This window comes from Gossypium arboreum, chromosome 11, assembly GCF_025698485.1.
Source record: "Gossypium arboreum isolate Shixiya-1 chromosome 11, ASM2569848v2, whole genome shotgun sequence".
NCBI lineage: Eukaryota > Viridiplantae > Streptophyta > Magnoliopsida > Malvales > Malvaceae > Gossypium > Gossypium arboreum.
The window spans coordinates 119,076,302-119,178,596 of record NC_069080.1 but is presented as its reverse complement, the minus strand read 5'-3'; the positions used below and the strand labels follow the sequence as shown (position 1 = coordinate 119,178,596).

The 102,295-nt window shown below is 30.4% G+C and overlaps 9 protein-coding genes and 1 long non-coding RNA gene across 21 annotated transcripts; 2 read left to right on the top strand and 8 right to left on the bottom strand.

Moving 5' to 3' along the window:
• The first annotated feature begins 6,502 nt into the window (after window positions 1-6,502).
• On the top strand, window positions 6,503-8,374 carry LOC108472399 (GATA transcription factor 5-like). The gene is made up of 2 exons (XM_017773906.2): window positions 6,503-7,352; window positions 7,460-8,374. Exons 1-2 carry the CDS (start codon window positions 7,233-7,235, stop codon window positions 8,207-8,209), a joined length of 870 nt encoding a protein of 289 aa, XP_017629395.1. The 5' UTR covers window positions 6,503-7,232; the 3' UTR covers window positions 8,210-8,374.
• A 10,298-nt stretch (window positions 8,375-18,672) lies between these two features.
• LOC108472398 (glucan endo-1,3-beta-glucosidase 8) lies at window positions 18,673-22,271 on the bottom strand. The gene is made up of 2 exons (XM_017773905.2): window positions 21,064-22,271; window positions 18,673-19,967 (listed from the first exon to the last, which is right to left on the bottom strand). Exons 1-2 carry the CDS (start codon window positions 21,402-21,404, stop codon window positions 18,869-18,871), a joined length of 1,440 nt encoding a protein of 479 aa, XP_017629394.1. The 5' UTR covers window positions 21,405-22,271; the 3' UTR covers window positions 18,673-18,868.
• A 7,743-nt stretch (window positions 22,272-30,014) lies between these two features.
• Window positions 30,015-37,860, bottom strand: LOC108473762 (uncharacterized). Of its 2 annotated transcripts, none has more exons than XM_017775501.2 (16): window positions 37,543-37,860; window positions 37,052-37,183; window positions 36,666-36,803; window positions 35,567-35,617; window positions 35,254-35,343; window positions 35,021-35,167; window positions 34,742-34,846; window positions 34,361-34,417; window positions 33,495-34,202; window positions 33,245-33,412; window positions 32,883-33,048; window positions 32,230-32,372; window positions 31,575-31,850; window positions 31,339-31,479; window positions 31,059-31,240; window positions 30,015-30,745 (listed from the first exon to the last, which is right to left on the bottom strand). In XM_017775501.2, exons 1-16 carry the CDS (start codon window positions 37,633-37,635, stop codon window positions 30,679-30,681), a joined length of 2,664 nt encoding a protein of 887 aa, XP_017630990.1. In that variant the 5' UTR covers window positions 37,636-37,860; the 3' UTR covers window positions 30,015-30,678. The 2 variants fall into 2 exon arrangements, with proteins under 2 accessions (XP_017630990.1, XP_017630989.1); XM_017775500.2 differs by having other exon boundaries at window positions 33,495-34,205; window positions 37,543-37,837.
• A 460-nt stretch (window positions 37,861-38,320) lies between these two features.
• On the bottom strand, window positions 38,321-40,764 carry LOC108472865 (myb-related protein 2-like). Of its 3 annotated transcripts, none has more exons than XM_017774423.2 (7): window positions 40,443-40,764; window positions 40,153-40,338; window positions 39,974-40,050; window positions 39,815-39,872; window positions 39,609-39,693; window positions 39,442-39,511; window positions 38,321-39,362 (listed from the first exon to the last, which is right to left on the bottom strand). In XM_017774423.2, exons 2-7 carry the CDS (start codon window positions 40,328-40,330, stop codon window positions 38,667-38,669), a joined length of 1,164 nt encoding a protein of 387 aa, XP_017629912.1. In that variant the 5' UTR covers window positions 40,331-40,338; window positions 40,443-40,764; the 3' UTR covers window positions 38,321-38,666. The 3 variants fall into 3 exon arrangements, with proteins under 3 accessions (XP_017629912.1, XP_017629911.1, XP_052876797.1); XM_017774422.2 differs by having other exon boundaries at window positions 40,153-40,334; window positions 40,443-40,586; XM_053020837.1 differs by having other exon boundaries at window positions 39,609-39,675; window positions 40,153-40,334; window positions 40,443-40,586.
• Window positions 40,765-56,313: 15,549 nt separating this feature from the next.
• LOC108472676 (uncharacterized) lies at window positions 56,314-57,048 on the bottom strand. The gene is made up of 2 exons (XR_001869578.2): window positions 56,696-57,048; window positions 56,314-56,605 (listed from the first exon to the last, which is right to left on the bottom strand). It is a non-coding gene; the product is annotated as an uncharacterized LOC108472676 (long non-coding RNA).
• Window positions 57,049-60,894: 3,846 nt separating this feature from the next.
• LOC108471146 (uncharacterized) lies at window positions 60,895-62,116 on the bottom strand. Its single transcript, XM_017772738.2, has 2 exons — window positions 61,643-62,116; window positions 60,895-61,348 (listed from the first exon to the last, which is right to left on the bottom strand). The coding sequence occupies exons 1-2, from the start codon at window positions 61,894-61,896 to the stop codon at window positions 61,258-61,260; spliced, it is 345 nt and encodes a 114-aa protein (XP_017628227.1). The 5' UTR covers window positions 61,897-62,116; the 3' UTR covers window positions 60,895-61,257.
• Window positions 62,117-63,090: 974 nt separating this feature from the next.
• On the top strand, window positions 63,091-63,471 carry LOC128283946 (uncharacterized; the record flags this gene model as incomplete). The annotated part of the gene is made up of 2 exons (XM_053021361.1): window positions 63,091-63,252; window positions 63,283-63,471. Coding segments are annotated over 2 exons (261 nt in total), but the record flags the coding sequence as incomplete, so codon positions are not given.
• A 2,494-nt stretch (window positions 63,472-65,965) lies between these two features.
• LOC108473834 (probable serine/threonine-protein kinase At1g54610) lies at window positions 65,966-70,649 on the bottom strand. 6 transcript variants are annotated; one of them, XM_017775616.2, is made up of 9 exons: window positions 70,475-70,649; window positions 70,248-70,283; window positions 69,660-70,134; window positions 69,091-69,375; window positions 68,673-68,990; window positions 68,199-68,426; window positions 67,951-68,051; window positions 67,262-67,376; window positions 65,966-66,619 (listed from the first exon to the last, which is right to left on the bottom strand). In XM_017775616.2, the coding sequence occupies exons 3-9, from the start codon at window positions 70,017-70,019 to the stop codon at window positions 66,278-66,280; spliced, it is 1,749 nt and encodes a 582-aa protein (XP_017631105.1). In that variant the 5' UTR covers window positions 70,020-70,134; window positions 70,248-70,283; window positions 70,475-70,649; the 3' UTR covers window positions 65,966-66,277. The 6 variants fall into 6 exon arrangements, with proteins under 6 accessions (XP_017631105.1, XP_052878262.1, XP_052878259.1 ...); XM_053022302.1 differs by having other exon boundaries at window positions 65,966-66,616; window positions 70,475-70,648; XM_053022299.1 differs by having other exon boundaries at window positions 70,248-70,381; window positions 70,475-70,647.
• A 5,928-nt stretch (window positions 70,650-76,577) lies between these two features.
• On the bottom strand, window positions 76,578-80,186 carry LOC108474080 (probable nucleolar protein 5-1). 2 transcript variants are annotated; one of them, XM_017775980.2, is made up of 9 exons: window positions 79,925-80,186; window positions 79,622-79,728; window positions 79,411-79,452; window positions 79,147-79,326; window positions 78,895-79,059; window positions 78,157-78,357; window positions 77,495-77,992; window positions 77,290-77,421; window positions 76,578-77,206 (listed from the first exon to the last, which is right to left on the bottom strand). In XM_017775980.2, the coding sequence occupies exons 2-9, from the start codon at window positions 79,697-79,699 to the stop codon at window positions 76,799-76,801; spliced, it is 1,704 nt and encodes a 567-aa protein (XP_017631469.1). In that variant the 5' UTR covers window positions 79,700-79,728; window positions 79,925-80,186; the 3' UTR covers window positions 76,578-76,798. The 2 variants fall into 2 exon arrangements, with proteins under 2 accessions (XP_017631469.1, XP_017631468.1); XM_017775979.2 differs by having other exon boundaries at window positions 80,023-80,185.
• A 3,495-nt stretch (window positions 80,187-83,681) lies between these two features.
• Window positions 83,682-87,756, bottom strand: LOC108471090 (double-stranded RNA-binding protein 2-like). Of its 3 annotated transcripts, none has more exons than XM_053021027.1 (4): window positions 87,380-87,756; window positions 85,628-85,875; window positions 85,220-85,505; window positions 83,682-84,928 (listed from the first exon to the last, which is right to left on the bottom strand). In XM_053021027.1, exons 1-4 carry the CDS (start codon window positions 87,408-87,410, stop codon window positions 83,805-83,807), a joined length of 1,689 nt encoding a protein of 562 aa, XP_052876987.1. In that variant the 5' UTR covers window positions 87,411-87,756; the 3' UTR covers window positions 83,682-83,804. The 3 variants fall into 3 exon arrangements, with proteins under 3 accessions (XP_052876987.1, XP_017628161.1, XP_017628162.1); XM_017772672.2 differs by having other exon boundaries at window positions 85,220-85,439; window positions 87,380-87,752; XM_017772673.2 differs by lacking the exon at window positions 87,380-87,756 and adding an exon at window positions 86,414-86,763 and having other exon boundaries at window positions 85,220-85,439.
• Between the last annotated feature and the right edge of the window lie 14,539 nt (window positions 87,757-102,295).

Sequence of the window (102,295 nt, the reverse complement as noted above, 5' to 3'; positions counted from 1 at the left end):
TCTATAACCTTTAATCAAGGTTTAATTTTTCCACTTTCTTCACTTCAAATATTGTCCATATATTTAGTCACTAAGTTTATGGCTTTTTCTACCTGTCCATTTCATGAGTTTGCAGTGATTAATGTAACACCAAACTCAACCTTTTCCCCTTTTTTCTCAATGAACAAAATATGGAGTATACAACAAACCCTAATTCTCTTTTTGACCAACTGTTTTTCAGCTACAGTTATTACCTTCAGAATAGTTAGGAGCTTATATTAGATAGTTTATGCAACATTCAATTAATTCGATATTCAAATTTTTACATCTGTAACCTCTTCTATCTTCAATTTTCTTTATAAAAGAGAATATGATGTAGAAACCCAAAATTAGTGATTGTTGAAGATTAGGCAAGCTCACATGGAATCCATCCCAAGGAGTATATATTCAGCCTTCATTATAATGGAGAAAGGGATGAGGGGGTGGTGGTGTTGTCATGCTTGTGGACTTTTGAGCATATGGCAGGACAGAATCATATCCTTTAGGCACATATATATATAAAATTTCCCTCTCCTTGCCTCATTATTATTATTATCAATTCAAAACTTTCTCACCCCTTTACTTTTCCCCTACAATTATTGTTTGCATTGTCCTATTTCTATCCATTGAGGGTAACAGTTGGGATGACCCTGTCCCTTTGCCAGACAGAAAATGAAGCCCTCCCTCACAAGTCCACTCAAAATTATGGAGTTCATAACTCATATTCGATCTCTAAACTTATTCGATATTACTTTTTAAAGGTAATTGAGTGAACAAATCGGAGTAAATCCTGAATTCAGAAATAGAGAAATGGATAAATCTATATGTGGCCAGAATAAGGCAAGACAAACAAGGAGATGGGTTAATGTGGGATGTTAAAAGTTCCCCTAGTGTTTTCACATGGCTTGGTCATCAAAAGGTGGCCAGCATGTTTGGTTGAACCGAATTACTATTCATTGACTGTGTAATTGATCCACCATTTGATGGGGACATACATTAAGTTAGAAAATGGCTGATGCAATGATGTGGGGTCCATCTATGTATAATTTTACATCCATCATTTACATACATTTATTCATGTACGCGTATATACATCACAGAGTAATTATGCTGGTAGTGAAGAAGATTATGTAGAACCAACATCTGAAAGAGTTAGCAGTGCACTCTGCCAATAAGAACCAGACCAATATCAGAAACTATTCCTTTGCAATAACATTCATCTGTTTATATATATTAAATAGGAACCACCAAGCATAAAGTTTCTGTGGATCCCATGTTTTAATTCCTAGAAACTTTGCTTTGCTTGATACATACTTAACCTAATCCCAAGGGTTCACATTTGAGTTATAAACCAACCCGAAAGAGTGAAGTGTCATTTTCAACCATTTTAACTGGTGGTTCATGTTTTTATTTCCTATTGATTAGATTTATTATGGGCAGAGTCATGAAATCTGGTTTACAATGACAGCCTTATTGTTGGGATGTGAGGCCATTAATTAGAAGGGAACAGCTAGATTTTAAAGACATGATACTCTATAATTTGTTATCATCTATGTTATTTGGATTCGAGTTTTTAATTCCATATCTTATCTAAATGTTGATACACAAATACCCTAACAAAAATGTGATCATTTGATGAAATGAACAATCATAGTATAACATAAAAGGCTACAGATCAATCAAAGTTGACATTGAAAATGCTATTGGCTCCCTCAGCCTTCTGCAAAGATCAACATCACCTGATAAAAGCCTGGTTTAAAAGGAAGTTTAACCTTTTACTTAAGAATCTATCAGCCTAGCAGGTTATATATACTGTAGCAAGCTTGACACTATTAATACATGTAGGAATATTCTGTAAATATTTTAGGAATATTTTGTAGATATTTTTTTTATTAAAATCCCTTATTTTAAGGGATCATATCTCCTATTTAGTATCTTTCCTAACTTAGAGTTTCCTAAAGTAGTGTCATAGGTTGTATATAAAAAAATACTCTGATTTCTACATGGTATCAGCTTAGGTTACGATTTCTTTTTCAACCTAGACCATGTCCAAACTCCTTCTCCTACTTCGGAGATTACTTCAAATCCGTAAAATTTTTCTAGTTCCGATGCTCCATCGATAAATCGGTCTCGACTATCACCGCCATCGATTGAATGGCAACAATTTTCTTGAATGGTCCCAATCGGTTAAGATTTTTCTCTTGGGCGAGAAAGATTGGACTACGTTATTGGTGAAATCAAGAAGCTCTTGTGGATCGATCTGGTTTTGCTAAGTGGATGCGTGACAATGGTCGTTATGACTTGGCTCCTTCATTCCATGACCCCAGTATAAGCGTAAACTTTCTTCTTTACACCACGTCATTGAAATTTGGAGTGCAAATCATGAAACCTACTCTAGCACGAATAACATTCTTGAATTATATCATGTTGAAGATCAAGCGACCACTCTTAAACAAGGAACCATGCTGTTACTCTCTACTACAATACCCTTATCGCTCTTTGGCAACAATTAGATTTGTATGCACATTATGATTGGGTAGATCCAAGAGATGCCGCTCTTTATCGAGAAATTGTTACTCAACGAAGACTTTTTCAATTTCTCCAAGGCTTAAATAAGAACACGGACGAGGTTCGCGGCGAGGTCTGGCTATTTCTCCTCTTTCCTCCTTCGAGAGGCTTTCTATGGTCAAGAAGGAAGAAAGTCAAGGTGTGTGATCTTTGTCGATGAACCATCTTCCACTTCGAAAGATCGCCTTATCGACCCATCAATCATCTCCTCTTCCAAACGGGAGACCTTGGTGTGATCATTGCAAAAAGCTAGCCACTCTAAGGAGAAGTGTTGGAAGCTTCATGGTAAGCCTCGGGATGGAAGTCCAAGCACTCTCAAGATAATAAATCAAGCCTTGTTGCCACCTCTGTTACTAGTTTCACTAAAGAATGATTCTTGAACTTCAAAAACTATTTGGAAAGTTTCAAGGGTCTTGTAAGGGTAATCTGGTCATAAAAGATCCGAAGGTAACTTTTCTTCTCTGCATTTTCTCCTCCCAGTTGACTCCTAATTGGATCCTCGATTCGGTGCTACGGATCATATGATCGGTAACAAGGCATTGTTTCACAATTTTTCCATACCTTTGGTAAAGTCATCAAAAGCGGTGATGGTACCTTGTGCAAAATAGAGGACATGGCAATCGTTATTCTCAATGAACAGATTGCACTTAAAATGTTCTCTTTGTACCAAATCGTGCAATCTCATCTCTGTTAGTAAATTGTCCACAGACTTGCATCGCTATGTAATTTTTAATGATCGTGATTGTACTTTGCGTAATGAACTCAAGAAGATGATTGGTAAGGCCACTTGCATAATGGTCTCTACATCCTCCCTACCTCTCCTAAAATCGAGATCTCCAAGTCATTTACCGCTTTAGGAAAAGTTGATCTTGTTATGTTATGGCACTTTCGTTTAGGCCATCCTAGTTTCCAATACCTTGCAAAATTGTTTCTGCTTCTATTCATTAATAAAAGGCCTAATTCTTTTCTTGCAAAGTTTGCTCTCTTGCCAAACATACTAAATCATCTTATTTTCCTTCTACATACAAGCCTTCTTACCCTTTTGCTTTGATCCATAGTGATATTTAGGGCCCTTCTCGGGTGAAGAATGCTGATAATTGTAAGTGGTTTATCACTTTTATTGATGATCACATGAGGATAACTTGGACTTATTTTTGAAAGATAAACCAAAGCTGCTAGTGTTTTTGTGCAATTTTATAACATGGTTCTCACTCAATTTGGGTCTAAAATCCAGCTCTTTAAATCGATAATGGCGTGAATTTTTGCTAGGTCTTTAGGTGATTTTTTAAGGAAAAAGGCATAGTTCAGATTAGTTCTTGTGTTGGAACCCCACAAAAAAGCGGCATTGCCGAAAGAAAAATAGGCACCTTCTTGAAGTTACTCGTTCTCTTCTATTTACCACTAATGTTCCTAAATATTTGTGGGGAAGCCTTATTAATCGCCACATATTTAATCAACCGGATGCCTAGTAAGGTTTTAAAATTTCAAACGCCTCAATCTATATTTTTGCAAGACTTTCCTCATTTTAAGCCTATCTCCTCCATTCGCCACTTAAAATTTTTGGTCGACTGTTTTTATCCAAAATATTGCTCCTAATAAGTCCAAGTTAGATCCTAAGTCTTTAAAATGTGTATTGGTTGGGTATTCTTCACTTAAGAAGGGTTATAAATGCTATCATCCTCCTTCTAAACGATTTTTCACCACTATGGATATAACATTTAATGAGCAGGATTCCTATTTCACTCAGTGAAATTGGGGAAACATGGAGTGATTTTCACCACAACAGTATCTCCTCCTAATCTTCATTCTCAACCTTGAATTGCCATTTTGTTCGCCATTACCGCAGATCACACTGTGAATGCTCCCATTGATTCTCCTGTAGTACCTATGACTAATTCACCTACACCCACTTTAAACACTCTTCCGAAAATACACCTACTCCAATTGACAGTTTTCAAAAACACCACCACCCAAACGACTTCGTGTCTACACAAGAAAAGAAGACATATCCACGAGACTGTTTTGCAATCGATTCTTGCCGAGAATTGGATTTGGGTCCGATTCTCGAAATGGAAGAAGAAATCGAGAAGTCCACTACTCTAGATGACTTTCCTATTGCTATTAGAAAAGGGGTTAGATAGTGCACCAAGCATCCTATTGAAAAATTTATGGTTATAATTCATTGATGCCGTCTTTTCAAGCATTTACAAGAACTTTGGATAAAGAACGAGTTCCCACAAGCATAGTGAAGCTCTAAAGGATCCAAAATGGAGAAAGGTCATTGAAGAGGAAATTTGTGCACTAGAGAAAAATGCTACTTGGACCATTACGGACCTTCCTCAAGGAAAAAAGGTCGTTTACCGTAAATGGATCTTTTTTGTAAAGTATAACTCCAATGGCGGTATCCAACGATACAAAGCTAGACTAGTGGCCGAGGTTTCACGCAAACATATGGGATAGACTTCACGAAACTTTTGCACTGTGGCAAAGCTTAACACTATTCGAGTACTCTAAGTTTGGTGTAAATTGCGATTGGAAATTACACCAACTTGATGTAAAAACGCATTTCTTAATGGCAAGCTTGAGGAAGAAGTCTATATGCAATTGCCACGGCTCAAAGTCTATTGAAGGTAGCAACAAGGTTTGCAAGCTCAACAAGTCTCTATCTGAGTTAAAACAATCACCCGAGCTTGGTTCGAGAGGTTCACTAAAGTCATTCTTCAAAATGGCTACAAGCAATCCCTTGCCGATCATACGCTTTTCATCAAGGTAACTTCTACAAATAAGAAAGCTATCCTAATTGTGTATGTGGATGACATCATTCTTCTTGGAGATGATGAGGAAGAGATTAGCAATTTGAAGAAGTTGTTAAACAGGAATTGAAACCAAGGACTTGGGAAAGCTAAGGTATTTCCTAGGAATGGAGGTGGCAAGATCAAAGAAGGACTTGTGATCAACCGGAGAAAGTATGTACTTGATTTACTCAAAGAAACGGTTTTCTTGGTCGTAGTTTACGGTGATACACCAATGGAGGCAAACTTGAGATTCAATAAAGAAGATGAGTCCTTAGTAGACAGAGAGAAATTTCAAAGGTTAGTTGGGAAACTAATCTACTTATCCTTGACAAGGCCGGATATAGCTTTTTCCGTAAATGTGATAAGTCAACACATGACTAATCCCATGAAGAGCATATGGCAAAGACAAATAGAATTCTCAAGTACTTGAAGAAAACTTGAGACACGGCTTAATGTTTAAGAAGACACAAGATGAATCATAAGATTTTTACAGACTCTAGTTGGTGGAGATCTCACCGAAAGAAGATCCACTAGTGGGTCTTGCACTTTTGTTTGGGGTAACCTTACAACTTGGAGAAGTAAGAAACAATCTGTTGTTTCAAGAAGTAGTCTTGGTGAACTTAGAGCACTAGCTTTGGGGATATCTGAAGGAATTTGGCTACTTAAATTACTAAAGAACTTGGCACAAATCGGAGGATCACTTTGAAGTTTTGTGTGATAATCAATCGCCATTCAGATTGCAAGAACCCAGATTCAACATGACCGAACAAAGCATGTTGAAATTGATAGGCATTTTATTCACGATCAAGTCAACAAAAGATGACCACTCTTTCTTACATTCCTTCGAAGGACAGATTTGAGACATTCTTACCAAGGCTTTGCCAAAACACATGTTCAATAAATTCCTATTCAAGTTGGGATTATACAATGTATATTCTCCACTTGAGGGGAGTGTAGGAATATTCGTAAATATTTTAGGAATATTTTGTAGATATTTTTTATTAAAATCCCTTATTTTAAGGGATCATATCTCCTATTTAGTATCTTTCCTAACTTAGAGTTTCCTAAAGTAGTGTCATAGGTTGTATATAAAAAAATACTCTGATTTCTACAATACATAGTACTTCGGCTTTCCTGGTCCCATCCGCATTAGCCCACTCTTTCATTGTTTTTCTTTCTTTTTAAAGTTTTGGCCTTTTAGGGTCTTTTTTCAAAAACCAGAGCAGGCTTCAGAGTCCAAGCAGGCCCTGGAATTCTGACCCCACTGAACTTTCTCCACAGTTGCACTCAAACCCCTCCCTCCATGACTCCCTCCATTGCCTCATCTAACCCAAATTCAAAACCATAAAGAGAACAAAATTCAAAATTTGTCCCCCCATCTTAGTTAATTTAATAACCCCAAGAATAATATGATAGATAAAAGAAAAACTGGTCTTATTCTTGTATATTATTATATAATATATATATGTATATATGTTTAAGCAGTGAGAAAGAGATATGGGCAATTTTCTTTTTCTTTATTTTTTTGTCTCCCTTTTCCCTAGTGATTCAATAAGTTTTGAATTTGATTGTTTTCTTTAGCTTTATCTGCCGACAGAAAACTAGGCCATAAAGAGGGGGCACAAGTATTGAATACAGCAGAGCAAAACCCCGTACTTCAACTCCTATAACCCTTATGCTCTAAACCAACATTTCTTCTTCATCTTCATCTTCTTCTTCTCTTTGTTGTATTTTCTCTGTACTTAGAAGGGTATTTTCAGTTTTCAGTTTTCACTTCAAATTCCTACCTTTCACTTTCTTTTCTTGAAGCTTAACAACACAGTAGAAAAATTTTGTTTTGTTTTTTTGGCTATGGATTTTCTCAGGAATGTGTCAGTCTCGGGTGAATATCATCAACCAGAGCAAGTCCTTTCATCACCATGCTCTAAACTGGGTGCCTCTATTGATGACCTTTTCCCCACTCAAAATACGGTCAGTCTCTGTTCCTTTCTCTTTGTGCATGCCTATTGTTGCAAAGTTGGGGTCTTTTTGCTTGAGTTTTAAAGTCTCTAACTCGGTATTTTTTGTACAAATTGCAGGAAGTGGATGTGAGTTTGGAGTGGTTGTCTATATTTGTAGAAGACTGTTTATCAAGCACTGGGAACTGCATACCAGTTGCTGCCACAGCAGCTCCAAATGTTACCACAACTGCAACAACTACAACAACAAAGCCTACAAATTCTGCAAAGAAACCACATCAAATCACCCCACCTTCCTTGCAGAAAATTGTGGTTCCAGGCAAGGCTAGGAGCAAAAGAAAGAGGGTTTCCACAACATTATCCAAAACCAAAAACAACCCATTTTGCAGTTGGTATCAAAGCCTCCAATTGCCAAACTCTGACCCTCTTTTGCTTCAACAGTCATGTTGGTTAGCTGACAGTGAACTCATTATGCCCAAAAAGGAAGATGACAACAGCAGTGGCATGGTGGGGTATAGTGAGGTTGAGGAATCAACAAAGAAAGAGGGAATGGAGGAAGAGAAGGCGGCGGCGGCGGCGGTGGTGAGTAAAGAGAGTATAGGAGATGGGAACAACAATGGGGTGAACCAGCAGCAGCCAAGGAGGTGCAGCCATTGCTTAGCACAAAGGACACCACAGTGGAGAGCAGGACCATTGGGTCCAAAGACACTATGCAATGCATGTGGGGTGAGGTACAAGTCAGGGAGGTTGCTGCCAGAGTATAGGCCAGCAAAAAGCCCTACTTTTGTGAGCTATTTGCACTCCAATTCTCACAAGAAAGTGATGGAGATGAGGATGTCTCTGTTATCTTCAATTCCTAGTGAGCAGTGAGATGTTATGATATGATGACTCACTTCCCCTTTTTCTCTTTTATTCCCCCCAATGTAAATCAATGTCTAGATAGGATCAAATTTGAAGAAATTCTTCACTAGTAGTAATGTAGTAATTCCCTTATTTGTTTACTGCCTATCATTATATTATATATACTTTTATGAACTCTATTTTATTTTTTACAATTTTTAAATTATTATTTTACAGGAAAACAAAAATTCCCTCTATGCTGCTCCTTCAGTCATATGCATAATGTGAAATTTGGTTTATAAAAAATATATAAAACCTAAAAAAAAAATGTAAATCAAAGTTGTAAGGTTTAATGAAACAAGTGTAGTACCCTTAGAACATGGAAACTATATGACGTTGGTTAGCTCATCAAAATAACATGACCAAATGCGTTTAATATCAAAATGGACTCTTGGATTTTCTTTTATTTATTTTTATATATAAAAACTCCACTTCTTAGCTAATTTTGAATTTCAATGACATTGTCTTATGAAGGACAATTTTGAAATTTTAAAAAAATCCAATTACAAATTTTAAAATTTTAATCCTATTCATATTTTTTCTCAAACTAATCCTTATTTTTTAGTTAAATTTAGTTATCAAAGTTTTAAAAAACATACACAATTTAACCATAAATTTTTTAAAAAATTTAAATTATTTTTAATAGAAATACTTACTAAAATATTAAATTTTTAAATATCATAACTCGCTTGACAATCTGCATGCCTCTTATACTTTTTTATTTGTAATTTTATGAACTTTTTATAATCTTTTGAATTTTGAATTTTTTATAAAATTTAAATTATGTTTGACATGACATAATAAATACATGTCAGTATTATTAAAAATTAAAATTTTAATAAATATTTTTATTAAAAAAGTAATTTAAATTTTTTAAAAATTAATAATCAAATTTAACTTTAAAAATAAATATCAAATTAATAAAAATAAATATTAAGATTTAAATTTAAATTTATCACAATATCTATTAAAATTTAAAATGCTAATATTTATTACAAAATTTAAATTAAAAATCTTAGCAAAATAGAACCTATTTGTGAATAACACAAATTAAATAATAAGATGAAATTAGATTATGGATTCCAGCATGCTGCTCAACTTTTATTTTATTTCATAATTATCCCTTTTAACCTTTTTAATTTATTTATTACTACCAATGGATTCTCATGAGAATGGGAAACAGTTTTCTTTTGAAACCAGATTCCTTGTTCTTTTTTTTTTTTTTCCCTTTTTATAAAAAAGTTTTTAATTTTGTGCTTTGCAAATATATGCCTTTTTTTTCTAAAATTTCCCTCCATTTTTTGGGAAATGAATTTTCCTTCTTCCATTTAGGGTTTAGGAAAAATGATAGAAAGCAATGTTGCCACCCTATACGACGACACTGATATTTTTATATGAGAATATACGAATAGCGAAAAGAAAAAATTAGGAGGGAAATTAAAATTTTCGATTTCGTCGTATAGAATAGTGACACTAGTTAAAAAATATTTTCCTTCAGTTGAAATTATTTAGTAACGATAAATGTAATTTTAAAGATGATGTCGCCGAGCAATGTAATGACACTATTTTTTACTATTCGAACTATTCATTTTCATAAATAATCTCTAAAAAGCTAATTATTATAATTAATTTTTTTCGTATTATTAATATAAAAACCCTAAAGTTCCATATGCGAATAAAACAAAACATATTAAACATGTGTTAAAATCTTTTCAAAATGGGGTATATCATGTTTACTCTATTACTTTTGAATTTATTAAATACACTTTTATTCATTCAAAAATATTTGCCCCATTTTCTCCACTATGGTTGTTGAATATTTGAAACTATGATTTTATAAGAAAATAATCTATGCTAATTTTGACTAATTATTAAAAATAAAAATGTCATTAAAAAGTATGATTATACATAAAATTCCATGAAATTACATTGCCAAAGCTCAAATGTAGTCTTACATATTCTTAGCGACATCCATGCTTCGCATAGAATTAATTATTTTTAAGCTAAATTATATAGTAAATAACTGAATATTCAATCAGAGGAGAATTTAGGTGGTTGGCAAGGTCTTAGCCCTTTAAAATAGAAAATTACTATTTAAACTCTTTAAAAAATTTAAAATTTAAAATTAGTGAAAGTAAAATTGTACTTTGTCTCTCCTAAAATTATAAAAATTCAATTTAATCTTTTAAAAATTATAAAAATATAGATTATAAAAAATTAAAATTTCATTCAGCCCTCCTAAACAATTGTTCTGGCTTCACCCCTGTATTCAAATACACTCCAAATCTTTCTACTTTTTCTATATTTGAAATTTAGTCTTCGTACTTTTGTTTTAAAGAATTTAATCCTTCTATTTTTTTGAATTTTAAAATGTAGATCTAATTGTTAGCACCATTCAATTCTTTTGCTAAATTTATTGGTGTGACATTTTGAAATTAAAAAATACTAGCTTAGTAGCCATATAACAAAAAAAATGGCATTACAATGGAATTGAATTTAACAAATCATTTTAATAGTTCTAACAACTCTTAAGAGTTACATCAACATTTTAATCAAAATAAAGTATCTGAGCTAATCAATGACATTGTAAAAATTGAGTTACCAAATTATGTCAAAAAGTTGAAGTATAAATATTAAATTTTAAATTTAAATGTAGTATAGAGACCAAAATTAAAATTTGACCATTATTATATAATCTTAAATTTAAGTAAAGCATAGGGACTAAACTTGAAATTTGACCACTTTTCTATATAGGATATATAGTGTTAGGACCAAGACTGCCCAAGACTAATGACTCGACTCTTGTTTAGACACCTATTTGAACATAGCCTATTTAAACACTTGCTCAGACAAGACTTTCAGTAAAACCTAAATACTAAAAGATGTTGGCCTTTTGATTTAGGCCTACATATACATTTTTACCATTAGCAAATGGACTCCAGAACATATTTCTTTTCATCTCAAACATTGATGATCAAGTATGGCTACTTGGAAGTTGGAGATCAACATGTCTTATCACATAAGGCTTATCTTTATCCTTTTAAGCTATTTATTTGGTGATTTATCTATTGAATTTAGTTGGATAATAAAATTGTATTTTGAGATAATTTTTGAAAATTTTTATCCACGATTATTATGTATCAAATTAAAGTATTTATCTTTACAAAAAGTGATCTGGAAGGCTGCCTCATTTGGCCTATAAATAGTGCTTGTACCGCATTTACCTTGAATCTTTGTTGTTGTTTTTTACTTGTATTTTGCACTCTTTTCATAGGCTTTATGGGAGAGTTTTAGTAGTTGTATTGTGAGGTTTTGGGGTGAATAATTTGTAACAAGTCGAGGTTATCTATTGGGATTGTAATTATTTCTTTGTGTAAGGATAAATTGAGCTTTAGTTAATACGTTATCGATTGATTGTTGCATAAAATCATTCATTGAAAGAGGTTCTGTAAAGTAGGATTGGTGAATTTGAACTAAGTTAACAATTTTCTTGTGTTTATTTCTCTCATTCCTTTATCTGCTTATTGCCAGTATCCTGTTCCAACGTATGTCTAAACATCTATTTGAACACCTTCTATCTAAACATTTGTCTAAACATCAAATTGAACAAAGAACAAACCAGATTTCTTACATATAGATTTCACTTCCTATAGTAGCTATCGGTATTAATATTTCAAATTCTTATCAAACAAGATAAAACCCAAATTAATAAACGTGATTTTTCTATCATAAATTTAGTAATGTCCATACATTGTTATTATTTGTTTGAGTTGCTACTAAACTAATCTATTGAGCACTAAACTATGTATAATAAAAATATTAATTTTTATAAGATTTTTATGATAAAATTTGCTTTAAAAATCTATGCATATTAGAAGACATGAAAGGTAAGGATTTAGGAAATGATTGATTTTTCGCCCTGAATTAGCAGGGTTATAACAAGTTTTAAAATAATTTATTTATTTATTTATTTTAAATATAATAATATTAATTATAGAAATTAAATGTAATAATTGTTTAAGATTAAGCTCGGATGTTAAATCGATTTGCGAGTTAAAATATAGTCAAATATTTTCAAATATATCATTTCAATAAAATATACTCGTAAATGTGAAGATCGATTCTTTTAAAAGTATTGGTCAAAATATCGATTGAGTTTTAGCTCAATTGGTATGGGATTTGTTATTAATACAGGAGGATATAAGTTCCAGTGCGTTGAAGCCATTATACTGCTATTTATGAGTTAGGAATGGCCTATAAATAATTCTAACCACCGCATAAAAAAAGGATAAATATAATTAAAACTTATAATAAAACTGTTTTAAAAAAATATTGTTAAAAATAAAATATAAAATAAAGTTTCTTTTAATTTTTTTAAGCGGACATTAAAAAATTTAAATTTTGAATAAAATAAAATATTTTGAAAAAGAAAACTTATCATGTGCCAATAAATGAACCCTTAGAGGATTTTCATTTAATATATTATAGATTTGTAAGCTTGTGGGTAAGCTATAAATTTCTCTAAATCTTTCATCATGTTTACTTCCAATACTAAACAACAGGTAAGGCATACTATTTCTACTATACTAGACTTGGTCTCATTACACCCCTTAACCATGGGAACTACTTGGGTCTATCATCTTTAATTTACTGAAAAAAAAAAAAAAGGAGATAGTAGATTCTCACATTTATATAGGAATGTTTGACAAAACGTATCCTCAGTTGAAAGAATAAGTTTTTTTCAAGGTAAAGGAAGAAAGTGGTGATTAAAACAGTGGTTTAGATTATTCAGTATATAGCATGAGTGTTTTTGCTTCCCTATAATTCTTGTGGTGATATGCAAAAAATGATGAACTCTTGTTGGTGGGGCTCTGAGGGTGGTTGGAGAGAGTTCACTGAGTGTCTTGGGATAGGCTTTGCGTTCAGAAGAAGTTTGGTGGATTGGGCATCCGTAATCTGTACTATTTCAATTTGGTGTTGCTTGAAGTTCCTTACTTTGCCTGAGTCTATTTCATGCAAGATTTTCAAAACTAAATATTTCCCAATGGAGGATTTTCTTGATTTGACGGAAGGTGCATCTCCCTCCTCCATTTGGAAGAGTATTCATAAGGTTAAAGTAGTGCTTCTTGAAGGTACTAGATGGCGGGTTGGAAGAGAGAACACAATTAGTGTTTTTAATGATCATTGGATTAACGATGATGATTTTTTTATAGACGCAGTCGGTGTTATTAATCCCTCTATTATATGTAAGTTGTGGGTTTAGTCCCTATAATTTCATTTGGTCATTTTTAGTAATTATACTTTTTGAATTTTAAAATTGTAACATTTATCAAATGATAATTGTTAAATTCATTAAGTTTCGTTATTTTCAAAATTTGACGGGGCAAACATATTACTCCATGTGTAATGCTATGTCAACTTGCTATTCCCGCATATTATTCACAAAAATAAAAAGTCAATTAATGGATATAACTACTGTCGTTTGCTTCAATACTGAAACTTCGAAATTTGAAAAATATAGGGACTAAGAATAATTTAATTGGAGAACATGGGTTAAATCTACAACTTTACACACAGTACAAGATTAATAATAACAAAATTTAACCATAGATTAAACTACTACTATTTGGATCATGATTGAAATTTCAAATTTTAAACGTATAGAGACTAAAATTGATCAATTTGAAAAGTATAAGGACTAAGTTTTATCGAATTAAAGTATATGAACTAAATCCATAATTTACGCCTAATACATGGACCAACAGTAAAATTTAACCTAGCTTTTGTAGTGTTTTGTTGCGCCTTTCAAATGAAATAAGATTCCTATTTATAGAAATCCTTACATTCCTTCGTACATACATAACTATCTAATAACTGTCTATTTAAATAATCATATCTCTCAACAAGAGAAAGGATTATGTAAAACTATGATTCCATGTCATCCTTATCCTTTTAAAATAAGAGAATGACAAATCATATTTTTACTCTTAATTTTTAGCATTTTTAGTTAGATTTGAATTTTTTTTAGAAGGAAAAATTTGATTTTTCATTTTCTTATTAGAAAGAGATAAGAATGACATCGAATCACGCTTTCATACAATTCCTTCTCCTTTTGACATATAACTTTTATTAATAACCAAATAATATAACTTTTAATAATTAAAAGACATAATTAACCGCTTTTAATCCTTCAATGATAACTTTGAAATAATTTACTATCTATTACTTATAATTATTGACGACTATAAATATTTCAAAATTATTCTAACATAAGATTATAATAATATTATAAGATTTTCCATTATTGAAACCTAAAATGTTGAAAACATTTATTCCTAACATAACATATTTGGCAAAGATTTGACCTTAATTTATAAATTAATATTTTGGAAAAAATATAAATTTAAAAATAAAAAATAATGAGATATTCCATTTTCTTTCTTATAAATCTTGCAAGAATAATATGTTAGATGACCAAAGTAAACATTGGATTACAGATGTGAAGATACAAATCTTATTTTTCCCTTTTTCTTAAATATTTAAAATTCCTTAAGAATAATATTTAAAAATTATTCTATTTGAAATTATAAGCCTAAGAAGTTAAAATTGAATAATGGAAGTGACAAGTCATTTGAATTAAGTTGATTGTTTGTTATGTGTTATACCACTCAACATCTTTGAATGGGTCCCTTTCACTATAGTGCCCATATTTGAAAACTACACCAATCCTATTATTTTTTATATATCACTCATTTTATATATTTATATTTCACTTTTGTCCTTCTCATTAATACACAAAAAAGGAAATTATTATACATATCCTTTTCATCACCAACATGATTTATTATTTTTATCTCCTATTTCAACTCCTTTTCAATTTAAATCTTCTGGATTTTGGATTGAATCGGTATAATATATATTGTACACATAAGTATGTATATGTACGAGAAATTATTTTATAAAATTTTTCATCACATCTTTTATGGTCCCTTTTTAATTATTTAATTATATTTTAATAATTTTTCTCATTTCATTTACACATAATTTTGATAATTTTTTTACCCTAAACCCAAACCTTTAGCTCTGAACTTTAATCTTTAAATCTTAAATCTTAAACTCTAAATTTTAAACCATAAACCTCAAACTCGAATCTCAAACCTCAAACACTAAACTTAAATCCTAAACCTTAAATTCAAATTTGAGTTTAGATTTTAGTTTAAGGTCTAAGGTTTAAAGTTCGAGGTCTAAGGTCGAGGTTCAAGGTTTAGGGTGAAAAAATTACTAAAATTATGTGTCAATGATATGAAAAAAATTACTGAAATGTCATTGAATAATTAGAAATAGATCATAAATAATATAATGAGAAAGATCCATAAAATAATTTCTGATACATATTCATAAAATAAAATAAAAAATAAAAACTTTTTATCACAAAAAACGTTTCATCAATATATTGATTGCCGACATTTATGATAATGCATTGATACATGAAAATGAGGGAAGGGAGTTAATTATAAATAAAAAAAAGTAGATGAGGGTTAATTGTCAATATCAATAAAAAAAAGGGAGAGAATTTTGTAAACAAATTTGAAAAAGGAAATAATTTAAAGAAGGCCCAAAAACATGCTTGTTGATGGAGGGAAGCTTCATGCATGTACCTAAATAATTCATTCATCAATTATTTGAATTTTTATTTTGATGACTTAAAAAGAAGTTATTATATTCATTATTTGTGAATTTACGGGTGGAATTTATTTATAATATTAATACATTTTATTTTTATACACAGAAAACTTAATATATTTTTAAAATGTTTATTATCATGAATATAATTTTTATATGATATGAATTATATAATATATACAAATAAAATATTTCAATATTAAAACCAGTAATAATATTAGCATCAATAATGACCAAAATAGAAATAATCAAATAATTGAGTGACTATAAATATAATTTATTTAAATTAAAAAATAAAAATAAAAACCCATTAATGAAAAATAAAATAAAATTTAGAAAAGTAAAAATAGTCAAAAGAGGAATGATATTAGATTCCCATGAATAGTGGGTGAAAACATGCATGGTTGAGGATGGTTTGGGTTGAAAGATTTAAAGGTGAAAGAAAAGAATATGCAAAATGCCAAAAGCATAGGGAAAAGGAATTTTAGTAAAACAAAGTTGTGGGTATCCAAATTCTTCCTCTTATTATTATTATTATTAGATTTCACATCCAAATGAGAGAAAGCACAAATGGGTTTGTTGTGTTGGTAGGGGTTTTTTAGGGTTCATGATTGTGAGAGAACCACTCTTTCTGATTTATTGTTAATGTTTATTTGTCCACCTTTCTCCAAAAACAAAAACAAAAACAAAAAAAAATCAACTTTTATATGAGTGCAGTTGGGTTAAGTCAATTTTTATTTCCAAGAAGAATTTAAAAAATAATTATTCAAGGCCCAATTTTTATGAAAAAAAATTCAATTTGAAAATTACCCACTTCCACTTAAACTTTATGTGTTAAATAATTTTAATAAAAGGAGAATTTTACCCTTTTAATTAATTATTATTTTATTTAAAATTAATCAAAATGTAATTAGTTATAAAATAATTTAAATATTATCAAATTAAATTATATTCTAATATAATTATATGTCAAATATAGTGTATTTTTCTATTAACATATGCAATTTTTTTAGAAATTATACATAGAGTTACTAATAAAATTAATTATTATAAAATATGATTGATAACTAGAATATATTTAAACCTAGGTTATGGATATAAAAGGTCGATATACGGTGGAATATGAACTAAAATAAATATAGACTGAGAACCTACATATGATTTCTATAGGATGAGATTCAACCTTGAGATTTTAAACTTCTCAGGACCTTAACATAGCCATTCAGCTATAGCCTCGTTGGTTATAAATTTATTTTTTAAATGAAAATTGTTAGTGATGATAATTATATTTTATTTTTGTTTCTTTTTAATAATTTTAATCAATTTATTTTCTATTAGAATCTTCTAAATAATGGCTACTAATTAATTTTACGTAAAAATTATTTAATAATTATATTATAAATAAAATAAAATAAACAAATAAATAATAATTTTATTAATATATAATAATCGAATAATATACAAGTTTTAGATTAACTTTAAACGAACATAAGTAAATTTATTTATAAATATAAATGAATCAAATAAACTTTTCTCGTGTTCAATTTAATTAATAAACAAGCCTTAAAATTGTACTCATATTCATTTATTAAATTTGATAAACACTAAACAGTTGATGAAGCTATATTCATTTTCAGCCCTATATATATTCATGCTACCTTAATGAGTAAAAGGTATGGTGTTAAATAATTACTACTATTAATGTGTGTTTTAAATGTAATATATAAACCATCTTCAACCTTATAATTTTAAAAATTTTGTCTGTCATTTAGGGTTAGGACTGTGGGAAGAAAATCCTAAAATAGTCAAATTTTTATTTAAATTCTTTAGAATTTAAGAAATTTTAAATTAGTATAATGACAAAGTTATATTTTAGCCTTCTAAAATTTGTAATTCAACTCTAACATCAGTGATGAAGTTAGGGAGCTGATAGGGCCTTAGTCCCCTAAAAGAAAAAAATTATTTAAATTTTTTATAATTTATAAAATTTTAAATTAATAATGGTAAAATTACATTTTAACTCTTTAAAAATAAAAAAATTGATTTTATACTTTAAAATTATAAAAATATAAGCTATTAAAATGATGAAATTGTTACAATTTAATTTCACCTCTTTTTTCTTTTTCTTTTTTGATTTTGTCCTGATCACCTCAAAAGTAATCTTTTAACTTTGATGTTGAAGAAGATAAAATGAAAATAATGGTGAAGAAGAAAAAGGAAGTTGTAAGCTAGGAAGATTAAAATCCACACATGTACAATTGTGCATGGTAAGACTGAAGACTTAAATATACGCAATTACACATGATAAAACTTGAACTTATATTCAAAACTCAATTCCTCAACCTTTCATAGGCATATATTAAGATTTAAATCCCTAAAACGCAAAAAAATTTCAAAACATTAACTCTTGCAAATAGATTCAAACACATTCCTTAGGAATTCATATTGTGCATCCTCTTTTCATAAAGCTTATTCATCCCTTATTAAACTTGGATTTTCAATATAAATGTAAACCATGTGAGAAAAATTCATTATATATACATACACAACAAGGACTAAGACTAGTTTGAATCACTATTTTATTTTTTTTCTTAATAGTAAAGAATTCATGTACCAATTTGAATAGAATCTAGCTTGATTCTAAACATAATTAATAATGGCATGTGAACGTGCAGTAAATAGATATGTTTGTTTTTTCTTTATCACGAAATTTAATAATTGTATACATTTTGCACTGACGAAATCAACCATTGAGGACTAGTAAACCGAGGGATTTAATTCTAATGAAAATCCAATAAATCCATGGGATTTATTATTTGAAGTCAATCGATTCAAAAAAAAACCCAAGAATCTATGACATACAAAAGTGACTAGCAAAAATGAATTGCAAAAAAAAAAAAGAGAGAGAGAGAGAGAGTAACATCCCAGTTATCTACAGAATCAAGTTTATAGTAATACAGATGCTATTACAGCAAAAAATGTCATTCCTATCAGTGAGGGACCAATAGCAAAAGAAGAAGATGCAATTTGAATGATAAAATTGCAAGTCCCTTGTGAAGGATTCTGTGTTGTAACCTTGGCAAGACCTTGAAAATTACAGGCCATGTCATTCTGGTTTTGCACCTGGTAGTACATGTTAAATGCGTAGGATGCGTTCCCATTCGCATCCAGGATGTTACATGAAGATCCGTAGCCAAGTGCTGTGCAATCGGAGAAGGTGCAGGCATAGTTTATGTTGTCCGCAAGTTTGCTTAGGTCATTAGTATTTGGACTGAATATACACCATTTCTGAGGAAGATATTCGACATTCTGAGCAGGGATGAGGAACCGGTTCTGATTCTGGCCTGAAAGATCAAGTGGGAATTTAGGCTGCCCGTCATACCTATAGATTCCCCAATGCCGCTCAAAGTTTCCCGGAGCAACACTCTTTACATCTTCATCTAGAAGGCCAAATAAGTACACTTCTAAATATCCTGGCCGCAAAGGTGTGCCGATGTTGCCTGCAAGTCTAGGCATGAGCCCGTTGTAAAATCTCTGAGCATTAGCTATATTGGCATTCTTGTCTCCGTCTGTGGGCCAACCGACCTCCCCAACAATAATGGTCATGTCCCCATGCCCTATAGCTCTCAAAGATGAAACCAATGTGTCAAAGTTGGCATCGAAAACGTTAGTGTACTGAATCCCGTTATCAACAATCGGGTTTCCTCCATCAAAGAAAGCATAGTTAAAGGGGAAGTCATCATTTCCATAGAGACTGAGGAAAGGGTAGATGTTTATGGTGAAAGGTGCACCGTTCTTGGCTAGAAATTCAACAATCTGTGTCATAAGTCCACTGATATCAGGCCGAAACCGACCAGCTGATGGAACAGGGTTGCTTTCTGGTGAGTTATAGACATCTGCATTCGAAGGCACGGTTGCCTTTATCGAGTCCCCAACCCCAGCTTCGTTAAGTGCATTTTGAATATTTTCAAGCGCAGGGAACGTGATGTTAATGAACGAGCCGTTGTAAGTTGTGAGAAACGGCTCGTTGCCAACAGCTACATACCTGTTTGATGACATTAAGAAATCCCACAGATTTAATAGCAAGATAAGCATATTCTTTCCTTCACCATTAACAAAACATTAAAATCATTAGCATCTTTCAATCATCTTCGTGTGAAGTCACACTTAGAATCTTCGAAACGTTAATCAAATGAACAATATGAACGTAACAATCCATTCGTTTAGTTACTATTTCATCCAAAGACAAGCTTCAAGGAAACCTTCATAAAAGCTTAAACCACGCATGTATTGAGAAATAATGCACATTGTATCAGATTCTAAAATGGTCCTTTGATGCTAAGAATAAAGGTGAAAAGGAACAGCAAATGTTGAAGGAATCCAAAGTCATCTCAGTCTGGAATATGTACCAAAGGGGATAACAAGTTGAAATTTATGTGATAAGATTCCTGGAAAACTTTTCCAACAAGAGTTCGCATCATCTGTCCCTTTTGCTTATTTTTCAAGTGGACAACATTTGATTTAAAAGAAGAAAATAAATGTGCTAGAAAAAGTCATTCCCAGTGGGAAGGTAAGTCAAACAAGAACATTGAATGCATACCAAATAAAGATGTTCTAATTGTAATCCAATTTAAGATCAATGATTAGGTTTCCCAATCTTGGTTCCAACCTAAACAAGCTGTGAATTTCAATAATAAAAGGATAAAAATAACGAAAAGGTCTCGAGTTCGAGCATTGTGGATAGAACCAACAGCTCGCGGAGAGCTTGTTAGGGTACAACCCGGCTCGACTCCGCTCTTGTGGCAAAGAAATCATCAGTAAAAAAGTTCTATAGCCCCAAGTGTCAAATTCAAGCATAATATATTGATTCTTTCAAATATAAAGAAATACTTCAACAGTCAAATGCAAAGACTTTAGATTAAGAACCAAATTTCCATAATGCCAAACTCTAACAATTTCCAAAACAAGCATCCAATTTATCAAAATCCTCAATAAAGAACACAACAATATTTTATCAGCAGCTTAATAAATCCTAGAAATTGCCTCAGAAAACCCAACAGCATTAAAAAAGATAAATCAGTAAATAAAGACCTACCAACAGATATATGATTAATATAAAAGAAGTCAAAAATTGGACTTACTTAATGTTAACACCTCCATCGAAATTATATCTTGTGACATTCCTCCTAACCCAATCTTTAGCACGTTTATAGCTGTTCATGGCAAGAAGTTGATCATTAGGAATAGCAACCATGACTTCGATATCACTTCCGGCAAGAGCATTCATAGTAGTTGAATCTGCGTCAAAAAGCTTAACTTTCTTTATTCCATTGTCTTTTAACATCTGAACCACTGTTTTTGGGGGAAGTTTATGTGATGCCATGGTACCCCAATTCACACCAAGACCATGAACACCAACACCAAACAACTGAAGACACAGGGATATTGTTACCAATATTCCTAAAAAACAAGAATTTCCCATGCTTTCTCTTTAGCCTTTTTAATGAAAAATCTTGAAAGGAACAAATAAAAGGGGATGGAGGTTAAGGCTTAAAGGTGCTTGCTTAGAAAGAAGAAGCAAGGTCTTGGCTATGGGGTTATGTAATAATGTTAAAAAGAAAAGAAAAAGGTTGTTTATCTGCTTGATCAAAAGAAAATCAAAGAAATTCTTGTGACCATAGGAGAGAAAAAGAGGGAGAGCAAGAAGCAAAAAGTGAATCTAATAAATGAAACTGAAAGCTAAGAGAAAACTGAAAAAAGAAGCAAAAAAGAATATAAAATATGAGAAAGTTTATTCTGTTTTCTTCTTCTTCTCTTTTTTGTATATTTCTCTGCTAGAAACCGTCAATTTTTTTTCTTTCTTTTTTACAACAAAAACTTTATAGAAACAAAAAGATTGAAACTTTATAGAAAATAGGAGATGGGTTTTGATGGAAACATCGAAACAGAAACCGAGCTTGAAGAACAGAGAAGAAACAGGGGAAGGGAAGAACTGAAGTGATGTTTTAGAAAAAAGGAATCAATCTTTTTGCAGACCAAAAACAATAGTTTGAAAGAGAAATTTTTTTCAAGTTGACAAATCAAACAAGATTAAAACATGAAAAGGGAAAATTATTAATCAACAATAGTTACCAAGTTGATGAAAACAAATCACAAAAAGAGAAATCTATGGATTTAAGTGTTGTTGTTTTTTCTTTTTTGTGATGGAAAATTGGGAATGTTGAAAAAAATGATTTTTTGATTTTTTAAATTTATTTTTTTGGATTCTGGTAGGAATTGTAACGGCTAATAAGTAAGAACCTTGTGCTTTGAAAATGTTTCAATGGCTCAGGGTTGATAATCTCTAGAGAGACAGGAATATAATAATAAATAAATTTAATTAATATTTGTATAAAATTATTCATTTATTATTTTTGTTCGTACAATATTATTAATTTATAAGAAATTTCAAACAAATTAAGACTTCAAACTTGCTTTTCTTATGTAGATCTTAATACTTCTTTTGTTTTGTTTTTTCTTTCTTGTCTTAGTATATATATATAGTGAAAGATTCAAAAACTCTCTTTTCTTATCTTTTTTTATTAATTTTATTTTTTTCTATTTTTCTTGTTGGATTTATTTTAGTATGCGTGGTAGAGTTACTTGTTGTTAGTATAAAAATAGCGATATTAAATGTATTGAATGTAAATGTTCGTCAAAAAGACCTTAAAAATAAAACTCTAAAATTAAAGATTAACCAAAGAATAATAAATTTAAAAATTTTATCATGTTCATTAAATATTTTATAATACTAAAGAAAATACATAATATGTAATTAATATGTTATTTGATTCTATTATTAATTTTTTAAAATTAAAATTTAATCTCAAAATATTTAAATTGAGATTTTATTTAAGAGATATTGAATTTTTAAATTGATAATTATTTTTACTAATTTGATGATAATTTCTTATAAAAACATTCCTTAAAAGTAAAAAGTTTTGATTAGTTTTATTTTTAGAATTAGATTAATTTTTATTAAATGTGTTCAATGGGCTCTTCAAGAAAAGATGAAAATTTTGAAGAAGAAAAAATTTTACAAAAAAAAAAAAGAAAAAAAAAAGGGGGAAATATCAATTCATGACAAAAACGGTGACGTTTAACATAAATTGCTTAAAGTTTAGGTTGATGACGTGGACCACTGACAACCCACGTTTACTATGCACACCCTCCTATGTATAGTACCCAAACCAGCCGGTTATACATGTTTTTTAGTTTCAAAAAAGTTACGGTTAAAATACATTTCAAGTTGTTATATTTTTTTGTAAATTTAAAATTTTGTCCATTTAGCTTTTATTTTAAAGAATTTAATCTTTGATTCATTAAAATCGGGTTCATTACAATATTATTTTTTGTTACATAGTTAGCAAGTATTATCTTATTTCAAAATATCATATCAAAAATTTAATAAAATAATTTTTAACCAGAAATAGAAGGACAAAATTTATGAAAAAGAAAAAGGACTAAATTTGAAAAGTAATGAAAAGTAGAAGAAGTTAAAGACAATTTAACCAAAGATGCTATTTTGTATAAAATAATAAAATATTAGAAAAAGTTTTTCTTTTTATAGGGATTAAAATTTTGGTTTGCAGATAAAGTTGTAATTTTTAAAATTTGATTTATGAGAAGGTCGGTCACCGACAGAGTTGCATCACACATAGTAAGATGGAGAGAGGTTGTCTCTTTTCGAGATTGCGAAAAGATAATGGGAAAGTTTTTCGTAATTTGTGATTTTCTTTGGGTTTTCTAAGAGATAAAATGAATATTAAAATAATTTAATCCATTTTAAATTTTATTATTTATTTTATTCATAATTTATATGTATTTTAAAGATGAAAATTTAAACTCTAGAAATAAAACATATTTAATGAAAAAATTTATTTATTTAATGTTATAATAATAATCTATTTAAAAGGTATTAAATATTATTATGATTTTTAATATCTTTATATAAAATCTGCAAAAAATCAAAAATAAATTCACAATATCTGGACTTGTACTCAGGATATTAATTCTCAAAGCTTTAATTTGTCATTTCAATTAAATTTTAATTTTTATATAATTTCACTCGCATCATGACCATGTCACAATCAAATGAGAATTTTTATAGACACAAAAAGAGTTACAAGGAAAAATAGGCTTTAGCTCGTCTTAAAATGGCTAGAAATACAATTTTCGAGCTATAAGAGAAGTCCATTTTAATGATCTCTCCTCTATTGACCAACATGAAAGCAAAGGGAGGCTCAGATTGATACTCTTGTCGGACAATAATCAGTGATAAAATTTTTAAAGGTGAAATTAAATTATATATTTTATAACTGTAAAAATATAATTTTATTATTTTAATAATATATATTTTTATATTTTATAATTAATAAAAGAATTTTGAGTAGAATTGTTTATTAGTTGAGTAATATTATAGGTCAATGCCCATTTTTAAGTCAACTCGATTGGGTTTGTTGGTTTGTTTTACTTCTTAAAATATTTAATATTTTTAAATATTAACATTTTAATGTTTTATAATTAATTAAAATTTAAAATTTTTAATATTTAAAATGAATTCAAATTTAATTGATTGATCGAAAACTTTAAAATCATTATTCAAACCTAACCCAAATCAGATCCATTCAAGTCACCTGCAAAAATTTGAGATTATTTTCAAAATTAAAAATAAGTAAAAATAATATAAAAATGAAGATCCAATCCTACAAGTTCAGGGTTATTGTTATTTTTTTATTAACCACATTTAGTGCCAATGCCTCAATAAAAATAAGCAAGAAACGTGATAATTAATGCAAACTAAAATAATATAAATGGCTTCATTTGTCATACACTTTTATTCACATAAATATCATATCTATAACTTATAATATTTATCATTTCTCAATAATCATATAAAACATTTAATATTATAATAATACTTAATGAATATTGCAAAAGTTTTAAATATAATTAGATAATCAGTGGCGAAGTTAGGGGTTGACAGGACTGACCCTTAAAATAGAATTTTTTATTTAAGTATTTTATAATTTATAAAAATTTTAAATTAGTAATAATAAAATTACATTTTGGCCCTTCTAAAAATGAAAAAAATTGATTTAATCTTTTAAAAATTATAAAGATATAAACTATTAAAACGGTGAAATTATATTTTTACTATCGTAAAACTGAACAATTTAATTTTGACCTCCCAAATTTTTTTAGCTTTGCCCCTATTTTACTGCAGGTAAAAGAAAATATTGTATGTTAAAAATATTTTATTTTAAGATTTATTTAATAATGAATATAAGCGAGTAGTAATGAATTTGTAATTTAATAATATTGAACACATATTTAATTTTTGAATTTGTAATTGTGTTATTTTAAGGTGATATAAAATACAAAAAGATAGAAGTGTGATCATAATAATATTAATTATAATTTTAAAAAATAAATATTTTGTAATTTCATAACTGAGTTGGTGGCATTAACTCAATAGAATACTTACCTATATTCTAGATATTTAATGAATGTATGATAATGAAATCATTAATTTTAAACAATAAAATGTCACATCATAAAAAACAACTATAAACATAACAAAAACTAGAAACTCTAAGTGTGGGAAGCTACGTATTTAAAACACAGAGGTTAGATTAAAAATAACATATAATAAATAATGAAACGTAAAATTTAAAACTAACTAATAATAACGCATGAAATATGTACAATATTAAAATGAAATACGATAGATTAAATTGTGAGTAAAATAAAATTTAAACACGTTAATACACCATATTAAAAATACTAAATGCATTACAATTTTTTCTATCATGGTTGTGACACTAACTCAATCAACAATATTATCAATATATATACAATTGATGAGTAATAAAGTATGCATAATACAATTAAAATGTAAATATCATGTTGAAATAAAGTTTTGGTTTAATCTGAAGTTAATATTTTATTGATGTAAATAATACAGGTTCAAATCCAATTACTTGGAAGTTTTTTATCGAGTTTTTTTAACAATCTCATTATAGGTTTTGATCGTTTTTGTTATTTTTGACACAATGCCTAGAATTACTCATAACTCTTCTTTAACTCAAAAATAGGAGGATAATACATTTCGGCTCACTCGAACCTATTTCATCTTTTGTATTGACAATAATATTTATGTCAATCGAGCTAACACTCACTCAATTTTATTAAATATATATAAATATAAAAGAATAATAATTTGAGATGAGATGGGATGGGATTGAAATGAAATGAAGAGTAAAGGGTGGGAAAGGGTAGCTGTTTGGTAGTTAGTTGGCACAACTCATTGGCAGTTGCATTTATTCAATTTTGGATAATGGCTTTAGCAATTTTTGCACCCATTTTAACATCTACTTCCCATTCTACCCCCAAAACCATATACATATAAATTACATACGGTAATATTAAATACTATTATATGCTACAAAAATTAATTAAATTAGCCGATTTAGTCTTAGTTTGATTAGTATGAGTATTATTGTCAATGTAAAAAGACATGAATTTGAGTGCGCTGAATGTATTATCCTTCTATTTATAAGTTGGAGAAGAACTATGAATAATTTTAGTTATTGTATCAAAACAACAAATATGACCTATACACAAAAAAAAAATTATAAATAGTTTTTGAGTTATATAGCAAAAAATATGTTAATGCATAAAAATTTGAAATATAAAATACTATAAGCATAAAATATATATAAATAAGATACAATTATGTTAATTATTAATAAAATAAATATGTTTTTTTTTTTTTGAGAAAATTCATAGGGGATGGGAGACTTGTCTGCCCCCATTTATTTTCCTCTATGAAAGGAAAAGAAGCTTGGGGCTGCTTCTCCTTTTCAATCCTAGCCAGAGGCCAAAACCCAATAAGGTTTTAGTTTTAACTACAGTTAAGATTTTGACAAGTTTAATCGTATAGGTTATAATTTCGTATTGTGGAAATTATGTGTGGATTTATATTTTGGGGTTTACTTTAGTGGTCAAGAATTATTTATTCTGTTCGGGTTCGAGCTTTTAGGGTAGTAAGTGATAGATTTTTATTTGGACAGTTCGATGTAGTGTGTGTACGATATAAAAAAAATAATGAGTGAATTCATTTCATATTTATTTTTATTTAAATCCCATCAAATATAGGTTATGTTCGGAGATATTTTGATTATCTATTTATTGTGTTTTATAATACTTATTTCGAACGTATAGTAATTATATTTGCAAACAAGAATATACTTGTATGTATTACCTAAAACAAATTTTTTTAAATTAAAAAAGAAATACATAAATCCATCACATATTAGTGTCATCCTCTCCTCTTTACATCTCACTCAACCTTTTCATTCCCAATTTTGATGTGGGGGTCCCTTATTCTTTACTGGCTACCTTTGTTGAGCTTTTCAATTTCATCCAAATTTTCAAATATCATAATTCTCACATTTTCTTTTATATGATATTAAGGAACAAGAGTGAAAAGAAAGGAAGGTTTTGATCATATCTGCTATTTTTAACACAATACTTAAAACTATCAATAATATCTCCTCAACCTATAAATAGGAGAATAATGCACTTCAGTGCATTCGAACCCATGTTCTTCTGCATTGACAATAATATCTATGGTAATTAAGCTAAGACTCGATCGACCCAAACAACATATCTAAAAGAAAAAAAAGGGAAGGTTTTGATAAGTTTTGGAAGGTGTTGATTATGTGGATCCACATCATTCTCCATGTTGAAATAAATTTCCTTAGATTATATTACTTTATTGGTCCACAACCTTTCTAGTTTTCATTTCCAAATTATTCATTAATTTAACCTAATTCTGATTCAGATGGTTGTAGATAAATACAACAAATGCTTTCACATTGATTGCTTAAACAGCAAATTACAACTCCACCCCACCATAATTTCTTAAGAATAATCATGGTTGAAAATTTAACAACATAAAGTTAATTTAATTGGTTCAATAAAAAGTTAAAACTCTAATTTTGTCTCTAGTCTCTATACTTTTAAATTTTTGAAATTTGGTCCTCTGCTTTTAAGTTTAAGAATTTAGTCCCTTTATTTTAAATATTTAAAATTGTAACAGAAGGTAAATAAAATAAATTGTAAAAAAAGAAGTAAATAAATAGATTAAAAACTTTAGAATTCTCAAAATTGATATTTAAAGTTGAGATAAATTTTATTAGATATAAGGTGTAGCAAATTAAGAAATAGATTAAAGGTTTGATAAAATAGTGACTATGTAAATATATGTATTATCACATAAATTCCACTAAAATACCTATTGTCATTTTTAAATGAAAGTGAATAATCTTTTACTCTTCTTCCGAGTTGATTTTATTTATATATATTTATATTGTAGATAAAGATAATAGAATTATTAATTTGATAAAAAGAAAAGTTAACCAATAAAAATTAAATTAAAATTTGAGAAGAACAATCATTTTAAGATTCAACCGTTAAATTGTGAATGTTGATGCTTGTGTCAAAAAACTGTTGTTTCTTCGTCTTTGTAGTCTTCAAAAATTCTATCAATGCTTACTTGTCTAGAAAACGAAACAGTCTCGATCTTCTTCATTTTCTTAAAATAGGAAAAAATACTTCATTAACAAAATTCACATTCAAAAAAGTCCAATTTGTCTTCAATTGATCTTTACTACAACTCAAAAATTGAAAATGAATAAGTAAAGAAAAACAAAAAAAACTTACATGAACAAAAACAAAGCTTAAAAATACTAGGATCGATAAATGTGAATCTAGTAAAAGACAAAAAAATCTATGGATTTAAGGGTTTTTAAGATGAAATCACAAATAAAGAGAAGAAATAATTTACTCTTACTGTTATATTAATAAAAATAAATTTAATATACTCATTTTGTCCCTTTATTCAATTTAATATATGTATAGAATATGAATTTACATTAAACAAGGAATAATTTAAAATTTATAAATAAATAAATTAGCATTTTTAAAAATATCTAAATTACTGTTATTAAATTTTAATGTCTAAATTATCCTATTGATTTTTTATACAACCTAAAATACCGTTACTAAGTTTTGATATTGATTTCGAATGCTCCCTTAGGAGCTAATTTTATATAATATATAGATTAATAACCTTGTTGTCAGATTTGTATTAAATTTATTATTAGTTGGATTTTCATTTTTTAAATTGAAACTTGAATATTAAAATGTCACATATTAAAATTCAGTACAAAATTCTTGAAAATAGAAACAAAAACTTAATTGCAAAAGTTCAAAGAATATGAGGAGTGACGGCATAATTAAACCAAGTTATATGATTGTTGGATACACATAAGTAATGATTTTTACTCTTATTAAAAGACATAATAAATACTTAATCCATGTATTATTTATTTTAAAACCAATTGAAGATCTCAGCGGCATTTGAGTTTCTAAAAAATTATTTCCTCATATTAAATATTGAAAGAGGCTCATCGTTGTTTGAAAAATGAATCAATAATTTAATCAGAATAAAGCTTAAACGTGTGAGACTCAACTTTGTCTTTCTTGTTTCTGTTTTTAAACATAAAACATACATCATAAAACAAATAATGTGAAGAAAAACTTTATTTAAATGTTAACAAAAATCAATTGACCAAATGAGCATGCATGATAGCAACGCTAACAAACCTTCTACCACTTTACCTTTGTTTTATTACTTGGATAAGTTTTGAATAGCGTTGATAAGTTGATTAAAAGCATTATTTTTGGGAAAAAGTATTACTTTCAAAAGAAAAGGATAGAAAATACCCTGAAAAAGGGAAACAAGGAGTTGGTGGATGAGGTCTACATGTTGAAATCTCGCTATAACAAATTGAAATCTTTTTAAGGATAAGTATATACTATACACTTAAGCCCCTACTCTCTTATTTTTAATTTTAACTTCCAAAAAAATCCTACTACCCCAATGTTTAAAAGGTGAACCAAATAAGAATGAAACTACTCAACATCATACATTACACAGCATAAAACCAAACATTTGTCAAATATATTGAAGAATATAGAGAGCTTTCTTGCAAGATATTTATCTACTTTTATTGAATAAATCAAAGAATAAGGATGTCTTTAGTTACAATGTAGGCTTCCTTTAACAAAGGGGGCTTTTTTAAAATATTAGGCTATTCAAATAATACAACTTTCTGATTCAATTAAAACTGAACCTGAACAGATAGAAACAAAAATCAAATCTACATTCATATTCCAATGCCTGAACATCTATATATATTCTATATATATATATATATATTTAAACCGCAAGTATCCTCAAGCTAAAGTCCAAGAATTTATCAACATCATACATACCGTACCCACTTGAGCTAGTGAATCAAATATAAACCGAAAGTTAAAACACATTCTATTTGATCCCAAAGTTCTTCACTAATCCAAAGATTTGATACCAATGTTCCCCACAAAATGTCTTTCATTTTTTTTTTCTGTTTAAATGCAATATAACCCAAATGATGCCAATAGATTAACAAAGACTGCTACCAATGTTCCCAATATCTTTCGTTGTAATGAATTTCAACAGAACTAATATCCAACAAAAAAGGCATAATTGGAAGATGAACCGTCTAATCAAAGCTTGACATCTCATCTCATCTTCATCATGAGGCTTTTCCAAAAAGTTGCAATGAAATTTCCGGGGGTGACAGAAACACAACTTACATTACGTTTCAGCAAATAAGTTCATCTTCAAGATAGTTATACTCAAATGTGAACTCCGTCTTAATTCTCTGACACCTGAAAAACAGCATCACGCAACATTAGCATAAAAACAGATAGTTTAACTGAAAATGTGATTCAGCCAGGCAGGTATTACGTTAGGACTTGGGTGTATCAGGTATGGGAATGCATCAGACACAAGTATAGTAAGATCTTTTAAGTTTTTCATATACTTGGAGAAACCTTGGAGGTCATATCTCCATATCCGTATTCAGAAATGAGTGTCGGACATGGATAATTCTATAAAATGAAGAATCCAAGCAACATAACACAGGTATATGATGCTTTTTGAAATAAATGAGAAGACTATCCTTCCATGCCAACAACTTACCATCCATGTTGGTGTTCATCATTTGCTATGTGAAAATCAAAGTATACATAGGTTCCCTGTTCAAATTCATCAGTGGCGATTTTTGGTTCCTCATGCCGCTGAAACCATGTGTTGTATTTTCTGTGGTATCTCCAAGACTGCTTCTTCAGTTCCTTTGCGGCCAGATATTGTTGGTACGTATTCTGCACAAAATTTTACAAGTCGGAGAGCTCAACTGTCACCAAGTTCTATTGCAATAAAACACACACACACAGGGCAAGAGATAGAATAACCTATTTACCTGCTGATAATAAAATGCAAAGAACAGTGTATCAGTGCCAGTGCCATAGCCATCTAAGCTTATGCGTTCCCAGAATGCAGGATTATTCACAATCGGTGCCTGAACTTGAGGGTAGCTAGCAGGTGTTGCAGCAGGGTGTTTCTGCAAAGTACAAACAGATAACAAATATAAGAACCTACACTTTTGTTGTTTCTTGGAAAGTAAAAAAAGAGAGATGATTATCGGAAATCCCATACTGGAGTGTAGCTCCTAGCACGTTCTGAGTCTTTAGGTTGGGGAATTTTATAGTATGCAGCCTCAAGCATCTGCAAATTGTATAGTTGATCATGCATTCCTCCAGTATTCATTGAGACACTGAGGTTGTCACCAATGGCACCAAAATCAGTAACACTTCTCCTGCCAATAACGCCAAGACCACTAGAAGACTGGTTAGATTGTAAGGGTTGCCCAGGAGAAAGATCAACATCCCTAATAACTTGAGCAGGTTCTGTCAAGGAGCCTGACACAGCAGCCTGCAGTGAAGAACCATTCACAGACCACTCACGTCATCTTCATAACTAACAATTTATGCAACCAACATTCACCTAAACCCACACTCTATCTAGAAAACAAACAGTTTTTAAACCTAAAAGAAAATGAAACTATTACTACTACATAAATTCAGCCAAACATCGCTTTACTCTACCTAGTCAAACCCATGCACATGTAGTTTTACAAAACAATGACATATGATAGAGGAAATACACAATCAACTAACTGGACCATCTGGATTACCAAATTAAGTGACAAAGTTACTGATGATTCTAACAGAAGATAGAACATGCTCGCACAAACAGTACCACACCAGCTATAATGCCTAAAGCATACAACCTTAAGAGGTATTCAACATACCGGAGAATCAATTGCATACTGAGTTTTCATCTCATCCTCGTTCAAGAGATTCTTGGCAAGCCCAGAAGTTGGAACAGCTTCAGAATTTGAATCATCAGGTAAATTGCGCGGTTGTTGTTCCTCAACTTTTGCATTCCCAATGTCTGCATATATACTAAGCTCTGGTCAAGACATGGTAAAAGAACACGAAACGCTCAGCATACAACAGTAAAGCAATCTGCTACTTTCCTACATGAGATATATGGCCACTCTGATAACAAGTATTCTAATGATAGCTTATTCTATTCAAATATGTTGGAAAAAATTATTCCATCCATTGCTCCATAAAACATTTTATTGTAGGAAAAACAAAAGTTATTCTCCTTGAAAAAGGTTCCCTTGGAAATTGTTTTCTGAAAAGAGCTGGATTTACTGTGAAACCATACATACAATAGCAAAAGCTCAAAAGAAATAAATAGAAAAACCAGGAGCAAGAAGAAGTGCATAATTGGGCAGCCTGCTACTCTATATACAACAATTTAGTTTTAATGAGCCTCCTTCATTGCATGCACTCATAAAATTAGATGATATGAGATCCCTCACAAATCCCTCAAAGAGCCAATGCTTCAGAAAGAATAAGGTCCAAAAAGAAAATCAAGCAAACTGAATGTTACCCCCATCCTTTGGAACATTTGTTGCCAATGCCTGCTGACTAGACTGTTGTTGGATGGGATTTTGTTGCTGCTGTAAGCTGGCAGCTGTTACACTATTAAAACCAGGTGCTTGGCCACCAAGTCCTAGACCCGATTGGATAGAGAGTGAAGAGCTTTGAGAATTGAACTGCCAAAATAAGATCATAAAAATATTATTTACTATTTGCTTTCATGACAGAAAGCTAACCAGGTTCCCACAAGTTTGCAGTGCATAGATATTCATGTGTAATATGAACAAGCAACAGAAACCTAGATTTGCATTGAACTTTGTAATAAGTTGAACAACTTGGTTCACGAAAAGGAATTCATTTAAGAAACAGAACCTGCTGCATGAGTGGGGCTTGTTGTGCAGAAAAATGCTTAAGATTTCCTCCAGCGAGAGGAGGCACACCAAGCAGGTTGCTATGGCCTTGTTGCTGCACTTGTTGAAGCCGTTGCAAATATTTTTCCCTCATATCAGGTGCTATCTCAGTTCTTCCACGAAACTGCCCCTGAACATACAAATGCATTAGCAACTATATTGAACATGAAGAATGTATAGCACGGGTACAGTCACCTGACAGACTAACATACCGGGTCATTTTGATTCTGAAAGGAGCTTCCAGGCCTCCACTGCATACCAGAAACCATTGAAGGGGAAAAAACTCTGCCAGGTATTCCAGCAGATTCACTAGGATTACTAGAATCAACAGATGCACCTCCATCATTAGCCTTGGCTGTCTGAGGCAACATCATTCTGTTACTGAGAGGGGATACCAAAGATTGCACCATGCTACTGTTCCCAGGTCTTTCATCAGTCCCCAAAATAGTTCTTTTTGCCATGTCAGAGACTGAAGGGACCACACCAAGGGTTCCATTGCCAGAAGCCATACTTCCAGAAACAAGGGGAATACTAGATGAAGGCTGACCTGAGAGGCCTCCTCTAGCAATGCCTCGTACACCAGTATCAGTAAGAGATGGAGAAGGCCTACGGCCAGGGAAGCTTGTGATATCTTCTTCTTTTGTAGCATTTGGCAAATTTACAGGAGATGAAGGATTGGTGGTGCCTGTGTTTTCCAAAACACTTCGAGCAGAACTTGAACCTGGAAGAACAATTGGAGGTGTTGAAGTACCAGACAAACTATGAGGTGAAAGATTCAGTGGAGCAGGGATTGGATGGCTTCCACACGGTGTTGCTATAGCAGAAGTAATTGCGCAACTTTTCGAAGGTGGAGTCCTTGCTACATCAGAATTACTATCCTGGGAAGCTGTATCTTCTGCATGCTCCAGGGGGGAACTAACCTGCTGATTACATTGAGTCTTGATCATTTCTTGTACATCAATGTGAGCATCAAGCCAACAACTAATGACGGAGTAACTTATATAGGTCAACCAACATACTTTTATACATGTGACTACATCATTAAATATCCAACAGATGGAGAGAACAGAACACCTACCGGCAATTGAGATGTTGATGATGCCAAAGATGGCTTCAATCCAAGAATCGGTGCAGCCTGCCAAACATTAAAATTTCATTTTCTAAGTTATTTTCCATGAAAGAAGCCATTTCATTAATTTTCTGTTAAAATATCACTTAAGAACCCATTTGTTACATTGAAATCAGTGAACACCATAACACAAGATAAAAAAGGCCTTTTTTTTGGTCAGTTAAAAGATGGTTCAAGTACAACTTTTAAAAAAATTAATAAGCAAGTAACAGCATGTCTCAGTAAATCACAATTTCACAAGAGAAAACTGATTTGAATTGGGTTCTACAAGGCATGGTACTAGAATCTTCAAGCAGAACCAAAATGGGAAAAAAGAATACAAGATTTTACCTTGGAAAGAGGACCAATAGCAACCAGATCTTCAAGAGCATCCACTTTGTCTAAAGCTAAAGAGTTGTAGAGCTCATCAACATCACTAAATTCATCAAAGTCCTCCTACACAAAAAATCAGGAAAGATATGCATATTTAACAGTCAAAACCCACGAAAATGACCCAAAGAGATCATATTGCTGATGCTATTCTTATGAAAACAAATGATTTAGAATTAAATGGAAGATCCTTTCAACACCCAAAATTGCAATAAAGGAAACAAAATCATAGAACAAAACCTGATTACGTTCAACATAATCGTCCAAGAAGTCTTTCACATCATTGACCTGCTCTGGACTCAATTCATCATTATCCAATAATCTCAAAATCAATTCTAACTTCATTATATGAGCTTTGTGTCGGGTAATTGATGTCTCCAAATGTGTCTGAAGGGCAAAAACAACAAAAGGAAACAAAGTTACATCAAAACAACATACGTAGTCTCAAAATGTATTTTCTCGTTCAGTTCTACCAGTCTAGGTGGTTTCGTCTTCCCTTTCTTCACAGAAAGCCCTTCAATCTCAGCTTCAAAACTATCAATCTGGGATTCCAACTCTCCAACCTGCTCAGGGAAGGAGTTCACATTACATGCTAGTTTCGATTCACTAGGCATAAGTGCCTCCAAAACAACATTATATACAGAGAGAAGTTCCAGGCTAGTGGAAGTTAAAATGATTTTTTTTTTGAAAAAATACAACAGAAAAAAAATATTATGGGTATAACCAATGAGTTGCAGCATTTAAGACACAAGCAAGAAAAGGGGGCAGAAAGGTTAGATTTCATACCACATTGTTCAACCAATCCCTTGTCTCTGATTTAGCCTTCTCCTTTGGATCCTAAAATGAAATTGATGCATTACAGATAGTAAAACAAAATGAACAATACCGAGACTGCATGTTTCCAATCAATATTAATATCATCAAGTGAGGTGGAAGGTTTCAAGATGTAAAGAATTATATAAAAAGCTAGCCAAGATGTAAGGAATACGTAGGGAAAAGAAAAAGGGGTTCAATCTTGTATGTTTTACTACCAACACAAGCCCACAACTATTTTTGACTAAGATGGTTGAATATCAAACAACAACAAGGTCAAGTATAAAATTACAACAAATAGAGGTCTGTACTCCACTCTATCCCAGAATGAACCACTAGTTTTCTATTTTAGAACACTAACAGGTAATCATTTTGTTATGAGTGCAATGGCACAATATAAATCCGTACAGCAGACTCCATGTACAGACAAAAGGCTTAGTTATTCCTATGTTACCTAAAACACAGATCTGTCTGGTACGAGGAATGAAAACGGTAGCACAAATTGCTAATTGTTTGGAACATAATTCGATAGGGGTAGTCTTTTTTGGTTCGTTTAGTAGGAACAAAATATGATTTTTTGGTTCGTTTATTAGGACCGAAATACAATTTATCAGTACATTAAAAGTTTTTATAATACATATTTCATCTTAATTAAAATAATATAAAAACATATTTTATAAATAAATACAATTAATTTTCATAAATTTATTGATAAAAAATTATAAAACCATTTTATATTTTTGAGAAATATAACAATAATTATAGCTTAACGCAACAAACAAACCATTTATCGACAATCTTTAAAGGAAATAAATTGATAGAAGCACAACAATTTTTAATACTTCGTTTAAAAAATAAATAAAGAAAGAATACATTTATTATTCAGTGGCTTCTCTGGTTGAAGCCCTCTTCTGTATGCTCGATTCATTGAATTGGACCGCAAACAATTGGGATCGATCGATCAAATTTGAAAAATACAGCATGTAAAGTGATTAAGGTAACTCTGGTTTATTCTTATAATTCATTAATAGATAATAAAACAATCAAGAGCTATGCATTGCATGGTGCTTACAGTTTTAGGCTGTTGACCCAAGCCTTCTTTAGAGAATGCTTTTGTCTTAGTCTCTTTTTCACATATCTTAAATCTTTCCATTTCACGCTCAATTTGTTTCCGAGCATCCACCAGGGCCTGCTCATAAGATGCACTAACCTATGTTGACAGAAGTCAAAAGCAGAAAAGAACAATCCTCAGTTTCAAATCAATAAGAACAATTATCGTAATAATAAAAATCTTAAGCATCACTAGAGGTAAAGGTGATTCACAGCACCACATAAACACAGTGTGAAAACAGTAACAACTAACAAATGCAATTACAAGTACAATTACAAGAATTATTTGATGAAAACATACTGAATCAAAACAATCGCTTAAAGAGACAAGGGATACAAGTAACGAACTTTTTTATCCTTGATCTCACTGGACTGAATCCATGTCTTGATCTGGTCCCTATACCTTTGCAGCTTCTTGATTTCCTTCTTCAAGTCTGCCTCAAACTTTTCCTTCTGATTCGCATTATCAGTATCATAAACCTAACACAACATATGCGATTTTTCACTATAGATAAACTAAGAGTCGAACGAAAAAAAACATCATTCGATTCTTCGACACGTCTTTCTTCCTTTTTAAATTAAGAAAAGGAATGGAAAACAATCTAAACATTAATCGAGAAAATCAATAAGCCAAATTTAAAATAGTTCAAGAACACTTCAAAAGAGACTATAGTCACAGCAATGTTCGCTTCAATTTCACAGGAACTAAAACTAGAACTATCATTTAAGCGTCTACTTCCCAGCATTTCCTCGGAAACCAAACAGAACAGGTAAAACAAAAAAAAAAAGGAAAAGGAAAATGAAAAGGCATATTGCATTCATGAAACTTCAACGGAAACCTTGTTCCAGATGCTATCGAAGACATCAACGCCTTCCTGGACCTTCTTCAGAACACGATCGATTTCTCCTTGAAGCTTGCGACTCGCTCCCATTCCGGAATCGGAATGTTTCGAAGGCGAATTACTGAGAACTTATTTCAAAATGATAAAATGAAAAAACCCTAGCAATGATTGATTTTTCGATTTTACGCGTCGAGTGAGAATTTCCGTTACCCAGCTAGTTTTAAGAGCGTTTCTCACTTACAGAACACCAAACATAAAATCCTAAAACAATTAATAAGAAGAAGACGGTATATATATCGGGATTCGGGAGTGGGAACATTGGAGTCCCATACGGCATCGTTTCGATACAAAAAAGGAAAGACTAAATTAAAGATGGGCCGAGCCGTTTCATTACAGAAAGCCCAAACACTTCTAACTTTTCTTTACTTTTACCAATGAATTAAAAGGAAATAAATTAGCGATTTTTTTAATTTTCTATTTATTTTAATTTCATAATTAACCTTGAGAAGACATATTTTACTCATTTAAATTTAATGAATGATTTTTTTTAAGAAATTTACCGGTGGGAACCCGATAATTAATATTACGTACTTTATAGGCTCATTAATGGTAAATATTTACCACAAGTTTTAAAACCGTTTCATATTCAATACGAGAATTGAACCCTCAATCACTTATTAATATAAAGAGAAACATTGCTAATAGAGAAATAAATTTAAGTTTTGGAATAAAAATATTGATTTCATCATCTCTCAAAATAAAAAAAACATATTGATTTCATCAATTATATAATATATATTAGCATGTTAAATTAAAAAGTTATGATGTACAAACGAAAAGCAAAGTCTTTGAGCACTTAATAACACTAATGCTCTAATCAGATCAGTCCACCATGTTCCAATACATGAAAAACACAGTGATTAGCTGCTAATATCTATATGTTTTATGTAGTTGCTGCAAACTTTTATTCAATTAAAGATTGAATTGGGTTTTGGTTTTTTTCAAGTTGATCATAGATGAATCACAAAGTACAGCATTTTCTTCTCCGAGCCTCCGGTTCCGATGGCACTTCTGTCACTTTCGGTTTATCTACCTACGAAGATCGATTGATGGATCCCTTTTCAGTTCCAGCTAAGGCCATTCAAATCAAACTGTTTGCAGCTTGAAGCAGCATCGTTTTCTTCATGGACATTTAAATCCAGCTTTGTTTCAAAATAAGGTAGTCTATTAACTGTTTGCAGCTTGAAACCTTCTTGATCTTCATTTCTGCCATTAAATTTCCCCTCAGAGAAGCTGCCATGCCCTTTCTCTCCTTGTAATCCTACACTCATGGATAAATCACTGGTACTTCTATCAGCAAAGAACATTCTTCTTTCTGCATCATTGCCTAGTTTCATGTCGGTGAATGGTTTCAGCTCGGTTTGTGGCAGCAACCGATCTTCCAGTACATGATCTCTTTGCTCCATGAATGAAGTGCTGTTGTAAGTTCTTAAACAAATCCCATTGTTGTGTATTTCTTGCTCTTTCTGAGATCCATCACATGATGTCAAGCAACTATCCATTGAACAATCAGTAGGTGGAGTTGCTTGTGTTTGTCCTTGCTGGGGACATAAACCTTGCAAGTCTTTCAAATCCGGAAAGGCGGAGTTCAGGCATTGGTTGGACACTTTGGACACTAATTCAGATAGCTGAACTTTGGCTGCTTCAAGTCCCATGTTACCCAAATTTTGTCTTCCAAGTGTCTCTTGAGCTTTCTCCAACACTGCCTGTAAGTATTTCCCTTGAGCCTCAATACGAAGCTGTAAATGTCGCTGCACCTGGTTCGATATCGAACTTATCAGACCATGGCTTAACTAAACTACAATAAAAAGCATTACCAAAAGGAATGTTATGTACCTCAAGCTGTTCATGCAGCCTTCTCTGCACTTCGATTTGCATTTGCAACGCTTCGCCGATTTGTAATCCTCTGTAGTTCATCAACATCAAAGTCAATACATGAAAAAAAAAATACGATTGACTACAAAACTATATGTGAAAAGATTATTAATCATTAATCATCTTACTTGTTTGTTTGAGGGCCAATACTTAAGTTATTCATGTGAGTTCCAGTTGCTTCAGACATTCTATCTCCTGCCATTGCAACAGCGCCTATATCCATTGAGTTTAAATTGTTAATTATCATAAAAAATGAAAAGCTCTAAACTCAAAATTACTATTTGAAGTTTACTATATCCATTTTATAAGATGAAGGGGAACACAGTCATCTTACCTATCTTGTTGCTGCCATTATTAGCTTGTCCATGGAGATTCTTACTGAGTCTGTATTTCTGCAGCCAAAAGGAGAGATCTAATTAGCCCTTGTAAAATATAAACTAACTCGTCTGCACCGTGAAACCCGAGGTTTCACTGGATGATGTCGATAAATTACCTGCAGATGACTCTTGAGATGGTATAAGGTAAGGCCAGGAATCCCCATTAGTTTCATTACTGTTTTAGGAGTAGCCTCTGCAACACAAGGGAAAAGAAAAAGGTGCAATCATTTGTATTAGCCTAAGACAGTTTATGCATGGATTTAATCTGGGATTTGTTCAGATTTTGTGTACTCACTGTCGGCGCCTCCGAGCTGATTGGCAGCCTCGATGAACCGCTCATGAAGATCGGGCGTCCACTTGAGTCTTGGCTTGGCGTCAGTTGAAAGAACAAGACCAGAATCTCCAGGGCCATTCCCTCCTTGAAGGAACAAATGCCTCTCAGGGTGAATGTTCTTCCCTTGATGTTGGTACATTTTTCTGTCTCCAAAAGAAAGTACTCAAACATGTAAGTTGTTAAGGCTTGTTGTTGAACCAGCTACAACTAAAAACCCATGCTCGGTACACGTATCGGCTTCGTTCTTTTACCTGATCCAGTCGCTTCGATCTTCTGTTCTTCAAGTTTTCCACAGACTGCTCTTACTTAATCACTTGTTTTATGACCAAGTCTTACAAGCCAAAGATGAACCCCCAAGCAGGGCTTTTTATAAAGCAAGATAAGAGAAGCATAGAATCTGGGACACAAGTAATGGAAAAACCTGACCGAATCCAATATTCACAGTGAGTGAAAAATCAACATTGCCCCTTCTACTTTGTTAACTGTGGGCCAAATCAAGTCTACTTTCCATTCTAAGACAGTACAAGCCATTTGAATTCCTCAAAACACCTCAGGACTTGCACTAGGAATTGATCCACCAAATATAATATATGTATATGTATATATGTATGAATGTATGTATGTATGTACGTATTCGTCCCTACTGGCAAAGGCAAAGAATCATATTCCCAGATATTAGAGTTGGGGAGTTGGATTAGGGGAATCCACTATGTTGTGCTTGAGAGCTCTTCCATGGTCTCAATTTCAAAGAAGATTCTTCAACTCTTATACCTTTGTTCTTCACCTTGTTGTCGATTTTTTTTTTTTTTTTTTTGCTTTCAGGTTGTCAATGTATGCACACAATGCAACTAATGAGAATATAAATAAGGTTTTTAGTTTCAATGTTATCTGATATTAAAGGTTGCAGATGGAGACACAAACAAAGTTTTAACTGGTTTTTATTAAGAGAATTTAGAGAGAAGATTCTTTTTGACTGGTTCATCTAGAAACTTTGGAATTAGATACATACAAGAAATGAAATTAATTATTAAATAAATAAAAATGGGGGAAGAAAATAAAAGATGCTCTTCTTTGGAAGAGATTGTTTGGGGGCAAGGAATGGAATATGGAATACATTCCCTTTTGTCTCCTTCAGTAAGTTTGGTACTTATTCAGCCCTTTTAAAACTCCTTAAATATCCGTATTCAATACATACCCGTATTCGATAATCGCAGTCTCTAATTGTTTGAAAGGAATGAAAGGGACCCAAATTACCTTTTGTGGTGTTTGAACAGGCAAAAGACAGCCGGCCCTTGACGGTGAATCCTAAGCACCTTGAGACCTTAATTAAAGCAGGTAAATTGTACTTGCTTCCATACTTGCCCATGGCCCTGTACATGACAACTTGCCCCTTGACTTTGTGCTTTTGTGTGTGTTCCGTGCTTTCCCTGATTCTCTTGCATGAATCTATACGCTCTTCTTTCTCTATTTCATCACTTTTCTTATCTTAATTAACCCCTTAGATAAGGCTCCTTATATTTACATATATGTATAAATCCATGCAAATTCTTCCTTTTTCCTCTCTTCCTGCATGAAACAGCACGTAAAAAAAAATGGAAATACGGACTATATAATCATGCAGGCCATCAACTCGTCATTCTTTTCCTCTTCAAGTGCTCGTATCCGACGTCCGTTTAGAGTGAGTTGCAGTTGGGAAAGCTAAAAACAAATGTGTCAACTGCAAGTTCATGATGCTTATGCTGTATTCTGTTAAAGCTAGTATGGGGGATCGATCCAGTCTTTGGCAATAACCAGGAATTATGCTATATACCTATTTAAAATAAATATATATATAAAAGAATAATATCTTCATGATCAAAGAGTTATTGCAGAATAAATTCGTAATATTAAGTTATCAAAGACCAAATCTGTGCCAAAATCATAAGAACCAAGAAATAAAAACTTGATGATATGAGGGATACATATATCTCTGATATATATATATATATATATGCAGATACGCCATTAAAAAGAGTGTCTGAGAAATTTCAAAGTAGAAACAAAATTAGAACTCTTTGACAGTTTTTGTTTTAAAGCAATTATAAATAAAATTCCAATACCTTCGATAATGTCTTCTCGTTAGTTTTTGGAAAAATCTAGCTATATATACATACATACATATTATGCAGTTTGGGAGAATCTAATATCAAAACCTTTACACAAAAGCAAAAAAAGGCAGAATCCCTAAATAGTTTGCTGGCATGTGGACCGGAATATATAAGGCATTGCTTCAGATATAAATGAGCTCACTTTTCGAGAAATGTTCAGATTCTTTTATTTTTTAAAGTATTCATGTAATACATATACGAGAGGATAACATTGGTGGGTATGAGTATGACTAATTGACTATGAATATGACAATTAATCCATGAATAAAACATGAATAATACTTTCTAGTTTTGAAATTAACCATGTTTTCAGGTTTTCACCATAATTATTACAAAACAAAAAAGAATCCCACAATCTTGTTTGAGTTCTGTATATACATATACATATATATAAATTTTCCCATTTTATCAGCCCTATTATGTTGACAGACAAAAGTAATTTTGCTTAGACAAAAAACAGGTACTTTGGATTTCATGTTTCAAAAGTACATATACCTTAACCTACTTGCTAGTACTTTATTTCATGATCATTTCCAACATTAGTATATTAAAAAAAAAATTCTCCACTTTTCCTCATGTTATCAAATAATATGATTTCCATTACTTTCGATTATTTCATTTGTTACATCTATCATCACGATAAATATGTTGCGAACCAAAATTTAGGTGATTGAGCGGTACAAAAGGAATAGTTAACTTTTGCATGCTGTTACATGCAAACTGTTACCATATCTCCAAGGATGATATTCTTTCACTTTAAGAAGAGGGGAACATTGATATTTATTCTTCCTTGTACAGACATTGTTCCTTTTTATTAATTCTCTGCGGTAATCTAATTTTACTTTTATCAAACACTGGAGATGAAAGCTGTGAAAACAGCAAAACACCCCACCACATGCTAAGAATATCATTTTTATCACTCGTTACATGTTGAATACAATTCGTTTCGATACTATTCATTATATTTACAATTATGATAAATATGATACGACAAAAAATAATCATAATAAAAAATTATCGATATTCATCACTATTCGTTATATTTATAATCGCGATAAAAATGTGATGAGGAGAACACATTCACGATTATGATTGGCCGAAATGGAAAGTGAGAAATGACCACGGAATGATATTCCCTTGTGGGGGAAAAACAAAAAGTTAGAAAAAAAAATTCCCAAAGAATTGGAATCTAAGAATCTGAACTCAAACTAAAGCCAATGAGTCATATTCTCAAGTCAAGAATTTTTATTTTTTATTTTTAAAATTTTTGTTTTTTTTTTGGGGGGGGGTTTATTTATTCTTCTCAACCCAAAGCCACAAAAAATGGGTTCTCTCTCCCTTTTAGCTTAATTTAGTTGGATGCGTTGGAGCATTCATAAATTCAAAAACACTGAGACCACTTTACAAGAATATTGCCTAGTTTAGAGATTGCTTATGTTTTATTTTGATATGTAGCTTGAGTATCGTCCCTTTGCGTTATTCTTTTAGCTTTCATTGGCTGACAGCAACAACGAACTCATCGTATCATCATCTACGCCCCATTTTTTCTCCTATACACACACACCAGTTTAAAAGTTTTCAAAGCTTTTCACCATTTGTTCTTTTACTTTCAATTATAATATATTATATATATGAGTGTATGTGTATGTATAGGTTGTGATAAGATTATCCCACTTCAGTTGAAAGCATTGATATTAATTTCATTGCATCTGATACATTTTTCGTCGCCAAAGAATATGATTCCATGGGCTGAACATAAAACTTTGAGGTTGGCTCATGAGTTTGAGATAATGCATGGCGCCGCCATCCTCATTTATATTTCGACAAAAATACCGTTTCGGTCGCTCTGAGACGGATTGGACTTAGGGATGGATTCGGGTCATCTCTGGTTCTTGCAAGAAAAAGGTCAATTATGAGAGCATCAGTGCTTGTGTTCCAGGATGCCTTCTTAGTAAAAGAGAAAGTAAAGGATGTATAATTGAAGAGTTAATTGCGCCAAATATCCTCAAACTATGACCCGCCTTCTAAATTAATCCTCAAATTTAAAATGTTCTAATTATATTATTTATTATTGATGTTATATCAATTATATCTTTTATTATTGGAACTGTTAATTTAATACCATTGAATGACACGTAAAATTTTATGTAACATAATTTAAAATAAAACTTTAAAGAAAAATGAATATTGTAAAATTATTAGTTTTGAGGTTTTCTAAACTTTTACAAAATCATCTTTCACTTTCTCTTCTTTTTTTTCAATTTTACTTTATTTTTAATTTTTCATTTTAAATTATGTCGTAAAATTTTACATGTCATTTCATAGTTAAATGAACAATTTCAACAATGAAAAGATATGATTGATGTAATTAAAACATTTTAAAGTGTGAGGATGTTTAAAGCAATTAAGTCATGATCGAAAGGCAATCCTATTGGGGAACTAATGCCTACACTTTATACTTAATCCCCAAGGCTACTACTTATTGGCTGATGAATGTAGAGTGATTCCATATTGTACCAAATTGGAAGATGTAAAGTGGTCTCCATCATACTAATTATTGTACTAGTTGCTTGACAATCAAAACCTTGTTGTTATGATATAACAAATACGAGATATAATAATTTAAAAGTGTATTTTTTAAAAAAAATGTAACATATTTTGGTCTAACATTTACTTTAGGTTTAAATAACATAGTGCATGGGTGAAATGGTAGTAATTGTTGTGTGAATATATGCATGATCGTCCAACACATGGAAGAAGAATATGTGAGTGTTTTTAGAATTTTCTTTTACATGAGTTCTCTCTTTCTCTAATATTAATCATACATTGAAGAACCAAATCATAAAAGGGTGATTATATATAAATATGTAGATCCATTGAGTAGTCTTCATGCATAGTTGCAGATTGGGGGAATATTATTAGATCAATGGCAACAACATTTTGAAAGGAAGTTGAAATGATAAGTGTCCGAACACCATCCGTGCCATCTTCTTCTCTTAGTAAATAAACTAGGAGAAAGGGGGTGTAATGTTCCATAAAAAGGTCACCCTTCTCAAACACCATCCATGCCATCTTCTTCTCTTAAGTTCACATTCCTAAAATAGTTCCATGAAAGGTAGCAACATAAATAAAGCTTTTGTTTAATAGTATTATTAATACCCCTTTGCATAGTTTAGTAGTATAGAGAGTCAAGGCTGTCCATTTCATGCATATATTCCCAAACCATTTTCATTGCTTGTGGCTATATGTATAATATATAAAAGGGTAGCTAGGTCCATGGAACTTAGGAATCCTGGTCCAACTGCATCTTTTGGTTTTTCCTACTTTTCTCCCTTCTAATCTTCACCTCCTTCCATTCCTTTCACTTCAAAGAGATTTGTTTCAAAAACTTCCAAACAACACCCAAACATAGATTTTTTTTTTTTAAAAGGCTAATGATAAGAAGGAGGAGGAGGAGGAGGAGGAGGAGGAGGAAGAGGAGGCAGCTTATGATCTTTACCGTTTTATCTAGGCAAACTTCATACTTTTATTATACTCGGATAGACTCTTACCTTATGTTTGAATGATTAATAATAAAAGAAAAGGAATGGAGTGGAAGGTTAGAAAAGGTGAGGAATATATTTTCCTTGTTTAGATAGTTAAAATTAATAAAGAAGTAAAATAAAAAAAATATTTTTTTGTTTGGTTAAGATGTAGAAAGTAAAATAAATAATTTGCTTAAGTAATTTTTCAAGTATAATCTTTCTTAAAAACATATATTAAATAAATTAAATTATAAAATATAAAATATCAATCTTCTTCATAAAAATTAAATGAAAAAGTATAAATTAATTTGATATAAATTTAAAAATGATAAAGAGTCCTAATAATTCAAAAAGTATTGAAAATAATTTTGATAGTTTGTTGATTTGATTCACGTATTAAAAGTAAAAAAAATTGTCATATTCTTAAGAATTATAATAATCCAATAAAACAAAAGCTTGATTATTTTAAAAATAGAACCATTTACAACAAAGTAAGAAATTGTTAAAATTTAAGCAAAATATATATATTCAAGAAAATATTCAAAATACAAAAATCATATTAAAGTAATAATAATAATAATAAAGATTGCCTTTAGTCTCAAAGAAAGATCATCTATGGCCCAAAGTTCTAAGATTCAACTATAAATGGGACGATCTTCTACCTAATGAGCTACGGAATTCCAATTGTTCTCGTTTTTGGAAAGGACTTTGTAATGTTTGGAAGGAAATGTACAAATAGGTTATGGTACCAACATCAATTTTTAGAGAGATAATTGGGTGCCTGACGTAGGGCATTTTATGATGTATGGTAAGGTTTAACCCTTTTAAGTGTGGGACTATAGTTACTTTGTCAAGTGCTTGGATTGGGATTGGTATAGCCTTTACTTGCCTAATGAGGTGAGTACTCGAACTGCAATCATCATGACTCCTTCAAAGACCGACATCGAGGATGTTTTGTGGACCACAACATAGAAAATATTTCCTATGGTTGGTGTTCAATCTGTGGTGCAGAGGAAGAGGATGTTAGCCATGTGCTCAGAGGATGTGTTATTGTTGCATTCATCTTGATTAAATTGATTAAACCTTCATTGTTGCATAAGGTGTTTTTGATGGACTAACTAAAAAATGGAATCTTGGTCTTTATAGGATAATAATGGAAATGGATAGTCTTGAATTATTAAGCTCGATTTCAATAATATTGTAACACCCCTTACTCGACCTAATCGTCAGGTTCGAGTCATCGAATGCTATGGTCATTGTCGGAGCAACTACGAGCAATCATATACTTTCTGACCATTTAAATATGTAATTCAGCATTAAATGCATTCACGACATGATACGCAATCATTTTTTGGCCTCACATGAGCTTACGAAAGCTCTTTTGCTAACTCGAGTATGAATTAGGACTAATGTGTAAAGTTTTAAAAGTTTTGGGTCGATATCACAACCTCAAAGCTTCCTCGTCGAGGTGACATCATCTCAGTGAGTCACGTCACGATAACATGATTACATACATCGCGACGTCACTCACTATCGAACGACATTGCTATGTTAAAGACCTCTCATCGCGACATTGCCCCTGTTTTTGCCAAAATGCACATTTGGTACTTGTTTCAAGTATTTCCAAACCATTCCAAACATGTTTCCATCCCATCTTCACAAAAAATAAAGTCATTAAACCAACCCAATTGACAACCATCTCAAATATAAAACTAATTAATTAACCATTATATATATCTTACTAACTAATTCGTCAAGTTTTAACCATATACGTACCCATTCCATCTATTCCTACCAAAATGCCCTCAATTCCAACTCAAACACTATTATCTTACCAATTGGAAACTACCGATTCAATAAATTAGCATGAATAAGTTAAAACATATACTAAACTACCTAACGTAATTATCATTTATCTTACCATTCCAAAAACATTGTCTAACTTAACCAATTTAAATAGCCTAATTGATAATTTAACATGTCAAACTATTCAATGGTAAATTCATCATTCATACATCATAAAATTTAACCAAAATATGTACTAATAATATAAATACCAAATAGTACATCCAACATTAACCATCACCACAAACACATAATGTCATTCACTACAAAATCAACATAGCATACTGAGAACCCTTATGTATGTCACATAATCTAGACTCAAAATGAATATACAACTACTGTTGTAACACCTAGAACTTGGCTTAGACGTTATAGCCGAATCTGGAAGTGTTACGAAGAAGGGTTTTGAAACCGATGATACTTCGATAAAACATCCAAGTTAAAAACGTATTCAATTATATATTTATTACTGAAATGGTTACATGTTATCCTTTAAGGTTAACCAAAACATTTCGCAGCGGAAGTTTGAAAAAAACCGATTAAATCAAAACTGTGCTTGTATTTTCAAAATTAACATTTGTTCATGTGAAATCGGTATTTTGTCGAGTCGTCGTAGTTTTAGAAATCATAACACAACGAAACCAAAAATTTAAACCAAACAGTCCAAAAAGTACGGAGAGTCCAAAAATTACAAAAACTCCCACGAAAGCTGGGAATTCCAGTAAAAACCATAAAAAATAATAACGAAAAATAGTTTCCCGTCAAGTGGTCACTGCCAAGCCCCCGTCGCACTGACCTTCCTATGTTTGTGGATTACCTGAATAAAACAGACAAACAGAGGTGATATTACAAATACGCAGTGTGTAACCCAACAGAAATAGTCATGCAACATATACAATATTTCATATACAGTCAGATATGGATTCAGACCTAAGTCCATACAGATACAGATATCAAAATCAAATAAACAGAACAGATATACAGAATCCTACCCCCATCCTGTACACACCATATCCGCCCATCCCATCACACCATGTGGGGTTAGAAACATCCACCCATCCCTACACACCATATAGTGTCGATGCGACACATAACAGATAATATGCAGTCAAGCTGCCAGAATATAGGCGAAAGGTCGCCGTACAGATCATTTCCTCCACATATACAAATCACAAACCAAACACAGATACAAAATATATAATTAACATGCTTGTGTATAAATAACATATATATACTCAAACAAAACAGTTATACATACTTATCAGTGTCCTACTCAAATCAGACTATCAGAATATCAAATCACATGAATTAGGATTTGATTAGCCCTTACCGACCCTACGGTAGGTCCACAGTTGATCAGAACGACCCATGCAACCCTAGGAAAAATTTAAAATTTTGGGCCCACACGCTCAGATTGGCCTTGCCTGTGTGGCCCACACGGCCTGGCCCAAACCTATACTCTCGTGTAGGCCTACACGCCCAATCTGGCCTAGCTCGTATAGCTCACACCCATGCGTCCGTGTCCTTTGCATGGCCACGCCTTTGTTAGACACACGGCCCTGTCTCATACACGGCCAGCCACATGCCCGTGTGGCGTCGACAGACCCATTTTTGGCTTTCGTCGAAACTCAATTTTTCGTGTTAGGAGTACATAACTGGTACGGTTTTGACGCTATAGCACTCCCGAGCCCACCAGAACCTAAAGATAGCATTCCAATGACCTATTAGCAACCAATTTACGATTTCACAAAACTAAATCGAGCAACGCTCATAAACTTATCAACGTAAAAATGACCACACGTAATAAACTATACCGTTGAAGTGAAAATCACCGTTTTATTGCCTTCTGCTACACAACAGTCCGCAGAAATCAGATTCTCTATAATCAACTTTATGCTACTACAATGAAAAAAATTGAAAAGCTTACAGAAACCGCGCGAAGAATAGGAAAAGTGAAAAAAATTGAAGGGAACGAAAGAAAAAGAAACAAGGAAATGGAGGGGGGACAAAAAGATGAAAACGACAGAAAAAAATGAAAAAGAGGCAGAAAATGACGTCAAATTTTGGGAAGAGAGAGAAAATTTTTTAAAAAAAGAAACTAAAATAATAATAATAACCTATTTCATTAATATCCCAACTCCCCACAACAACCACATCCCAAAATATCCTTCCCACTAACCACATCCAACTACTTCAAACTCCCAACTCCACCGAACCTCTAATAAACAACCGAAACAAAAATTATCACCCACGCTCACGTAGGAATTTGAACACAAGACCTCCAGCACAGTAACTCCTTACCACTCAAACCAACAAACTCATTCTAATACAGCTTTACAAACAATTTTATATAAGCCCACCCACCAAGGATAAGGCTTGAATAAAAAATAACAAAAATTCCAACAGTGGGACTTGAACCCACAACTTTTCACACACACCTAGAACACTTAGCCACTAAAGCAAATACACATTTACATCAAGTTTTACAGAAACAAAATTAAATTATTCAGGGCATTGCAACTGTCTTTGGATAGTGTGTGCACCCTCACTAATCCTATAACAGCCTATTTTTCAGTAGTGTCAAAAACGATGATTTTGAAACCCCATTTCTGATGTTTGATAGGGTTAGTATTAAAGTTTGGTCCCTTAATTTATCCGAATTGGTAGTTAAATAAATCAAGGCCAATTTGTACAAGGACTAAATTATAAAAATACATAACTATAGATTTATAATTGGCCAAAGACTTAAGGATTTATATAGCAATTAAATCAAGGCCTAAAATGGAAAATAAGCCATTTTAGAATGATAGTGGATGGTTGGTAGGATGTTTTGTTCAAATAATATTAAAATTATAATAAAAATAATATATATATATATATTATAAAGACTAATTAACATAAAAAAAGGAAGCGATCATCTTTACAGTTTTCTTTCTTCTCCACGAAAGTACAAAAGGAAACCTAGGAAGCCATTTTTGAAGCTCAAATACTTTTGGCACTTGCATGGTATGTTCAATTTAGTCATTTTCTTGTAATTTATATGTTTTTGATGTTGTGAGAGCTTGATTTAGCTAACTCATGTACTAATTTGTAAAATTGTTAAAGTTTTTAAAAGTTTCCATTGTTGAATGCTTGATGAAATTAGTGTTAATTTGTTGGATTTTAAGCCTAGTTATGAAAAATGACTAGTTTGTAAAGTTTAATTGTTTATTTTTGAACATAGGGACTAAAGTGCATAAATTTTATAGTTTATGTTAATATTATGTAATTATAGATAATAGAGGGTTAAATAAGTATGTAATTGAGATAGGTTTCAAAATCGAGGATCAAATTTAAAAGTTATGGCAATTTCAATTTTAGGGACTAAATTAAATTAAATGCGAAAATTTAGGGAACTTTCAAAAAATAAAATTGAAATGTCATATACATATAATAGGATGATATAAGGTATTTAGAATTGATAAACTAAAATGAATTATCATATAGATCGATATTTGAACCAACCAAAAGATAGTCAAGAAAATAGCAAAATTACGAATTAGTCCTCGACATCTTATTTGTTGTTGTTTTTTGCCAGGTAAGTTCATATGGTGTGGTTATATGGAATTATAATATGTATATTTAAATTATAAATTTGTGTTGTGTGAATATGATTTGAATTGTTTACGATTTGGTATAAAAAAGTGAGATATGGACTAAATTATAAAGAAATGATTATATGTGCCAAATGTGCCCAACTGAATGTAATAAAGAATAGGTGGACACGTTTGCACGTGCGCATAAAACAAACGATTGTTATAAAATAATTTTAAAGCGCAATTTTACTGCAAGCATACTGGTCAGTTATAATATTTGTAATGTTACAATGAAACACCTGAATATTCCAAGGATCAAACCCCAAAGAGATGGTGATTGAGTAATGGATAGCATAAACTATAGAGTCTAAGTGGCTACTGGTATGATTTTATGGTATGGCAAATCATAATAAGAAAATTTTGTAAGAAAATTAAATATGTTAATTTATGGACTAAATTGCAAAGAGTACAAAACTAAGAAATTAATCAGTAAATGAATAAAGGTGGTTGGTTGATTCAGATGTGGTTCGTCGATCCTCAAACGAGGGACTTAAATCGTTTAAATTACTAAGTGACTCCATTTTATCTTTCGATCTTAATTTTATCTACTTAGACGAATTAATTCGATTTATCTCTTGATCTCACCGGTTAATCTAGGACTAATGAATGGATGTACAAAAAGATTACCTCTCGGTCTCACTTGCTTAGATATTCCCTTAAGGGCATCACTTCCTATTTTTTTAAATCTATTCGATTTAATCTAATTTATTACGATTTAGTCCTTTGTCCAAAATTCAGCTTACCCACATCTTCGTCAACCAGCTCCCTTTTTAGGTTTAGCTACTCATGCTGAAAATAAAGAGAATGAACATGGAAATGAATAGTAAGGAAGTCATTAAAGTAAAACTTACAAAAAAATATATATAAAAGTTTGGATTTTTATGCAAGAAAACTTAAAGAACATGAAACTAAAGACATTCAACAAGAAAATCTAAAACAATAAACATAAAAGGAACAAACTTTAGCTGATTGAAAGTAAAAGAAACTAAAATATATTAAACTAAAGCTATGTCTTACAACCAAGGTATAATGACTGAAAGTGTAAATAAACCTAAGCTATACTGATAACTAACTTAACTAACACTAAAAACATCAAGAACAAGAAGTAAATATAGAAAAATAAACTCTAAAACTAAGAAAAAAGAAAAGAAAATGAAAACCCCAGAAAAGTTGCAGAGAAACTAAGAGAAAACCTAGAGAAAACTAAGGCTAAAACTAAGCTAATGTGTGTGTCTCTCCTCCTCAGCCAAAATGGGTTGTTTTAGGTTGAATGCTGATGAATTTTTGTTGCCAAAATTGCCCCTACACAGGCCTTGGGTGATTGGTGGATCAGGTGAACAAAGACTACCATTTTTGTCCAATCTTGTCCCCCTCACGATGTTGGTAACATGATACCCAAAAGAGGATATCGCCATACCTCAGACAATCATGTGTTAATAAAATAGAAACAAGTTGGAAAAATTGATAACGATGTTAATAAAAATCCTCCAAAATTTTGACGTAACGTGTATGTTAGCACAAATTTAACATGACACCGGCCATAATATCTAGAATATAATAAAATAAATTATTTTAATATAATGTGGATTTTAATTACAAAAATACACTTATTGAAAATTAATTTATTATAAAAATTAAAAGTAAAACTATTTTTTTTTTACTTTACTTTACTAATTACTTTAGCAAATAAATAAAATTTAATTGGTTCTATTTAATAAAAATAAGCAAAAAAAAAAGTGTGTAAAATAGATAACAATTGAGTCAAAGTTCTCAAAACAAAGAAACACTTCATTTTAATCCTTTAAAAATTTAAAATTAGAAGTTAGGACTGTAAAATTATACTTTGGTCTTTGAAAAAAATTATTTAGTCCTTTTAAAATTAATAAAATTATAAATTCATATATGATAAAATTATATTTTAACCTTCCAAAAGTTTATAATTTATTTGTGATTTCCCCAAAATTTGATAAATTAGCCTCTATATGACTTAATATATTTTTATATTTATATTTGCTAGCTATATTTTTCTACTTGATTTATTTGTTTTTGATCGATTTATTTCGTATTAAGAATTTATGTTCTTTAAATTACTTTTTGTTGGTTGGCTAGTAGTTTTATTACGGAAACTATTCAATATTATTTTTTAGTAATTAAAACATAAAAGGACATGAAAAGAATGTGTAAAATTAAATATAAAATAACTAATTATTTTTACCCGTGTGAAGCACGAGTTTTTCTATTTATACAAATTAATTGGAATATAATATTTTGTAATATTGCGAATATATTATATGCGAAAATTTTTATGGAAAATATTAAATTTTAAATAGTATTAAAAACTATTTTACCGAGATAATTATTGTATTAATTAAAATATATTTCATTTTATTAATATTTTAATAAAAATATAAACATATATTAAATAAAATGATTTATTGAGAGACAAAATTATGATCATAATTTTATTTACAATAAAAATTAAGAAAGTATTGTAAGAAAAATTAATATTCTTTAATTTTCATGTAAAATTTCTGAAAACACTAAAATTTAAATATAATTAAATGCTTGTTTGTACTAATAATAAGTATAAGTTACAAAATAAATAAATTTATTTATTTAAAGTTGAAACAAAAAATTAATAGTAAATTCTATATTAGAAAATTATTTAATTTCAACCAAATAATGCTTAAATAAATTAAAATGCTATATAATAATATAAATTTTAGACACTACAATGTTAAAATAATTCAAGCAACCATTGCTGTTTTTGATAAGTTTTTTTCAAATAATGTATATGCAAAACACTTATTTTATTAATATTTAAATAAATATAATTTATTATATTTATAAAAATATTTCTATTCATTAGTATGCAATTTTTTTAAATCATAAAGATTAAAATAATTTATATAATTTCATAAAAGTATGATATTAAAAATTAAAAGTGAAAATTAATTATTCAAAATGGAAATTAAATAAGATAAATTCCTTTTCCTAAGCAATATAAAAATTATTGGGAGTTAACGATATTAACATATTTCTAAAATTAGATAATATTTTAAATTATAGGGACTAAATGAGAAAATTAGAAAAATGTTTCGCCCTTTATAAAATAAATTAAAAACACTAAGAGATTTATATTGCAAATAACCCCTTCGTGTTTCCCATATATATAATAATAAGAAAGACATTTTTCTTTTTCTTTTTTTTTCACGTGTAATGAGGTAGTTGGAAAATAAAAATAAAAACTTGATTTTTTGTATTTTTTTCATTGCTACATTTTGTTATCTTTTAAGTCAGGTTTTAATCAGACGTGGGAAAATTCAAATATTTTAGTTTTCAATACTAGAAACATCATTCATAGCTCCCTAATAATTATGTAGTTTCTAACACCGGAAATTTTACATTTTTCAAAAGAGCAAAATTAAAACAGGATGTTTCTATTTATTGTTGGGAGAGGTACAGCAAAATTCGTTTATGGATAATATTTTACATAAAAGTTATTTTAAAAATAATTATATTTTTTTATAAGTTGATGTCATTTTAGAGTTTGATAAGTTATTTTTAACTTTAACGGTTAGACTTCAAAAGTCGATGATATTATAGCTGATTGTTATAAGATTAAATCTGATTATTACATGCAATTATATTATTTTGTGATTTGTGTTGAGATTTTAGTTTTAATTTTAATTATAATTTAATGCATGATGTTTAGAGTTGTTTATTATTTAAAAGATTATTATTAATGTTAAAATAAGCGTCGATAAAGGTAGTAGAATGATTACAAAGTAATAAGAAAAGGAAAAATAAAACACATAAATTGTACGTGTAAACCCTTTCGGGAAAAAACCACGGGCAGAGAAAGGAAAAATTCACTAATGTTGAAAACTGAATAATACAAGAGGAAGGTTGAAAAACCCTATTCTAGTCAATGTGAAATGGAAAAAGTATAGTTCTATACAAATTTTACTTGTGCGACATGGTCTGTATAAAAATTGCTACAGACCCCCTTATTTTGCCACTATAATTATTTCTTCAAGTAACGAGATTCGACTCACACAAACTCTATCAAGTAATAAAAAATTATATTTAAAATTTAATTTAAAAACGAAACTCACTTTAAATATAATTTAAAAATAAACATTTTAGAACTTAAACAGCTGTCCCAAAATTTAAAATTTTCATATAATTTTAATAATATACATGTAACATGCATGTAAGATAATGACTAATATACATATAAACAAAAGACAACATATCATATCATATATGATTAATGCTTATATGTAATTATTTTCCCCATTTTCTTGATTGAAAAGAAATATTTTGATTTTTCTTTTATGTTTTATACAGCACCATGTCAAGAATATTCATAATGAAATTTCAAAGTTACAAGGACCACCATGATTGTGGATATATTAGAATATTAATTATTTTCCCTTTTTATCTCAATTTTTCATATATCAACATATAAAAATTCATCAATTATAAAATAGTGCATTTATTATAATTATTTTAAAGAGAGAGTATTTGATGTATTGTTAGTATATAGATTTTATGTACCATCAATTAAAATAAAATAATACATCGTCACCGATGTAAACAAAAACTATTGAAGGGTTTAAATATTAATATAAATAAATTTATTTTAAAAATAAATATTAATTTATATTTATTAAACTTAAATAGATACAAAATATCAAATTCAAGACACAAAATTTAAAATTTAAAATTCAAAATTCAAAACTTAAAACTTAAAACTTGAAACTCGACATTTGAAAGAGAAACAAAATAATTATAATTAATATTTAATTATGTTTAAATAAAATTAATTGTATTTATTTTCAAGTCATTTAATATTTTTATTTTATTTTATACCAATAATAATGTATCATCTTATTATTAAATTAACGGTACATAAAATTTATGCACCAACTGTTTGTGAAATGGTAAAATAAAATTACGTTGATATTAGCAAAGAAAAAAGATTGAAAGATCAATTTATTGAGATTAATTTCAATAAACATAAATTCTACTAAAAATGCAAACAATTATTACATAAATATGTATTTTAGATAGCTAAGTTGAAACCCAGATAGAAGCTAGAAAAGCCTCCAATTTTTTTGTTGGAATATGAAGATGATAAACAGCATATAACTATGGTGGTGGAGGTCCAAATCCAGGTGGTCCAGGTGGCCCTGGTGGACCCATTGGACCACCAAAACAGTCTCCAAGCAGCCAGCAGCAACACAGAAAGCTCAAACTGCAAAAATATACACAATTTTTTATGCTTCCTTCATATTTGGATATAAATACCAAAATATAATCTTTCAAACCCCTAATGAATACTTACCAAGAACCAATGAAGTCACAAATACCACCGGAAAAACCCGGTCCGGGAGGAGGACCGCCCCATCCCGGAGGTCCTCCTGGTCCACCTGGCCCCATTTTGATTTCTCCCTAGCAACAACTGGTGAACTTACACTTGACAATGGAGGGAAACCTGATAAGAAAAGCTTGAAACTTCATGGAAGGTGGCTTTATAGGAATGAATTTGGTTTACTTAAACGAGAAGGATCCATCTGTCTATGAATCACATTTTTTTGAACTTATTAATTCTGCAACTACCATTCTTATTAAACCTACCATTCTCGAAAGCTGGTTGATAGTCACAAAGGTGTTTTTTATAAAAGTTATAATGTCTCCCAGGGCAATCGGTTTTCCTCATCCTTTCTCCTGTTTTGGCACCTTCTATGACATGAGATTTCTTAACCGACACACCTCCAATTTAGTATATGCTTTGTCGATTGAGTTTTAGTTCAATTAATATGAATATTGTTATCAATGTAAGAGAACATAGTTTGAGCGCATTGGAATATATTATCCTCCTATTTATAGGTTGAGGAGCAAGGGGTGAAACCAGAAAATTTTTTTAATTGAGCCTAAATAAATAATAATAATTTTTAAGAGGGCCGAAGTGTAATTTTACCTTTACTAATTTAAAATTTTAAAATTTTCATTTTAGGAGATGGAGGCCCTTGCTACCGCCCCTAACTATGCTCTTGTTGGGGAGGGGTTATAGATAATTTTAAGTATTATGTTAAAAATAACAAATATTACCAGAATTTATAATGAGATTATTAGAAAAGGTTAATGACTGAAATTAGGAGGTATTAAACCCTAAAATCAAAATAATGTTTATGTATGGACATATGAATAGGCAATACTTCATCTTAATTCCCTTCCTTCTCTTAAAATGGTTACTCTAGTACCTCAGCGGTTCTTTTATTCCTGTTTGTTGAATTGGTATAATTCTTGTTTAGTCCTCATTCTTAATAATTGATTTACATTTTAGTAATATTCATTTTAGTTTAATTTAATCTTGAACACACAGATCCTAGCTATTATATTCAATTTTTGTAACAAGGTAAACATATTGCTCTTTTCTATCATAATGTAATTCTTTAATTAAAGTGTTATTTTAAAATTATTATTCAAATAAATTTGAAATTTTCCCCAAGAAAATCTAATTGCTTAAAATATTTTTGAAATAATTTTAAGCCAAAATATATATATATATATATATTGATAATTGGGAGAGGGAATGGGATTACTGGCGATTGAAAATATGAAACATTGACATCATAATGTTTTTTAATTCTAAATTTTATTGTTTTGATAATTAATTTTAGTACTTATATAACACTGGTCAAATTTCAATTTTGATACTTATACTATGTTTAAATTTGAAATTTAATTTTTATAGAATATGATACTTGTACTATGCTCAGATTTACTCTCTTCTCTCTTTTTTAATCTGACCGATCAATGATTGGACACAATGATGATCGCGGCTAGAAGAGGAGAGAGAAAAATGAGAAAAAAAACAAAATGAAAAAAAAAAAGTAACCGACACGGTAAGGTTGTTTTTTTTTGTTATAAAAAATCTTATGTTTTTATTTAAATTTGGCATCGTTGACCCCCTTCGTTTATTTTAATTTTCTAAATGAAAAATGATTTAATTGCTCATAAGGGTCTCTAACAGTCAACCTTCAAGTCAACAGCTTTAGCTAACGGGAGTAAAGTACAGAGAGTTAATTGGATATTTTGAAAGTATAAGGGCCACATTAGAACAAACCCCAAAGTACAGGGGTCAATGGTGCCATTAACCCTTATGAATATGATGTGTAAAAAACATACGCAAATCTAAAATATATAGGAAGCAACCTACCAATCTTTAATATTTTTAGATTATTGGGCCTGCCACGTGTTTCTTTTCATAGATAGTTGTATAGATATGAAAAAAAAACTAATTAAATATATGTATATTATATATAAAATAATTAATCGAATTGATACCACGAATTAACAATATTTTTATCTTTTATATTTTTACATATTTAATTAAGATAATTGAAAATTATTATTTAAGATTTCAACACATTATTAATAATCGAAATAAAAGCCTTTTATAAAAATATTTTTAATATAAAATAGTTTTTAATTTATAGGTATCACTTAAGCAGTGTCGGTAGCCTCTGATTGATGTTTCTGCATCCCCTTTGAAAGACAAAAGCAAAGTCATGTCGTTTAGATTTACCGAATCTACCGCTAAAGTAGTAATAGTAATGTACGCACGCATTCTTCCTCTACGTTGAATTGCTTCATCTAAATTTGTATAATTTAAAAGGCAATTAGTAAAAATATTTTTACTGTGAAGTGAATTGAATTTTAACTTAATTGATATTAGTATTATTGTTAATATAAGAGAACGTAGATTCGAGTGTAATGAAGTACATTATCCTCTTATTTAAAAATTTAGGAGGAGTTATGGGTTAATTCTAATCATTCTATAAAAAAAAAGTAGATGCGACAATAAATATAAAGCATAAAAGACAATAATTCTATTTAAAGTTCATTATAATTGAATGTATTTAAGTTTGCAAGATTTTAAAATTGTCAATGGGTAAAATTTAGCGATATTTAAGATAAATTTTAATTAAAACAGTGAGAATATTATAGATGAAAACTTATAAAAATATTTTTTAAAATTTTGATGCTTCAAATGTGATCCTACAACAATAGTATTGTGAATTTTTTTAAGAAAAATTTAAATTAATATCACATCTATTTGTGGTTGAACAACAGAACAAACTATTAATGAAAAACAAATGCAACAATACATATTAAATTTGAAAGACGTAATTGTAGATGTGAACGTGATAAATAGCATAATAATAACCATAAAATTAATAGTCATAATAACCCTTCTCACTATCAGAAAGTGAAAAAGTGAAGAAAAACAGAGTCCTCAAAAGAATCCTCTAAGAAATGTAAATAACTTATGTGATTAATATGGTATAAAATATTCTTGGTCACATACTTGATATACGCCTAAATATTTCATTAAATTCTATTAAGATTCTCTTAAATCGAAAAGAGATAATGTGGATATGAATCTAATTTATGATAAAATTTACATTGAATCAAATTTAGCATACAAAAACAATAACTCTAATAGTTTGGATGATACTAACACATCTAGAAATAGAAGACTTATTCGGGAATCATGATTAAAGAATTTTATTCTATTAGAGATAAAATTAATTAAAATTACTTTATTATTTTATTTGTTTTCATTATTTAACATGTTTTTCTTTCTTACTTTAAAATAATGTTTATTTGCTACATTTGTTCTTACATATTTAGCTTTTAGCTTTTAATAAAGCATATGAGAAATTATCAATTTTATCTAGTTAGTTTGTTACGTAAATATATCGATATAATCGAATCACATGCATAGTATATTAAATGTTTATTAGTCCAATTACATTATTCAATTCACATGATTGGTTAAATCAATTTCATCAACAATGATGCTCGAATAAAAGAGGTGTAATTGAATTAAACCAAACTTAAATAGTATCAAGCTCAAACTCGAGCTCAACTTAAAATTTGAGATTCAATATTTAAACTTGAGCTTATTTATCAAATTTTATACTCGAGCTCAGTTAAAGTTGTTCATATTTAAACTCGGGCTTGTTCATAATAAAAAAAAATATTAAAATAAAAAGTTTAATTAAACTTATAAACCGTCCAAATTAAATATTATGATACTTGAATTCGGGTTTTATTGCTTGAACTCCGGTCAATATAATCAAATTCGAATATTTTTCAAGTAAAACTCGACTACCTAACAAACACCCCTGAGAATATGAAGTTGCCTGGTGTTCACTGCAAATAAAAATAGTTTTGGGTAGGAAAAAGTGTAAAAATGTGTATCTGAAATTTTTGCATTTGTTTCCCCAACATTCATATGTTATCTAGTCTCCATTAAACTAAACAGTGTACAGTTTGAAACACAGAGAGCTTTAACAACTGAGAAATAAAAACATACATAAATTATAATCAAGGTTCCAACATATTGCAATTATTTTTCATCTAAGTTTTGTTTATTAGGAATGAATATTAACACAGTTTATAGTCCAGCCATTAAATACAACATTTTTTACTGATGTGATAAAAAATCAAACTCATGCAAGAAAACCAAGATTTAAAGATCAATTTATTGAGAATGATTTTGTTATACAAATAATACACAACACGCTACAAAAGTCATGTTCGCCTCACACATGTGCTCGCCACTCGTCCTAGTTGGCGAGGCTGGCTAGCTCCCCAATAGCTCACTCATAGTTTGGTAAGCTCTTTGCTAGAACACTTACTATGTAATCTATCCATCTTTAACGCATCACATCAATAGACCGTGCCGAAAGAAAAATAAGCACTCAACAGATTTCCTTCATATTAATTTCTACTACTAAAAAGCAAACAATTCTTACATAAATATTGTAATTAGATAGCTAAGTTCAAACCCAGATAGAAGGTCTATTTATGAAGGAGCAAGAAAGTATGTAACTATGGTGGTGGAGGTCCAGGTGGCCCTGGAGGACCCATTGGACCACCAAAACAATCTCGAAACAGCCAGCAGCAGCACAGGAAGTTGACACTGCAAAAATAAACACAAAACCTTTCAGCATTCAAACACATGCCCCATGCCCAACTAATCTTCTTATTTAGATATAAATACCAAAAATATGTGGATACGATTCCAAAAAAAAAAAAAAACACAGTATATTCATTTTCATAGTCATATGCAGCACTCATCTCAAATTAGAAAGCATCACAACAATGTAGTAAAATATGAGCTTTTTGACCCTCAGAACAACCAACCAAAATACCAGTTAAACGACTTGAAACAATTTTCATTCATAATTCAGCTACAAAGCCCTAATTAACTTACCAAGCACCAATTACATCACAGAAGCCACCAAAAAACCCTGGTCCGACCGGAGGGCCGCCCCACCCCGGTGGTCCCCCTGGTCCGGGAGGAGGACCCCCCCATCCCGGTGGTCCTCCTGGTCCGGGTGGAGGACCGCCCCATCCTGGTGGCCCTCCTGGTCCGGGTGGAGGACCGCCCCATCCTGGCCCTCCTGGCCCTCCTGGCCCCGGAGGTCCTCCTGGCCCCGGTGGCCCTCCTGGCCCACCTGGTCCCATTTTCTCCCAAGCGGCAACTAATGAACTTACAGAAGAATGGAGGGAAGGTAATAAGAAAGCTTGAAACTGGTGTCACGAATTGTTGGCAGTGATGGTGGATAGTAGGGGTTTTTATAGTTTGTTGGCCTTAACAAGGATGTATCTACCAAATCAGATTATGTGTGCCATATTTCTCCAACTGCCATTCTTAGACCTAACTTTCTCGAAAACTCTTGGCATTTGATCTTGTTTCCCAAGAAGAGCAATCGATTTTCCTCATTTGACCATGAAGTAAAGGGGCATGTATTATCCACACTAGACCCAAGTCTCGAGAGGGGAAAAAATGACGATTTACTTTAAAAAATTACAGTCTAAGCTTTGACTAGTTGATGCCACACAACTCACTCTTGGAGTTTCTACCGTTCCATAATCTATCAGAACAGCTTGTGTAACAAAAAATAAATAAAGTGTTTTGGTTGGCATGTTTGACATAAATGGGCCTTGAATTATTCATTAAAAAACCAGCAAACACTAGGAGAGTTGAAGCCTAGCACACTAAAATAATGAGCACCTGCTGGAGTTTTTTGATGGAGTCAAAAAGTATTTTTGTGCTGCTAAAGTCGATCCTTATTTTATATTTGAAATAAGTTTTAGGATACCTGATAATAAAGTTGTTTATAGGAAAAATCCCATGGTTAGGGTGTTCATCATTTCCACCTCAAGTGTGCACTGAATTCTGTGTTTCAACTCAGAGCTTCAAATTTAAGGGTTTGGAATTTGGTAAAGATTAAAAAGATAAATTTGTTCTCCGTTTATTACTACTATTTTTTTCCCCAAAATTGAACTTTGCTTTTTCTTATTCGTTTAAACTCTTAAACCCTAATCTTAAAAGCTAAAACCCCATTTCATTGATTCGGGAAACTGAAGTCACCAACAAAGTCCCAACAGTCAAAATAAAAGTAGCTCGCTTATTCGAACAGCTCAGAGAGCATTTGTCTCTGCTGCTTCGAAAACCCTAACTAATGGCAGCCAATCACGAATCGCATCTGCATCTTCACTACTCCAATTTAACCCCCAAACCCACAAATCGCCTTTCACAGCCAACATCATCAGAATCCTAAGCAACGAGATCGAGTACCAGCATGACTACGCTCCACCCCATCAGGTAACTATTTATTTCTATCAAAACGATTTGCACCCAAATTTTAATTTAATTCATTTACGGTCCAAGACGGAGCGGTAGAGAAGTGGATGAGAATGAGGGGAAAATACGGAGAATATGAAGTTGTGTTTTTGTTCCTAAGACTGGAGAAGATAGCAGTGGGGAGAATGTTGATTTTTCCAAAGGTGAAGGTCATCCTGGTATGGAAAATTTGTGCTTAGCTTGTGCTGATCATTTAGCACGAGTATATGATGAATAAGGATAGGATTGAATTCATCCAGTGGTTGGGAAATGTCAACACATGTTTTGTTTTAGTTAAAAAGAATTGTTGGGGGGTTCACTAAATAAACATCCAAACTCATTAACATTTCAGATCATGTGCTGGGCGTGTCTGAAAAATAGGTTTAAAATTTTGTTCAAGTTTAATCTAAATAAAAATTATTAAAATTCAAACTTGATCTAGTTCACTCATATTAATTTTTTATATTATTATTTTTATAAAATTATATTTTAAAAATATAATATATCAAGTACAATAAAATATTACAATAAATGTTTATTCACAAATTGAAAATAAATTTAAAAAACTTTTACACTTAAATAAAATTAAAATATGTACAATTTAACGAGCAAATATTTCTAAAATAATAATAAAATTAACAATAAATAATAGTTGTATAATATCTAAGAATATCAATAAAATAGTAGAATATAATAACGAAATAATATTAAAGCAATAATAAAATAGTGACAAAACAGCAATAAATTTTTTTTACAAACTCAAGTTGGGTCAAGTCTGGCCCAAAAAAACTTACACAAAGTCCGGTCCATTTAAAAATTGGGTTTTTATTTTTTTATTTAAACTTATTTTTTGAGTTCATATTTTTACCTAAATCTTTACACTTTTCGTGCAGACCTTCGAGCTGACCCATGATTAGCTCTATTCCCTCAAGCTCATTCTATGCCATGTGATTTTTTTAAAAATTTTTAATTTAATTTTATCTTCACTCAAACACTTATTGTTGAGATTTTTGTCTGATTCATGTTCTGTTCGAAGGTATTATCTCTCTATTCCATGTGTTGTTTGAAACAGGTGGTGATTTCAGTTTCTTGGGCTGAAAGGTTCTTACAGCATCTTTGACAAAACAATATTGTAGGCCACTGGAATGGTTATTTGGATATGGAGAACTTTATCTCTTTCATCATCTCCTTAAATGAATGGACTGTTGATCATGAGTAGTTTTATGGATAAGGATCAATGCTTTATCTTTACCAGATACCCTTGAATTTGAAGCTTTAATTCAGAAGGCTTGTCAACTGGTTAGCAAGGCTTATCAAGTTCTTGCCGATAGACTTTATATATGGAAGGCTCATTCATTTGGTGTGGTGTGCGATTTGGCATGCTAGAAGATTGAATCATTCTTGTTCAACTACTTATCTCTAGTTTTTATTTGTATTTTTGTGTTGAGATTTTCATATGCTCTTTAGTATTTAGAATTCTTGTATGTTGAACAAGAGAAGTGACATCGGGTATATATTAGTTGATTTATTCTTCTCTATTGGGACCGCATGAAGTCTACTTGTAAGGGAGTTGTTAGGATTTAGCCGATAAAGACATGTTTCAATTGGTTGATTGAATAAGATTATATTTTAAGTGAGGCTTCGTAGACTGTAAGGCTGTTGCGTTTGAATTACGTTAACAAAATTTGATTTTGTTGTTTCTTTTCTGTATTGCTTTTTAATTTTTCATGAGTCTATGATTTCTATTCTATTTTACGTTGTAACAAACTTTAGTAAAGTTGAGTATTCTGTTACTGCTTATTAGAAGGGGTTTGAATAAAAAAAGAACACGTAGAGATTGCCTTTGCAATCTAAAAATTGTTGAGACGACGTAAATTGTTTTTTTTTTCTTTTCAAATTATTAGTTAGATTATATAACTTGGGTTTCTGAGTTCACTGTTCTTGTTTTATTTGTATAGTTAGCTTAGCTTTGTAATTTATAACAAGTTTTTTAAAGTTTACAACTTTTGTCTTTTGTCTTGTTTTTTTTCCTTTTTTCTTTTAATTTTAAATATGATTTTCGAAATTGCTTTCAATAGATTGATGTTTTTCATATTGCTTTCTTTTATTTTAAAAATCTACTAATATTGGGGCTACTTTCACCATATTGGATCATAAAGATTTCCTATTGCTTATCTATTTTGACTAAAATATATATTTCCAAGCAAAAAGTATTTTTTGAAATAAATTCTTTTATATCGTATAACTTCTTTTTGCAATTTATATGAAATTTTGATCTAAGACTCGGTCATATAAATAATAAATTTGATAAAATCTTTTAAGTTATATAATTCCCTTATTTTTAAATTTGATGAAATAAATATATTCATAAGAAAAACTAAAATGTATAATGATACATTAATACATAACACTTATATACTAACACATGGTAAAACGAATAATATATAGCATCCCTCCTTTATATGAAGCGTACCAGACATGACCTATCTGGCCATTTAACCAAACCCACATAGAATGGCTGGTAGTGCCCATTGCCAATAAATATGGTTTGGGTGGGGAAAGGTTGTGAATGTTACAGAGGCAAATATGTATCTGCAATTCTAAAGCATTCATTCACCAATGACATGAGTAGTAAGCATTGAAAAAATATCAGTAAAAAACATACAGGAAATCTCAAGAAATCTTTTTGCACCAAAAAAATGAATGTTACATCATTCTTCACTGGTTTGAATGAACATGACAACAATCACCTATGGGATGAAATAAACACCAATATACTAAAAGGGAACAATTAACTTTAAACATAAATATCAGCTAAAGAAGAAATGGACTTGGAAGCATTTATTAGAGGTTTTTTTTCTTTCCTTCTTATGTTCTCCGGTCTCCATTAATCTAAACAGTGTACAGTTTGAAACACAACTTTTAAGAACTGAGAAATAAAGATATACATAACAGTGGAAACTTATACTCAAGGGTCCAACAAATTAGAGAGATTCTTTGGGGGCTAAAAAGAATAAAAAAGTAAAGGTAACAAAAAAATATAAAGAAAAATTGATTTCAACCCTTTAACAAAACAATACATGCTTCTATGACAAAAAACAAACAAGAACCTATTAAATATACTTGCATTAAGTAGCAGTGTAAGACTCCATGAAAACGATATCAGCAAATGCATTCAACCGCTTTCATAAATCACTTTCTTACGTATGCACTGAGAGTTTAAAGTATGCTTTTCTTCCCTTTAACACGGGAGTCGCCACTTTTGTCCTTTTGGGATCCTGTGGGAGGTTTAGGTGGTTCGTGTGAATCTCCTCCAACATGCTTTTTTCGCCTTGGAGCACCCATGCTAGTAGAGTCTACCAATGGACCAGACCAAGTTTGAATCGGCTCTTTTGAATAAGTAAATGATGTAGAGCTGAAGGGGACATCTGGAGGAACAAATGAAGGATCGATGTGCTGTGATGCTCCTAAAGGAAAGCCGAGTGCTCCATCCTGGTGTGGTGGAGGAAACTTTTCGCTTTTGCTCTTTGCATTCGCATGGGTTATTAAGCGCCTTCTCTGCTTCACAAGGAAACCTCAAATTAGTTGAAGATACCATAAGATTTAAAAAGGGAACCAAATGCCAACTGCTGCTAAACCTAGAACCTCTTGGAGTAGACATCTTACTATATGAATTAATATTTGCAAATACTCTAAAGTAGATGTTACAAAAGGGGCAAGCAACTAGACATAGCTGCATTAATATATTAGGCTAAAATTTAAGCCCAATTGAAATGGGACAAGATCTTACTAGGAAACTATGTTACTCGAACTCAGTGTGAGTGCCAAGCACAAGCATGTTTCCTTCACAGATATGTTCAAAATTTTCTCAGTTTTTGTAATTGGAGGGTCATATCCGCAAACCCATATTCAGATATGAACCGAATACATGTAGCAAACATGGGTACTTCAAGAAAAAAGAGGAGTCCGAGCAGCATAGCTACAAATAATGAAATACAAACTTGCAATGCCAAATCACCATGAGTAATTGTGCATTCATTGTGTATTTAACTTCCTATCTACCAATAGAACCTGCAACAACTTCTGCTATCAAATCCTAGTCATCTATCTTTAGGGATTTTTTTTCCCAGTGTAGATATGCAACCAAATGCATCTAAGCCAACACGATAGTTGTTGCTAACAAAAGTAAATTATCAGACATACATCAAGATTAGACTGAAGCTCAGCATTGGCTTCTGGAGCAGGAATTGCCCTTGCACGATCACGTGTCCTTGTCTTTCTTGCACCATCACCCTGAGCTTTATTAGCAGCTCTGAGTCTGCACAGTTACACCAGAAAGAGAAAGGGTTCATTGAAAATTAGTGGAAATATAATGGACAGGCACATGCCATGGTGCTTTCAAATGCACATTTAGAGTGTAGTCAAACTCAAATGGAACCAATGAAAAATGCAGAATGATGACTCAACTTTGAACCCATGGCAGTAGCTCCACATTGAACAATTCAAATATTATTGCACATGGTTAACAACACTAGAGTATCTATCCCTACCAGAAAATTTAGGAATTCCTAGGGTTCTAACAAGCTTGACCATCTACATATAGGGAAGAATCTTTAACACGTTCCAGAATAAGCAAACAACATCCATAAAACCTGAATATCTTTTCAAGCAAACCACATTAGTTTGTATGCCTCTCACCATTTCCGAAAGTATATGGGTGACGGGTTTCCAAAAGGGAAGGTGCTTAAGGGTCCATATCATTCTTATGCATATGCATACAAGTGAATATACCATAAATCCATCAAATTGAAACAAACAACATTAATCAGCCAGCACAGTTGTAGAAGAGCCAATGATTCAAGTCAACAGAAAGCAAAAGCAAAAGAATTGACCTTCGAGCTTCATCGTCTCGCCGTTTTGCATCCATCTCTTTGCTGGGTGGGTATTTTGGGAGGCTGGAAGGTTCACAAGCATAAGGTTCTGTCATAAAGAACTGCACAAGAACAATAAAACAGTGTTAAAGAAAAAGGAACACTTCTAGAAATGGTTATCTTCAAAACAAAGCAATCTTTAGATATAAAAGTTAAAAGATACCAACAGAAGGTAGAACCAGAGTGTTCACAGAAATCAAACAACTCACTTCACTTTGCAGTGCAGAAGTGGCAGTCAGACGTTCCGCCGGATCAATTGCAAGAAGAGTGTCAATGAGGGGCAGCGATGATGCTGGAAAATCTTTAAATGTCTCTTTTATGCATCTTTTATATGGCTCTCGAGGCTTAAATAAGGTTGCATTGGGCAACTTCGATTTTTTCCAGTATTCATCTGATGGTGAACCGCATAGCTTGTATATTTTATGTAGTTGCTCTACCTAATCAAGCATAAATAATATGCATATAGTTAGTAATAATAAGTGGTAGTACAACTACGTCGAATCACCTATTCGAATCACCTATTCACGTTCAACATTTGATACTGTAATTTCTTGGTTGCAATAAAGTAGCAATTTTCAAAAAGTAAGTGATGCCCAAACATCCTCCCTCTCTAATCTTGCAGTCATGTGGACATAATCTAAAGAATGTTAAACTGAATAAACAGCAAATTAAGCAGAATATACCTCCGTTCGACCAGGCATAATGGGCTTGCCAGCCAAGAGCTCAGCTAAAATGCATCCAGCACTCCAGAGGTCCACACCAACACCATAATCTGTAGCTCCAAGAAGAAGCTCAGGGGCTCGATACCAAAGAGTAACCACCCGACTAGTCATTGGATGCTTGCGGTTTGGGTCAAAGAATGTCGCTAACCCAAAATCAGCAATCTTTAGTACTCCCCCATCATCAATAAGAAGATTTGAGCCCTTAATATCACGATGAAGCACTCCGCGGTTGTGACAGTGCTCAAGACCAGAGAGTAGTTGATGCATGTAGCATTTAACCTATAACATACATTATAACCATATTTCTTGAGTCACTACCTACCTAACCAAGCATGTAAACCATGGATTTTAATATAATAAATCACAAGTTGGAGCTTACCTGTGGTTCTGAAAACTTTACTATTGGGCTTGCCGCAAGCCCAGCCAAATCATGCTCCATGTACTGGAATACCAAATACAAACTACAAGACATCCTCGAAGTAACTAAACCTTCCAATTTTACAACATTGGGATGATCCAACCTCCGCAATATGAGAATCTCTCTAGCCATGAATTTTACACTCTCAGGTTCAAGATTATCAAACCGGACCTTCTTTAGAGCAACAATTTTCCCTGTTACCATATCTTTAGCTTTGTACACATTGCTATATGTTCCTGAGCCAATCTACCATCAACAAGGAATGGTAAGTATCCGAATCAACATACCAACTTCAAAAGTATCCAATAATGAAGAACAAGACCGACAATTAAACTGCATTTGAGATGATGTAACAAAAGGTAAAAGTTTCAATATATCATAGATTAAACAAAGAACAAAACTACAAATATAAAATAGAACAACAAGTTATATTCACTATTATTTCAAAACAAACTGAATTTTGCAACATCATTACTAAACAAGGATAAATAAACACAAAATATTAAACAAAAAAAAAAAAAAAAGGCTACCTTATCAATCTTCTCAAATGTATCAGCCTTCCGTGGAATCCACCCATTAAGTGCCTCGCCACAGGCATCCGACAGCCACGAAGGCCATCCAGCTGCCACCTGCTCTCCACGCGAATGCTTGGGTAGGTTACTCAACCTGGGGTTTGGCTTTGACCTTCTTCTTTCCCCCTTTTGTTTCCTTTCCCCATCAGATTTTTCCTCCTTTTGGGTACCCTCATTTTCAACCCCTACAACACTAGCATCAGTCTTCGCAACCGTAACATGCTCTACTTTCCTATTGGATTCAAAGCTAGCATTCCTACTCGCTCTAGACTCTGAAACAATCCCAGAAGATACCTCTCTTCCGAAAACACAGCCCATTTCTTAAATCTAAACCTCATTTCCCAACATATTCCAATCTGTGTCTTCCTTTAAATGAACAATTAACCACCCACAAATCAAACAACTTCAGAAAAGAGTGATCAAGCTGATAAATCTGTAAAAAAGAAAAATTAAAATAAAACCCAAATAAAACTAACAATCTAAACTATTAATATCAGGTAGAGTTCAACTGAGCAAAAAATAATAATAATAATAATAAAACCCTACCGTTTGACTGCTAGATTTGGGAAGTTCAAGATTCAGCTAAAAATGAAAAAGAAAAAACCTTGGGGATGAGTAAAAAGGGTGGAAATTTAAGAGGTTTTAAAGAAGAAAGTTATGGAAGTCAAATCGAAAATGATCTGAAAGTGCAACAAAGAGAGAAAGTGGGAGAGTCAGAAGAAGGTTATTTGTTGGTGTTGTTATGCAAAGAGAGAAGAAAAATTGATACTTACTTTGGTTGAATCTGAAACAGAACAGAGATTTCTTTCATTTCTTTCATGTTTTCTATTGGTAAAATGGTTTTTTGCTCTCTTCGTTTTCTGCTGTTTTGGACTTTTCCCCCTTTTCCTTTATTTTATATCAAATAAACAAAAAATGAGTGTAAGCGTAGATCTAATTATTGTTTTTTTGCTCTTCTTTCCCTTCAATTATATTTAATTTTTTGGTTAAATTTTAATTTTCCACTTTTATTATTTAAATTTATTCTTGAGAAAAAGTAATTTCCATAAAAATTTTAATTCTATTTTTTGTAAAATTTAATTTATTAAATAAAAGTGAAATTTCAATGGTAAATTGAATGCCAATTAAGTGTATAAGTTACCAATATATATTAAATTTTAAAGATAAAATAATTTTAATAATTGATTTAAAAATAATAATGGTGTGGGTAATTATTTATGGTTGAGTAAATAAGGTTGGTATTTTATTAATGAAAAAAAAAAGAGTAGAGTATTGTTGAAGTATTTGGGACAAAATTGGTGAGTATTTTAATTGGAATTGCATTAAATAAGGGAGGATAAGTTGAAAAAGGAGGTAAGGTGAAATCAGCTATTATTTTTAAAAGGGAGACAAGACATATTTAGTGGTTTGGTTACTTGACATCAAATGAAAGTTGTTTATTATTGTGTTGGGTTGGATTTGCTGTCAATGTTTGAGTTTCACCCAAGTAATTTTCTGTTTTCCTTTTCTTTTTTTTTTATCCTTCAAGTCTTGGTTAAATTTATTTATGTTAAATATGTTCTCAAGTCCCCGTAATTTGATGAAATTTAAAATTTAATCCTTATGCTCTTTTTTATTTATTTAAAAATTTCAATCTAATCATCTAAATTTTAGAGTTTTTATCCGTTAAGACTTGATTAAGATTATATATTTTAATTTTGGTTAGGTTGTATTTATATTTGAATATGTGTTTACTATAAATATTTTTAAAATTAAAAATTCAGAAAAGTATGTTTTATTTGTAACATTTTTCAAATTTATTACCCAAACTTGAATTTTTTATTATTAAATAATAATTCAAACCGTATGTTGAATCTATTTAACCGAATGGAATAATCCAACCTTAGAACAAATGTCCTTTTTTTTTCTTTCTTTCTTGTCAATTTCGTCCTCAATTTTGTCTCACATTTGCAATGCTAAGGTGCAATATATAAATATATATAATATTTTATGCATTAAAGCTATTAACATCTAGAAAAAGATAATCCACCAAGGTTGCTTTTAAAAGAGAGAAAGATCCTAGTATAATTCATGTACTCAATAAAGCTTCTATTTTAATTCCTAATATTACTACTTTATTTTTTTCCTTTTTTAATCAAAATATATGAAATAAAAGTACTAACAAATTCTCCAACACCTATTCTTCATTGTGGAGAGTGTCTAGTATTTATCAGACAGTTTGTAGGCACTTAAGAAAAAGATAAGTGAAATAGGCATGACGTCACGAGTCAAGACATCGTGACGAGTTCTCCAATTGACGGAGACGGCGATGTCGTGACAAGCATGCATGGGACGTTATGATGGTACGACATACTTCTCAAGTAATACAGTTGTGTTTTGACAGTCAAGCAGGACTTCTTCCAATTGAACTCTGATTACTTCAGTGATATTTTAGTCATTTTAACCTTTTAAACTTAGTTTATTTAAAGTGGCCTTGTATCTCTGTTTTGATAGGGCAATTAAAGATGTAGTACTACAAAGATTTTCTTTTTGGGCGACAAGATGTAGTCATAGATGAGTTTTGGTGAGATTTTTCGTGCTAACTATAGAGAGAATTTTATATTATACCTCTTTTGAGAGAGAACTGTATGAGAGCTAGGGTTTTATTTTCGAGGTTTGGGTTCGTACGTTTAATATATTTAAGTTTATTTTATCCATATTGTACTATTATTTGTTTACTCATTTAGTAAAAAGTTGAAGCTTCTTTTGCCTGTAATTTTTATCCTCTTCGGAGGAATTTTCCATATAAAATTTATATTCTTCATTTTCTCTATTTTTTTTCTTTTCTTGTTTATACAAGTCGATCCTTAATATTTACTATTTTTATTTATTTTACAAATATATATATATATGAAGTAGTGACCTATTCGTTTAAGGCAAGTCCTAAATTTTATAAAAAATTTAAAAATTTTATGTGAAATCATTCTTTTCATTAAAAAAAGGAAATAAATGAAGAGAGAAGTAGAAGAGGAGAGAAAGAAGACAAAACTCTTTTTCTTTTGTATATAATACTTTCTGTTGTAAGTATATATATATATATATATATATAAAAAGAAGGGTTGGATTTAAATTAAAATTGTAATTACACTTTTACTTTATTTTCCTCCATCTTCTAAAGAAGTAAGATAATTACAAAGCTAAAAAGTGCTTTATGCAAGTGGGAAGTCAAATTTTAACTTGATGCTATTAATCTCTCTTTTTATTTCTTATTTTATACATAAATAATATAATTTTAAAATATAAACTTAAATGATAAAATAATTTCAAGTGTGGTCACTTATAGCTTTGGATAATAACTAGTTCCTATATTATATTAAGATAAATTTATAGACTTTTATTATTTAATAAAATTATAATATCTAAGGATATAATTTATGAGTAGAAGGGTTTATAAGGTGGGTCGAAAACTAGTTATAAAAATATTTTTAATTCGAGTTTAGCTCATTTAAATGTTCCTTATATTATTTAAAGAATAAAAAACATTGTTTATTTAAATTGAATTATATAAATATTAATATAAAAATTATTATTTCTAAACAATAAAACGGATTGGATCGAGCCAAGTTGAAAAATATAAATTCAAGCTTAACTTAAAGCATGACGGCTCATCCATCCTATGAACACCTCTAATTTAGATTTACTCATGGGCCGGGTCACCCTGCCTGACCCAAAGCCCCGTACGAAAAGTGAGAGGGTTTGGGTAAAAATATAGGTTTGAAAAATGAGATTGGGTAAAAAATAAGACCCGTTTAGAAAACGGGTAAAGCCTTGGGTAAGGCTTTTTCGGCTTGGGCCTGGCCCGAATATGTAAAATAAAAACTGCAATTTTTTTTTGTTTTTTTTTACAGTTATTTTGCTATTTCCTTTTTTTTCACTATTTTGCTAGCATTTTACTATTATGTTGCTACTATTTTGTTATTATTGTATAACTCTTGTTTTATTGTTAATTTTGTTACTATTTTAAAGGTATTTGCTTGTTATATTGCACATATCTTAGTATTACTAAAGTATCCATATTTTTAAAATTCATTTTCAATTTGTTGAGAAACATTTATTTTAATATTTTTAGTATTTTTGATGTATTATATATATTTTTAAAATAATATAAAAATTAATACGGGCCAGACTTGAGTTTTAACATTTTTATCCGAGTTAGACTTGAGCAAAATGTTAGACCCATTTTCCGAATTTGGACTTAACAAACGGGCTTAAAATTTGATTAGGCTCAACGTAACCCAGCCCATGAGCACCTCAACTCTAATTACAACGATATTAGATAGCTGGTAAAAGGTATTAACTTTTAAATTTATTGTCAAAACATTACCATCTAATCAAACCTAAAAAACTATCAATAAAAACCATAAGTAAGTTAAAAAATTTAAAATTAATTTAAATAAAATATATAATATATTAAATAAAATAAAATTTCAACTTCCAGTAAAAATAAATTTTAAAAATACTAATAATATTACAATTTTTTTTAGTTTTCTCAATCTATCATCTTCATCATCAACAAAGATTTTTGATTTTCAAATTACTTAATTTTAATGCAATTAATTATACTATCACTTTTGTTCCTGCATTCAACTTCACAAAAAAATATTATTACCATCAAATAGTAAAAGTATTATTAAATATCATAAAATAATATAAGAATGAACATAAAATAATAAAAAGCATACACATCAAATAACAATGAAAGTATTGAACATTTTTGGGTGATGAAAACAAAACCCATCAAGTAATATCATATGCACTTGTGATACGTGGGTCTCTAGTTCAATTATGTGCGTATATCTTATGTAAATTCTATTCTATTCTTTTAATTTGGTTTAATTCTTTGTCTATTATACTTTATATTAGTTTAATTCTACGCTATAATTACTCGAACATATATCTGTATTTATGAATATATTTATAATACTAAAGCTTTCAAATAAATTGATTCTTTCATAACGTTAATTAAGTAAGATTTAATATCGACCCTAAGCTTAATTAAGTGAGAATAGCAGCAACATTGATAATAGAAAATATAATAAAAATTGTGTTATATTACATTTAAAACACTACTAAAATAAATAATTATAATTAATGTTTCCTATATCAATAATATTTTATTATATTTATTTGAAATGAAATAATACATAAGATTACTTTTGTTATTATGATATAATAATTAATAAGAGAAGTAAAATTTATACATAATTTATTTAAATATATTTTATTTATTTAATTATATTCAATAAATTAATAGTTAATTTTTATGTTATCATATAAAAGTTAGTAACATATTAATATATTATTATTTTAATATTAATTTAGTAATATAATTAATAATAAAAAGTTGGTACAGGAATGGAGATGTGGGATATATATATGTATGTATAATTTTGAGCCAAATAGAGACTCAGCTTTTTGGTACCCCTTACCCAATTTAATAATCTCAATTCTTTCATTATTTTTAAAATAATATTTTAAAATTTATTTTATTATTTAAAATATAATTTTCCTATTAATATTTATTTTTATAATTTACGAAAAATAGTGTGATTGTAACTAAAAGAATCTTCCCCAGACCCAACCTGATGCAGATGAAATCAGCCTGATTTAAGGGACCGGCCTATTTTGCATTCAAGTTAAAACAGCGTAGCATAGGTATTTCAACGTCACTATCAGTATCCATTAAAAGGAGGTTCCTCACCTACTTCCCCCGCCATTTATACAAGCTTTTTGTTTTCTTTTTCATGGAGATAAGCAGGAAATAACACAATCTGCCCAAGGGTTATTACAATTATAAGTTTGCCATTAAATGCAAACCATTGTTGGAGGATTTTTGAAGGTCATATCATCGTATCTATATGTTAACTAAAGAATATTTTAAGAATGAAGAGTACAAGGAGCATCACTTTTAAGTACCAATCCATGTCCTCTGTCCATCAGATTTCATCTTAAATAGACACGGTAGAATCTCTCAGTTGTTCTTCAACACTCTTTAACCATGTTCAAAAGCTTCAAATAATCATAACTTCTAGTACATACTAAAGATGTTTCCTCGCATAATAACCTGAAAAACAGAAAGCTATAAGTTCAAAAAACATGTTTGTTTTTTTCCTGATGTCCCACAGAATTATCCCTTCAGCTTTCATGCTGCCTGGGAAACCATTGATGCTTTGCGTGGTACCAAATGAGCAAATGTATATAGGAATTGCATGCTTTGTCTCAAATACGGACTATTTATGTTTCTTGAAATATTAGTGTGGAATACAATATATATATATCCGTATTTGAAACTCGTTCTTGACTTTGGGTATCGTAGCTATTGCCATTTTCTGCTTCGAAAACAGATTACTGCTTCCAGGCTAAAACTGGCTTGGATGATTCATCAAGCTGCAACGATGGGCAACGAGGCAAAGCACCATCTAACTGATCCCTGAGACAAATTTTAGATATTTGTTTTTTAGGGACAGAATCCCAAGCATTTACTTCAATCCCCCTGATATTATGTGAAAAAGTTAAAAAAACAGTATAATTAAGACATCAAGAGGAGAGTAACAGGCATTACAATCATTATTGTCTCACATGTAACAACAAGGCGAATTATGCTAAATCTTATCACAAGATATGAAAATTATCAAACAAGATCCAATGCTTAGCATCCATGTATCAGTCTCAGCACAGCTCCCACAACTTCTAAGTTTCAAGTGTTGTTAAACTTTGGGAAAAGTCATTCAACACGCTGGTATTCCCATTGAATAATAATATACTTCATAACTAGTTGCTAACTAGAAGTAAAAGTAGAGTAAGTGCTTGAAGAGTAACTGGATTGGTTACCATTCCTTTAAGAAAATGAACTTAAATTAAAAAGAAAAGTTGATATTTCCTTGCAATTGTATCCATAAAGAAGCTGAAAATACATTTAAATTAGGTTTAATGAAGACTACAAGATAATCAACATCTCAAAAAATACCGCATTTTACAAGCACAAGTGTCTAAAACCCTATATTACCCAAAACTTGTTAGGCAGCCAATCACCACAAACTTTATTGATTTTCCCCACCTCAATCCTCACTTTTCTTCTTCTTCTTCTTTTTCTCTTTCTTGGTCTGCACTTCAGGTTCTTCTTCTTCTGCATGCTTTCTCTTCTTCTTTTTCTTTTCTTCTACTTCAACATTCTCCCCATCATCCTCAGCCTGACGTTTCTTTTTTTTCTTCTTTTCCTTTTCCTTTGGCGCAGGCTCTTCTTCGGGTTCATTTTCATTTGTTGGTAAAACTGCCTCCCGATCAGCTTTCTTTTGCTTTTTCTTCTTCTCTTTCTTCTCTTCATGGGCAGGCACATCCACTGCTTCCTCTACCAGAGCAGGTTTGGCCTCAGCCTTTTTCTTCTTCTTTGGGACCGTGTCTTGCTCCTCGAGAGCAGTGGAGTTTGTTATTTGCCCAATAAGTGAATCTGCTGCAGGGTTGTAGGTCTGTATAGAAAAAAATGTATCACTAACCACTTAAAGGACTAAAAACACTAAACGTAAAATCTGATGAATTCAGATGCACATACCTTAGCAGGAGTTATCAACCCAGCCCCCTTCTTCCGGTCCTTGTCATAGACTTCTATCTTCGGCTTGCCTTTAGCTGAACCAGCAGAACGTCCCAATTCTTTGCCTTCAAGTGCCCTTAATCTTGCTTCAAGCTAAAAAGTATAGCATGTAAGGCATTTATTTATTGGAAGGGAGAAATAAAGCCAACACAAGTTTATAGTTTACCTTGGCTCGGTTCTCAAGTCCCATGGAATTATCTTGGTCATCTCCAAGAGCATCACATCGAATTGCCAGTGCAGCCTTCGCAGCAAGTGACCTGGAAATCTTCCCCTTGTGCTTAGGTGCTGCCTGACCAACCAAGGAAGCATGGTAGATAAGCCCGTATTTCGGAGTAGAATGTTTAGTCTTAAGAGCTCTGAAGAGAGCCTTTTCAGCACCAAGAATCTGAACAGTACTTCCAGGTTGCTTTGCAAGATTCAACAAACTGCCACCGTGAGCAATAAGGCGAGCACCAACAAGTTCACCGACAAGAGCAGTCAAGTTTGGTGCAACAGTGTTCATCCTGCTCTTCAAATAATCATACAGTTGTGCTCTGTATTCAGCAAGATTTAGAACTTGATCACATAGTTCTTTGATATTAATAAGATCAAGGTCATTAATTTCAGTTCCCATGGATATAACTGCTGCCTCCTTCACTTCAGTTTCAACCTCTTCCGGTAATATCTATCATAATTCAAGGAAAGAAAAAGAATAAGGAAACAGTTACTTTCAAGTACTTTATGTACAATATTTTGCAAGCCAATCATAAGCTTCATATTAATGTATTGGAACAGTTGATAATAAAGCTCAGGAGATTAGCTTTCTGATTAATAAATTGAAAGTCTTACCTCTGATAAGTCAAGCTTTGCAGCATTAGCACGGTCACCCATTAGCTTCACTGCCTTGGCATATTGTATATTGTCTTGTATAATCTTAGTAAGCTCTGGAAAATGCCAACCATACCATTCACGAATCCTCATTGCATACGTGTTGAGCTCTTTATCAAGATCATCAAGCAACCCAATCGCTTGAACAATCATAGTATCAACCTAAAATGATACAGGTATACCGTCATGATAGCTCCAAAGTACTACATCTCATAATGTTACGGAAGTTCCTTAAAACAGAACAGATATCTGACAGCACACAAATTCCACCTTATATTGGCATACCACCTATCCATATTAATGCCTCTCCCAGATAACACCAACCAAATAAGAGAGATGCAACTAGTTTAGCAGAGATTAACTTTTACATAAATAGGACATCCTTTTTTAATGGAATTTCTCAATCAGCATTAAAGGATTAGCTCTATAAAATGGTTAACTCATTTTACGCTTTTTAGTGCTTTCATTCAGTAATCAGTAGGTCATTAGCATCAAATCAAACAAATGCTACGACCTAGTACACTGTAAAATGAATTTTTATCTCACTAAAGTTATCCCTCCTCTGATATTCCAAATCTTATATAAGCTTAATTACATATTTCTACCATTGGTAATTTTTTGACACAAACCCTCCCATTCAAAAAGGAAATAGATAATGTTTGATCAAGTTTGCAAGAAATTAACATAACATAAAAGTACCTTATCGGCGCTGAACTTCAGCTTGTATCTAGAGAGACTATGAGACAAACCAAGACTCATAGGAGCCAAATCTTGTGCACCTAGACCAGAGATGAGTTCTGTCAATTGAGTTCTCACCCCTCTAAGCAGCTCCATAACAGCATTATTGTGAACACAATCAATTTTCTGCATACAAGTAGTTCCACTTAAAATAAGATTCAACTGAATGGAACAGCGGAAAATCCTCACATGATCTGAAGGGTATTAACAGACCAGTTTTTCCTTAATTGCATTTCCAAGTTTTGAATCAGCCACTCCTAGTGTTTCACCATCACAATGAGCACGCAAGAACTTGCGCAAACCTTTGCTGGGCGTGCTTTCAAGTAGTTTCGTTGCTGCTTCCAATGCTTCTGCTGTGTTTTCGAACTTGGAAAAGGCTTGCAACGAGACAACCTAATAACGTCATAAAAATTATCGGTCAATTCCTAGCTAAAGAAGATCCACAGTAAAAACATGCTCTAAACCATAAATAATAACCTTTCTTGCTGAATCTGCAGCCAAGAATTCTTTTGACAAGTCCTACAACAACAAAAATTTCAATTTCAATTTAAACTCAAAATTGAAAAGTTCCATAAACTAAACTACAAAGCCATTAATTTCATTCAATCAAGAACTTTTTCACAGCTCAAAACTAAATTCTAGAAAAAATATTTCAACATAATGCTCAAAGATTTAAAGATCAAAATACCTCAACTTTGTTTAGCTTCCCTTCATCCAATACTTTGAAAAGGGCAAAGCCCGCGGGAGTCTCGAACAACACAAGCATTTCTCAACCTTTCCCCCAAAAAACAAGACCTAGAATCATCACAATGAACTTAGGGTTAACAAAAAATCAAACTTCAAACCCACTAAACTTAAAAGGCCCCAAACATGATCAAAAAGCAATCTTTCTTCTTTTTCCAAATTAAAAAAAAAACAGTGCTAAAAAAACAACATTTAGGCGATTCTAAATGATCCCGTTAGAGTTTAATTTACAGTAAACAAAACCTACCACCAAGAAAAAGAATTGCAAAGCAAAATCACAGGAACGAGCAGATGAACAGTGAGGAAAATAGAAACTAACTCAAGAAAACCCTAAATTTCTTTTACCTAAGTATTTTTGGGCTGCTGCGTTATTGGGAGAGAGAGAGAGAAGGGTTTAGGGTTTTAAGTCACCACTTATATTGCCGTACATTACGATTTCTGCAGTAGGGTTCTCTTTTTTTTTTTTTTAGAACAATTTCTTTTTTTTTCTCTTTTATTTACTTTTTGTTTTGCAATTTTTGATGTTTGATGATGTAGGATATTCAAGTATTAATTTAAGTTATAAAATTTATTTAGTATATTATTTAAAATTAAATATTGAATATAATTAGATTTTTTTATAAAAATAATATAATGTTAAATAAAATATAATAAAATGATAAATAATTGAATTTATTCTCTATTAAGGAATAAATAAGTTTTATCTATTTATCACTTTATTGTGAGTTATCAAACATGATTAAAAATTATGATGTTTAATAATATAAAAATTAAGTACTGAAAAATAAGTTCTGAAGTTAAATTATAAAATTGTTCGTTATATTACCTAAAATTAATTATGCTATATAATTAGGTTATTTGATAAATATAGAATTTAAATTATAAAAGATAAAATTATACATTTTATCATTAATTTTGAATATTTCACCTTAATTTAAACAAAACTTAATTTTTAAATAAATAAATAAATAATATTCTCCCAAGTGTTAGTAGTTCTTATCTACTTATTATTTTTTACATTTTTTATAAAAAAATTCTATTAGATTGTTTTATTTTGAATTATCAAACATGTATAAAAAATAAATTAATGAAAATATTAATTTTCTCTATTAATTATAGAAAAAATTCTATCTCATAATTTTCATGATGGATTATCAAACATATTTAAAAATTAAATTATTGAAAATATCAAATAGGGGCCTTCGGATCAAATTTAAGTTATAAATTTTGTTTCAGTATATTAATTAAAATTAAATACAAAATTTAAGTTCTAAATTTTATTTGGTATTAATTAAAATTAAATAAGAAAAATAACTAGATTTTTGATAAATGATTATATAATCTTAAATGAAATGTAATAAAATAAGAAACAATTGAATTTATTCTCTATTAAATGATAAGTAATCCTTATATACTTGTCAATTTTCGCAACTTTTGTAGAAAAATTAAATCTAACCGCTTTCATTGTGGGTTAGTGCAAGTGTTTAAAAAAATAAGTTGTTGAAAATATTAATTTTCAATTAATTGAATTTTTTCAACATCGTATCAAAGAGGGCCTTAACACATAATTTATTATCCGAGTTTGACAGTTTTTCTAACATGGTACATGTGTTGTTTTTTTATTCAATGTGGTACTTGTATTTTGACAAAAGTCATACATTTTGGTATTTGAATGTATTTTTGTTAATTTTTTAGTGTTTAACTCGGGTTTTAAAGCTAATTTGATAGAAATTTATAATTAACTAATAAAAATCAAATTAAATCACATCAATCGAAATGCATTTGACAAATTAAACGTAAAATTAAACAAATTCATAATTAATATTAAATTTATTATATTAAAAATCAAGAAAAATTCAAACTTAATAATATTAAGAATTAATTTTATCAAATCAATCATAAAATCCAAATTAAACACTACAGAGTTAGCACTTTTACCTTTAAATACTAAAAATATATAACTTTTATCATATATATATATATAAATATCAAATTAGAAAAAACCACAAATATAATATTTAAAAAATCTAACTCATGTAGCAAATAATATAAAGTATCTCAAAAATATCTTGTAGCCTTAATATGATAGTTAATATGGTAAACAATAAATTATTTAAACAAAATAAAAGTAGTTAAAAGCTTAACCCAACTAGATTTAAACACATCTATAATATGTAAAGAAAAATTATATAAAAATAAACAATAAAATTGAGGCTTTAAAGATTATGGTATATTTAGGTATTTTTATAAAAAAATGAACTTTGGATATTTTTCAATGATTGATTCATGAAAATAATTTAATTAAAATTCTATTTTGTAAAATTAAATTTTAATATATAATTAGACTTATTTATGGGTTGGGTTATCGCCTAGACTTGAAGATCTGTTTGAAATTTGAAAGAGTTTGGGCAAAAATATTAGACCTGAAAAATGGGATTAAGCAAGAAAATTAGACCCATTTAAAATATGGGCTCGGGCTTGAACATTTAAGGCCTAAGCTTGACTCGATCTGGCCTGATCTGTTTAAGTTTATAATACTTTATAATATGTTATTTTTATATATTATGTAATTTAGATTACATTAAAAAAATAAACCTAAACTAAATCTATAATACTACTCTAATGTAAATATTAAAATAATGTTAAGATGATTATATATAAAATTTCAATAAAATGTATAAAATTATTAAATATTAAAAAATAAAATAAAATAGATATTTTAAATAAATTAAAATATAAAATGGATGAACCTAAAATGAAATCCGATTACTCTTTTTTGTAAATATGGTAATTTAGGCAAAATTTTAGGCCTAGATTTTAGGCAGACAGAGCTTGGGCAAGCTTAAAGTATGTTAATATCATACTTAGACCCCCCAAACTCGAACTCATAAACATGTCTATATATAATATCTTAAATATAATTATAATATATAAAAAGTAACATAAATATAATACAAATCCATAACCAAATTGTTAAATTAAATCTAACCAAATATATGCATGCATGAGATTTTAGGATGAGAAAACGTTATTTTTATGATACATCATGCATAACCAAATAAGTCTTTTAGGAGCAAAAAGAAGATGATGATTATTATTAGGGTTAATGTATACTATACTTTATGTTAAAGTTGAAATTTGTCATTATATTTTTTTATTGATATTTATGGTTGTACTTTTAAGTTAAAGATGTTATAAGTATCTTATTAAGTAGATGTCTATCAAGATCAAGATAAGTTTTGATCAACTTTAAATTCTAATAGTGATTAGAAAAATATCTCTACTTTATTTATACTTCTTATGCCTATAAATAGAGATTTTAGAAAATCAATAAAATACGCCTCCCATATTCTTTGTTCTTTATTTTCTCTGTGTATTTTTTTTTATAACAAAAGATAAAATTACCACTATATTTTAATTTTATTTTAAAATTTGCCACTTCACTTTTGTTTTATTTAATTTGTCACTAAAATTTAATTTTTTATTGAATTTTACTATTCAATTTTAATTTAGTTATATTTAGATGAAAATTTTAATAAAAATTAAGATTATAATTTAATACTTAAAATAATAAATTAATATAGCATCAAGCATTAATAAAAACATTTACCAATAAAAATAAACTTAAATCTTTTTTTTTATTTTACAAGTCTTTCTCTTATTAAATAAAAATTCTATGTTAATTTATTATCTTTTAATATTTTATAAATTAATTTGTTAATTATTAAAATAAAATATTTGAAATAATATTTTTTAAAAAATCTACTTTCAAATCATCAAAATCAATATTAATTAATAAGTTTTAATTAAAAAATCAAGATTAGTGGTAAAAGTCAATAAAATTCAAGTTTAACAATAAAATTGAATCACATAAAAGTCGGTGTGAAAAATTTAATTATAGTTTTAAAATATGATGGCAAATATTAATCAAAATAAAGTATAGTGACCAATTTCAATATTCATTGGTAGTGTTGTGACAAATTTAACCCCCACTATTATAATAATTATTATAGTAATTAGAGCCAATCTTAAATTAAAAATATGAATTTTCAGTTTTATACAGATATTAGCAAGCTCCTATTTTATTTATTCTAACTACTTCAAGAAAAGATGAAACAGCTCTTCCTCTACATGCTAAGCTTATTGAGTTCCGAAGTTGCAGTTGAAACATCCTCTGAAACATTATCTTTCTTGACTTTGTCCTGGTTGAAACTTGGTGTTTTTCGTGGTGGTGGAGCCGAGCACACTGGTACAACTGATCTTATTCTAACTGGTGGTGCCATGGAAGTGGGACACATACCACCAAGGTTCGTTCTTTCGAACCTGGGTCTGGTTGAAAATGGTGGAGCTCCTGTTCTCATTCTTGGCGGGACAGGCACTTGAGTTAATGTCGGCTTTTGAGTGTTCAGTCTTGTGGAAGAAACAGGGCTCATTGTTCTGATCAGCATAGGCACTGCTTCGGAGGATGGCGGTCGAGAATTTCTATAGTAACTTGCTCTTGAAGAATAGTGTGGTCTAAGATTAGATTCAACAGCATGTTGGGAACCAGCACCTGATTTCCTATGATCGTTTTCGACTTTGCTTGCCAACTTAACATACTTCTGCTTGCAAACATCCTGTTTCGTTTCATGAACAGATATTTCAACATTAAATTGACTGGGAACGACATCAGAGGGAGTGTATTTGGATGCTTCTTCTTTTATCTCCTCGTGTATCTCTTGAATGGTCACAGTAGATCTACCAATCAATGGTTGAGAAGTGGAGGGATTAGAGAGATAAAGAGGAGGGCATGAGGTAGCAATTGCTAGTCTGGGTGTAGTAACATTAGATTCTTGGTCTCGAACTTGAAAGGGCGGGTGACGACCTGGTTGTAAAATTGACTGCATATATGGAAGAATCTGAGGTCTTGGCAGAGGAACCGGAGGAACAGGGAATGTAAACAGGTGGTTTTGCAGCTGCATTAAATGTTCTTGCTGCCATATTTGGTATATAGGAACAGATATTTCAGGTGAGAAAGGGTAAGGCCAACTTTGACTCTGCATTGAGTATAGGTTCGGGGTTGATTGGGTTAGGTCTATAAATACAGGAATTGATCTAGACTTTCGATACTGGCAATCATATTGCAAACACTGCTTTGATTCTGATGGTTGTAATGATGAAAGAAAACGAGCAATGACAGCTTGCACTTGTTCTTCTCTTCCTTGAGACTCCAAGGAAGGTGGTGAAGATGAAGATGAACCATACCTAGACACTGCAACCACGATACTAGATTAAGTGACCAAGAAAAACTTCAAACCATAGAAAATAAATAAGAAAGCTTTTCAAATAACAACTAATATTAAAATGATCTTTCTTTAACCTTTGATTGAAACCTTTTTCAACGTGGGTGAATGCAAAGAAACATACATTGTTTGCCTAGCTAAGTTTGTATGTTTTCTTCATTGCCTAACCCCAAAAGCCTCCCGAGGGAAGGAATAAACAATGCAATTGTTTGATTCTAAATGAAGTAGGAGCCTTTTAATAAAAAGGAAAGGTATCATACACTTTCTCAAAGCAGACCATGCAGACATTGCCGCATTCTTCTGTGCTTGTTTCTTTGTCCTAGCTGGTTCCCCAGTAAAGCTCATCCCTCCGAGTTCAACCATGCATGAAAAGGTAGGAACATGGCCTGGTCCAGATCGAATAGTTGTGTAGACTGGAAGATTTAAACCAGCTCTATGAGCAGTCTCTTGAAGCAAATTCTTATAGACACCAGTTTCATCCTGTGCAGTAGAGATAAACTCTAAAGAGTTTAGCTTCTTTTTTTTCCTGAAATGAATAATCAATAACTGCAAAGTCCAGCTCAAAGACTGATGCTAAACAATTAGTTGCCTAATGCAAATTTGAGTAGGAAAATGGCATCTAAGTAAGTCTAGCTCGATAGTAGATAAAATTTAAGTTGAATGCTTACCAAAATTCTAGCAGCCAATGCTTTGGAAGGGCCTCTGTTGGCAAGGGTATTTAGAGCTACTTCAGCTGCAGCATGTTCGGCTTGTCTCAAAGTAGAGCAAAATGTAGGGCTTTCGAAAGTCTCTCCATTAAAATTGACAGTAGCTTTAAACCGAGGAGCATGATCAGGTCCTTCTCGGATGCATGAATAAGACGGCAGATTAAAGCAACTTCTTTGAGCCAACTCTTGCAGTTGGTTCTTGTACATATCTACAAACACAACACATATTTGTTAACGATTGAAATTGAAACGAAAAATATACAATTTAACTTCACTTCCATACTAATACAATTGCAAAATACATAAGGAAGGTTAATATTCAATTATCAAAATCATCAGGTACTGCAAGATTTCACCAAATTCTCAAAAGTGACAACATTAGATTAACAGATAATGGGAACAGCTAACTTGCAAGACATTTAAATCAAAACTCACATCATTAATCTCAAACAGAGTCCATACAATTGCATAAGACTCATCAGAAAATGAAAATCTCAATCTAACTATTCCAAGAGGTGCTTTTTTCACTATTGTTCAAATGATCAATAACCTCAAACTCGAAAAAGACCTTACATTTTCTTTCTGTTCTTTCACTTTCTAATCAAACAAACAGAAACTAAAGTTTCGATCACATGATCCAAACACCCAATTCCTATATAAAACAAGTTCCAAGTAAACAAAAAAAAAAAAAAAGTTGAACCTAAATCGATCTGGGTATAAACCAAAACCAACAAGAGGTTAACTGACCTTCTGGGTATGTAGGCTTTCTGGGAATTTCTTTATTGTTGAGTACTTAAAAAACTCTAGGGAAAGTGATGGAGAAAAAATAATGGGTTTCAGTGAGAAAATGCCAGTAGTAAAGTTAGCAGTAGCATTTCTCCCATTTTCTTTCAACACTTCAAAAAAAAAAAAAATGGAGTTTTGGCTTTTGACTGCATTCAAAATGTAAAAAATGATAGCTTTTTTTTTCTTCTTTTTCCTGTTGAAAACTTGAAATTTAGATTTCTCTCTGGCTTTAGCGATAATGACAAAAAGAAATTCTTCTTGCAAATTATTACTTATTATTCGTAAAACCCTCAATGTTGATAAAAAAAAATAACTATATGATTTATCAACTTAAAATTCTACACATTATGAAATTTGATTTAATTTCACTTTTCCTCCTCTATTTTAATATATTCCAAAATAGTCATTAATTTTGAAATCGCATATTACAAGTCTTGAGATAGATTTATACTTAAAATTAGTTTTGTCACTTATTTCCACTTACTCCTATTAAAGTCATAATTCTACGTCTAAGATTGTAGAATGCTTTGTACTAAATGGGTTATTCACCTTTAAATTATCTCAAAACTTATCTCTTTTTGTAAGATAATTTTTCCTCTCCTTATTTATAATTTTACATAGAAATATATTTGATAGTGTCGATTATATAAGCGTAATTTATCAAATCATATTAAATTTATGGTGTTATTTATTGTTTTTATTTTGTGATATTAAAATACATTATATGAAGATTAAATTAAATTAAAAGATATTAAATTCTAAATGAAAACGTTTATAATCTCTCTAATCTTTTCTAAAAATTAAATTTAATTTGATTTTCTAATTATTCGCACCGCAACTCATTGGTCCAACATATTAGCATTTAGCATTATGTAATGGAATTGTGACTTATCAACATAAAAATTAGGAAGTGAATACACAACTTACTTTCCAAGAGCATGCCCCATCCAAACACCATCAATCCCTGCGATTGCACTCTCGATGACAAATAGAAAACGAAATGACGTTGTTATTACACACTATTAAAACATTAAAGGGGACAAAGAAGCAAAACCAAAAAGCTAAAAAAAGAAGACACAAAAGGGGGTAAAACACAATTGCCCATCATTCCTACTCCATCTCATACTCACAACTATTGTAAATCGTTAATACCCATTTTCAAGCACCAAAAGCACAGCATTTTGACCCTTTATTCCCAACTAGCAATAATTCTGCTTGGTCCAAACAATCACACTTTTGTGCCAAAGAAATACCACAAAAGTTGAGGGTCTTTCAAAACATAAACTATAATTCTAGAATTTCTTGCAGGAGAGACAAATAGCGAAATGACTGCGGTTTTAGGTCCAATAATCTTTTCTGACAAACAACAATTTAACCATTGATTATTACATTGGATTTGGCAGCTGTCGGTTAAATTTTCATAATTACTTAAGAGTTAAAAAGATGGCGGGTTCGGTTGAGTGGTATAGTGGGCGTAAAGTTGCTATCTCTCTACACCAATGTCAGTCACCATGAAATGCTTGTCTTTTAATTTTTAATATATCTATTAAAGCTAATTAATTTAGATAATTGAGTTCAATAAAAATATTTATATTTTAAATATTTTATATATATTTATTTTGATTGAAATCTAACTAAGATAAAAAATTTTGAATTAGAGAAATTAAAATAAAGAAAATGTCTGTACATAATTGCAAATATATATATAAAAGGAGGAAAAGGTGTAATGATTTATTTTGTTATCCAACTTAATAAAAATATATTTTAGTTCATTTAACTTTTTAAGTGTTTTTAATTTTAAAATTTCATTTTATCAAATTTTATCAAAATTGATGAAAAAATTAATGTCTGTTATCTTTGTTGATGTTGCATAAATTTAGGTTGCTACATAAAGAGATGTCAACATTTAATTAATATTTTAAAATATTATATATATTTTATATTTTTAATATTTTAATGATTTTTAGTTTTTAAAATAATTTTTAGAATTTTTATCGATTGAATCTTAACTCGATTGATATGAACATTGTTTTCAATACAGGAGGATGTGAGTTCGAGTACGCTGAAGTGCATTATCTTCCTATTTAAAGATTGGAGAGAGACTATGAGTAATTATAGACTTTGTGTCAAAAAGAGCAGAAATGATTAAAACTTATAATAAGATTGTTCAAATAATAATAATTTTTAAAATTTTAAAAAAATGAAATGCTAATTTGTCATTTAAGTGACAATTCATATGTATGCCATATCAATAAGCTTAATAAATGTTAATTTTTCATCTATTTTAAATTATTTGATCAAAAACATAATTTTAATGGTTAAAAAATTAAACAAAAGATTAAAATATTTTTTTAAAGTGAAAAAAAGCTAAATGAATCCTCAAGCCAAAAGAAAAATATTGTTTTGCGGAGGCTAAAATTTAGGGGGACGTAAACTTTGTGAAAGACAAAAGGTGTAAAAAGTGCAGGGCATGGGTGCTGGCTGCCTTTATTGTGGCCACTTGGCAATGGCTATGGGCAGTGGGAGTACGCTGTCTATAGTCTACCATTGAAGCAACCACTTACATTTCACGCTGTCTATAGTCTACCATTGAAGCAACCACTTACATACATATATATAGACATGTGATCATAATTCATAACTGATTTGAAGGGCTTTTATGGTGTTGTTAGTGATCGAAATCAAACTCTCGTGTCATAGTATAAATATTATTGTCCTTATGTTGAGAGATTGTTAGTTATTTGAATATAGAATAAATATTTTTAGTAAAAATTAAAAAGAGTTGATTTATATGAAAGTACTTGAACTTGATAATTTATATCTATTTGGTACTTAAAATTTTTAGATTTAATTGGTACTTAAACTTAAAAACTATAAATTAACTTGTTATTTTTCAAGTACCTAACTAATACTATTAAAATTCATTAACATTGAATTGACGACAAATAGCATAGCAATATGTGGCAGCCTCACATTTTAACAAAAAAAAAACTTTGATATAGGCTCAAATTAATAACATCGCTATACAAATTTTTCAATTAATAACTTTGTTATTAAAATAATTTGGATAACTTTCTTACGGTAAAAATTCACATTATCACTTTAATAGAAACAATTTAAAATGTTTATCAATTTGGACCTATTAAAAATTATAAAAGTAAAAAATATTAAATTATGTCAAATTAAAATAGAGGATTAAATCTCAATTTTAATATAGTAAAAGATTAAAATCAAAATAATACCATTATTTTTATATTTATTAAACGTGAAAATTTAAGTAATTAGGATTGTAAATTAAGTTTATTAAAATTTAAGAATAAATATCAAATTTGCACATGAACTTTGATCTAATATTTAATTTATTAGAGAAAAAGATCCTAACAAAAGAGATTAAAGATGGACGCGATTATTTATTAGAGAAAAGGATCCTAACTCTAAAGAAAAACATGAGAAACCACGAGTGATCATGAATCTCATCTTCTACCATTCTAACAACTCAAATCCGTGATGAGAAAAAAACAAAAAATCTTAAAACATATTTCAACTAATATAATAAATTAGGATTCAGATTTTGAACAAAACCTAAAGTTTTAACCATTTACTCTTTTAAATTGTTAATTGATGTACTAGGCTGACCATTATTTAAGTATAATATATATTTAGTCTATATAATTTAATATATAGACTAAAATCATAATTTGACGATTATATCATGTAAAAGCTTGCAAAAAGAATTTATTTTATTTATATTTAATAGTTATATTAAGTTTTGATCAAATTTAAAGTTGAAAAAGTCAAATCTCTAAATATTATTAAGTTTCGATTAAATTTGAAGTTTAAAAATTAAATCATTAAATAAAAAGTAAATCTCTAGAAACTTATTTTCTCCGTCCACATATTAGATGAGATAGGTTGTATTATTGTTGTGCGAATGGTTACACTTAGAAAAGGATGGAAAATTCAGCTTTCAGTGGGTTGGTCTACTCTACTTCAATTAATAAAGCTATGGGAGAGTTGGGTGTAATATTAAAAGGCTAATTATATTTTGTTTATTTTATTTAAAAATAAAAAATTTAATTTTATACATTAGATTAAAGAATAAATTAATTATTCTAATGAAAATTTTATCCATTCCTATTATTAAAATTAATTTTGACGTCAAAATAAAATATATATATAATAGTGGCGAAACTAGGGGCTCATAGGGGCCCCGGCTCCAGCCCGGCCCCCCTAAAATAAAAAAAAATTTATATGGCCCTTTAAAATTTTTAAAATTTAAATTAATGAAGGTAAAATTATATTTTAACCTCTAAAAATAAAATTATATTTTAACCCTCTAAAAATATGAAATTTTAATTTAATCATTTAAAAATTATAAATATATAGTCTACTAAGATAATGGCATTGCATTTTTTCTATCGTAAAAATTATAATTTAATCTTGCCCTCTTAAAAAAATTTTTTGGTTTCGCCCCTAACATGTAGTGTGCCACATGTAACTATCTGATTATTCTGACAATCATATCGAATTTTAACAATAAATTTAAATAAAAATTAAAAAACAACTAATTTAATTAATTTATTTTTCAAAAACAATAAACGGCAACCATGATACTTGTTTGAAAAGAGCAAGGAATTTTGGGTAGTGGGCCACAGTGTTGTTTTTGTTTGGGTCCCAATTATATAGTGTAAGCTTAAGATAGGGACGACAGCAATCGACACAGTAATCTATTGTAAAGGCATTGTCCCCTCATTTGTGCAAAAATGCCTAACTTAGTACAACAATGATTTTAGTTCACCAATCAATTCAAACATTTATCTTGTTAATATATATCACATAAATATTGAATGTAATAATTAATTGATGTAGTTTCGGGAAAAAATTGGAGTGTGAAATAATTTGTGTTGCTTAAATACATGTTTAGTTTAGATATTTACCCTAATAAATATATAATAATATATATATATATATATATATATAATGCACGGATTAATTGTAAATATTAATGAAATTACTTTAAATTATTTTTATTAAAATTTAAAATTTTATAAATAGTATAATTAAAATTAAAAATTAAAATAGATATATATATATTATTTGCGTGGAATGGTAATTAAAGTTTTTGTCTTATATCTGTTTAATTTGAGTTTAAATCCAATTATGTCCATCTTTTATCTCTTATATTTATTAAAAAGTATTAAATACATTATTACCATCAAATTTTTATTTTTAATATGTTGTTTAAAATAAGTATATCAAAGTGTTTTAATTTATTAAATTTATTACGTTGTAATTTAATTTTTAAATAATGATTTTAATTATGTCTTTATTATTTTGAATTAAATAATGGTTTTAATAAAAATATATTATGTTTTAATTTGATTTTAATTACTATATTGCTTTAATAATATATTTAAATAAGTTTACATTTTTAAAATACATTTTAAAACTTATGGAAGTTTTGGTATATTAATAACATAATTTTTTAAATATATATGTTTCAATAAAATTGAAAATCAAATTTATTGAATTTAATTTGTAAATAAATGATGAAAATATAATCAACTTACATCGTGAAAACGTGGGTTAACTTGCATATAATTAAAATTTCAAAGAAGATAAAAAATTGTGATTTAACACTTAATAAAATATCTAATCAAGATAACAGTATTAAAAAATTATTGAAAGTGAAAGAAAATTATTAATCTTTGATTCACCCAATTAAAGCTAACGAGAGGGACCAACTATTGAATAATTAAAATCTTGAAGGAGTTAGAAATAAAAAGATCCAATTTAATCCTATTGCATGATATATATTTCAACTCAGAATAAAAATAAATTTATAATTGATTATACAAAACATAGTCAAATTAAATAAATCATACACAACCTCATGTGATGGCCTGATAGTCAAGGGTGTTCATCGCCCTAGGTGTGTCCTTGGTTCGAGTTGCGCTAGTCATATTTGTTGTTTGAGCTTTACCCTGTTATTGTAATTCACCCAAAAAAATAAATAAATCATGCAATAAATTAAATCTTTAGGCAAAGAATTTAACAAGTCAGTAGCGAATCAAGGCAAATTTTTCCTTATCCAAGTCGACGGGGCCAAGACCATATCTTATCTATTTTTTTCAAGACTTAGATGTCATGGATACCTATTTATTCGGCTTCTTCAAAGTGAACATAAATGAAAAAGCCCCTCTTATGCATATGTAAACAAGGTATAGGGCTAAATGAATTATAGCAAGTGGATCAGTACCGAACGAATGTATGAAATTAAAGTCAATATATCTTGTAGATCCGTATAGGCGATCATATAAAGTGGATGATTTTAGATCGAAGCAACTGCCAATTTTCAAGCTAAAAAGCTAAGTCAACTTGTGACGAATTTTTGGATGATATCCAGGAATTTGTGGGCTTAGATGTCTGCATAGAGTTTGAATAGTTGTCTCTTAGCTTCAAAACGCTCTTTGAATTACTTGATTTCGAGTTTGGGAGCTCAAGTTATGACTGTTTTAGTGAAGACTGCATGAGTAGAATTTCTGGACGAGATTATTACGAAAATTACGAGTTACAGTCTTTTTATTCGAGTTTAAATCATATTAGGTTCGAGTTTTAGGCTTAAATTTTACTATATACGAGCCCAATATTGTATTTATTAAGCTTTATTATTTTATTATTTATTTATTCTGAATTTTGGTTAATTTTTAAGTATTTAAAGTCATTTAGGAGTTTTATGTCAACAAGAAAGTTTAGTTTAAAACTACTTGTTATTTAGATTAACTAGATCTTTAGTATACTTGAGAGTTTTATTTAGATGTACTTAGCTAGCCTATATAAAGGCCTCTTTATTGTACACAACTGAATTATTTCATTCATTATTCACTTTGAGGTAATAAAATTCTTTTTGAGTTTTCTTTTTAAGAATTTCTTTTAAGTTTTCTTTTAGAAGAGTTTTAACAATTTTTTCAAATTGTGGGATCATCTTCAAGCTTTTTCTTGCCAAGTTTTCTTTCTTGGAGCAGAAATTAGAGTCGTTTGAAGGGGGTTGTGGATTCATCTGGTTTCTAAGGCTCCTTAGGACTTCTACACGCCACATTCCACGCCTTTTCCATTTATCTTCTTTATTCTATCTTATTCTTGTTTAATTGAACAAATCTTTGATTTATTTAACTGTTCATTTTTTTCATCTTAATTATTTATTTTAATTGTTGTATTTTTTCATTTATAAATCTGACTTGGACTTATTTGCATTCCAGGTTGTATCAAAATCCAAGTTTCTTTTCGATCATCTAGAGCACTAAGTCAAATCTGCAACTTGGACAAATTTACAATCCTATTCTATGCAAGCCTAGTTATCATTGAAACCTCTTAAAAAAAAAGGTGTAGAGGCAAGTAGAATCCCACTTCAAATACATATAATGGAAAAAAGAAGCTAGGGCTTCCATCAGGGTTGTGGGGTAGGTTGCTCAAGAAGATGTGTAACAACCTGATTTTCAGTAGTACAGGAAAATGCAGTTTTGAGACTTCATTTTCGTAAATCGAGTTCGTAAATATTAAATAGGAATATTTACAGAGTTAATATAAAAATATATTGAAGAATGGTCGAGTAATTTCATCGATAAAATGGTTAACCAAAGCTCAATGACTAAATTGTAAAAGTCTAATCGCTATTGAATTTTAATTAAGAAAAGGTTTAAGGACGTATGTAGCAATTATCCAAAGGGGCTAAAATGGTTATTAAACTATTTTGAATCATAGGATAGTGGATGATGATGTTGTTCACCACTAACTTGATTAATGATAATTAAAATAAAAAAATTTAAAGATTAAGTTAATTAAGATTAATCATAGTATAAATAGAGAGTTAGTGGAAAAATGCCATCATCCTTCTCCTCATTTACTGTCCATCATAGAAAAAGATTGAAGAAAGCTTCAAAACCCTCCTAGCATTTGACCATTCATCTAGATCAAGAATTGGACCAAAGTGGAGCCAATAGAGGAAAATAAAAAATTGTGGAATAGTCTCTGAAGAATCTACTCGTTTTGTGTTTTGGTTAGGTAAGTTCATTTGAAACTTACTACCTTTCCTTGTGTTATATGTATGCTTTTTTTTTATTTCATTGTAATTATGCTTGAATATAATTTGATATGTTAATAGACATTGGCATATATGACTATTAAAATGAAATAGAATTTGAAATGAAATGAGATAAGTGATTACTATATGATAGTACAATGTACAAGGTATGAAAAATTACAGGGTATGATATGTATGTGAATGAATATAAGGTATGAACATGCAAATATGAATAATTATAGGGTATGAATATGCAAATATGAATAATTATAGGGTATGATAATGCAAAAATGAATATTGATGCCTATGCGAACTTAGTAAAAGATTAGGATACGATTAGCATGCAATATGGTCATATGTGCACTTGTATGGGATTCGAGATCCAACATTTATTGCGGATTATCGAGTACTCTTTGTCTCTACAGAGACTTTGGTGTGGTGGAGGGATGTAATAAAATTTTTTTAAACATTTGATGTCTATGGGCTTTGCACTTCGATGCCTTGGTGTGGTGTAGTTTAAGCTCATACGGGCTATCCTAAAGTGGTGTAATTCACCCGTGTATCCGAGTCCGCTTTACTAGGGTTCCATTGGGTGAAACATTGAAATTGAATCTAGAAATTGGAAAATGAAATGAATTGAACTTGATGAACTAATATGATATGTAATTCATTTGAACTGGTATAAATTTCTGAATTGATGATAGTATATGAAATCGTTCTGATTTTGCATTAATTGGTATGATTTGATGATGTTCTGGATATGTTATAATGCCTAATCTATTTGGATACCTATGTTGTTATGCAACTAGTTGTGACATTATGTAACATCCATTGCCTGACCCGATTATCGGATCTGAACTACAAGATGCTACATTTGTTACTGGAGCAACAATAGTTAATTAGACAGTATTTAAACATTCGTACATGTAATTAAGTGTCAATCACATTCAAATTATGTTAAATAAACATTTTCGGGTATTATACGAGCTTACTAAAGCTCTTGTTAACCCAACTTATATTAGAACAGATTGTAAGGTTTTAAAAATTCAGGGTTGACATTGCAACCTCGCATCCTCCAAGTCATGACGTCGCCAACACAGTGAGTTATGTCGTGACTTTGAGCATATCAACATCGGTTGGCTCTCACTGTTGGCACCACATTATGATATTATACAATCGTGCTTGTGACATGAATCCTATTTTTGGTATAACAAAAAATGCCATTTTGAGTCCCAATTCAAAGTGAGCCAAACAAGTTCCAATTTTTTTTTTAACTTAGTACACCTAAAAACATCCCAAACTCATAACACTTCATACCAAAACAAGTCATTTAGCCATTTCTAATAAAAACCAATTCAACATGAGTTCAACCTATTGCAAAACTATCCATTTCAATATATTCAATCAAATGCCAAATGAGCCCATGTCAAAACACACTAAAACATGCCATACAATCTCAATACCTACTTCACCTTACCTTAAAATGAACAATATCAACCATACACCGACACATATCTCAAGCGTGACAATCAAACCTACCATTTTCAACTAGGCACCAACTTAACTATTTTACTTACCACATTTTTCCAATTATAACATACCAGGTTTAGATGGATTCATATTTCTCCTTTCCAAAAGCATCAAACATTGCCAAATCATGCATCAACCATATTACATGCCATGACCAACATTCAAAATCATCATATACCACATTAATCACAATTTTCAACTCATCAAGATACTTATATACATTAAGGATTACACCAAGATATTTATATACATGCCACAACCCTAGACTCAAGATGATCGTATAACTATCGATTCGGTGATAGTGTAAGCTTCAAGACGATCTAACTTGACGAGTTCTGTAAGGTGATGATTTATAAGGAAAGTGAAAACAAACAACATAAAAATATAAAATGCTTTCTAAGTTCTTATGTATAGTACAAGACTTACCTTATCTTTTATCTAGACATTACAAGTTACCTTAACTTGACATAACTTGGTTAGACATGACAAACTAAAACATCAGCAAGGTGAGCATTAACTTATAATCAAAACCATATGATGCCACAATTATTTAACATGCCAATTCATGTCACTTTAGATATCCAATCTCAAAAAATCATTCAATAAAAGGATAATACAATTACATACATGTCAAAGACATTACTCCAATCCATTTTTCATGCTCAATTCAATCAATATTTTCCCATTGGAACATGAAGTTTATTTCATCCTGTTTAAATTTCTCATTTCATATAAACTGTTTCACCTAGTGAACCCTAGTAAATGGACTTGGATACAAAGGTATCTACATTAGACCAATTGCTCATCCGAACTGAATATATATATTTTAGGTTACTCATCCGGGCTAAACCTTTATAACAACACATCAAATTACTCGTCCAAGCTAAACCCGTGTCACATAACACTTGAGAATCCATAAAAAATGTCAGACCTCGATAACATCTGTAATAAATCCCGTACAAGCATACACAAGACACTATTGGCATTCCAATTGTACCCTAACATTTACTAAGTTCACACATGCATCTTTTATACATGTAAACATCACATTTCAATTTAGTCCAATTCTAGCCTTTCCTACTAATTCACAGTTAATTAATCACAAATCAAACATACACATACAAATCAAATATATAACAACCTAAGTAAATAAGCACCATATGAATTTACTTGATCAAAATGCCAAACAAGTTGATTCTTTAGGGACTAATAAACAATTTTAGCTTTTCCTCGATTATCTTCACTTTGATCAGGTTCTTCAATTATTTTATACAATCCATCAATACCAAACATCTTAATATTATGCCATGACATGAATGAACCTATGTAATCTCATTTTTTGATACCCCTAAAAATTTACATTTCATTCAATTTAGCCCCTGAATTTGAAATTGCCATATCTTTCAATTTTTTAGTCTCGGTTTAAAATCTAACTTCACATACATTCATTAGGGACCCTATAATTTCTATTTATGCTAAAATTTCACAATATTTTTATATTTTATTCACTTTAGTCCTTATGTACAAAACTAACAATTAAATGTTACAATCGAGTCCTTTTCATAATCTAAGCTTAAAATCTATCAATTTCACACCAAATTTTTCAAGAAATAAACAATGAAAACTTTCAAAAACTTTAACAATTTTACAAATTGGTACATATGCTAGCTAATTGAAGCTCCCATGACCTCAAAAATATAAAAATTACATGAAAATGTCTTGAAATTTTTTACCAATTAAAGGTAAAATGTTTTAGAAATTTCCTAGGTTTTCTTCTTTTCTTTGGACAGAAATAGAGAATAGATGAAGAAGATGAATTTTTCATTCTTTAGTATAACTAACATAGTAGGTTTATTGATTAATTAATTTATTTTAATTATCTTGACATGTTTTAATTAGCTTAATCTAACATTAGTTAATTTTAGTGGGTTTCACCATTATCATCAACTTTTTCCTATCCAAAAATGGTCCAATAACCATTTTGGCCCTTTAGATCAATTGCTATTTAAGTCCCCAAGCCTTTTCACAATTAAAACTCTATAGCGGTTTGACTTTACAATTTAGTCCCTACACCAAAATTGACTATTTTATTGACAAAATTGAAGGACCAAACATCAATATAATTTTATACCAACTCCATAAATATTTATATTTAATATTTATAGACTCAATTTACAGAAATGAGATTCCAAAATTGTCTTTTTCGACACCACTGAAAATCGAGCTATTGCTCATTATGTGTCAAGTTTTTGCCAAATGTTCGCCAAAATTATGGTAGTTAGCATGCTTATCTATGAGAAAGGCAAGTGTTGCAATTTTTCATTTGAACTTACTAAGCATTTAAATGCTTACGATTGTTGTTTTCCTACTTGTAGATCTCCAACTTGCGGAACTCATCAAGCCGTATCAGTACAAATCACATACTATCACTGAGATGGCAGAATTATGTTCATTTTGAGTCCTAATTTTGTGGCATGTATATAGGTTCTTTTGGCATATGAATGGTCATCCTCACTGTGATTGCCAATGTTGTGTGATTGGTTAAGGTTATATTTGTTTGATAAGCTTGAAATATGATCTAGTATAAGCCTAAATTGATCATATAAATGTCTTTGGAATCCTTGATGTTAAAGTTACACGGCCCTTATATGTTTGAACTTGGAAATATGGTAACTTGGTATGTTAAGGATTATGAATGGCTTGAATAAGCTAGATTATGATTTTGTGTGTTTTGTGCTATTTGAGCATTGATTATATAAATGCGATAAGTTCAATTTGGTTTGGATCGGTATGATATGATGTTGTGATATCGGTATGATATGATGTTGTGATGAAATTAGTATGAAAATCCATAATGATGAATGTTATTTCAAGTCACAAAGGTTGTATACTATGTGATAGGTTGAGATGAATCAAAAAAGGATTGAAATTGTTGTATACTGCCTATAGAGTCATGACACCATTTCATAAATGTCACGACATTAGTTGAAAAATGAAATGGACTTATAGTAGACTATCCTCATGGTCATGACACCACCTTATGGATGTCGCGACACAAGCCTTTAATGTTGCGACATTGAACTGCAAGTTCGCGACGTCCATTTGGTGAAGTTTCGAAACTTTATAGTTTAGTCCCTAAGTTTATATGTCTGCCTACCATTTTGAAGGTCACGATATATTACTCTGAAAGTAGCGATTCTAGTTCAGAATATTGTGAAACATTGCATTTTAGTACTCAAATGGTCTCAAGTTATCAAAAGAGCTTTCGTAAGCTTGTATAAACCCTAGATCAGATTATACGTTATAATATAATGATGCAATAATTATATTTATGATATAATGTGTTGAATCAAAATAAATTATGTTGTTGTTAATTGTAGTTGCCCTAAAAATAAATGTGGCATCCAATAGCTCAGACTCGACAATCAGGTCGGCCAAAGGGTGCTACAAGATAAAACCCTGGGATGGATGAACTCGAATCCATAGTTTTTGATGTGTACCGCAACATCGCAACATCTCCAACTCCATTTTCTTGATGGTACACCTTAGCATCGAACCAATCACCACTACATCTTCCAATCTCTTTTGGTTAAAATCTGTGGGCTCATTGTCAATGAATTTGTGCCACCTTTGCCTTGACCAGTTTGTTAGTAAATGTTAAATAAAGCAAAAATAAATGAAAAAGTATTTTAAATTTACCCAAAAGTAAAAGTATCAACATTTTCCAAGGAAAACAATGGAAATTTTAAGTTAAAAAATGATGAAAGGGAGACGAAAATTCAAGGGAAATAAGAAGATTTTGAAGAAAATTGTTGAAGTGTGGAAACCCAATAACAATGAACCTTTTTATAAAGGCCTAAGAAACAAAACATGTCACAAAATTTTCGCAACCACACAATAATGCCCTAGGCATGTGGCGACATGTTCCCAAGTTTACCGCCCACCAAACCATTCAAAGAGTGAAATGTGGCTCATCACCCAATAACAACCTCCTCTCACATTAGTTATGCTAACACTTATTTCAAAATTTAAAATATTTTTTAATTTCAAAACTCCTAAAATATCTCTAAAAAAAATTTCGAAGTTCAAACACCTATACCACTTAAGGAATAAATACCTTATAGTATCAAGTGCCTCACAACAACACAGATTACCTTGCTATATTTAAACATATCTTAACCATCCCAAATGAAAAATTATAGAAACCTAAGGTCTCAAGGAAGGTCACTTTATAACTTCCCCCTCTGCGAGGAGGACAACTGTTATACCTTACAAGCCCAAAATCCCATTAGTCAACACCTTTGAGTAAGGAAAACACCTTGCAAAGGGCACTTGTAATCCTAAGGCCATGTAAGCATAATACCTCATAAGCTATAACAAATGGGACCATATGTTTGACATGGATAGGAGGTTTTCCATTCACATGCCACACATATTTGCTCTCTAGACATGATACCCTATAAGTACGTCAAGGCATTAGTAGGCCAACTAAAATCCTAAGAGTTCAAAAGTAGTATACGGGTGACATGTGGCACCTTGAGAACTATAAGAAACTATCCTTTAAAGGCTTATTGGCATGAGGAAAAGAGGCTAAGACACTTTTTCCTCTAAGACTCTTGACTCTCTTTTTTTTTCCTCCTTTCCGATCCTCTCCCGGCCCTCATATTTGATCATCCTAATCTACCTACGACTCTCCACCTATCGAATAAATTATCATGAACTTCTACAATCTCTTCTTCGTACCAACACATTATTTTGATTAATTTTCTGCTGCAAATTATAGATAAATCAGAGGTATCCCTTGCAAAAGATTCAGAATTAAACAAAAGATAGAACCAACAACAATAAAAACATATATTCAAAATATATATCAAAAAGCAGAAATAATACATAAAAAAATATAAATATACATTTGCTGGGACATGAAATGGATTAGGTATTATGTTTCTTGAAATTGGATATGGCTAGGATTTAACTTTGTAGAATGTTGTAGATATGTACCCCAATTATTTTAAATAAATCATTTAAAAATAAAATGCATGTCTTATATATAAAAAAATTAAATAAAATTTAAGAAATATCAAAATTTTGTGAATGAATCATATATATCTTAAAAGTTGATTCAAAAATAAATATAGAATAAATTATAAATATATCATCTTAAAAAATTTAAAATTACAAAATAATTAAATTTTGAATTCAACAATTTTAAACATATATAATCTTTTATAAATTTAATTAATTAAATATACTTTTAAAAATTCATATTTTTATTTGTAAGTTGATTGGCCATAAGTAATTTTATTTATTTATTATGAAATGGGTAATTAGCTTAAATCTTTGCTTTCAAAGCAAAATAATTAAATTTTGGAAAGAAAGTTGTGGTAAATATTTTCCTTTTCCTAATGTAAAAATCGCTATTGACTTTTTATTTTATAATATTTTTACAAATTGAGAGGAAGTATTACAATAATAAAATTTAAATTCTAATTATTGGAGTGTTTACAAAGGCTAAATTAGACTTATATTTTATTTTTAATTAGCTTTTTAGGCTTTTTTAAAAAAAAGGAAATATGTCATTTTTGGAGAGAGAGTATGAAAGTGTGTCCAACTGGGCACACTTTCACACTCACTCCTTGACTTTTTTTTAAAAAAAATTAGGGTTAGGTTTTTTTAAGAATTAGGATTTACGATTTTAAGACTAAAACCGTGAAAATTTATAGGTAGGTTTGAGGGGTCGAGGATGCAGTAACGCGTATCAGGACACATACATTTCATATTTCATGTCGAGATAGGACTATTACCTTAGAAGCCCATAATATGGAAGCCAGGTTTCGGGGTGACAGTGTTTGATAAAGTTAAGGGTCGAAGTTGAAGTAGAGGTCCCAGTCGGTAGTTGTGATGCAGTCACGGGTTTGAGTATAACTAAGGGCCAGTTGACGGTCGTAATGCGGTTACAAGTTTAAGCTTTTTGGATACCCACAAATGACGCCTTATAAATACCATACATAAGATTAATGCTATAATCATAGGGAAAAAAGAAGGCCTTTTTGGTGTAATCAATATAATTTTTTCTTTATTTTCAAGCAATCGGTATTTTTAACCTTTCATTCTTATCTGAAGGCTGATAGGTGGACACAAGAGGGCTCTCAGGCGAAAAGTGGATGTTCCGACACAGTAGAGGTCAAACTCGGGTCGGTGCGACAATGATTGTAGTTATTAATGGGTTGTTT

Excerpts from the sequence above, each read along its gene's own strand:
- LOC108472865 (XM_017774423.2), bottom strand. The coding sequence starts at position 40,330 with ATGTACCAACATCAAGGGAAGAACATTCACCCTGAGAGGCATTTGTTC. Across the intron at positions 40,051-40,152 it reads TCAGCTCGGAGGCGCCGACA|AGGCTACTCCTAAAACAGTA; the intron begins GTGAGTACACAA and ends CTTGTGTTGCAG. Across the intron at positions 39,363-39,441 it reads GGCTGCATGAACAGCTTGAG|GTGCAGCGACATTTACAGCT; the intron begins GTACATAACATT and ends ATATCGAACCAG.
- LOC108471146 (XM_017772738.2), bottom strand. The coding sequence starts at position 61,896 with ATGGGACCAGGTGGGCCAGGAGGGCCACCGGGGCCAGGAGGACCTCCG. Across the intron at positions 61,349-61,642 it reads TGTGATGTAATTGGTGCTTG|TGTCAACTTCCTGTGCTGCT; the intron begins GTAAGTTAATTA and ends TTATTTTTGCAG.
- LOC108473762 (XM_017775500.2), bottom strand. The coding sequence starts at position 37,635 with ATGGGAGCGAGTCGCAAGCTTCAAGGAGAAATCGATCGTGTTCTGAAG. Across the intron at positions 37,184-37,542 it reads TCGATAGCATCTGGAACAAG|GTTTATGATACTGATAATGC; the intron begins GTTTCCGTTGAA and ends ATGTTGTGTTAG. Across the intron at positions 35,618-36,665 it reads TGGGTCAACAGCCTAAAACT|GATCCAAAGGAGAAGGCTAA; the intron begins GTAAGCACCATG and ends ATTTCATTTTAG.
- LOC108472399 (XM_017773906.2), top strand. The coding sequence starts at position 7,233 with ATGGATTTTCTCAGGAATGTGTCAGTCTCGGGTGAATATCATCAACCA. Across the intron at positions 7,353-7,459 it reads TTTTCCCCACTCAAAATACG|GAAGTGGATGTGAGTTTGGA; the intron begins GTCAGTCTCTGT and ends TACAAATTGCAG.
- LOC108474080 (XM_017775980.2), bottom strand. The coding sequence starts at position 79,699 with ATGCTTGTGTTGTTCGAGACTCCCGCGGGCTTTGCCCTTTTCAAAGTA. Across the intron at positions 77,993-78,156 it reads CAAAGCTTGACTTATCAGAG|ATATTACCGGAAGAGGTTGA; the intron begins GTAAGACTTTCA and ends GAATTATGATAG. Across the intron at positions 77,207-77,289 it reads GGTTGATAACTCCTGCTAAG|ACCTACAACCCTGCAGCAGA; the intron begins GTATGTGCATCT and ends TTTTCTATACAG.
- LOC108473834 (XM_017775616.2), bottom strand. The coding sequence starts at position 70,019 with ATGGGCTGTGTTTTCGGAAGAGAGGTATCTTCTGGGATTGTTTCAGAG. Across the intron at positions 67,377-67,950 it reads CGAGACGATGAAGCTCGAAG|ACTCAGAGCTGCTAATAAAG; the intron begins GTCAATTCTTTT and ends GTAACTGTGCAG. Across the intron at positions 66,620-67,261 it reads AGCTTCAGTCTAATCTTGAT|CAGAGAAGGCGCTTAATAAC; the intron begins GTATGTCTGATA and ends TTCCTTGTGAAG.
- LOC108471090 (XM_053021027.1), bottom strand. The coding sequence starts at position 87,410 with ATGGTGTTTGGATGGGGCATGCTCTTGGAAA. Across the intron at positions 85,506-85,627 it reads CATTGGCTGCTAGAATTTTG|TTATTGATTATTCATTTCAG; the intron begins GTAAGCATTCAA and ends TGGACTTTGCAG. Across the intron at positions 84,929-85,219 it reads ATGGTCTGCTTTGAGAAAGT|TGTCTAGGTATGGTTCATCT; the intron begins GTATGATACCTT and ends TCGTGGTTGCAG.
- LOC108472398 (XM_017773905.2), bottom strand. The coding sequence starts at position 21,404 with ATGGGAAATTCTTGTTTTTTAGGAATATTGGTAACAATATCCCTGTGT. Across the intron at positions 19,968-21,063 it reads GATGGAGGTGTTAACATTAA|GTATGTAGCTGTTGGCAACG; the intron begins GTAAGTCCAATT and ends GTCATCAAACAG.